Genomic DNA, 144,179 nt, shown 5'->3' on the forward strand with positions numbered 1-144,179 from the left:
TCTGTAGCACATCTTCGTGGTGTAGCAATTTTAATGGCCTGTAGTGTACATGTTCTCATCATTCATACATTATAATCTCACACTTGGTGGCTTCACAGAGCACGGCACGAAAACTGCCTACTCCACGTACTTCGCTCACAGAATCCTACCGACTAACTGTGCGCCTAGCGCTCACTTACTCCAGCACTACAATCTGATAGAAGCACTATCTTTGGATCTGCGGTCGTGCGAAGTCAGTGATTCGCCTTATAAAGCCGTTCAGAGACTTACATCGTTTAAAATATAATGGTTTTTTTTTAGTGTACATTAGCATTGTTATTATATTCGGGTGCCACATACAAGTATACCCCAGTAGACTCCTTTCAATTTTAACACCTGAAGATGACAGCATAGTCTGTCGAAAAGCGTTGTTATAATGATAATTAAAAATTATTGTATGCGATCTTAGCTGTTGAACGGTATTTTGATCATTTTCCTCGATCTACACATTTTATCGAAGGCAGCATTACTCACGTGTGGTCTCGTCCACATCTACTGTAGATGTCGCTGCCATAACAGCAGGGTTTTCATCTCCAGCAGCTCACAGCGGAGCGATGCTGCAGCTGTTCTCTGCCTCGCGTCAGGACGCCGGTAATTACCGCGAAGCTGCGGGAAGCAGGTAGATAAGCCGACGAATTGTCTGGGCGGACACGTAGCCGTAAACTGCCGCAGCTTCCAGCGAAAGCTTTTGGGAGGCAGCCAGCGTGCCCGGCAGGCAGGCAGGGCTTTGTGCGTCTGCCGGATGCTGGAGGCGAGGCGAGGAGGCGCGGGAGGACAACAGTGGACGGCCCTCCGGAAGCGCCTCCGCCGTCCTGCGTTTCAATTAGTCGCGGGCGGCGCTGAGTCAGCGCGGCGGACCGCGTCGCGCCAGTGCCACTGCGGGGACGCGCCTTGTTTCGTCCGCGGGCGGACCGAGGTCGACGGCGTCTGTCCCGTGGCCCCGAACACAACGTGTCTCTGACTCGCTGGGAACCCACAGTCCGCGAACGTGTAGTTCAGCAACCCCGTTCTACAATATGTACACTACTGGCCATTAAAATCGCTACACCACGAAGATGACGTGCTACAGAGGCGAAATTTAACCGACAGGAAGAAGATGCTGTGATACGTAAATGATTAGCTTTTCACAGCATTCACACAAAGTTGGCGCCGGTGGCGACACATACAACGAGCTGACATGAGGAGCGTTTCCAACCGATCTATCATACACAAACAGCAGTTGACCGGCGTTGCCTGGTGAAACGTTGTTGTGATGCCTCGTGTAAGGAGGAGAAATGCGTACCATCACGTTTTCCACTTTGACAAAGGTCGGATTGTAGCCTATCGCGATTGCGGTTTATCGTATCGCGACATTGCTGCTCGCGTTGGTCGAGATCCAATGACTGTTAGCACAATATGGAATCGTGGGTTCAGGAGGGTAATACGGAACGCCGTGCTGGATCCCAACGGCCTCGTATCACTAGCAGTCGAGATGACAGACGTCTTATCCGCATGGCTGTAGCGGATCGTTCGACGACGTTTGCAGCAGCATGGACAATAAGCTCGGAGACCATGGCTGCGGTTACCCTTGACGCTGCATCACACACAGGAGCGCCTGCGATGGTGTACTCATCGACGAATCTGAGTGCACGAATGGCAAAACGTTATTTTTGGAATGAATCCAGGTTCTGTTTACAGCATCATGATGGTCGCATCCGTGTTTGGCGACCTCGCTGTGAACGCACATTGGAAGAGTGTATCCCATATCGCCATACTGGCGTACCACCCTTCGTGATGGTATGAGGTGCCATTGGTTACACGGCTCGGTCATCTCTTGTTCGCATTGACGGCACTTTGAACAGTGGACGTTGCGTTTCAGATGTGTTACGACCTGTGGCTCTACCCTTTGGTCCATCCCTGCGAAACCCGACATTTCAGCAGGATAATGCACGACCACCTGTTGCAGGTCCAGTACGGGCCTTTCTGCATACAGAAAATGTTCGACTGCTGCCCTGGCCAGCACATTATCCAGCTCTCTCACCAACTGAAATCGTCTGGTCAATGGTGGCCGAGCAACTGTCTCGCCACAATACGCCAGTCACTACTCTTGATGAACTGTGGTATCGTGTTGAAGCTGCATGGGCAGCTATACCTGAACACTCCATCCAAACTCTGTTTGACTCAATTCCCAGGCGTATCGAGGCCGTTATTACGGCCAGAGGTGGTTGTTCTGGGTACTGATTTCTCACGATCTATGCACCCAAATCGCGTGGGAATGTAATCACATGACAGTTCTAGCATGATATATTTGTCCAATGAATACCCTATTATCATCTGCATTTCTTCTTTGTGTAGGAATTGTAATGGCCAGTAGTGTATTTTAAACGTTGTAAGTCTCTGATCGGCTTTATAATGCGGATCGCTGCCTGTGCACGGCCGCAGAACCAAAGATACTGCTTCTCGTCTGAGATTGTAGTGTTGAAGTAAGAGAGCGCGTGGCGCTCACTATTGGGTAGGCTTCTGTGAGCGAAAGAAGATGCATGATGATGGTGATGATGATGATGATGATGATGATGCTTGGTTTGTGGGGTGCACACCGGCGCGGTCATCAGCGCCCGTACAAAATCTCAGTTTTTACAAAGTCCATTTTCTTTTTTGCACAGTCCAATCTAGTCATTCTCACAAATGATGATAAAATGATGAGGACAGCACAAACATCCAATGCCCTAGCAGAGAAAATCCCCAACCTGGCCGGGAATCGAACCCGGGATCCCGTGAGAAAGAAGATGGAGTAAAGAGCTTTCGTGGCGTGCTCTGTGAAGCCACCAAGTGTGAGATTATATTGTAGGAATTATGAGGACATCTATTGTTCGAAATAGAAACATGGAAGCACAAGTTTTCACGCAAGCAACGTAGAGATGTTAAATATTTATGACTATCGTTTTGCCAGTGCGTTAGTGTAGATGACATCGCTGAGTCACCCCAGAATGTAAGTAAACTGATTTGATGTAAAGGCTAGTTAGGTACTTCCCTTTTGTAACGTTTCTAAGATTTGTTGACACAGGTATATGTAGTTTGAGGATTTGCATTATGCTTTTTTACTAAGGTCAGGTAATGCTTGCTGCACTCGCCAGCTTAGCCGAGAGCGCTAATGCGCTGCTTCCTAGACTCGGGTAGGCGCGCAGGTACCGGATCGAATCCTCCTGGCGCATTAACGACGAGGGTCGATGTGCCGCCCAGCTGGGATGCGGTTTTTAGGCGGTTTTTCACATCCCACTAGGTGAATACCGGGCTGGTTCCCACGTCCCAGCTCACTTCCACGCCTCGCAGCCATCTGAAAAACTATCGCACTATTTCATGGTTTACACTAGATGCCGACAGCTGGGGTACACTCATTCAGTCCCGGGGGGGGGGGGGGGGGGTGTTACGGTGTGGTGATATGAAGGGCATCTGGTAACCCCTTAAAAATTACCCATGCCAAATCCGACCTTACCTATGCCGACCCTGCACAAAGTGAGGGACACTAGCATTAGCAAAGCAGATAATACTTGCTGTATAAATCTCATTGTCTGTGAATCAATTAGTGAAAAGGATGTAATTATTGTGAGTAATGCAATTCCAATTGTCAGATGTTTTGAAAATCCAAACTTATCTTGGAATATAACTTCACTAAAGGAGTCCAAGTTAATATTTCACCAAAACCAGAACCACTTCCCTGTCCAGGTCATATGTTTTTCAAAGACGTTAGATTTTCTTAAATTTTTTTATTTATCACCTAAAACAATTTCAAGTGCATTTCAAAGTATTATGGCCAGCATTTGAGACGGCTTAGCCTGTAGTTGGTATATTTTTAGTTTTTTCGTGAGGGACCAGAATATATTGCGTTCCACCGTTGCTGCTTTAGAGGTAAGACAATTTAATTTATTTGTTATGTGTACAGGGACCAAAGTTATCAGATCTGAAGAGGATTCATTGCCAAGGGGGTGAAGGTATTTTGCAGTTACTGTGTTTCTTTATTGGTATTGGGAATTGCATTGAATAATCAATGCGTATAAAGTCTTTGCTAACAATCACACAGACTAAGTACACCATTTGCAGTTTAATAAGACACGGATTCTAAATACTAACGCGTATTCTCTACAGACGAATGGAAAAACTGGTGGAAGCTGACCTCGGGGAAGATCAGTTTGGATTCTGTAGAAATATTGGAACACGTGAGGCCATACTGACCTTACGACTTATCTTAGAAGCTAGATTAAGGAAAGGCAAACCTACGTTTCTAGCATTTGCAGACTTAGAGAAAGCTTTTGACAATGTTGACTGGAATACTCTCTTTCAAATTCTGAAGGTGGAAGGGGTAAAATACAGGAAGCGAAAGGCTATTTACAATTTGTACAGAAACCAGATGGCAGTTACAAGAGTCGAGGGACATGAAGGGGAAGCAGTAGTTGGGAAGGGAGTGAGACAGGGTTGTAGCCTATCCCCGATGTTATTCAATCTGTATATTGAGCAAGCAGTGAAGGAAACAAAAGAAAAATTCGGAGTAGGTATTAAAATCCATGGACAAGAAATAAAAGCTTTGAGATTCGCCGATTACATTGTAATTCTGTCAGAGACAGCAAAGGACTTGGAAGAGCAGTTGAACGGAATGGACAGTGTCATGAAATGAGGGTATAAGATGAACATGAACAAAAGCAAAACGAGGATAATGGAATGTAGTCGAATTAAGTCGGTTGATGCTGAGGGAATTACATTAGGAAATGAGACACTTCAGATAGTAAAGGAGTTTTGCTATTTGGGGAGCAAAATTAGTGAGGATGGTCGGAGTAGAGGAGATATAAAATGTAGACTGGCAATGGCAAGGAAAGCGTTACTGAAGAAGAGAAATTTGTTAACATCGAGTATTGATTTAAGTGTCAGGAAGTCGTATCTGAAAGTATTTGTATGGAGCGTAGCCATGTATGGAAGTGAAACATGGACGATAACTAGTTTTTGAGAAGAAGAGAATGGAAGCTTTCGAAATGTGGTGCTACCGAAGAATGCTGAAGATAAGTTGGGTAGAACATATAACTAATGAGGAGGTATTGAGTAGGACTGGGGAGAAGAGAAGTTTGTGGCACAACGTAACTAGAAGGGACCGGTTGGTAGAACATGTTATGAGGCATCAAGGGATCACCAATTTAGTATTGAAGGGCAGCGTGGAAGGTAATAATCGACGAGGGAGAAAAAATGGTTCAAATGGCTCTGAGCACTATGGGACTTAACATCTTAGGTCATCAGTCTCCTAGAACTTAGAACTACTTAAACCTAACTAACCTAAGGACATCACACAACACCCAGCCATCACGAGGCAGAGAAAATCCCTGACCCCGCCGGGAATCGAACCCGGGAACCCGGGCGTGGGAAGCGAGAACGCTACCGCACGACCACGAGATGCGGGCGACGAGGGAGACCAAGAGATGAATACACAAAACAGATTCAGAAGGATGTAGGTTGCAGTAGGTACTGGGAAATGAAGAAGCTTGAACGGGATAGAGTAGCATGGAGAGCTGCATCAAACCAGTCTCAGGACTGAAGACCACAACAACAAAACAACATGTACCCATTCCTCAGTTCATGCATTCATTCAACGTAATCAAACGATTATTATTGAAAGATGGTTATAAAATCTTTTGTTGTAAAACATGCTCATTTTAGGCTGACGTCACGCACAAGATGTCAAGTGAACAAAGATAGGTTTATCATGAAATTTTTAATCTTTATTACTTTGTCTTCTTCAGAATGTTTGGCTAGAATGCAATTTCGTTACTAGACGTATGATAAGTGTTATCTTCGTCCTGGATACGAATTTAATATTCTTAGTCCTTGATCTTTTTACTGTTTACGGTGAGTTCTATCCCTGTAATGCTGTAACACATATGTTTCGTAGCTACATCAAATATTGCCTATGTTTGTTAGTGAAAATGGACTCGATAAGCAACCTGAGCTATCTGTAAACGGAATCTAACGTGCACAACACTGTGTTCTTGTTGTATGAGTGTCAGTTTTACTGTCATTTATGCTCTCAACAGATCGTTACGTGAAAGACTTACAACTAACTTTTAATTTAATAATCTAATAAAAAAAGAGCTTGATTGGGTCTTGTTAACTACTAAGTAACACGTGAGAAGGGATTTTATGATCTATTTGAAACTTCAGAACCATCATAAAGCATAACCAATCATAGACAATGAGAATTACAGTGCTATAGGTATCAATAATGACTGAGTGCCGGATTAACAAATTATTTCAATTTCATAATTACATTAAAATTTATATATTAATTAGATGTGAAGATTAATTTTTATTACTTGGAGGATAAGGAGCTTCCTTAACAGACAAACAAAACATGGGATTATTGGAAACACGGATTAACAATCACGAGCCTAACCTTGCAACTGCTTTTGCGCTATGCTTACGAATTTTACCTTGACTTCCATCTTCAAGCGTAGTTACGCAATCAAAATCTCTCCTGGCTATATAAATGAAATCAGGCCTTTGGTAATATCTGCCCTCACCGACGTGAGGGCAGCGTGACACGTCTTGTGTCTATGAGCTCTCGACGGACTCTACTACTTCCACCCTCGCAGACGGACCTCGCCTCACAACAATGCTTAGAATCGCGCTGCCATATTTGGCCCTCAGATTATTATTATCGATATGCGAGTGCTTACACAATGCAAAGAATAGTTTTGACTATATTGTTCTCAATGTAATGGGGAGTTCTGACACACTCCTTACAATGCCATTGTATGTCTCCTGTGTGTCTCTTCAGTTACTTGCTCTTCGCAGAGATATCGCACTTTCAATGCTCAAAATGAATGATACTTTTAGTTTTGATGGGTAACGTTGGCTTCAGAGTAATTTTTCGACGTATATAATTTTTCTGTTATTGCATTCGAAATAATCTTGTGACCTTCTACGTCATTTCCTTTCTGCATTTTGATATGCTGTTTATTTAGTATTTCCTACAGTACCGTGAACGTAGTTTATGACCAAACCCGGTCGGCATAAAATACAAGTAAAGTCAGAATTTATGTGTCAATACATTTTATAAGGTATTTCATATTTGTTTGTGACTATATGTCTAAGGTAATGCTACTTACTGAGATCGCTGGGCCATTGATGCAGTTTCGAACGGTAGTACAGGTTCTGAGTTTGAATTAGAACAAAGCTGGTACCATAAACGTTGAGCTGCTGGAAGTGTACGGTAATAACTCAACATCATACATACGACTCGTCGTTTCGGTGGCACATACACTTACAGCGTGGTGAACCAAGTTGGAATGTCAAACAACGAACTGTGAGAAACTTGGCGTCACAAGGGAAGACCCTCCTACTCGAACTTTGGCGTATCACAATCGAAGACACGATCTAAAAATGGAAAGTGAGTAGTGGATCAAATTTCAAAATCCAGCACGACATTCTAATCATCCGTTCTAGAAGGCTACGGATCGATGCAGCTACGGAAATAATACAGCTGTATCAGCACAAGCCAGTTCACTTCACTGTGGATGAGTGTTCTACATCTACATGGATACTGTGCAAATCACATTTAAGTGCCCGGCAGAGGGTTCATCGAACTACCTTCACAATTCTCTATTATTCCATCTCGTGTAGCGCGGGGAAAGAATGAACACCTATATCTTTCCGTCCGAGCTCTGATTTCCCTTATTTTATCGTGGTGATCGTTCCGCCCTATGCAGGTCGGTGTTAACAAAATATTTTCGAATATTTACTATTAAAACAGTCTTGATCACGATTTATTTATTAAGGTGACCGGTTTCGACCACTACTATGGTCATCTTCAGACCATTGAATAGGAACCTCTTTCTGTTAGTAGTGATTCTCCAAGAGGTTCCTACTCAATGGTCTGAAGATGACCACAGTAGTGGTCGAAACCGGTCACCTTAATAAATAAATCGTGATCAAGACTGTTTTAATAGTAAATATTTGTAAGACATTGATCACTGACTTTCCCGTAATGTATTCAAAAGTAAAATGTTTTCGCATTCGGAGGAGAAAGTTAGTGATTGGAATTTCGTGAGAAGATTCCGTCGCAACGAAAAACGCCTTTCTTTTAATGATTTCCTGCCCAAATCCTTTACCATTTCTCTGACACACTCTCCCATATTTCGCGATAATACAAAACGTGCTGCCTTTCTTTGAACTTTTTCGATGTACTCCGTCAGTCCCACCTGGTAAGGATCCCACATCGCGCAGCAGTATAATAAAAGAGGACGGACTAGCGTAGTGTAGGCAGTCTCCTTAGTAGGGCTGTTGCATTTTCTAAGTGTCCGGCCAATAAAACACAACCTTTGGTAAGCCTTCCCCACAACAGTTTCTATGTGTTCTTTCCAATTTAAGTTGTTCGTAATTGTAATACCTAGGTATTTAGTTGAATATAGGGCTTTTAGATTAGACTGATTTATTCTGTAACCGAAATTTAACGAGTTCCTTTACGCACTCATGTGGATGACCTCACACTTTTCGTAATTTAGGGTCAACTACCACTTTTCGCACCATTCCGATACTTTCTCTCAATCGTTTTGATCTTCTGATGACATTATTGGTCGATAAACGACAGCGTCATCTGCAAACAACCGAAGACTGCTGCTCAGATTGTCTCCAAAATCGTTTATATAGATAAGGAACAGTGAAGAGCCTATAACACTACCTTGGGGAACGCCTGAAATCACTTCTGTTTTACTGGATGACTTCCCGTCAATTACTACCTCTCTGAAAGGAAATCGCAAATCCAGTCACATAACTGAGACGATTTTCCATAAGCACGCAACTTCACTACGGGTCGCTTGTGTACTACAGTGTCAAAAGCCTTCCGGAAATCCAGGAATACAGCATCAATCTGAAAGCCCTAGTCATTGGCACTCAGCACATCATGTGTATAAAGAACTAGTTGTGTTTCACAAGAACGATGTTTTCTAGACTCATGTTGACTGTGTGTCAATAGACCTTTTCCTTCGAGGTAATTCATAATGTTCGAACACAATATATGTTCTGAAATCCTGCTGCATATCGACGTTAACGATATGGGCCTGTAATTTAGTGGATTACTCCTACTACCTTTCTTGAATATTGGTGTGATCTGTGCAACTTTCCAGTCCTTGGGGCCGGATCTTTCGTCGAGCGAACGGTTATGTATGATTGTTAAGTATGGAGCTAATGCATCAGCATACTCCGAAAGGAACGTAATTGGTATACAGTCTGGACCAGAAGATTTGCTTTTATTAAGTGATTTGAGCTGCTTCACTACTCCGAAGATATTTACTTCTATGTTACCCATGTTGGAAGCTGTTCTCGACTCGAATTATGATATATTTACTTCGTCTTGTTTTGTGAAGACATTTCTGAAGGCTGTGTTTAGTAACTCTGCTTTGGCAGCACTGTTTTTGATAGTATCTCCATTGTTATTGCTCAGAGAAGGCATTGATTGTTTCTTGCCGCTTATATACTTCACATATGACCAGAATCTCTGGATTTTCTGCCAGGTTTCGAGAAACTGTTATAGGCGTCTCGCATTGAACTCCGCGCTAAGTTTCGAGTTTCTGTAAGGGATCGCCAATCTTGCGAATTTTGCGTCTGTTTAAATTTGGTATGTTTGTTTCGTTGTTTATGCAACACTGCTCTAACCCGTTTTGTGTACCAAGGAGGATCAGCTCCGTCGTTTGTTAGTTGTGTTGGGTGTATCAGTAAGAACCTGAGTCAAATCAGCAAAGTAGGCGATGGAAACACGACGATTCAACACCAAGGCGATGGCTTATCATCGTCAGGAAACGTTATGTTGATTTTTTTTTGAACATATTATGACGTGGTGCTGACATATTATCCTGCAACGTAGCAAACAATCACTGACGTATGCTACCGAAATCTGTCGCGTTTACCTAAAGCTATCAAGAAGAAATGTCTTAGGGAACTGTACAAGGTAGTACGTTTTCTCGTTGACAATGCCAAAGATAATTAGACTGGTATTGTGCTTCTTCAGTTCATCAGATTTTGGCTCATGCCCAGTATTCACATGTCGTGCGCTCAGCCGCTTGCTCCTCTTTCCTGTACGATGAGCTTCGTGGTGGAATGTTTCCTAAACAGCCAAATTGCCGACTTCTACAACGAAGGACTCACCGAAGGTTTCCATCAGTTATGAAAATAAGCCTTAAGTTAAAATGGAGAAGGACCAAAAACAATACCCAGATATATTGTCACAATTTGATTTTTCGTGGTGATAATGAAACCTTCATGACTTCCACTTTCAGTTTGTATGTGTGAGATTGGGAAACCACATCCTCATCGCATACCAGCAGAGTGCGCTGTGCCTCCTAAAGTCAGTGGGTCAATGGAGCTCCTGTACTCTGGTCCGTCTTTCGGCTTGCCTCAAGGGTCATTTCAATCTTGGGCAGTGTGCACATTGTCACTTATCAGCAGCAGGACTTTTATTTGCCGTAAGGTACAGTTTCATACGCATCACGGAACTAGATGGATTGTTCAACTGAATACATGGTCTTGATTTTGGAACAAACCTGTTCCTGTGTTTGTCCTACACGAAATCGTGACAAGAATGTTAAGTACTCCTCCCCCCCCCCCTTTTCTTTTCACTGTCTTGGAAGCAAGGGATTAATCGCCATCGATTTCTATTATCTTTCAAGGATATGTCCGTGAACTATGGTGATACCTATATATAAAAAATGTGCTAGTAACCTTGAAAGTGTCCTGAAATCACATACTCTGTCCAAAAATACTACGTCACAAAGATGCTGCAAGAGGATATTTTAGACAAGATGGCTGCTTCATTATTCCAGATAGGTTGTCGTAAGCAATTCGGCCATTGAATACAGTTTTTATTGGCACCTATAATTCTCACAACTGTTTGAAAATTCTTTACAATATTCACGAGCTTCACAGAATAACATAAATTTTGTGTGAAAGATGATAATTGCGTCTTTGAAAATGAGGAAACTTGTAATCCTTCCTCGATGGCAGTACTCATTATTTATCAATTACAATGGAAGATGCAACGTCTTTAGATTTACTGTGTCGATCAAAAGCTATAAACCGGCCGTAGTGGCAGTGCGGTTCTAGGCGCTGCAGTCTGGAGCCGCGAGACCGCTACGGTCGCAGGTTCGAATCCTGCCTCGGGCATGGATGTGTGTGATGTCCTTAGGTTAGTTAGGTTTAACTAGTTCTAAGTTATAGGGGACTAATGACCTCAGAAGTTGAGTCCCATAGTGCTCAGAGCCAAAAGCTATACGCCAACTTATCCCCAGACCCAGTCTCCCCTATTTAGTTTCCAGGCACATTCATTTTCAGTGGATTTTTTTAAATATGATACTTAGCGAATAGAAACAATACACACACGGACAACAAAAATGTTGTGTGGACTGTTTCGAATCTACAACTATGAAAGGTAAAAGCAAAACTTCAGTCTTTCAGAAACTAAATCAGCTGAAGTTGCCATAAATACACTTATGTCCAAAATTAAAGCAAGAAACCGCTAAATAGCGGTCGTGTGTCTAATTCACGATATAATCATACAAACTGTCAACAGATGCCCGTACGATCGTGTTCTGCAGCTAAGATGGCAATCCGGTCAACGGACGCCAACGATGACGTCAGGGCAACTAGCAAACGATGTAGTGGTTGCCAGGTAGTCCTACATCCACAGTCGTTCTGCACACTGTCACACACGATGCAATACGGCACAGAGAAGATGCCTACCAGATTCTCTGCTTTGGAGAGCAGTAGGAAGACTGAAATCAGGATAGTCGCAAAGTGATGTGGCGCGATGGTTTAATATGAATCGTTCTGTTGTTTCTCGAATATGAAGACAGTGTATAGAGACCTAAACCGTATCTAGGAGAGCAGGAAAGGGCCGATCACGTGTGGTATTAGGAAGAGAGGATTGTTATTTGGCTGTTAGGGCACCACGGTATCGCCTTAGTATTGCATAGAAACTGCCATCTGACCTTACATCAGCCACTGGACGTGTTTTATCGAAGCAAGCGGTGTACAGAAGACTTCAGCAGAATGGCCTTTATTGCCGGGGACCTGCACTATGTGTATCTCTGACGCGTCTCCACAGAGAAGAACGTCTAGAGTGGAGTTATCAACATGCGACCAGGACGGTCGAACAGTGGCCCAATGTTCTTCTCACAGATGAGTCCTGATTTGATCTGGAGAGTGATTCTCTATGGTTTCGCATCTGGAGAGAACGTGAAACGCGATTCTGGGACCTAAACATCGTGGAAAGAGAACGATATCGAAAAGGTTCCCAAATGATGCGGGCAGGGATTATGTTGACCACTCCAACACCTCTTCAAGAAACTGTACAGGTGAAACGGAAAGTTTTAACAGTTGTCAGGTATCGTGACGAGATCTTGCGATCCATGTGCGGTAGCTGTGAGTTGCTGTGGACCCAGACTATGTACTGATGGACGATATTGCTCGACGTCATGCAGCAAGGGTGGCTGATGTTTTCTTGGAAACGCGAGATACTGCATACATGGCGGGGCCTGCTCCCGATTTGAATCCCCTAAAGCATGTCTGCGATGCACTAGGAAGACGGATTGCATCATGTCAGCACCCAACAGCCACTCACCAGGACTTGTAGGGACTGGGTATTGTGTAGTTCTTATCATCACCATTTCATCCCCATCGACACTCAAGTCGCCGAAGTGGCGTCAACTCGAAAGACTTGCACCAGGCGAACTGTCTACCCGACGGGAAGCCCTAGCCACACAGCATTTCCAACTAGCGATCAACTAGCAGGAAGAACGGGCATTATTGCCTCAACATGAGATTGATGACATCATTCACAGCACGCTCCGTCGCTATCAGTCTTGAATTGCTGCCAGAGGTGGTCTCAACCCATAGTGAGCACTTTAACCAGTTGTCTGGATGTTTCAGCAAATCCTTGAAGTTGGAAAAAACGAAAAACTTCGTGTCTACCGTTATGGATCTTGCATTAGTAGTAGATGTTCAGGAATAATCTTTAAAGTAAAGTCATTTCATTAATATTGTGAAGAGAAAAGTAAGAAGACACTTATTTTAATGAAATTTTAGTAACATTTTCATGGGTGCAGTTATTCCCTTTCTTTTGCTATGCAGTTCTAAGTAAAGAAAGTAAGGCAGAAGCCATACAGATGATAAAGGTTTCTGGGTGTTGTGTGACGGCCTTAGGTTAGTTAGGTTTAAGTAGTTCTAAGTTCTACGGGACTGATGACCATAGATGTTAAGTGCCATAGTGCTCAGAGCCATTTGAATCATTTTTTTGATAAAGTTTTTCTATCAATAGATTTTGTACAAATGCAATGATTTGTAGTAAAAAATAATTTTCTGTTTATGCCTAGCATGCAGTTTGCAAACATAAACAGCAAGCTACTGTGGGTCGTGTTTTTAAAGTGAAGTGATAAAACTATTGAGATTTTTGTCCAATAGGACTGAAATGGCAACATTGTGCCATAGGCAGATTTGTATTCTGCACTAATTCTCGCGACTAATTTCAATGGTAATACCAGTTTGTGTGAGGTAGAAACATTCAGTGATGTCGTTAGCTCCAGCAGTAATGACTAAACTCGCATTACATACCGAAAAAAAAAAAACATTGTACAGCTAGGCTTCACTACCGTAAACCGCCACACAACGAAATTAATGTCACGAAGAATTGCAACCACTATATAAATCATACAGTTAGTACCTACTACAGAGTAAATAAACTGTGAGATTTTTCTTTGAGCAAATTTGTAAGTAACCGGACACGTACCGACAGAGGCTGAGTAATAAGTTGTCAATGGCAAACAGAACTGTCAGTGGTGAAGAAGTGCACTCCAGAATGATAATTTCACTCTGCAGCGGAGTGTGCGCCGATATGAAACTTCCTGGCAGATTAGAACTGTGTGCTGGACCGAGACTCGAAATCGGGACCTCTGCCTTTCGCGGGCAAGTGCTGTTTCCAAGTGAGCTACCCAAGCACGACTCACGCCACGCCCTCACAGCTTTGCTTCCGCCAGTAGAGCACTTGCCCGCGAAAGGCAAAGGTCCCGAGTTCGAGTCTCGGTCTGGTACACAGTTATAATCTGTCAGGAAGTTTCATATCAGCGCACACTCCACTGCAGAGTGAAAATCTAATTCTGGAACCTTTCCCCAGGCTGTGGCTAAGCCATGTCTCCGCAACATTCTTTCTTCCAGAAGTGCTAGTTCTGCAAGGTTCACAGAAGAGCTTCTGTGGAGCTTGGAAGGTAGGAGACGAGGTACTGGCATAATTGAAGCTGTGAGGACGGGTCGGGAGTCGTGCTTGGGTAGCTCAGTTAGTAGAGCACTTGCCCGCGAAAAGCAAAGGTCCCGAGTTCGAGTCTCGGTCTGGTACACAGTTTTAATCTGCCAGGAAGCTTCAGAGTGCACACAAATTTGCATTTCACGCGAGCACTTTTTATACAAAAGCAAAGAGAAATATGTGTTTTCAAGAGACGTTATAATCATGATAATACAATTTCGCCTTTCGAAATTAATACAAACACTTTGCACTAATGCCGAATATGGATGTCACTTTTAGTGGCGAGTGAACTCAATTTGTGTACTCACCCAGGCGACAGCATAGACGCGATATGATGATCCGCTGAAGTGGAACACAGTAAAGTGTTGTTACCTGGAACTCAGATAGTGTGTATCGTGCATAAACTGTATAACAGGCTGTAGCAGCGCTGGAACTTTATGAATGTGACGTCACGTGTGACTTACTGCACGATAACGCGAAGCTAAGCGTTTAAGAAACGAAAACTTTGATAAACACTTTGCTAACATGTGTACTGTACGGTATTCTGAGGACACTAATGAGTGTGCGGAAACCGAAACTAACATGAACGTGTTTGTGCAGTAACGGTGTTGATGTCAACTGACAGTAAAGTGAATGAACAGAAACCATACATTAGACCTTTTGTATCACAACGCAAACATGTGTACTATGTAACCCACAGCTATCGCCGAAGAAACTGATGTAAATTAGTGTCGCAAGTGATTGCAACTAAGTACTAATCAATATTCTTATAGGGAATGTGTATTGAAAAGTGGCCGGCCGTTGTGGCCGTGCGCTTCTAAGCGCTTCAGTCTGGAATCGCGTGACCGCTACGGTCGCAGGTTCGAATCCTGCCTCGCGCATGGATGTGTGTGATGTCCTTAGGTTAGTTAGGTTTAAGTAGTTCTAAGTTCTAGGGGACTGATGACCACAGTCCCATAGTGCTCAGAGCCATCTGAACCATTTTTGTATTGAAAATTGTGTTACTGACCCCAGTCTCCGAATGTTTCATGTAATCCCTGTATCCTGAGCTGACTGGATCCCGTCGAGCACAGCCGGACCAGAACTCCGCAATCATCTTGCTCCATCAGATACAACGCAGATCGTCGTGGCTCACACGTATGCAAATTTGACAACATCGCGAGCACGCCGCCGAGACTGCTCTCCACCATAGCAAAAGCGAATGCTGCAGCAAGACTGACTTCGCTTACAATGCGTCGCCTTTACAACCAACCGTCAAGCAAGAATGAATACTGTTCAACTGAGTGATTATTATAAACTGTTTCACAAACTACACGTATTTCTGTAACAAAACCCATAGGATGATGCATAACTGTTAAATATGAACATTTCAAAACTCAAACTAAAGTCACAGGGACAAATAACCGTCAAATGTGCTAATTTCCTACCTTAATTTTTTTCTGACGATTTAATTTGTTCAGCCTGATTAATTGTGGTAAATGATCTGATTTTGTCAGTGTGTAATGTTTTTAAAATTTAATGAGAAAACATAACTTGTAAAAAAAAAAGAAGACTGGATGCCTCTGCCTTTCCTGTCGTTTCGCCAGGTTCTGACAGGATCGCGCCCGTAGGGGAAGGCAAATTACATTCCTGGCAAAGCTAAATCAGGCTCCAGCTCAAACGAATAAAATGTTGGAAAAAAGCACAATCTAAAAGTTAATGTAAAAAGCACTCCGTCTTCAGGCTACGAGTGGCCTACCGGGACCATCCGACCGCCGTGTCATGCTCAAAGGTGGATGAGGATAGGAGGGGTGTGGGGTCAGCACACCGCTCTCCCGGTCGTTATGACGGTATTCTTGACCGAAGCCGCAACTGTTCGGTCGAGTAGCTCCTCAATTGGGATCAAGAGGCTGAGTGCACCCAGAAAAATGGCAACAGCGCATGGCGCCCTGGATGGTCACCCTTCCACGTGCCGACCACGCCCGACAGCACTTAACTTCGGTGATCTCACGGGAACCGGTGTATCCACCGCGGCAAGGCCGTTTCCGTAAAGGGTAACGACGAGATGTAACTTAAAAAGTCTTTTACAAAGACATGACAAACTTTTAAAAATTTAGGGGGTTGTATAATGTTTCCCCAAGTGTTAGCGGATTTCGTGACTGTATGTTTTCGTGCAGTAGCGCTGAGACGATTTTATTGCCGATAATAGACACTGCGATTGTAATGAAATTAATATCTCTGTAACTGGATTATCTATGTAATTTAAGCAAACAAGGACTCTCAACTTTTTGTTCTCTCTCTTCCTGGTCAGCCATTATCTGGTATGGTTATAAAAAAACATTAATTAGTCAGTGTTATGTAGAGGTATTTTTATTCGTGCTAATTTTGCATAATAATAACTATTTAATTTCATTGTGTATATTATTAAGACTAATCATACCTTTCATCCTCAGCTTTTTTTCATAATTTGACAATTAAATGTGGCTTACTCTGTGTGGGGATGTCTGTTAGTGAATGATCGCGTATTAACGTCACCAATCAGTATGATAAGTTTGGTTTGCTTTGAGAATAAAAAGTGGATCTAAAATTTCACTTTTCATAAAACGAAGTCGGATAGCTTTCAGACGAAACCACATCCTAAAATTATATTCGCCAACAGACAGTCACGGTACAGGAGCCTAGCTAAGAAATGTGAACCATGATGGTGGTAATTAAATTCCAATTTCAATATTTTACATGATTTTTGAATTACGTAATTTTTCTTGACTTAATTAAAGATTCAATTAGCCAAAGATAATTTTAATTTGATTCAGACTTGCATTTGAGTTCCAACATTTTAAAAGCCATAATGATATAAAATTAAGTAATAATCAAAAAGTAAATAATACTTTAAAACCACCATTAGAAGGTGTCTGCGCAAAGGCTGCGCAATTCCCGTAAATTACGGGGCAGTGGTTTGTGAGTGCTGAGCTGATGTCGAATAGCGTCTCTGGTGCGTTCCATTTGGTTCATATTAGGCGTTAACATGGGAGTCCCACTTCACTATCATGACCCCCAGACCACTGTAGCACCATTCGTGCCTTCTGAAGCTGATAGTTATCTTGCTGGAAGAAGCCACTGCGGAAGATATCAAGCACGAATGGATGCAAGTATTCCGCAGTGATGTTCGCATGGCCCACAGCTGACATGGTGAGTTCGATTCCAAGAAAGTTCAGGTGAACTTTCCTCCATCCAACGGCCTGCGCTGCATTCACATCATCCACTTGTACGTCATTAACCTGAAGTTCACAATTAACTGCCCAGCAAAGGGTTCATCGAAGCATCTTCGAGCTGTTTCTGTAACATTCCACTCTCGAATGGCGCGCGGGAAATCTTTCTGTGCGAGCTCTGATTTATTTATTTTTTTTTTTACCGTAATGATCATTTTTCCCTCTGTTGGTGGGCGCCAACAGAATACTTCGTATTTAGGAGGAGAAAGTTGGTGACTGAAATTACAAAAGAAGATCCTGCCACAGCTAAAAACTCCTTTGTTTTAATGACTGCCACTCCAATTCACGTATCACATTCATGGCACTGTGTCCCCTATTTCGCGATAGTACAAAACGAGCTTCCCTTCTTTGAACCCTGTCGATGCCCTCTGTCCCATCTGATGGCGATTCCACAGTGCACACCGTATCGAGAAGAGGATGTACAGGCGTAGTGACGCAGTCGCTTTAGTAGACATGCTGCATTTTCGGTGTGTTCAGCCAATAAGGCGCAGTCTTTTGCTTTCCCAACAACATTGTACATGTGATAGTTCCAGTTTAGGTTATTCGTAACTGTAATTCCAAAGAACTTAGTTGAATTTTCAGCATTTTAATTTTTGTGATTATCGCGTAACCGAAATTTAGCGGATTTATTTTACCACTCATGTGGATGACTTCACACTTTTCGTTAATTAGAGCGAATTGCCAGTTTTCCACCATACGGATATCATGTGTAAATCATTTTGGAATTGGTTTTGATCTTCTGATGACTTTGCAAGACGATAACTGGCAGCATCAGCTGCAAACAGTCTAAGAGGGCTGTTCAGATTGCCTCCTAAATCGTTTATGTAGGTCAGGAACAGCAGAGGGCCTATGATACTTCCTTGGGGAACGCCAAATATTGCTTTTGTTTTACTGGATGTCTTTCTGTCGGTTACAACGAACTGTGTCCTTTCTGAAAGGAACACACGATCCATTCGCACAAATGAGGCGATACTCCATAGGCGCGCAATTCGATTAGAGATCTCGTGTGAGGAATGTTGCCAAAAGTCTTTTGGAAATATAAAAATACGGCGTCAGTTTAACACCCCCCGTAAGAATAAATAGCAAGTTGTGTTTCACCAGAACGGTATTTTCTGCGTCAGAGCTGACCTTTTGTCAATAGATCGGTTTCATGGAGGTAATTTATAATGTTCTAACACAATATATGCGGCAAAATCATACTGCAAGACGATATTAGTGATGTGTGTGTGTATTTTAGCCGGTTACTCCTATTTTCTTTCTTGAACAATGGTGTGACTTGAGCAACTTTACCGTTTTTAGGTAATGAACTTTCGACAATGAAGCGGTTGTATATGATTGCTCAGCATGGAGCTGTTGTATCAAATTTCATATTATCAATTTTGAGAATGTTTTGAAGTTCCTGTATCGATCTTTGTTGGTCACTGCGCTTTCGGCCGTTGGTATTTAGTCATCTGTAATGAAGATGACTTAATAAACTTTTCGATCCATGATCATAGGAGAAACTTCAGTGGAATAACTGAAATGTTCGTCTCCGTAGCTGTGGCTACCAACGCACGCATGCGTGTTGATCTTCGACTAAAGTGGCAATGAGACATAATTTTAGTTTTGGAAGAAATGTACAAGGAGCGTTAAATAAGTAAAACCACACTTCTTTTTCTCGACCAGTTTCGGTTGAAAAAAATGCGGTATTTGCTACGGGAAGTCGTGGAATATTCCCGCTTCAGCCCCTATGGTTTTATGAAGTTCCAATTGACGCACCGCTATACGTAGGTTTCAGAATGGCGTCTGTAACGAAGGTGCGTCTCGTGCAGATATCTGTTATTGAATTACTTTTGGCAGGAAAAGTAGACCATCGCAGGCGTTCATAGGTGCTTGCCGAATGTCTACGGAGGCACGGCAGTGAACAAAAGCACGCTTAGTCGTTGGGTGAACTGTCTGTCACTATCGCAACAAGGTCGCGCAAATCTGTGCGGCTCCGTACGTGCCGGCCGGTTGTAAGCAGTTGTGACTCCTGCAGCATTCGAACGTGCGGACACTCTCGTTCAAGGTGGACAGCAGATCACAAACAACTCGCATTTGTGGGTAGAGATGACTCACTCGTCCACCAGATACGGTACTAAAAGTTGTGCGCCCGTTGAGTTCCTCGACGCCTAGCTGAAAACCATGAAGAGCAATGAATTCTTGTGCGTTGCGGAGGCTGGAGCGTGTCATTTTTAGTCGAAGGACGCGTCAAGCAGTGGGACACGGGTTCATCACTTCGAACTGGAAACAAAACGGCAGTCCATGGTGTGGCGCTATGTCAAATCTTTTCCGAAGAAAGAGTTCAGTGCGGCACCGTCAGTCAACCATTTAAAGTCACGGCGACGATCAACTCTGAAGTGTATTGCACTATCCTCAGGATATTGAAGAAAGGACTTCAGAGTGTTCGTAGCTACAAAACTGCCAATAAACTTCTCCTTCGCCATGACAACGCAAGACAGCACACATATCTGCGCTCCCGAAATGAACCCACAGAACTTCGTTGGACTGTTCTTCCTCGTCCATCTTACAGACCGGATCACGAACCTTTCGACTTCGGTCTGTTTCGCCCTATGAATGATGAACTCCGCGGAAAGCGGTATGTAGAAGATGGGGAGGTTATGAAGCGGCAAGACGCCGGCTCCGACGTCGACCAGTAGAGTGGTACCATGCGGGCACACGGGCCCTCCCTGTAACGTGGCGTAAGGCCGCCGTACTGAACGGTGATTACGTTGATAAACAGAGATTTGTAGCCAAAAGAGTGAGGAATAATATGGTGTCTTGGAATGCTGAATAAAACTAAAATGATTTCGGAAAATTTTTTTGCATTACTTACAGAACGCCCTTGGTATTTGGCAGGCAAGAAGAAGATAGATGGTGATGTACTGATTCTGACTGCCAGAAGTGTCATCAGTGCCCAAGCAGCAGTTCCAGATATCTCCTCATTGTGTCAAGCAGTGGAGACTCCATTGATGCTTTTCTGGATCGTTACTCTTCTTACTGGTTTGATGCGAAACTTGATTATTTTCATGAGCGCTGACGTCTGAATATCAAAGCAGCACTTACAACCGATTTTCTGAATTATTTGTACTGTAAATTCTAGTCTCTGTCTTTCTCTAAATTGCTTCTTTTCTGACGCTAGAATGTAAGATATTTTCTTCACTCTTGCAGGCTTCCTTTTTTTTTTTTTTTTTTTTTTTTTGTCATCAGGTTAACCTCTTCATCTCAGAGTATAGCTCTTCCAACCTACGTCCTCATTAGCAGATGTCTTATCAACCTGTCCCTTCTCCTTATCAGTGTTTTCCACATATTCCTTTCCTCTCCGATTCTGCGCAGAACCTCCTCATTCCTTACCTTCTCAGTCCACCTAATTTTCAACATTCGTCTATAGCACCACATCTCAAATGCTTCGATTCTCTTCTGTTCCGGTTTTCTCACAGTCCATGTTTCACTACCATACAACGCTGTACTCCAGACGTACATCCTCAGAAATTTATTCCTCAAATTAAGGCCGGTATTTGATATTAGTAGACTTTTTTGGCCAGAAATGCCTTTTTTGCCATAGCAAATCTGCTTTTGATGTCCTCCTTGCTCCGTCCGCCATTGGTTATTTAACTGCAGAGGTAGCAGAATTCCTTAACTTCATTGACTTCGTGACCATCAATCCTGATGTTAAGTTTCTCGCTGTTCTCATTTCTGCAACTTCTCATTACCTTCGTCTTTCTCCGATTTACTCTCAAACCATACTGTGTACTCATTAGACTGTTCATTCCATTCAGCAGATCATTTAATTCTTCTTCACTTTCACTCAGGATAGCAATGTCATCAGCGAATCGTATCATTGATATCCTTTCACCTTGTAATTTAATTCCACTCCTGAACCTTTCTTTTATTTCCATCATTGCTTCCTCGATGTACAGATTGAAGAGTAGGGGCGAAAGGCTACAGCCTTGTCTTACACCCTTCTTAATACGAGCACTTCGTTCTTGATCGTCCACTCTTATTATTCCCTCTTGGTTGTTGTACATATTGTATATGACCCGTCTCTCCCTACAGCTTACCCCAACATTTTTCAGAATCTCGAACAGCTTGCACCATTTTATATTGTCGAACGCTTTTTCCAGGTCGACAAATCCTATGAAAGTGTCTTGATTTTTCTTTTGCCTTGCTTCCATTATTAGCCGTAACGTCAGAATTGCCTCTCTCGTCCCTTTACTTTCCTAAAGCCAAACTGATCGTCACCTAGCGCATTCGCAATTTTCTTTTCCATTCTACTATATATTATTCTTGTAAGCAGCTTCGATGCATGAGCTGTTAAGCTGATTGTGCGATAAGTCTCGCACTTATCAGCTCTTGCCGTCTTCGGAAATGTGTGGATGATGCTTTTCAGAAAGTCAGATGGTATATCGCCAGACTCATACATTCTACACACCAACGTGAATAGTCCTTTTGTTGCCACTTCCCCCAATGATTTTAGAAATTCTGATGGAATGTTGTCTATCCCTTCTGCCTTTTTTGACCGTAAGTCCTCCAAAGCTCTTTTAAATTCCGATTCTAATACTGGATCCCCTATCTCTTCTAAATCGACTCCTGTTTCTTTTTCTATCACATCAGACAAATCTTCACCTTCATAGAGGCTTTCAGTGTATTCTTTCCACCTATCTGCTCTCTACTCTGTATTTAACAGTGGAATTCCCGTTGCACTCTTAATGTTACCACCGTTGCTTATAATGTCACCAAAGGTTGTTTTGACTTTCCTGTATGCTGAGTCTGTCCTTCCGACAATCATATCTTTTTTGATGTCCTCACATTTTTCCAGCAGCCATGTCGTCTTAGCTGCCCTGCACTTCCTATTTATTTCATTCCTCAGCGACTTGTATTTCTGTATTCCTGATTTTCCCGCAACATGTTTGTACTTCCTCCTTTCATCAATCAACTGAAGTATTTCTTCTGTAACCCATGGTTTCTTCGCAGCTACCTTCTCTGAACCGATGTTTTCCTTCCCAACTTCTGTGATGGCCCTTTTTAGAGGTGTCCATTCCTCTTCAAGCCGGCCGGTGTGGCCAAGCGGTTAAAGGCGCTACAGTCTGGAACCGCGTGACCGCTACGGTCGCAGGTTCGAATCCTGCCTCGGGCAGTTAGGTTTAAGTAGTTCTATGTTCTAGGGGACTGATGACCTTAGCAGTTAAGTCCTATAGTGCTCAGAGCCATTTGAACCAGCCATTCCTCTTCAACTGAACTGCCTACTGCGCTATTCCTTATTGCTGTATCTATAGCGTTAGAGAACTTCAAACGTATCTCGTCATTCCTTAGTACTTCCGTATCCCACTTCTTTGCGTATTGATTCTTCCTGACTAATGTCTTGAACTTCAGCCTACTCTTCATCGCTACTATATTGTGATCTGAGTCTATATCTGCTCCTGGGTACTCCTTACAATCCAGTATCTGTTTTCGGAATCTCTGTCTGACCATGATGTAATCTAATTGAAATCTTCCCGTATCTCCCGGCCTTTTCCAAGTATACCTCCTCCTCTTGTGATTCTTGAACAGGGTATTCGCTATTACTAGCTGAAACTTGTTACAGAACTCAATTAGTCTTTCTCCTCTTTCATTCCTTGTCCCAAGCCCATATTCTCCTGTAACCTTTTCTTCTACTCCTTCCCCTACAACTGCATTCCAGTCGCCCATGACTATTAGATTTTCGTCCCCCTTTACATACTGCATTACCCTTTCAATATCCTCATACAGTTTCTCTATCCGTTCATCTTCAGCTTGCGATGTCGGCATGTATACCTGAACTATCGTTGTCGGTGTTGGTCTGCTGTCGATTCTGATTAGAACAACCCGGTCACTGAACTGTTCACAGTAACACACCCTCTGCCCTACCCTCCTGTTCATAACGAATCCTACACCTTTATACCATTTTCTGCTGCTGTTGATATCACCCGATACTCATCTGACCAGAAATCCTTGTCTCCCTTCCACTTCACTTCACTGACCCCTACTATATCTAGATTGTGCCTTTGCATTTCCCTTTTCAGATTTTCTAGTTTCCCTACCACGTTCAAGCTTCGGACATTCCACGCCCCGACTCGTAGTACGTTATCCTTTCGTAGATTTATTTACATAAAAAATGGAAATGAACGTTTGGCGTCATTGGCCGGGAGGCCCCTTGGGGGGCAGTCACGATATCCGCTAACACCTGGAGTAACATCATAACCTGGTACCCTGTACCTCTGTGAACCTGCCTACGACTTGCCGAATCCATGCCGCTCAAAGTCGCTGTCATTTTGCGTTCCAGAGGTGGATGAATTCAATATTAAGTAGGTGAACATAATGTCTAGACTCATGAGTAAATGTTCACGTTGCCGAAACGAGGGTTCATAAGCTTCTCCATTTCCCACGAAGGAACATGAAATTTACGTCTACATGGTTACTGTGCAATTCACACTTAAGTGCCTGGCTGAGTGTTCATCGAACCATTTTCATACTACTCCTCTACCATTCCACTCTCGAATGGCGCGTGGAAAAAGCAACACCTAAATCTTTCCGTCCGAGCTCTGATTTCTCTAATTTTGTTATGATCATCATTTCTCCCTACCTAGGTGGGTGTCAACAAAACGTATTCGCATTCGGAAGAGAAAGTTGGTGACTGAAATTTCGCAATTAGATCTCGCCGCAAAAGAAAACCGCCTTTGTGTCAGTGACTGCCACCCCAACTCACGTATCATATCAGTGACACTCTCACCACTATTGCGCGATTACACGAAACGAGCCACCCTTCTTTTCACTTTTTCGATGTCCTCCGTCAATCTTACCTGGTAAGGATCCCACACCACGCAGCAATATTCCCGCAGAGGGCGTACAAGTGAAATGTGGGCTCTCTCTTTAGTGGCTTTGTCGCATCTTCTAAGTGTATTGCCAACAAAGCGTAGTTTCGCCTTGCTCAGAACATTATCTATGTGGTCTTTCCAATTTAAGTTGCTAGTAATTGTAATTCTTAGGTATTTAGTAGAACTGAAAGCCCTTAGAATTGTGCGATATATTGTGTACCCAAAATTTATCGGATTTCTTTTAGTACCCATCTGGATGACCCTGCACTTCTCTTTGTATAGTGAAAATTGCCTTTTTTTGCAGTATAAGAAATTCTCTCTAGATCATTTTGTAATTGGAATTGATCGTCTGATGATTTTACTAGACGGTAAATTACAGCGTCATCTACAGACAACCTAAGGGCACTGCTCAGATTATCACCTGGGTCATTTATGTAAATCAGGAACAGCGGAGGGTCTATAACACTACCTTGCGGAACGCCAGATTTCACTTCTGTTCTACTCGATGATTTACTACTTATCACTACGAACTGTGACCTCTCTGAGAGGAAATTAGGTATCCAATCACACAACTGAGACGATACTCCATATGCACGCTATTTGAGTATCGTTTCACTTTGTAAGGGGTTCATTAGGGGTTCATTACCATTCGCTAGCGCACTTAAGCAGATGTAATTTCGATGGATTGCTCACGCGCTGCCTGCGATATGGAATATCTGTGCTACAGTAGAATCGTAGGTCAGAGCAGTGTTGGAAGTAATTCGAGTTTAGCAGCTCTCAGAGAGTTTTCGTGTTCTGTAGCTCGCACAGAGCACTTGAGTTCTGGAGTTCAGATGTGGCAGTCCAGCGGTTGACTTGTGTTGGGGCGGTCGTGCAGAACGATGGGAGGAAAAAAAATTATTGTTCTTTGTTGCCGCACACATATGATAATTGCCACAACTGATTTAACCACAATTGTAATGTTAAAGTCCCATGTAATTCCTTGCAGAAATGTTTCAATAACAAATTATGTGCTGAAGAAATCTTTTGCCAGTCATTGATCTGAGTTTAAAGATTTTATGAATTTTTCCTGTGGATACTCATGTTGATTAAGCAAAAGAAAATTAGTTGTTTTCCTAGAAATGAAAACCTAGTGGCCAACATTGCACTGGGCTGTGTCAAAAATTTCTTATAGGAGCAGATATACGGGGTGGTCCATTGACACTGACCGGGCCAAATATCTCACGAAATAAGCATCAAACGAAAAAACTACATATAACGAAACTCGTTTAGCTTGAAGGGGGAAACCAGATGGCGCTATGGTTGGCCCGCTAAATGGCGCTGCCATAGGTCAAACGGATATCAACTGCGTTTTTTTTTTAAATTTATTACATATTCGTGTAGTAAGTAAAGAAATATGAATGTTTTAGTTGGACCACTTTTTCCGCTTTGTGACAGATGGCGCTGTAATAGTCACAAACGTATAAGTACGTGGTATCACGTAACATTCTGCCAGTGCGGACGGTATTTGCTTCGTGATACATTACCCGTGTAAAAAGGGACCGTTTACCAATTGCGGAAAAGGTCGATATCGTGTTGATGTATGGCTATTGTGATCAAAATACCCAACGGGCGTGTGCTTTGTATGCTGCTCAGTATCTTGGACGACATCATCCAAGTGTCCGGACCGTTTGCCGGATAGTTACGTTATTTAAGGAAACAGGAAGTGTTCAGCCACATGTGAAACGTCAACCACGACTTGCAACAAATGATGATGCCCAAGCAGGTGTTTTAGCAGTTGTCGCGGCTAATCCGTACATCAGTAGCCGACAAATTGCACGAGAATAGGGAATCTCAGAAGCGTCGGTGTTGAGAATGCTACATCAACATCTATAGCACCCGTACCATATTTCTATGCATCAGGAATTGCATGGCGACAACTTTGAACGTCGTATACATTTCTGCCACTGGTCACAAGAAAAATTACGGGACGATGACAGATTTTTTGCACGCGTTCTATTTAGCGACGAAGCGTCATTCACCAACAGCGGTAACGTAAACCGGCATAATATGCACTATTGGGTAACGGAAAATCCACGATGCCTGCGACAAGTGGAACATCAGCGACCTTGGCGGGTAAATGTTGGTGCGGCATTATGGGAGGAAGGATAATTGGCCCCCATTTTAACGATGTCAATCTAAATGGTGCAATGTATGCTGATTTCCTACCTAATGTTCTACCGATGTTACTGCAAGATGTTTCACTGCATGACAAAATGGAGATGTACTTCGAACATGATGGATGTCCGGCACATAGATCACGTGCGGTTGAAGCTGTATTGAATACCATATTTCATGATAGGTGGATTTGTGGCCGAAGCACCATACCATGGCCCACACGTTCACCGGATCTGACGTCCCCGGGTTTCTTTCTGTAGGGAAAGTTGAAGGATATTTGCTATCATGATCCACCTACAACGCCTAACAACATGCGTCAGCGCATTGTCAATACATGTGCGAACATTACGGAATCCGAACTACTCGCTCTTGAGAGGAATGTCGTTACACGAATTGCCAAATGCACTGAGGTTGACTGACATCATTTTGAGCATTTATTGTATTAATGTGGTATTTAGAGGTAATCACGCTGGAACAGCATGCGTTCTCAGAAATGATAAGTTGACAAAGGTACATGTATCACATTGGAACAACCGAAATAAAATGTTCAAACGTACCTACGTTTTGTATTTAAATTTAAAAAACCTACCTGTTACCAACTGTTCGTCTAAAATTGTGAGTCATATGTTTGTGACTATTACAGCGCCATCTATCACAAAGCGAAAAAAGTGCTCCACCTGAAACATTCATATTGCTTTACGTACTACACGAATATGTAATAAAAATTGGGGTTTCCATTAAAAAAAAACGCAGTTGATATCCGTTTGACCTATGGCAGCGCCATCTAGCGGGCCAACCATATCGCCATCTGGTTTCCCCCTTGAAGCTAGACTAGCTTCGTTCTTTGTAGTTTTTTCTTTTGACGCTTAATTCGTGAGATATTTAGCCCGGCCACGATCAATGGCCCACCCTGTATAAATAGCATTATCCGGCGACATCATTGCGACGTAAGAATTCTTCAGTTTATTCAGGATGATTTCACAGGGCCATGACGCAGCGCTGCTGACGTCAAAACTTATTAACCTCGACACGCAGTCAGTCTTTAATATAAGGTCACATTAAAACTTGAAATTTAATCATTGGAAAGAAATTTTTTATTGGGAACTTAAACGAGATTTTTTTTGTTGGGAGGCTGCACCAAATTTTAATGTTATAAATATTTTTTTGTTGGGAGGTTACAAATTGTGTGACTGAATTCGTAATTTCCTCTCAGAGAGCTCACAGTTCGTAGTGATAGACGGTAAATCTTAAGAAGCAATTTCTGAATTTTATGAGTCGTTGCAGCAGCCCATGTGTCGTTTCGGTGAGTAGGTACTGCTATGTTCATTTCATCGAAATAGAGTTTCGATGTCTGAAACTGTTGGGTTCCCATCGTGTTCTAGTTCTCAACACGTCGGAAGTGATTGTGTGTACACTGGCCCATATTGAAATGGCCGAATGCTCGCTAGCGAGATGGAAGATAAAGTAGAAGATAAAAGTTAAGGACTCTAAGTGTGACGTTGAAACTCCGTGTTTCGGGCCGCAGTGATAGAAGGCAGTTAAGGTAACGACTCAATGTCTTTGTCGTTAGCGGAGTAGAAGCTCCATGTTAAGCATTCCTGAATCGTGAAAGCTAGTTTTCCACTTCCATGCTTTTTAATCGTTATTAAAACCAAAGCAGGTCAGTTTTCTGAGGTAAAACGCTTTCGGGAAACCTTTAAACATAGTTACATTATTGGAAATTAGGTCGTTGGAAATAAATGAAATTAGTTCCGATTAAATGTATCGTTTTTCCTCTAATTACTGCTGTGTTGGTATTGAACAGTTGTAGCTAAACAGTATAGAAGATGTGAACTCGGAGTATTAAAATAATGAAGAATCAATTAGCAATTAAAAGGGCTACTGCAGGTTGCTCCCTGTTCTCATACTTATTTGATCTCTACACACAGAGGGCAAACGAAAGGGTGGGACAAGAAGTAAACATAGGAGTAACCATTCACTGAGATAAGCTAGACGTGCTGAGATTTGCCGATGGTATAGTAGTAATTGCAGAAAGTAACGGAGACCTGTAAAAAATAATGAACACGGTGGATTGCATTATGGAATATGAATTCTGTATGGCAATAGAGACACATAAAACAAAAGTTCTAGTCTGCAGTAGAAACAAAGAAAGCAAGACAGCGGTAAAAAATTGAGGAAGTGAACGAATTTAATTAGCTGAGAAGTAAAATCACAGAGATGGAAGAACGTACAAGGAGATAGTTTGCAGAATTGCCCAGGCCAGGAATTATTTTAGTAACAAGAAAAATAAATTCAATGTAAAGAATATATAAGCGGCATCGTAAGGTAACAAATGTTGAAGACGTACGTGTGGAGCTTTGTAACACGCGGTAGCGAAGCTGAGACTATAGGAATGACAGAGGAGAGGAGACTCGCTGCAGTCGAAACATGTTGCTACAGGAGAACGATGAAAATCATCAGGAAATAAATGTTAACGAACGAGGAAGTTTCGATTGCAGCAAGAGAGAAAATATGTTTGAATGGAACAACTAAAGAAACGAAGGGCTGAACTCACAGAACTAATACTCCGACATGAAGGTCTATTAAAAATAATAATTTGAAGGAGCAGTAGAAAGCAAAAATTACAGAGGATGACCCAAACTGGAGTACATTAATCAGTTAACCATGCAAAAGGGGATATGAATTGTTCTTCATACTATAAGCTGATACAGAACGCAGAAAAGCAAGAAATATGGGGTGGTGCTGCCAAACAGCCTCACGGCTGCTGACCAGAGACGGAGAGAGAGAGAGAGAGAGAGAGAGAGAGACAGAGAGAGCGAGAGAGAGAGACAGAGAGAGAGGGGGGTGGGGGGGGGGGAGCGGGAGGTGGAGACGCAGGCATAGTGTGCCTCCAGTTACAAGGACCGTGGCAACAGTTGAAAGAAATTACTGAGCCATTTAAAATATCAGTTCTCGAAAGCAGTTCACTGCATGATACGTAAGAACGTAGACACCATATGCAGCAGAGATAGACTGAGCCCTATGTGTACGTTGCACTGGTCGACTGCTGCCTGCTAGGCAGTGCGATGATCGATCTGTGATCTTCCGACTCGTGATCGGCCAGTCACCAATCCGTCGAGTAGATGAATCCAGCCGGCCAATGTGGTCGAGCGGTTCTAGGCGCTTGAGTCCGGAACCACGCGGCTGCTACGGTCGCAGGTTCGAATCCTGCCTCGGGCGTGGATGTGTGTGTTGTCCTTAGGTTGGTTAGGTTTACGTAGTTCTAAGTCTAGTGGACTGAGACCTCAGATGTTAAGTCCCATTTTGATGAATCCAGATGCTTCCACTCCTCCCTTGCTCTCACGAGGCTGAGTAGACTACTTACCAGACCTCAATACCTCAGAAAAAAATGTGAGCAGGAATTAGAAATCGAAATCCAGGCGTTCCGCGCTGAGGGCATTGATGCTAACCCCTCTGCTACGGAGGTAGCCTAAAACTATTAGTTAAAAGGCAATACACTATGCCAGCATTGAGTTTCCCATGCATAATGACCTCGGCACCCCAACCGAGTAGAGATCTTAAAATTAAACACCATCAAGTATGACCCAAGTACTCACGGAGATAGAGAAATTCACTGATTTTCAGAATAAACGGATCACCTTGAACGACTAGAGGTAGGACATTCACACTCACAGGACATAAACATTAGTATGTTCTGTAGAAACGATTAGTATTTGAACCATGTCAGACAGCGGGTTCAGGGTCAATATAGATATCGCGTCCCAACGCCACCTACAGTTAAAATGCGTCTCTGGCTCTCGTTGTCGCTATAAACCGAAGGTAATGAATCATTGGACTTGAGCAGATATGCAAGATACCTCGTAGACGTATGCACGAACCTACGTCAAATCCGTAAGTTTGAAAGGGGACGCAGTATTGTCATGATAAAATGTGATGCATCCATCCGAGGAATTGCTGCTCCTGTGGGATGAAATGTATCGACAGCGCAACAGGTGTGTGCAGAATGGTTCACGGACGGCCGTAGATGGTTCGGGTCGCACCACCCACACCATCCACCGAGAAGATCGACACCTCATCCGAAAGGCACTGCGGGACAGATCTGCGTACTCCTCGGCTCTGGCGCAACAGTGGAACAGTGTAACATCGTACACCATCAGGGGTGACAGTCGACTGCCGTTTATTACGGCGCAGGTTATTAGCACGTCGTCCACTTTTCCGCCTACCTTTGACGAATGTGCAAACACGTGCTACACGGGAATGGTATGTGAAACGACGTCACTGGCGACAGGAATGGCATGAGATAGTGTTTTCGGACGAATCCAGGTTCTGTTTGTTTGAAAATGATGGCCACATTTTGGTTCGCCGCTGAGAGGGGAAGCGCAATCACCATGACTGCATTCGCATAAGACAAGCAGCGTCAGCGGAAGGCCTTATCGAATGGGGTGTTACTGGGCACAACCACAAATCTCAGTTGGGGTGTGTTCAGGACAGTGTGACCAATGTGACATACGTGAACGTCTTCTTTCAACCCATAGCCATGCGCTTTCTGTACAACATCCCAGATACCGAAATCGTAATTAGTGAAACTGTCTGAATTTCAGCTTCTGAGAATCTCCAAAGTTCATCGGAAGAACTGCCCGACCAGTTGCTGTTTGTCACTGTTGGATTCGTCAACTGAACAATTGCGCCTCTGAACACAAACGACAGCGGCGGACCGCTGCGGTAACTAACCGGAGATATCCGACAGTTACGTCATGGTTAGCTGAGACCCGTCGTATACGGGTAGCGTCTTTGATTCATAATCAAAACGTCCTCGGTCCCGGGTTCGATCCCCGCCACTGCCTAAATTTTGATAAATAATCAGCATTGGCGGCCGAAGACTTCCGGTATAAGAAGTCAGCCTCATTCTGCCAACGGCCTTGTCAAAGAGGGCGGAGGAGCGGATGGAGGTGCAGGGCACTCTCTTGTCTTAGGGGTGGGAAATTGCCCCTAAAGGCGAAAGAATCAGCAATGATCAACGACATGAGGATGCAGAAGGCAATGGAAACAACTGCAATAAAGACACGTAACGTGTATCCACAGGACATGTGGCCTGTAATTGAAGAAGTGTCATGATGATCTCCCCACTGGCAAAAGATTCGGGAATAGTCCCCCATTCGGATCTCCGGGAGGGGACTGCCAAGGGGGAGGTTACCATGAGAAAAAGATTGAATAATCTACGAAAGGATAACGTACTACGAGTCCGGGCGTGGAATGTCAGAAGCTTGAACGTGGTAGGGAAACTAGAAAATCTGAAAAGGGAAATGCAAAGGCACAATCTAGATATAGTAGGGGTCAGTGAAGTGAAGTGGAAGGGAGACAAGGATTTCTGGTCAGATGAGTATCGGGTGATATCAACAGCAGCAGAAAATGGTATAACAGGTGTAGGATTCGTTATGAACAGGAGGGTAGGGCAGAGGGTGTGTTACTGTGAACAGTTCAGTGACCGGGTTGTTCTAATCAGAATCGACAGCAGACCAACACCGACAACGATAGTTCAGGTATACATGCCCACATCGCAAGCTGAAGATGAACGGATAGAGAAAGTGTATGAGGATATTGAAAGGGTAATGCAGTATGCAAAGGGGGACGAAAAACTAATAGTCATGGGCGACTGGAATGCAGTTGTAGGGGAAGGAGTAGAAGAAAAGGTTACAGGAGAATATGGGCTTGGGACAAGGAATAAAAGAGGAGAAAGACTAATTGAGTTCTGTAACAAGTTTCAGCTAGTAATAGCGAATACCCTGTTCAAGAATCACAAGAGGAAAAGGTATACTTGGAAAAGGCCGGGAGATACGGGAAGATTTCAATTAGATTACATCATGGTCAGACAGAGATTCCGAAATCAGATACTGGATTGTAAGGTGTACCCAGGAGCAGATATAGACTCAGATCACAATATAGTAGTGATGAAGAGTAGGCTGGAGTTCAAGATATTAGTCAGGGAGAATCAATACGCAAAGAAGTGGGATACAGACGAGATACGTTTGAAGTTCCCTAACGCTGTAGATACAGCAATAAGGAATAGCGCAGTAGCTAGTACAGTTGAAGAGGAATGGACATCTCTAAAAAGGGCCATCTCAGAAGTTGGGAAGGAAAACATCGGTTCAGAGAAGATAGCTGCGAAGAGACCATGGGTTACAGAAGAAATACTTCAGTTGATTGATGAAAGGAGGAAGTACAAACATGTTCCGGGAAAATCAGGAATACAGAAATACAAGTCGCTGAGGAATGAAATAAATAGGAAGTGCAGGGCAGCTAAGACGAAATGGCTGCAGGAAAAATGTGAAGATATCGAAAAAGATATGATTGTCGGAAGGACAGACTCAGCATACAGGAAAGTCAAAACAACCTTTGGTGACATTAAAAGCAACGGTGGAAACATTAAGAGTGCTACGGGAATTCCACTGTTAAATGCAGAGGAGAGAGGAGATAGGTGGAAAGGATACATTGAAAGCCTCTATGAGGGTGAAGATTTGTATGATGTGATAGAAGAAGAAACAGGAGTCGATTTAGAAGAGATAGGGGATCCAGTATTAGAATCGGAATTTAAAAGAGCTTTGGAGGACTTACGGTCAAAAAAGGCAGAAGGGACAGATAGCACTCCATCAGAATTTCTAAAATCATTGGGTGAAGTGGCAACAAAACGACTATTCACGTTGGTGTGTAGAATATATGAGTCTGGCGATATACCATCTGACTTTCGGAAAAGCATCATCCACACAATTCCGAAGACGGCAAGAACTAACAAGTGCGAGAGATATCGAACAATCAGCTTAACAGCTCATGCATCGAAGCTGCTTACAAGAATAATATACAGAAGAATGGAAAAGAAAATTGCGAATGCGCTAGGTGACGATCAGTTTGGCTTTAGGAAAAGTAAAGGGACGAGAGAGGCAATTCTGACGTTACGGCTAATAATGGAAGCAAGGCAAAAGAAAAATCAAGACACTTTCATAGGATTTGTCGACCTGGAAAAAGCATTCGACAATATAAAATGGTGCAAGCTGTTCGAGATTCTGAAAAAAGTAGGGGTAAGCAATAGGGAGAGACGGATCATATACAGTATGTACAACAACCAAGAGGGAATAATAAGAGTGGACGATCAAGAACGAAGTGCTCGTATTAAGAAGGGTGTAAGACAAGGCTGCAGCCTTTCGCCCCTACTCTTCAATCTGTACATCGAGGAAGCAATGATGGAAATAAAAGAAAGGTTCAGGAGTGGAATTAAATTACAACGTGAAAGGATATCAATGATACGATTCGCTGATGACATTGCTATCCTGAGTGAAAGTGAAGAAGAATTAAATGATCAGCTGAACGGAATGAACAGTCTAATGAGTACACAGTATGGTTTGAGAGTAAATCGGAGAAAGACGAAGGTAATGAGAATAGTAGAAACGAGAACAGCGAGAAACTTAACATCAGGATTGATGGTCACGAAGTCAATGAAGTTAAGGAATTCTGCTACCTAGGCAGTAAAATAACCAATGACGGACGGAGCAAGGAAGACATCAAAAGCAGACTCGCTACGGCAAAAAAGGCATTTCTGGCCAAGAGAAGTCTACTAATATCAAATACCGGCCTTAATTTGAGGATGAAATTTCTGAGGATGTACGTCTGGAGTACAGCATTGTATGGTAGTGATACATGGACTGTGGGAAAACCGGAACAGAAGAGAATCGAAGCATTTGAGATGTGGTGCTATAGACGAATGTTGAAAATCAGGTGGACTGATAAGGTAAGGAATGAGGAGGTTCTACGCAGAATCGGAGAGGAAAGGAATATGTGGAAAACACTGATAAGGAGAAGGGACAGGATGATAGGACATCTGCTAAGACATGAGGGAATGACTTCCATGGTACTAGAGGGAGCTGTAGAGGGCAAAAACTGTAGAGGAAGACAGAGATTGGAATACGTCAAGCAAATAATTGAGGACGTAGGTTTGAAGTGCTACTCTGAGATGAAGAGGGTAGCACAGGAAAGAAATTAGTGGCGGGCCGCATCAAACCAGTCAGTAGACTGAAGACCAAAAGAAAAAAAAACGTCATGATTACACGGGCTATGGCCGATGCTGCATGCATTGTGTCATCCAGGGCCACTGAGGCCCAATTCCTGCAAGCTGGAGTAAGACGTTGCCCGTTACGCACCAGACTTCTTGTCAGCGTAAACACCGGTCAGTTGTTTGATGGAATTTGTGTTGAGGGAAAGGGTTTCGGTCACCAGGCTGCCTCACATCGTAAACCCCACACCTAAAGCGCAACAGAAGACGTGACTTGACGGATGAATGGCAAAAAGTTGTGTTTAATAATGGCAGTAAATTCAATTTTTACGTCACTGAAGCATTTACGACTGTACATCCTGACGAAACGATTTATTTACCGGGATCTTCTACGCTAAAGTTTGTTAGCTGACGATGTTGTTCTGTATAGAAAGGCACTGTTCGTGGACGATGTTAAGGGACTGCAGAAATTCTGTGACAATATTTACAATTGGTGAGCTGAACTGCAGCTTCCTTCACACGTAAATAATTCAGATAAGAACTGAAAATCAAATTCAGGAACTTTTAGATGAAGATGATTGGTTTTAGGAAAAGGCAAAGACACTAATGATGCAGTTACGAAGTTGCACTTGATAATAAAAGCCAGGTTTAATAAAATGAAGACATATTCATTGGACTTGTGGATCTGGAAGAAACGTTCAACGGGCAATGATGTAGAAGTTTTTGAAATCCTCAGGAAGAAAGATATGGGCTGTAAGGATAGACGGGCAATACACAGTGCGTACAAGAACCAAGATAGACAGTGGGATGTAGTTTTCCACCCCTACCGTTCAAGCGAGAAAGAAAACTGGCGTTCTACGGATCGGAGCGTGGAATGTCAGATCCCTTAATCGGGCAGGTAGGTTAGAAAATTTAAAAAGGGAAATGGATAGGTTGAAGTTAGATATAGTGGAAATTAGTGAAGTTCGGTGGCAGGAGGAACAAGACTTCTGGTCAGGTGACTACAGGGTTATAAACACAAAATCAAATAGGGGTAATGCAGGAGTAGGTTTAATCATGAATAGGAAAATAGGAATGCGGGTAAGCTACTACAAACAGCATAGTGAACGCATTATTGTGGCCAAGATAGATACGAAGCACACACCTACTACAGTAGTACAAGTTTATATGCCAACTAGCTCTGCAGATGACGAAGAAATTGAAGAAATGTAAGATGAAATAAAAGAAATTATTCAGATTGTGAAGGGAGACGAAAATTTAATAGTCATGGGTGACTGGAATTCGAGTGTAGGAAAAGGTGAATATGGATTGGGGGACAGAAATGAAAGAGGAAGCCGCCTGGTAGAATTTTGCACAGAGCACAACATAATCATAACTAACACTTGGTTTAAGAATCATGAAAGAAGGTTGTATACATGGAAGAACCCTGGAGATACTAAAAGGTATCAGATAGATTATATAATGGTAAGACAGAGATTTAGGAACCAGGTTTTAAATTGTAAGACATTTCCAGGGGCAGATGTGGACTCTGACCACAATCTATTGGTTATGACCTGTAGATTAAAACTGAAGAAACTGCAAAAAGGTGGGAATTTAAGGAGATGGGACCTGGATGAACTAAAAGAACCAGAGGTTGTACAGAGATTCAGGGAGAGCATAAGGGAGCAATTGACAGGAATGGGGGAAATAAATACAGTAGAAGAAGAATGGGTAGCTTTGAGGGATGAAGTAGAGAAGGCAGCAGAGGATCAAGTAGGTAAAAAGACGAGGGCTAATAGAAATCCTTGGGTAACAGAAGAAATATTGAATTTAATTGATGAAAGGAGAAAATATAAAAATGCAGTAAGTGAAACAGGCAAAAAGGAATACAAACGTCTCAAAAATGAGATCGACAGGAAGTGCAAAATGGCTAAGCAGGGATGGCTAGAGGACAAATGTAAGGATGTAGAGGCCTATCTCACTAGGGGTAAGATAGATACCGCCTACAGGAAAATTAAAGAGACCTTTGGAGATAAGAGAACGACTTGTATGAATATCAAGAGCTCAGATGGAAACCCAGTTCTAAGCAAAGAAGGGAAAGCAGAAAGGTGGAAGGAGTATATAGAGGGTCTATACAGGGGCGATGTACTTGAGGACAATATTATGGAAATGGAAGAGGATGTAGATGAAGGTGAAATGGGAGATATGATACTGCGTGAAGAGTTTGACAGAGCACTGAAAGACTTGAGTCGAAACAAGGCCCCCGGAGTAGACAACATTCCACTGGAACTACTGACGGCCTTGGGAGAGCCAGTCCTGACAAAACTCTACCATCTGGTGAGCAAGATGTATGAAACAGGCGAAATACCCTCAGACTTCAAGAAGAATGTACTAATTCCAATCCCAAAGAAAGGAGGTGTTGACAGATGTGAAAACTACCGAACTATCAGTTTAATAAGTCACAGCTGCAAAATACTAACACGAATTCTTTACAGACGAATGGAAAAACTAGTAGAAGCCAACCACGGGGCAGATCAGTTTGGATTCCGTAGAAACACTGGAGCACGTGAGGCAATACTGACCTTACGACTTATCTTAGAAACTTTGAGGTTCGCCGATGACATTGTAATTCTGTCAGAGACAGCAAAGGACTTGGAAGAGCAGTTGAATGGAATGGACAGTGTCTTGAAAGGAGGATATAAGATGAACATCAACAAAAGCAAAACATGGATAATGGAATGTAGTCTAATTAAGTCGGGTGATGCTGAGGGAATTAGATTAGGAAATGAGGCACTTAAAGTAGTAAAGGAGTTTTGCTATTTGGGGAGCAAAATAACTGATGTTGGTCGAAGTAGAGAGGATATAAAATGTAGGCTGGCAATGGCAAGGAAAGCGTTTCTGAAGAAGAGAAATTTTTTAACATCCAGTATTGATTTAAGTGTCAGGAAGTCATTTCTGAAAGAATTCGTATGGAGTGTAGCCATGTATGGAAGTGAAACATGGACGATAAATAGTTTGGACAAGAAGAGAATAGAAGCTTTCGAAATGTGGTGCTACAGAAGAATGCTGAAGATTAGATGGGTAGATCACATAACTAATGAGGAAGTATTGAATAGGATTGGGGAGAAGAGAAGTTTGTGGCACAACTTGACCAGGAGAAGGGATCGGTTGGTAGGACATGCTCTGAGGCATCAAGGGATCACCAATTTAGTATTGGAGGGCAGCGTGGAGGGTAAAAATCGTAGAGGGAGACCAAGAGATGAATACACTAAGCAGATTCAGAAGGATGTAGGTTGCAGTAGGTACTGGGAGATGAAAAAGCTTGCACAGGATAGAGTAGCATGGAGAGCTGCATCAAACCAGTCTCAGGACTGAAGACCACAACAACAAACAACCGTTCAAGCTTTCGAAGAAGGAAGAGGGAAGTAAAATGAAGAAATGAAAGGTGAAAGAACACCAATCAGAAGATTTTGTAGTGGCTTTACTATTGTGAGGAAGCATTTTATGACCTGTTGAATGGAATAAATAGTCTAATGAGCCAATAATAACACGAAACTAATGAGCACCAGAAACGTATTTATCGATGATTTTAAGTACACCTTCAAAGCAAAATAGAACGTGACGACCTATGGATGAGGATATAAGTAGAAGACGACCACAGGCAAGAGCGAATTCTTGGCCAAAAGACTCTGCTACTGTCAAACATAGCACGTAATCTGAGAAAGAAATTTCAGAGAATATGCGTTTGGAACACGGAATTGTATATCAGTGTGCTATGGACAATCAAAAAAGCAGGAAAGAAACCAACTGAAGCGTTTGAGGTGAGATACTGTAGCAGGGTATTGAAAATTGTGTGGACTAACAAAATAAGAAACGAATAGATTCTCCGCAGAATTAGCGAGGACAAGAACATTTGGTAAACACTAACAACACCGAAGGATGGGCAGAGAAGAAGAAGGGACATGATGATAGGAAATGGTATCAAGGCATCGAGGAACACTTTCAGTAGTCGTGGGAAGAGCCGTAGAGGGTGAAAACTGTTGTGGATGATAGAGATTAGAGTGTATCCAGTGAATAATTGAGGAAGTTCGGTGCTATTCTGAGAGGGAGGAGAAGAAAGAGAGGAATTTGTGGTGGGCCACATCGAAAGTGCCGAGAGACTGATGAACCAACAACTGGTTATAAGGAAAAGAAAGAACCAGCTAGTATGTGATTATAATAGAAGTGGACATCTTGACTTCGTCAGATCGTGTATTTATTCAGTGGTAATATTAAGAAGATATATGAAACGAGACGATCACGTAAAATCAGTATTAGAAAAACCGAATGTAACATCCATGTTTGAATGAATGGTTCTGATAAATGCAATATCTCAGCAAGCAAATCGCATACAGTTCACTGTGACCATTTGTAGAGTACTGTTCCAGCGATGGGAGTCTTCACCAAGAAACCATGCCAGACCTCGAACGTTTTTCAGAGACGCGCAGCTATAATTGTAAAAGATCGGTGTTATCACATGACAATGCAACAGAAATGTTCGGGTAAGTTAAATTGGAAGCTTTGGAGCAACGACGACCTAATTCTCGTGAGACTTCTTTGGATAAATTTAAAGAACTCGTATTCCAAGGCGACTGTGAGACCACTATATCGCCAGCATCATGTATCTCCTGTAGGGATCATGACACTAAGGTGAGAGTGACTAGGCTCCATAGGCCTACAGTGGTTTTTAGACGTTCATTTACTGTGAGTGAATCACAACCAGTAATGTGTTGTTACCAGACAAACGCTGTGAGTAATGAGCATGACTCTGTGCCCGCCTCAGTAAAGATGTGAATCTTATTCGCTGGTGATGTGCACTGGACATTAATGTTGGAAGCAGTCGTCCCAAATAAGTTGCCCTCTGGAGTGGGTTTCATAACTCGGCTACATTCCCCACCACCATGTCACACATTTCGAAGCGATAATTTCCACCCAACAAGGGCAAAAACCTGTCAAACGATGTATCTACATCTACATGACCACTGTGCAATTTAAACCGAACTGGTAGGCAGACGGTTCATAGGACCACATTCACACCATTCCTCTACCGTTCCACTCTTGAATCGCGCGGGGAAGTCGAAGACTAAAATATGCTGTGCGAACAATAGTTTCTGTTATTTTGTTAGAATGATCATTTCTCCCTATAGAGATGAGCGTCAAAAAAGTATTTATGGGATCGAAGGAGAAAGATGGTGATCGAAATTTAGTGAAAAGACCGCACCGTACGAAAAACACCCTTGTTTAAATGATTGACACCACTACTCTCATATCGTATCCGAGACACTTTCTCCGTCATTCCCCGATAATTCGAAATGCGCTGTTCTTTCAACTTTCTCGATGTTCTGTGTCAGTAGCATCTGGCAATGATCCAGAAGAAGACAAATAAGCTTCGCGTAGGCAATCTCATTAAAAGTTCTGTTTCATGTTCTATGTGTTGCGTCAATAAAACGCGGCCTTCGGCTCGCTTTTCCCGCATTACCAATCTGGTCTTTCTAGTTTTAAGTTGTTCTTATTTTTAGTCCCTTTGCATTTAGTTGAACTTCTGCGATCTATGGTTTAACCGAAATTTAACTTATTTCTTTTAGTAAAATTGTCGATGATATTACCCTTCTTACCGTTCAGAGCCAGTTGTCACTTTTCGCGTCAGACAGAAATCTTATCTACTGTAAAACATTTACTGTGTACTACAGTTCTGAAAATAAAAGCGTGTAAACCGTCTGACAAAATAATAAATACAGCGCAAGTATTTTCAGTGGCACGGTAACCCTGTCAGAGGCCGGAAAAGAGATGGAAGATCATTCGGAAGAAATTTGTAGCCTCGAAAAAAGGTTGTAAGATTAACATCAACAAAGGTAAAAAGAGGCAATGGACGGTAGTCGAATCAAATCACTCTATTCTGAGGCCATTAGAGAAATGATATAGTAACGTGGTTTAAGGTAGTGGTTATCTGACGTTTGCCGTGTCTGATGAATATGTGCAGTAATTTTATGTGAGTTGTGACGGACTGTCTGTACATAAAACTGTATGTGATATGCTACTCGGCGTGGTTAAAACCCCAAAACCCAGTTTGGTAAAAAAGTTGGTGCCATCTGTGTACCTACTTGAGCACTTTAAAAATGTACCTGCACGTAGACGTCCTTGACCGATTCCTAGGTACCTGCTGGCACGCAGTCCCTTTGTTTCTGTACAGGTATATTTTTAATTCATTTGAAACTGGTAATGGATCTTTTTAAATAAGGTTTGAAGGGGTCCCACATACAAGAGATCACCTGGTTTTCGTGAAAGTAGTCTCGTTTGCGGAAGCGTGCCAGCTGTCTAGCACTAACGAAGTGGTGTATGATGCCTGCATGACCCCCACAGGCAAGTTACTGGCAGTCAGTAACTTGAAGAAACAGAGGGTTTTCTAGTTATTCCATTCGTTTGCAGTCTTCCGTCTTAAGGCTGGTTTGATGCAGCTCTTCATCCTAGTTCTGTGCTAGCCTCTTCATCTCCAAATAACTACTGGAACTCACATCCTTTTGAATCGAATTGCTGTATTAATTTTTTTGTCTCACTCTTAATATTTTTACCCCTCCTCTCCGCCAACACTTCCCTCCTATATTAAATTGGTGATCACTTGATGTCTCAGAATGTGTCCTAGCAACTGATCCCTCTCCTAGTCAAATTATACCACTCTTTTCTTTTCGTCAGAGTTCTGTTCAGTACCTCCACACTAATTACAATCTATACCCCTGTAATCTTCAGCTCTTTTCTGTAGCACCACACTTCAAAACCTTCTAGTCTCTTCTTGTCTAAACCGTTTATCAGCCGTGTTTCACTTCCATATATGCTTACACTCCATCCAAACACTTCAACATAGATTCCATGTTAGCAGATTTCTCTTCTTCAGAAACGCTTTTCTTACCATGGCTACTCTCCATTATACGTCTTCTCCACTTTGGCCAGCTTCGGTTATTTTACCGCCCCACACCAAAGGTTCTCAACTGTTTTAAATCTCTCGTTTCCTAATCTAATTCCCTTAGCATCACTTGATTTAATTTGATTACATTTCATTATACTTGCTTTGCTTTTGTTTGTGTTCATCTAACAGCCTTCTTTCAAGACCTGTCCATTCCGTTCAGCTGTTCTTCCAGCTCCTTTGCTGTTTCTGACAAAATTACAATGCCATCTCCAAATCTCAAAGATTTTACTCCTTCTCCCTGAATTTTAATTCTTTATCCAAATTTTCTTTGGTTTCCTGTATTACTCCCCCAATGTACACTCTGAATAACGTAGGTAATAGGCTATAACCGTGTCTCATTCCCTTCTAGACAAAAGCAAACCTTTTATGCCCTTCGACTCCTATAAGTGCCGTCTAGTTTCTGTACAAGCTGTAAAAAGCATTTTGCTCTCTTTATTTTACCTCTTCTACCTCCAGAATTTCAAATACTGTTTTCCAGTCAGTATTATTAAAAGCTTTCTCTAAGTTACAAATGTTATAAATGTAGGTTTGCATTTCCTTAACATGTCTTCTAACATAAATCGTAGGGTAAGTATTGCCTAGTACGTCCCTACATTTTTCCAGAATCCAAACTCATCATCCCCGAGGTTGGCTTCTACCAGTTCTTCCATCCATCTGTAAAGAATTAGAATTACTTTTTGGCAACCATGCCTAATTAAACTGACATTTCACTAAGACTGACACATTACAGAAGTTGCTTTCTTTGGAAATTGAATAATGTTCCTTTTCTTGAAGGGTTTTTAGCCTGTCTCGTACATCTTGCCCACCAAATGGAAGAGTTTTGTCGTGGATCACTCCCCCAAAGCTGTCAGTAGAGCTGACGGATTGTCTTCTGACCGTAGGTCCTTGTTTCGACTTAGGACTATGAGTACTTCGTTTAATTCATCTTTAAGTTTCACATCCCCCATTCATCTTCATATATGTCATCGTTCATTTCCATTATATTTCCTTCAAGTCCATCTGCCTTGCATAAACCCTCTATATAGTCATTCCACTTTCCATCTTTCTTGCTTAGGAGTGGATTTTCATCTGAGCCTTTCATATTCATACATATGCTTCTCTTTTCTTCGAAGGCCTCTTTAATTTTTCTATACTTAATATCTATCTTTCCCCTAGTGAAACACGCTTCTAAATGCTTATATTTGTCCTCTAGCCATTCCATCTAAGCTGTTTTGCACTTCATCCCAATCTCATTTTTTAGTGTTTGTATTCTCTTTCATGTGATTCATTTGCTGCTTTTTTATATTTCCTCCTTTCATCAGTTAAATTTAATATCTCTCGTGTTATGCCAGAATTTCTAGTAGGCATTGTCTTTGTATCTATTTGATCCTCTGCCACCCTCACTCTTTCACTCTCAAAGCTACCCGTTCGTTTTCTACCGTATTCCTTTCCCCTGTTCTAGTAAATCGTTCTCCAATGTTCCTTCTGAATCAACAACGTCTGGTTCTTTCAACTTATCGAGGTCCTATCTCCTTAATTGCCTACCTCCTGAGTAGTTCCCACCCGGATATCCGACTAATGGCTGTTTCACTTCCAGAATATTTTACCCGAGAGAATACCATCAATCGAGCTGGAACCCCCGGGAAAAGTTATGGTTGTAGTTTCCCCTTGATTTCAACCCTTCGCAGTACCAGCACAGCGATGCGGTTTGTTTGATATTACTGGGCCAGATCAGACAGTCGTCCAGACTGTTGCCCCTGCAATTACTGGAAAGGCTGCTGCCCCTCTTCAGGAACCACACGTTTGTAAGACCTCTCAACAGATACCCTCCGTTGTGGTTGCACCTGCAGTATGGTATCTCTGTCGCTGAGGCATGCAAGCCACCCTATCATTGGCAAGGTCCATTGTTCGTGGCGAGGAGGGGGGGATGATTTGTTGTAGATGTAGAGCCACAGTAGATTTAGTGAGATCGCTTCTGTGGAGCACTGTAGTGGATTTTGATGTCGATTCTTCATCTTTTCCACTGAGGAATCCTTTGATTTATAATTTTAAAATATCATTTCAAACTAAATGATTTCGAAAATTCTAATATGGTTTTCCTTCTGAAAAACATGCGGCTTTTATCCGAATAAATAGTTCGTCATTATTTCAATTGTTGATTAAACTAGCCACTTCTTACATTGCGGGTGAGACGAATAGTGGTTTAAGTTTGAAACAGACACGGAGGATGTTTGAGTAGTCACACATCATTCTGGTAATACACTACATACCTGAAAATTTGCATTAACATTTCTGACACTTAGGAACTTATTCGTGTTTGTATGTACATGGGTTCTTTCATATTTACAGAAATACATTCTGTCACTTCTGTTCACCTTTTATTCTTTTTCACCCGCCAGATAGCAGTAACATTGATTTCTTTTACGCTTTAGAATTATACGTGTGTGGCTGATGATGTTCGAAGGACTTCTACGTAGGTACTCCGTAATAGTCATTTGTGTAATACTCCCTTGTGTAACATACACGGTGAGCGCAAATGAACTTTACACTTTAAAAAATTCATAGAAACAAAACGATACTGCTTACTCTCGTCGTACCGTATCCCTTCCATAGAGAATCTCTGGAAGTATTATATAAGTTACAGAGACTCGATATGTGGTTACCGAGTCACACGGGGTAAGTCGAAATAATGTTCCTAGTCTTCCTAAGCCTTGTGTAACATATTGCCAGTGGTGGACTCCACCGTAGCTGCCATACGCTGCCCTAGCTGTGGCAAAGATTGTTACAGGCGTGGGACAAAAATCTGTCTGACATACAAACCCAGAAAAAAATCACAGTTACATCCAAGTAAAGAAATTACTTCAAACTGAGAGTATTACTCAAAAGTTGAAATAATGGCCAGTTCAACTATTCATTCGGCTGAAAGCCGCGTGGTTTTCAGAAGGAAAACCATGTGTAGAACTTGGCATATCACTTAGTTTGATAAGACATTTAGAAACAATAAAACAAAGAAGAGGAGAATCCTAAGTGCGAAAGTTTGTGGCCATCTGCACTACACGTAATCCTCAGCACCTGCACAGGCGAGCCCTGTGTGTTTTAGGTTTTTGCCATAAAGTTAAGTGTAAGTGTGGCCAATCTGTCCATGATGAATCCGATGGTTTCGTTTTGCAACTGGTACAGAAGCCGCAAAGAAAGCCTGTCGAGGGGCAAGTTACTGTGACGGCTTTCACCATAAAATAGGTTCAATGGAGAAATGGGGGTTTTCTGTTCCCCAAAAGCCACAATGTGTCTATTAACGTTATCGATAATTTGAATTATTGCTGCGTAACTAAAAATTAACCTCATTGACGAGCCGTTGTTATTGTCCCCACTTGAAAACATGAGGATTCGACTAGCCTGTAAGCTCCTGGAGAGAGTGCCTGGACCAACTGCAATCTAAGCGTTTTCATGTGCAATAGTTTTTGGAGGATTCTGGAAACCGTTATTTGTATAATGTGAAACACAATTCTTGGCGTTTTGGTTTCGGTGGCATTCGCCAGGATAATACTCGAACGCGATCAGTATTCGAGCCTTTTTGCCTTTGCCAGAGCAGCCTTTCTCTTCAAGGTGTTTGTAACAAGCTGTGTGCGAAATGCTCGTTCAACTGCAGTCATCAATACCGTTTCCCTGAAGGACAAATCAGCTCTTCTGTTGTGGTGTAGTTGTCAATTTCTACATTAACACGCACTGCTGCCGGAAACTTCCAACAAAAGAATAGCGTTCAAACGAAAAAAAAAGAACTGCAGATATCCTCTACCAATTTTATAAGGTTTAAAAAGAGAAAATTATACTGTTTCACTTGTACACACATCAAAAAAGTTTTCTGACAGTTCCGGAACCTGTACAGAAAATTGGAATAGATATCAACATAAACATCATTTCCGCTCATTTTATTGCTCATAAAAACCACACACAGCATGTTGTACCACCACACAGCGTGACCTTCAGAGGTGGCAGTCCAGACTGCTGCACACAGCGGTACATCTAATACCCAGTAGCACGTCCTCTTGCACTGATGCATGCCTGCATTCGTCGTGACATACTATCCACAATTCCATCAAGGCACTGTTGGTCCATATTGTCCCACTCCTCAACGGCTACTCTCCGTAGATCCCTCAGAGTGGTTGGTTGGTCACGTCGTCCACAAACAGACCTTTTCACTCCATCGCATTAATGTTCGATAGGCTTCATGTCTGGAGAACATGCTGGCCGCTCTAGTCGAGTGATATCGTTATCCTGAAGGAAGTCATTCACAAGATGGGCACGGTGGGGCGCGAATTGTCGTCCATGAAGAAGAATTCCTTGCCATTATGCTGCTGATGTGGTTGCACTATCGGTCGGAGGATGGCATTCACGTATTGTACAGCCGTTACGGCGCCTTCCATGACCACCAGCTTCGTACGTCTGCCCCACATAATGCCACCCCAAAACAGCAGGGAACATCCACCTTGCTGCACTCGCTGGACAGTGGGTCTAGGGCTTCTGCCTGACCGGGTTGCCTCCAAACACGTCTCTGACGATTGTCTGGTTGAAGGCATATGCGACACTCATCGGTGAAGAGAACGTGATGCCAGTCTTGAGCGGTCCATTCGGCATGTTGTTTGGCCCATCTGTACCGCGCTGCATGGTGTCGTGGTTGCAAAAATTGACCTCGCCATGGGCGTCGGGAGTGAAGTTGCGCATGATGTAGCCTATTTCGCACAGTTTGAGTCGTAATAAGACGTCCTGTGGCTGCACGAAAAGCATTATTCAACATGGTGGCGTTGCCGTCAGGGTTCCTCCGAGCCATAATCCGTAGGGAGCAGTCATCCACTCCAGTAGTAGCCCTGGTGCGGCCTGAGTGAGGCATGTCATCGACAGTTCCTGTCTCTCTGTATCTCCTCCATGTCCGAACAACATCGCTTTGGTTCACTCCGAGACGCCTTGACACTTCCCTTATTGAGAGCTCTTCCTGGGACAAAGTAACATTGCGGACGTGATCGAACCGCGGTATTGCTCGTCTAGGCGTGGTTGAACTGCAGACAATACGAGCCCTGTTCCTCCCTCCTGATGGAATGACTGGACCCCCTCCGTCTAGTAGGCGCTGCTCATGCATAGTTGTTTAGATCGTTGGGCGAGTTTAGTGACATCTCTGAACAGTCAAAGGAACTTCGTCTGTGATACAACATCCACAGTCAACGCCTATCTTCAGGAGTTCTGGGAACCGGGGTGATGCAAAATTTTTTTTGATGTGTGTACAAAACGTACTGCCCTTCTTTAAACTTTTTCTATGTACTCCGTCAGTCATATCTGGTAAGGACCCCACACTGCGCAGCCGTATTTTCAAAAAAGGGGATGGACAAGCGTACTGTAGACAGTCTCTGTAGTAGATCTGTTAGAGTTTCTAAGTGTCCTCCCAATTATACACAGTCTTTGGTTAGCCTTCCCCACAACATATTCTATGTGTTCCTTCCAGTTTAAGTTGCTCGTAATTGTAATTCCTAGGTATTAAGTTGAGTTTACGGCCTTTAGATTTGACTGATTTATCGTGTAACCGGTGTTCAACGGATTCATTTTAGCACTCACGTGGATGACCACACACTCTTCATTATTTAGCGTCAATTGCCAATTTTCGCACCATACTGATATCTTCTACAAATCGTTTTGCCATTTGTTTTGATCTTCTGATGACTTTGCTAGTCGATAAACGACAGCGTCACTTGCTGACAGACGAAGACGGCTGCTCAGATTGTCTCCCAAATCCCTTATATAGATATTGAACAGCAAAAATCCCTTATATAGATATTGAACAGCAAAAGGCCTCTAACACTACTTTTGGGAACGCCACAAATCACTTCTGTTTTACTCGATGACTTTCCGTTAATTAGTACGAACTGTGACCTCTCTGACAGAAAATGAGGAATCCAGTCACATATCTGAGACGATACTCCATAAGCACTCAATTTCCCTACAAGCCGCTTGTGTGCTACAGTGTCAAAAGCCTTCCGGAGGTAGAGAAATACGGAATCAATTTGAAATCCCTTTAAATAACAGCCAACACTTCGTGGGAGTGAAGAGCTAGTTGTGTTTCACAAGAACGATGTTTTCTCAATCTGTGTTGACTGTATGTCAAAAGACCTTCTTCTTCAAGGTAATTCCTAATGTTCGAAGACAATATATGTTCCACAATCCTGCTGTATATCGACGGTAATGATGTTGTTGTTGTTGTGGTCTTCAGTCCTGAGACTGGTTTGATGCAGCTCTCCATGCTACTCTATCCTGTGCAAGCTTCTTCATCTCCCAGTACCTACTGCAACCGGAAACTGCTTAGTGTATTGATCTCTTGGTCCCCTCTACGATTTTTACCCTTCACGCTGCCCTCCAATGCTAAATTTGTGATCCCTTGATGCCTCAAAACATGTCCTACTGTAGGGAAGCAGCCTACCCACGCTGTAGTAAATTCACATCAGTTTCCATTGTGTGCCAGCCAGTCTGCTGTAACTAGCTCTGACGTCATAAATGTTGCGCAATACCTTAAAAATCAAGCAAATGAACTAAAACTTTTCTAGCATGTCAGAAATAATACTAAATTAATGTGTGTTAAATATCAGTTCGATAACTTCAGCCATTTCCGAGATTTGGACGTTTTTCTGGAAAAATCATTGGCGCAACAGAACAGAGCTAGAGACTTCAAAATTTATATTTAGATTCATCTTTCATAATGATTTAATAAAAATAGTACTTTGGATTTCACAAATTAAGACTTTAGTGGAAATTCATGATTTTCTGGTTTTCGTCTCAAAACTGAAGGAAGCAAGATAGATTAAGTAGGTTAGTAAATAAGGCTAGGATGTTTAGATTTAAATAGGTTGGAGGTCCGCTATGATTATGAACATGTGTAAAGTTTCTTTTTAATACCTATAAAATTATAGCGATAGCGGATCTCAAAAGGGACAGTTCAGAGCTCATCTGCTGCATGCAGTGTAATTTAATTAATTCTCTCGCTCAAAGTATTTAACTTAGCCACGTCAAAATTTTATTATCAATACTTACCTGCGTGCTGAATGCACGTTTAAATTAAGAGCTTCTTCGGCCATCAGCCAAAGAAGCTATAAATTATTATGTAACTTGAAGTGGTGCGTTACTAGCCCAGCGGCTAGTCGGGAGAGCGGATTTGATCAAGCGTTCCCTCAGCCGTCCGCACCGCGGCTTTATATATAAGAACACTGCGCGAGGAAGCAAGGCCCCAGTTCTCTCCAGACGCTGAATGACACGCCATCTGTGTCGGTAGTCGCGTCGCATCAGTGTATCTGCTACAAACAGCCTCGGGTGCCGTATTAAGTTACTAGAGATACGCGGAACTATGAAAACATTTCATGTGAAGTGTTAATTCTGGAATGATTTTCATTAACTAGCTTCAGTTTGCGTATTGTCGTATTTTCACGTGCCGTCGCGGGACAGACATTCTACCAAATATTTAGCGTGGCGTTTGATGAAGTATTTTCATCAAATTATGGCGAGCATTCTTTTTAACATTTGATTCGGACATTTATAGTTGCATCAGCGCATTAGACTCTGAACTGTTCTGTTAGTTAGGTTGTAGGGATACTTGTGGTTTTTATTAGTGAATTTCAGAATATACTCAACTATTTTGGAAAACCGTTTTTGATTAGAAATCCCGGACAATCTCCTAATTCCTCAGAACTATAAGCTGCAGCTATAAGAACATTCTCAGGTAAAGTGGGCACTAGGATATCTATTTACTGGCTCCAAGTTTTATTAAATCACTTTCTGGGGGTCACGGAGTAAATAGAGAGCCAGTGTTGAGAACGGCAAAAGACAGCAATAACAACATTCTAAAAGCTAGAAACTGATTCAACACGCAAGCGTTTATACAGCAATCAGAAAATTATATTTTTACAAACTATCCGCCGCCCCACATATGGTGCATCGGCCGGGAATGTTACAACATTCAAACAAGGATATACAGCAATAGATTAATTATTATTACAAACTTACACATCCGCCGCCCCACATATGGTGCATCGGCCGGGAAATCAACTAAGTGAAAGTGATTTTTAACTATTCGGATTCGCGAGTGAAATGCGACACGCAACTGAGAATAGAACAGTGAATGTGTTACGTGTGTATGTGGACGACGCAATTGGATTAATAACGCATCTGGATTGACGGAGCTGGCACTGAGTCTAGCGGTGCTGCCGGCATCGCGAGAAGCCAGTCTCGCCGCACCGCAGTCGATCGCTGGAGCAGCAGGCGCAGAGCCTGCAATTGCGGGCCACGCTAACACACAACAGCCGTCGGAGAGCCGTCTGCAGTTCAACGTGCCACGTCGCATCAGGAATCCTGGTACGCCGCGCCGGCAACGCCATACGTCGTGCAGAAGGAACTAAGTTAAGTGAAAAGCTGTTAAAAATTTTACTAACCTGCACTAAAAGACTGTCGGCGATGGAACCGTCAAAAGAAGCTGAGGTTAAACTTAAATCAGAACCTATGTCTGTTGAGGGAACTGTAAATACAGACAACGGTTCGAGTGTAAATATGCATGAAAGTAGTAATGTTAAAGTGAAATATGAAGTATTGTCTCCTGACAGTAGTGTGGGAAGGGGCAATGACTCAATAATAGAGACCCCTGTAGTAAAGCGGAAAGTAGAAATTGTAAATTTATTGGATGATAGTTTCTCTGATGAATTAAAAATGAAACAGTCATCAGAGATGGTAGAGTTTAAGAAGGAGCAGTTAGATATGACTAATCAATCAGAAGTTTCATTTGGTTTTGATGGTTCTGGTATTGGAGCTAGTTTTTCGTCACCTGAGTGTGATAAAAAGCCAGCTCGTGAGCAACCCAAAGATGCTGGGGCTGTGGATCTAAATGTTATATTACAAGCAATAGCTGCCAGTAATGCACAAATGACAGCTGAATTAAAATCTGAAATAAGTGAACAGGTCAAAAGCAGTAATGCTGAAATGTCAGCCAGTAATGCTAGTATGACAGCTGAGTTAAAATCTGATATAATTGAGGTAAATAACAGAATTGTGGCCAGCCAAACCAATTTTAATAAACGATTTGAGGCAATGGACAATAAATTAGAATCCAATAAAGCTGAATTAGAAAATTCTTTCAAGGCTAGTTGCAATAAGTTGAAAGAGGATCTAGACAGTTTGAATTATAAAATTGATTGCATTCATGAGGATATTAAGGAAAAGGTTGCTCAACAATTTTCTGAAATGTATAAGACAATAAAATCCGAAGTCGCTGAGGTTCGCAAATACTTCCAAATGGAAGATGCGAAGCTGGAGCACAAGTTAACAGAAAAGATCGAGGCGGAATCTGAACTGTGCTCAGATAAATTTAAAGATGTTAATGTAAAAGTAAACGTATGTCAAGCAGAAGTAGAAGCAATCAAAACTGACACTATTCATATTGTACAAAGAGTAGATAATGTTGAAATGAAAGTAGAAAATATAAGTACTAACATTGCTAACATTGAGAGTGAAGTAGCTTCAGTAACTTCTGGTAATGGTAATGTACAACAAGTTGTAGCTGCAAACGCCGCTTTTATCGGGTGTCGGCAGTTCTTGCGGTTCGATCCAGATAAAAATATCCACCCGCTAGATTTCTGGAACGATTTTGAAGATGTGATTCCACCAACTTGGTCTGAGCGAGAGAAAATCTCATTTATTAGAAGCCATTTAGCAGGTGACGCCATGCGTTGTTCAGCTGATGTTATGTTGAAATGTAAAACATTAGCTGAATTTAAAACAGCTTTTATTAATGAATATTGGTCTAGCAATAAGCAAAATGAAGTGTTGAGAGAATTTTGGAGTGGAAAACGCTTCAATGCAGGCAAGGAATCTATTAAAGAGTTTGCTAGGTCATGGATTTCACGTTTGTCACATTTGGCGGAAAAGCTAAAACCAGAAATGATTATACTAGGTCTGGAAGCCAAACTGCCATGGTACTGGCAAACTAGAATTATATCAGCCCCTAGAGACAATCTGGATCGTTTCATTGAGTATTTGGAACGTGTAGAACGTGTTGCTGCCAATGAGGAGCAAGCACGTAATAACAGAAATGCCAATAACAATAATAATAGTAATTTTAGGAACGAGCAAAATGGCAATGTAAACATCAGAACAGTAGGTGTTCGTAATCCTAAGAGAGATAGGAATTGGGGAAATAATTATCAGAACCAACAATGGCGTCCAAGGGATAATAATTTTGTTCCAAACAGAAATATGCATGTAAACAACAGTACGGAAAGTAATGCTATGCCAGCTAACTATAATGAAACTAAAGGAAACAGTAGTAGGCCGAGGCAGGAAAACTAGTTCCCGTCTATGAGGACACTGGCGCTCACCAGGCGGTTACTTTTCCTATGCCAGTAGTTAAGGGAATTGGTAAGACAGATCAGAATACTCAAACTGAACATGTGGATGAAGAGTCGGTAGCACCTAAGGATACAACAGAAATATTAGATCACTCACAGTATTTGATAGATACCGTGTTAGAGACGCTTTCTAAGTGGGAAGAGAAAGAAAAGGCGCAGCAGTGTAACGATAGGGATGAGCTACAAAATACTGAATTGACAGGTGAAGAAGCAGAAGAAATTCATGCTTATATTTACGATGAGGATGATGTGCTCTTATCTAAAGTGCCTGTGCAGGATGTTGATAATGTACTAATAGATTTAGGACAGGAGATAAGTGAGAATGTGGAGGGTAGGCTGTTGAGGGTCGATGAACCTAGTAGCTGTGACCAGTTGTCACTTGAGAAGGAAACCGACGATAATGGTGAAAGTGGTTTAGCTGTAACTAATGTTATGCCCGGTCTGGAGGCGCAGAATCGCTCAGACTATAGTAATTTGGGTTATGTTCAGCAAACTAAATGTAATGAAGTCGTGCGGTGTTTCGATTTAAAATTAATAGACCGACTGGAAAAGCAGCTGAAAATGTAATTCAGGAAACCCCTACACACTGTGACCTAAATGTAATGAAGACAGATGTTGATCACTTTAGTTGGAGACAAATCCAAAAGGAACTATTAGATGAATTTGAGGAACCACCTGTACAATCTAGAATAAGCCACCCTATAATAATAGTGAATATGTTGGGTATCAATGTACGTTGTCTCTTAGACAGTGGAATTGAGGTGAGTGCAATATCTCAGTCCTTCTTTGATGCATTACCTGGTAAGGACAAGCTTACAGTAATGAGGGTATCAGGACTAAGAATAATTGGTGCTACTGGCAAGGTTTCAAAAACGGTAAAGCAAGAAGCTTTACTACCCTTTAACATTAATGGTAATTTAATTGATCATCCATGTTTAATTGTAAACAATCTCAGTATTGAGGTTTTAATTGGCATAGATTTCTTGTCGAAATATCAGAGTGTTGTTGACTTTGAAAGAAGCCAGTTAAAAATGGTCTTGCCAATAACCGGAGTAATTATAGTACCTTTTAGTGATAAACATGTAGTAACTGATCATGAAACTTGGGAGCTGCCTATTCGAGTTCTGAAAAATAGGAGGTATTGGGACGATGGTGTTAATCTTAGCACAAGTAAGCTAAACACAGAAGAAGAAGAAGCAATTATTTTGGACAAAATAGAAGCTAAATTGCAGGAAATCGATAGGATTTCAGGCAATCAAAAGGAAGAACTGAGACAGGTTCTAAAAAGGCATCATAAAGTATTTTCAGATCGACCTGGCAGATTCATAGGTAGCCACTGAATGCTGTAGGGAGGAGGTTGTTCTTTAACCTCTACACAGTGTGGCAGCTGTGCAGTCCCAGCTGTGTGAGATCTTCTTTCCCTTTCAGGTCTCACTCATTCTTCCTCTTTCCTGTCCACAAAAATTTCGACATCTTCTTCCAACACATAAAATTTTCCGTTATGGTTAACAAGACAGCATTAAACCAATGAATGCTGTAGGGAGGAGGTTGTTCTTTAACCTCTACACAGTGTGGCAGCTGTGCAGTCCCAGCTGTGTGAGATCTTCTTTCCTTTTCAGGTCTCACTCACTCTTCATCTTTTCTATCCACCTAAAATTTCTAACCCTTCTTTACAGCATTAAACCAATGAATGCTGTAGGGAGGAGGTTGTACTGTAACCTCTACACAGTGTGGCAGCTGTGCAGTCCCAGCTGTGTGAGATCTTCTTTCCCTTTCAGGTCTCACTCAATCTTCATCTTTCCTATCCACAAAAATTTCGACCTCTTCTTTCCAGACATGAAAATTTTCCGTTATGACTATCAAGCCTTGAGTTATGTAACCATTCTATCTACCGATTAGTGAAGAAAAATACCTAATGTGACAAACCTAATAGTGACAAACAATAGAGAAGTATGACGTAATTAAGATATAAAATGTACTTGAGTAACAAGTATGTGTAGAAACCTGGTAATATAGTAAGTACAAAGTGTTGTTTTATTGGAAATGGTCCACCAACAGTAATTTAAAAAGATATATTAGTTCATGTACAAGCAGGATCTGAAATGGTAGTGAAACCTAGTGTATGCTGTAGAGCTAACTAATTAATAATAAAAGAGATTGCTTAGTGTTAGGAAAAATATGTAGATAAGTTGTAAGGATGAACTCACTTGTGTAGCAAGGAAAGGCAGTGTAATAGAATTGAGCAGTGTTTGTGGTTGAGACGTGAAGGACACGTCCCTGAAGTATTTATAAGGTTGGAGCTGGCCATTATTTTAGTGTAGTGTGTGACAGGATACACCTACACGTATTGAGGTTATGAGTTGGAGGCGTGAATGCGACCATAGGTACCCTTATGTTAGATGAGACAGAGCAGCTCATGGTGTCCTATAGGTTTAAGGAATTTAGCATTACGCTCGTCCATAATTACTTGATGCAGTTTAGTGGTAGGTCTAAAAGAGACTACCTGTGGTTTCAGCGTCCGATCGAGTGGAAATGGATTGTCGCGTGAGCAAATTAATCAGCTGCAATACACTATGAATATGAAATAAATGTGCTATCCTATGCTTTAAATATTAATAGAGTGAGTGTTAAATAAGTACATACACTAGCAAAATAAATAAATAACATACTGACAGACGTGAAACACTATTTTAGCTCAGCATGAATACAGTTCAAAGTAAGTAAGTACCTAATTGCAGATGTGGAACTGGCAACAGCAGAGGACCAATAAGTGGATTTTGTAGTCAACTAAACGTAGTGTGTTTTGAACACTCACAACTGTACTATTACCAAAAGTTACTCACATGTACATGGAAGCTGAGAAAACAACCACTAATCATACTCATACTATCTCTAAGAATAAAGTAATCAAAGATGAGTCAGTTAAGTGCTTAAAATACAAATGTATCAGGAATGTACCGAGCATTGGTTCAGTGTTCCGGCCCAGAAATAAGAAATTCAGATTAAATATGATTTATGATTGTATGCCTTAGGAGCATAAATTTTCTCCAGTACGTGACTAACGGCGTTTTGAGCCAATTGTTGACCGATTTAATGACAGTTAAGTAACAGTAAGAGTAAAATTGAGAAAGGTTCTGTTGACTTTGTTCCAGCAACATACTGAAGGATAAAATGTATATATATCACCATTTCATTGTGATCCACCCTTAGATATTAAGTGAACAGAGTCTGAGGCACTCTTTTTGTTTGTTCTACAGGACAAACCAGATAATGGCAGCCTGGTAGCTGCGTGAAAGCGTGGAGTGACTTGGACACAACTCACAGTGACCCCTCCCCTTTCCCCCATGTAATTTAGAGAGAACGTGAAGGACGCACACCATAGCAACTTCCCCTCCTCTACCCTTGTGAATGGAAGTGTAGGACGCCAGCCAAAGCGGCTACAACCACGTGTGTAAAAATTATTTGTGAACTTTTCTTTCAGGTTTAGAAAAGACTGCTAAGAGATAATCATCTGTTTATGTATCATGTTATTTTCTTTGAATTTGTGTATGTAAAAGTGTATTTAATGTATCTAATGGATCTAAGATTTTCATAAATTTTCAATTTCTATGTGTTTGTTTGTTTAAGGCAATATGTATGCCAAAATATTTCATGACTTTGCTTTAAAAATTTGAGTAATGACATTGTTTAAAAGGCAGTGAACATGCCTACAATTTAAATAATTAATGTAGGTAATCAGTTTTCTTTAATGTTTCTACAGGTTTATATTTCAATTTTGATTTTTCATAGGGAGTTAAACTGTACTCTTGCTTCCCTTTTTGTAATTAAATTTTTTTTTCATTCATTAACATTCATAAACAAAAAATTTAAGTAGAGGGTGATGTAGGGAAGCAGCCTACTCACGCTGTAGTAAATTCACATCAGTTTCCATTGTGTGCCAGCCAGTCTGCTGTAACTAGCTCTGACGTCATAAATGTTGCGCAATACCTTAAAAATCAAGCAAATGAACTAAAACTTTTCTAGCATGTCAGAAATAATACTAAATTAATGTGTGTTAAATATCAGTTCGATAACTTCAGCCATTTCCGAGATTTGGACGTTTTTCTGGAAAAATCATTGGCGCAACAGAACAGAGCTAGAGACTTCAAAATTTATATTTAGATTCATCTTTCATAATGATTTAATAAAAATAGTACTTTGGATTTCACAAATTAAGACTTTAGTGGAAATTCATGATTTTCTGGTTTTCGTCTCAAAACTGAAGGAAGCAAGATAGATTAAGTAGGTTAGTAAATAAGGCTAGGATGTTTAGATTTAAATAGGTTGGAGGTCCGCTATGATTATGAACATGTGTAAAGTTTCTTTTTAATACCTATAAAATTATAGCGATAGCGGATCTCAAAAGGGACAGTTCAGAGCTCATCTGCTGCATGCAGTGTAATTTAATTAATTCTCTCGCTCAAAGTATTTAACTTAGCCACGTCAAAATTTTATTATCAATACTTACCTGCGTGCTGAATGCACGTTCAAATTAAGAGCTTCTTCGGCCATCAGCCAAAGAAGCTATAAATTATTATGTAACTTGAAGTGGTGCGTTACTAGCCCAGCGGCTAGTCGGGAGAGCGGATTTGATCAAGCGTTCCCTCAGCCGTCCGCACCGCGGCGTTATATATAAGAACACTGCGCGAGGAAGCAAGGCCCCAGTTCTCTCCAGACGCTGAATGACACGCCATCTGTGTCGGTAGTCGCGTCGCATCAGTGTATCTGCTACAAACAGCCTCGGGTGCCGTATTAAGTTACTAGAGATACGCGGAACTATGAAAACATTTCATGTGAAGTGTTAATTCTGGAATGATTTTCATTAACTAGCTTCAGTTTGCGTATTGTCGTATTTTCACGTGCCGTCGCGGGACAGACATTCTACCAAATATTTAGCGTGGCGTTTGATGAAGTATTTTCATCAAATTATGGCGAGCATTCTTTTTAACATTTGATTCGGACATTTATAGTTGCATCAGCGCATTAGACTCTGAACTGTTCTGTTAGTTAGGTTGTAGGGATACTTGTGGTTTTTATTAGTGAATTTCAGAATATACTCAACTATTTTGGAAAACCGTTTTTGATTAGAAATCCCGGACAATCTCCTAATTCCTCAGAGCTATAAGCTGCAGCTATAAGAACATTCTCAGGCAAAAAAGGGCACTAGGATATCTATTTACTGGCTCCAAGTTTTATTAAATCACTTTCTGGGGGTCACGGAGTAAATAGAGAGCCAGTGTTGAGAACGGCAAAAGACAGCAATAACAACATTCTAAAAGCTAGAAACTGATTCAACACGCAAGCGTTTATACAGCAATCAGAAAATTATATTTTTACAAACTATCCGCCGCCCCACATATGGTGCATCGGCCGGGAATGTTACAACATTCAAACAAGGATATACAGCAAATATATTTTTACAAACTATCCGCCGCCCCACACTACCAATCGATCCCTTCTTCTAGTCAAGTTGTGCCACAAACTTCTCTTCTCCCCAATCCTATTCAATACCTCCTCATTAGTTACATGATCTACCCACCTTATCTTCAGCATTCTTCTGTAGCACCACATTTCGAAAGCTTCTATTCTCTTCCTCTCCAAACTGGTTATCGTCCATGTTTCACTTCCATACATGGCTACACTCCATACAAATAGTTTCAGAAACGACTTCCTGACACTTAAATCTATACTCGATGTTAACAAATTTCTCTTCTTCAGAAACGATTTCCTTGCCATTGCCAGTCTACATTTTATATCCTCTCTACTTCGACCATCATCAGTTATTTTACTCCCTAAATAGCAAAACTCCTTTACTACTTTAAGTGTCTCATTTCCTAATCTAATCCCCTCAGCATCACCCGATTTAATTTGACTACATTCCATTATCCACGTTTTGCTTTTGTTGATGTTCATCTTATATCCCCCTTTCAAGACACTGTCCATTCTGATCAGCTGTTTTTGCAGGTCCTTTGCTATCTCTGACAGAATTACAATGTCATCGGCGAACCTCAAAGTTTTTATTTCTTCTCCATGGATTTTAATTCCTACTCCGAATGTTTCTTTTGTTTCCTTTACTGCTTGCTCAATATACAGATTGAATAACATCGGGGAGAGGCTACAACCCTGTCTCACTCCATTCCCAACCACTGCTTCCCTTTCATGCCCCTCGACTCTTATAACTGCCATCTGATTTCTGTACAAATTGTAAATAGCCTTTCGCTCCCTGTATTTTACCCCTGCCACCTTCAGAAATTGAAAGAGAGCATTCCAGTTAACGTTGTCAAAAGCTTTCTCTAATGATAATAACGGTAATGATATGAGCCTGTAATTTAGTGGATTACTCTTACTGTTCTGTTAAACAAAGATATAGGGAAAAATTAACAGGGAAGTTTGGATCGGTATATGAGTGAAATAGAACATGGTTACCATGGAAAAATACAAAGCATACCAAATTATGAGACACCTGAATACACTAAAATAAGGTAAGACTTAGTGGCAGATTAAAGCTCTGCGCTTCATCGGGACTTGAACCCGGTTTGGAATTCTAGTCTCGCACACAATTTTGATCTACCAGGTAGTTTCATATCAGTATACACTTGAAGTTAGGAAGATAGGACATGAGGTACTGGCGGAAGTAAAGCTGTGAGGACGGGTAGTCAGCAGTGATCAGAAACCAAGTGAGTACATTATGTTGCAGGTTGCATACGTCACATTACAAGGTGCTGCTTTTACGTCAGTGTTAGAGGCCTCCCTTCGTCCCCACTGTGGTACCGCGAGTACGACGAGTCAGATCAGTAGCGCTGCGGGCGCTTCGCACTCGGCGTATCTTTCTCTCTTCCTGGAGCATGCGGTAGTGTAAGGCTAGCGGTGGCTTACTGTTAGTACGGGACACGAGTACATGATCTTACTGTAACCTGTAAATCACTTTGGTTTCACGTGTGGATCAAATAAAGATCACAGAATGAATCAGAACACGAAGATAGTTTCCAAACGAACCAAACAAAATTTCAGCTGGAGGCTCTTGTATGTTACACAATAAGGTGGCAAAAGTCATGGGATACCTCCCAGTATTGTGTCGGATCTCTTTTCGTCCATCGTAGCGCAGCATCTCGTCGTGGCATGGACGCAACACGTCGTTGGAAGCCCCATGCAGAAACAATACTGATAATACTGAATCATACTGCCTCTGTGGGTGAACATAATTGCGAAAGTGTTGCCGGTGCAAGGATTTTATGCACAAAATGTTGGATATGACTGGTATTGGGCGATATGGGTAGCCTAACCACTCTCTCGAACTGTCCAGAATGTTCTTCAAACCAGTCGCGAACAATTATGGCCCGGTGACATGGCGCGTTGTCATGGGAGCGTGGAGTCCATCAGTGGCTGCAAATTGTTTCCAAGTAACTGTACATAATCAACTGTTTATTTGGACCAGAGAACCATGTCCGTTCCATGTAAACGCAGTCTACACCACTATAAAGCTACCACCACTTTGAACACTGCTTTTTTGACTACTTGGGTGCGTGGATTCCTGAGGTCTGTGCCACATTCTAACCCTACTATCAGCTGAAACCGGTACTCGTCTGACCAGGCCACGGTTTTCCAGCCATTTAGTGCCCAAGCGATATGGTCATGAGCTCAGTATACGCCTTACACGCAATGTCGTGTTGTTAGGGAAGTCACTCGCGTCGGTCGTCTGCTGTCATAGCCCATTAACGCCAAATTTCACACAGCACTGCCCTAACGGAAACATTCGTCGTACGTCCGACATTGATTTCTGCTACAACACTACTGGCCATTGAAATTGCTACTCCACGAAGATGACGTGCTACAGACGCGAAATTTAGCCGACAGGAAGCAGATGCTGGGATAAGCAAATGATTAGCTTTTCAGATCATTCACACATGGTTGGCGTCGGTGGCGACACCTACAACGTGCTGACATGAGGAAAGTTTCCAACCGATTTCTCATACACAAATAGCAGTTGACTGGCGTTGCCTAGTGAAATGTTGTTGTGAAGCCTCGTGTAAGGAGGAGAAATGCGTACCATCACGTTTCCCACTTTGACAAAGGTCGGATTGTAGCCTATCGCGATTGCGGTTTATCGTATCGCGACATTGCTGCTCGCGTTGGTCGAGATCCAATGACTGTTAGCAGAATAAGGAATCGGTGGGTTCAGGAAGATAATACGGAACGCCGTGCTGGATCCCAGCGACCTAGTATCACTAGCATTCGAGATGACAGGCATATTATCTGCATGGCTGTAACGGATCGTGCAGCCACGTCTCGATCCCTGAGTCAACAGATGGGGACGTTTTCAAGACAACAACCATCTGGACGAACAGTTCGACGACGTTTGCAGCAGCGTGGACTATCAGCTCAGAGACCATGGCTGCGGTTACCCTTGACGCTGCATCACAGACAGGAGCGCCTGCGATGGTGTACTCAACGACGAACCTGAGTGCACGAATGAGGAAACGTCATTTTCTCGGATGAATCCAGGTTCTGTTTACAGCATCATGATGGTCATATCCGTGTATGGCGACATCGCGGTGTACGCACATTGGAAGCGTGTATTCGTCATCGCCATACTGGCGTATCACCCGGCGTAATGGTATGGAGTGCCATTGGTTACACGTCTCGGTCACCTCTTCTTTGCATTGACGGCACTTTGAACAGTGGACGTTACATTTCAGATGTGTTACGACCAGTGGCTCTATCCTTCATTCGATCCGTGCGAAACTCTACATTTCAGCAGGATAATGCACGACCGCATGTTGCAGGTTCTGTACGGGCCTTTCTAGATACAGAAAATGTTCGACTGCTGCCCTGGCCAGCACATTCTCCAGATCTCTCACCAACTGAAAATGTCTGATGAATGGTGGGCGAGCAACTGGCTCGTCACAATACGCCAGTCACTACTCTTGATGAATTGCGGTATCGTGTTGAAGCTTCATGGGCAGCTGTTCCTGTACACGCCATGGCGTATCAAGGCCTTTATTACGGCCAGAGGTGGTTGCTCTGGGTACTGATTTCTCAGGATCTATGCACCCAAATTGCGTGAAAATGTAATCACATGGCAGTTCTATTTGTCCAATGAGTACACGTTTATCATCTGCATTTCTTCTTGGTGTAGCAATTTTAATGGCCAGTAGTGTATTTGAGACAGTGTTGCTGCTCTCGGCTGTTATGTGAAGGTCGTCGGCAAATGCGTTGTCCGTAATGGGAGATCATTCCTGAAATCTGATATTCCCGGGACAGTCTTGACACTGTGGATCTCGGAATACTGAATTCCCTTACGATTTCCGGAATGAAATCTCCGATGTGTCTAGTTACAATTACCATTCCGCGATTAAGGCTGTTAATTCCCGTCGCGTGGGTCGGAAATATTTTCAAATGAGTCACCTGACTACAAATGACAGCTCGGCCAATGCACTGAGCATTTACACCTTGTGTACTCGATACTGTCGATATCTGCACATGTGCACGTCGCTATCCCACGACTTTGGTCACCTCGGTGTAAGTATCCAGTATCAAATAACAGGCCCAGAGATTGTTCTGTGCATACGTGCGAGCGTTCTGATTTTAAGCGCAGAAATGTGTCAGTTGAACACACGCGTGATAGCGCGCCAAGCTCGTTTTCAGGGGGAAAACCGAACGACAGTTGGTGCCGGATTTCACTTCCTACCCACTCCAGCCGGCGAGCCTGCACGCGCCAGCTGAATATCGCAAAACCCGCAGGACAGATTTAATTAGCTGCAGTCCCTGTTTTGGGCCCCACGTCCATCGAGGACACTCGTGCAACAAAATTTTAATTAAATTCATTCGCTGTATAAATAATACGGGTGTGTTTTTCTGCCCTTCCGGCTGCACTTTCATCTGGATAAGTTTTTCAGGTACCACGCGCCGTGTTCGTCTGTAATGGCGGACATTATCACTGCTGCGGGGGGTCCCATCTGCAGTTAAATGAAACCGCTGCCCCGGGACCGAATCACAAAGCAAATTCACAGTCCGCGCGGCGACCGCAAACCTCTGCTATTCATTGACGTTTGATACCTATGGGAAGTTCGTTCACGTGAAGCTATATGCATCGGATGGTAGTAATGTAAATGCAGCAGCTCACGAAGGTTTAGTGTGGGCTGTGATGGTCATACGGCAGCAGAACTGGGTATATGTCCTAATGCGTTAATTCGCAACATATTTACACTGGCCACCATGTTGCTAATCTGGCGCTGTACACTGTTTGTATGCCAGTATGATTCGCACGCTGTCATTTGACAAGCCATAACGTGAGTGACGAGTGTGGCTATCGAGAAGAGAGACAGCGCGCTGTTAGTGGCACTGTTGTACGTGAACATCAGCAATTGCGGTGCTGCGTTGAGACAGTATCGCCGACTGAATGGTCTGAAGAGATGCCAGATGTCATTAATGCTCGGAACGGAATTGGAAAACACGAGTGATCTTGGTCTAGCACCTGGAAGAGAAAGGCGTCCATCACTGTGGAAGCTATTGTTGAGGTTGCTATTGTTCTAACCGACCATACAGCACACGCCCTGGATGGTGCTAATGCTCGTGTGGTGTCAGGATAATTGTCCATCCGATGGTCAACAGTAGGAATAGTTTTGCAGTCTATGTTACATTAGTAATCGTACCAGATCCAGATGGTGAAGCAACTCAAACCACATAATCTGCAGCACTGTTGTAAATTTGCTCTTCGGTTTGTGACATCAGAGAGAGAGAGAGAGAGAGAAATGTGTGAAATCTTGTGGAATTTAACTGCTAACGTCATCAGTCCCTAAGCAAACACACTACTTAACATAAATTATCCCCAGGACAAACACACACACACTCCCATGCCCGGCGGAAGACTCGAACCTCCTCCGGGACCGGCCGGCAATCAGCTGTCAGTTGTGCTGTCGCCTTCTCCACCAGACATCACGGCGCCTAGTGTATCAGCAACCGAACTGACAGCCTGCAGCCACGGGTTGCCCGCTCGCAGGCACACCGAAGCACTACACAACCGACAGGCAATATCGATGAACGGCCACAACGTCAACAACATCAACAACACCACAGCAAAGACACCAGCGGCCACCAGGGGCCACTACCGGCCCACATAAACATAAGGAAGAGGTGGCTGCAGATCCCGGAACTATTTTCGCACGTCAAACCACGTGATGGAAAATAGTTCTGCGGTACTCATCCGCCAAAGCGCTATAACGGCCGGTGCTCGGCCGCACATCGGCACACTTCTTACGGCAGTGCCCCAATCTCCAGTCCCCCCCCCCCCCCTGTAATACCTGTAACCTCCCTCATCCTACTTATTCCCAGAACTCTAAGGCCCGACCCCCTCCTACCACTCCTGAACTCACCGTTCTTGTCCGCCCTCTGCACGCCCCCACCCCTCCCAGCTATTCCCTTCGCCCACCCCCTACCGCTGAGGACATCATCAGATTCCTCACCATCGTCCTCCAAAATGTTCACCCATTTTAGCGCCCCCACACCCTCCAACAGATATCCCTCGCCACCCATTCCGTTTTCCATTTAAAAATGTATGCCGCCTACTCCAACAATCAGGCACATTTCACCTACTCTCGTCTTGACATCCTTGTCTAAATCCCTGTCGTGGCGCAACAGCACAGTATCCTTTTCAACAACATCCGCTCCCTTCCTGCCAACAAGAAACTCTTCCTGCACACCCTTGCCATCCACCACGTGGATGCCTTCCTCCTCAATGAAACCGTCAGCCCCCATCCACCTTCTCCAGTTTGCCGATGACGCCACCTTCCTTGCCATTGCCCCCACCCTGCAGGGCTCCCAACACCTTCTTCAGTCCCATCTTGACCGGTTCACCGCTTGGTGCAACCAGTGGTTGCTCAAGGGCAATCCCTCCAAAACCCAGGCGATCATTGTAGGCAAAACCACCCCTTCCTTCCGCCTCCTTGATTTCTATCTCACCATCTATGACCATCCTATTGCCCTCACTCCCACCCTTAAGTACCTTGGCGTCACCCTCGACCGTCGCCTCTCCTGGACCCCCCATCTCCTGACAATCCAAGCCAAGGCATGCTCCTGACTTCGTCTCCTCAAGCTCCTTTCCGGCCGTACGTGGGGTCTGGACCCCTCCACCATACTCCACACCTATAGATCCCTCATCCGCCCTATCCTTTGTTACACCCATCTGGCCTGGATCTCCGTCCCCCCTACCTTTTACAAATCCCTTCAAATCCTTGAACGCCATGCTCTCCGCCTCGCGTATCGCATCCATCTTCCCTCCCCCACGCGGATCCTTTATGATCTCATTCCATTCCCCCACCTCCTCCTTTTCCTTGAAAGGATACAGATCCTGTACACTTCCCGTAAACTCGATCCTCCTCACTCGTTTGTCTCACCCATCCTCTCCCACCCCCGCCCGCTGCCGCGCCTGTATTCCCACGTCCCACCCGGTCTCCATCTCTCCACGCTCCTTACTCTCTCCCAAGGTGGCTCCGCCAGCTACCCCTCCCTGCTGATGACCTCCTCCCCTCCATCTACCCATCATATCAACTTTGATCCTCCCTCCCACTTTCTGTGTCTTTTCCTTTAGGCACCCTCCCTCCCTTCTCTCTCCTTTTCTCCCCATCCCCCTTCCTCCACCCCTCTACCCCCGGGCTTCCCCTCCCCCTTCCTCCCTTCCCCTATCTCCCCTGCCCGTGGCATCTCTGGTCTCCCCTCTCCCCCTCCCAATCCCCCCTCCTCCTCTCTAGGCAGGTCCCCGAACTCGTACACGCTTAGTGAACATTCGCGCGCCAGAGATCAACGTCTCGTGTTTCTGTGTGTGCCGTCGTTTTGTGCTTAAGTGGTTCAGTGTTATTCGTTTTGTGCACCTACGTTCGTGTGTGACAATTTTCGTCTATGTATGTGTCCAAGTGTCTGAACAAATTTTATCTTGGACTCTACGCCCGTGATCGGCTCCATGTATTTTAAAAAGTGTTTGTCTCCGTTTATATGTCCACCATGGTTTTCCCTAATTGTCTTCATTGGTATCTTTTGTGTTTCTAATGGCCAAAGAGCGGCGTAGTATGCTGCTGCTGGCCTGCCTGTGAATTGGTTTAAAAATAACAATAAAGGAAAAAAAAAACGCACATCGGCAGTTCATCGACCTCCAGCAGACATGGATAGCTGCCGCCCCGGCAGCCCGGCTTGGATCTTCTCGCTGATCTCTGGGTTACGCTTCGTATATCGGAGAAGTGTCTGGCGGAGACTAGTAGGAAATTATTTCAGTTGTTTTCTATATTATTCTTGTATGTATTTGTGATTCGAAGACGGATCACATGGCTCAAATGGCTCTGAGCACTATGGGACTTAACATCTATGGTCAGCAGTCCCCTAGAACTTAGAACTACTTAAACCTAACTAACCTAAGGACAGCACACAACACCCAGTCATCACGAGGCAGAGACGGATCACTATTTTGTGTTGGTGTTATACTTGGAGAATTTGTCTCGGTTAATTGAACAGTCCAATAAATTGTTTTTGGACTTTGATCGTTAGTTTCTTCTAATTACACAGACATATCAAGTTGTGTAACAGAAATTTTATTTCTTTAACCGGTTTCAGCACTTAGCGGCCATCTGCAGAAGGCTGTAAGTATTGAATTATTTGCGACTGTCAACAATAAGGTGCACGCAGCATATTGCTGTGCTCATGTGATTCAGAGCGCCTGTACAAAAATAGTAAAAGAAGTCAAACAAAAAGCGCAGACGTCATATATACGTCAGCCACCTGGTTAGCTCCAGTTCTAGAACGATGTCCACATTTGCCTGGCTTCTTTATATCATTTTTATACAGGCACTGCTATATTCCATTTCTTTCACAATAACACTTGTGTCATCTTTTACAAGGAACTTTTTTAATTGCATAAACACCTTACAAATTTACCAAAACGTATTTGTAAACCGATAAATACCTCAAATTTCCGGTGCATAACTCAGTAATTGTGTGAAATCTTACGACACTTAACTGCTAAGGTCATTAGTCCCTAAGCTTACACACTACTTAACCTAAATTATCCTAAGGACAAACACACACACCCATGCCCGAGGGAGGACTCGAACCTCCGCCGGGACCAGCCGCCCAGTCCATGACTGCAGCGCCCAGACCGCTCGGCTAATCCCGCGCGGCATAACTCAGTAAGTATTGAGACCATGGCCAAAAGGTCGTGTTTCACAGAATTTGGAAATTTATAACGTTCTTCCTATTTAATGATAAAAACGTATTTTTAGAATAAACTCTGTGATCGTCACTACTTACGTTGAAAGTATTTCCAGGACCAGTTTTTCTTGAATGTAATTATAGACCCGCAGATACCACTGATTCCAAAATTCCTTACATCTTAGTCTCTAAGTAGATATTGATTTACTGTGGCGCTTGTTACAAACCCTCACTAAGCTAAGATTGTATTTGTTGTTGCAGCCGGCTGGGGTGGCTGCGCGGTTCTAGGAGCTACAGTCTGGAACCGCGTGATCGCTACGGTCGCAGGTTCGAATCCTGCCTCGGGCATGGATGTGTGTGATGTCCTTAGGTTAGTTACGTTTAAGTAGTTCTAAGTTCTAGGGGACTGATGACCTCAGAAGTTAGGTCCCATAGTGCACAGAGCCATTTGTTGTTGCAGTTGTTGTTGTGGTCCTCAGTCCTACGGCTGATTTGATGCAGCCCCCACGCTACTTTGTGCTGTGCAGGCCTCTCTCGACGCATAAATACTGCAACAGATAGGTGTTGGACCCAAGCTTTAACATAAATGTAGATGCTAGCCCGGTCTGCAGTTTTGCTGTTGTATTTAGCCACGAGCGGCAGCTGTGCGTAGTCACCAATACGGCGCAAGCGCCAGTCGCGCTCAGAACTGTTTTCTGTGTAGTTGTGAGTGAATTGTGTCGGAGCTAAGGGAATTCGGACGTAGGCAAATTGTTGGTGCTGTTATGGTGGTTGCTTCCGTAACCAGGCTAGCCTTTGGCGTGTCAAGAGGCACCATACCGATGATTTATACCGCACACAGGGAAAGTGGAGAAACACCAACTGCTAAGTCGCAACGCGAACGGGAGTTGAAAGAGCGTGATGGTGGGTCAGTGAAGAGTGAATGTCGTACTAGTAAACATAATCAGCAAGAAAACAACTCGAAGCGAGCTTCAGAAGCGGCGAACTGCAGGACCAGCTAGGATTCCAAAGCCACTGATCAGTGATGATGGAAGAAAGTCATTTGCTCGGAACATTTTTGTTTCACACAGTTAAATGGTTCAAATGGCTCTGAGTACTATGGGACTTAACAGCTATGGTCATCAGTCCCCTAGAACTTACAACTACTTAAACCTAACTAACCTAAGGTCACAGTTAACCTACGAAGGATATCGCTATCACCAGTATGTTTCAAAACTTTCTCGAATATTCTGCTAAGGAGGCTTACACCATATGCAGATGAAATTGTGGGGGATTCGGAGGAACAAATCAACTATAGACCAAATATTCACGCTGCGTCAAATTTTGGAACAGAAATGGGAATACAATAAACCAGTTCATAATCTTTTCATAGATTTTACGAAAGCATATGAATCAGTATTGGAATCAAAATAGTACAGAATTCTTTTGGAACTTGGAATACAAAAGAAGTATGTTAGACTTATAGAAGCGAGTTTGAAAAACACAAAAGGTAGAGTACGCGTGGGGAAATTGGAGTCAGAAGAATTTGTAATAAAAAACGGACGTAAGCAGGGAGATTCCCTGTCTCCGCTACTTTTAAATTTTGTCCTAGAGTATACTGTACCGATGGCAGCAGATAATTCAGAGGGTGTGAAGTTAAATGGCAATATTAAGATACTAGGGTATGCAGATGATCTAAACATCATTAGCGATAGGAAAGAATCTGTAACAGCAAAGGCGAAGGCGTTAATCAAGGCTAGTGAAGATGTAGGTCTAAGGATAAGTAAAGACAAAACTAAATACCTGGTTACTACTAGAATGCCAACAGCAGTAGATCAGGAAATGTAAAGAGTTGGAGACATGCAGTTTGAAAAAGTGAACACATTTAAGTATCTAAGCGTGGACATCACTTCGAGAAATGAGTTTGAATCCGAACTGAAGAAGAGATTACGGGCGGGAAATGCGTGCTACTTCTCACTCAAGAGATTTCTTTCAACGCGGATTTTGTCTAGGAATTTAAAGAATAGTATATACAGAACTATTATTCTACCAGTTATGCTGTATGGGTGTGAGACTTGGTCTCTCACTGTGCAAAATGAAAAGCCGTTTCGAGTATTTGAAAACAAAATTTTGAGGAAAATTTTCGGAGCAAAAAGGGATGACATTAGCGGAGAGTGGCGAAAACTGCATAACGAAGAGCTTCACGAACTCTATTAAAGCCCTGACATAATCAGTATTATTAAATCACGTAGGCTGCGATGGGCGGGTCACGTAGCTCGAATGGATGAGGGCAGGGCAGCGCGCAGAGTACTGGTAGGGCACTTAGAGGGAAAACGTCCTGTGGGGAGACCGAGGCGTAGATGGAAGGACAATGTGAAGGCAGATTTGAGGAGCCTAGGTATTGAGGGTGAATGGAAGGAAATAGCCCAAGACAGGGACGGATGGCGAAACTACGTTGCTGCGGTAATGGACTCTCGATTCTGGTATGACCAGTGAGTAAGTAAGTAAGTACAGTTAACTTCCGGCCGCGTGTGTCTCCCAAGAGTGCTACATAGCCTGGGTTCGTATTCCAAGTGCTCCAGTGATATTCTGCCAAGAATTATGTGACAATTTTGTCTGAGTGGGTCAATACCATGGCACAATGCTTGTTCCGTAATGGTGTCGCGGTGTTAAAAAATGACAGTACCCGTCTTTTACCACAGCTCGGTCGTTCAGGAATTGTTTCGCGAGCGTCAGTATGAATTATCGCATCTGCCCTGGTCACCACAAGCACCAAGTCTCGAACATACTGTGGGCTACTTTGGAGAGAAGGGTGCCTGATCGCTGTCCACACTCATCATCCTTACCTGAAATTGCCACTATCTTACTGAAAGAAAGGAATACTATGGCCTTAGGAACTATACGGGACAGTTTTTATCCATTTCGAGACGAATTTAATATCAATGGTTTTCTTACACTGTATTAAGTTCAAATGGTTCAAAAAAGCCGTTCAAATGTGTGAAAATCTTATGGGAGTTAACTGCTAAGGTCATCAGTCCTCAAGCTTACGCACTACCTAACCTAAATTATCCTAAGGACAAACACACACACCCATGCCCGAGGGAGGACTCGAACCTCCTCCGGAACCAGCCGCACAGTCCATGACTGAAGCGCCTGAGACCGCTCGGCTAATCCCGCGTGGCTTCAAATGGTTCAAATGTCTCTAAGCACTATGGGACTTAACACCAGAGGTCATCAGTGCCCTAGACTTAGAACTACTTAAACCTGACTTACCTAAGGACATCACACACATCCATGCCCGAGGCGGGATTCGAACCTGCGACCGTAGCAGCAGCGCGGTTCCTGACTGAAACGCCTAGAACACCGTATTTGCCATGGTAATGTTTTGTACTTGTGGTGTTTCCATATTTCATCCTCCCCCTCCCCTCTTGTACATCCATTTAAACCGCTATATTTAAGTCAAACATTAGGCTCCCTCCACAGTTTTTCAAAAACTGTGGAGGGAGCCTAATGTTTGGGCCCATGCGGTTCATAAAATATTTGAAGGGGCTCGCCAAAACACTTTTCCACCATTGCTGGTTTCGTGGTCAGCATATTAAAGTATACTATTATTATTATTATTATTATGAAGAAACCTTTCTCAGACGTTATGTCTGGTTAAAAACGGAAAGTGACGCAGACCTTGATCAAGCGTAACTTTCTTTTAACTGTACGGTATTTGTTACATTGCATTTAGGAACTTTCGGGTAACTGAACATGTATCAATAATTACAGATTTCTGTAGTTGTATATATACGCTTGGATGTAGCTGTATTGCGTTGATGTACTGGTGGATATTGTGTGGTATGACTCCTGTAGTTGATAGTATAATTGGTATAATGTCAACTTTACCCTGATGCCACATGTCCGTGACTTCCTCAGCCAGTTGGATGTATTTTTCAATTTTTTCTCCTATTTTCTTCTGTATATTTGTCGTATTGGGTATGAATATTTCGATTAGTTGTATTAATTTCTTCTTTTTATTGGTGAGTATGATGTCAGGTTTGTTATGTGGTCTTGTTTTATCTGTTATAATGGTTCTGTTCCAGTATAATTTGTATTCATCATTCTCCAGTACATTTTGTGGTGCATTCTTGTATGTGGGAACGTGTTGTTTTATTAGTTTATGATGTATGGCAAGTTGTTGATGCATTATTTTTGCTACATTGTCATGTCTTCTGGGGTATTCTGTATTTGCTAGTATTGTACATCCGCTTGTGATGTGATCTACTGTTTCTATCTTTTGTTTGCAAAGTCTGCATTTATCTGTTGTGGTATTGGGATCTTCAATAATATGCTTGCTGTAATATCTGGTGTTCAGTGTTTGATCCTGTATTGCAATCATGAATCCTTCCATCTCACTCTATATATTGCCTTTTCTTAGCCACGTGTGGGATGCGTCTTGATCGATGTGTGGCTGTGTTAGATGATATGGGTGCTTGCCATGTAGTGTTTTCCTTTTCCAATTTACTTTCTTCGTATCTGTTGATGTTATGTGATCTAAAGGGTTGTAGAGGTGGTTATGAAATTGCAATGGTGTAGGCGATGTATTTATATGAGTGATTGCTTTGTGTATTTTCCTAGTTTCTGCTCGTTCTATAAAGAATTTTCTTAAATTGTCTACCTGCCCATAATGCAGGTTTTTTATGTCGATAAATCCCCTTCCTCCTTCCTTTCTGCTTAATGTGAATCTTTCTGTTGCTGAATGTATGTGATGTATTCTGTATTCGTGGCATTGTGATCGTGTAAGTGTATTGAGTGCTTCTAGGTCTGTGTTGCTCCATTTCACTACTCCAAATGAGTAGGTCCATATTGGTATAGCATAACTATTTATAGCTTTTGTCTTGTTTCTTGCTGTCAATTCTGTTTTCAGTATTTTTGTTAGTCTTTGTCTATATTTTTCTTTTAGTTCTTCTTTAATATTTGTATTATATATTCCTATTTTTTGTCTGTATCCTAGATATTTATAGGCATCTGTTTTTTCCATCGCTTCTATGCAGTCGCTGTGGTTATCCAGTATGTAATCTTCTTTTTTAGTGTGTTTTCCTTGTACTATGCTATTTTTCTTACATTTGTCTGTTCCAATAGCCATATTTATATCATTGCTGAATACTTCTGTTATCTTTAGTAATTGATTGAGTTGTTGATTTGTTGCTGCCAGTAGTTTTAGATCATCCATGTATAGCAAATGTGTGATTTTGTGTTGGTATGGTCCAGTAATATTGTATCCATAAGTTGTATTGTTTAGCATGTTGGATAGTGGGTTCAGAGTAAGGCAGAACCAGAAAGGACTTAATGAGTCTCCTTGGTATATTCCACGCTTAATCTGTATTGGCTGTGATGTGATATTGTTTCAATTTCTTTGGATATTAAGTGTGGTTTCTCAATTTTTTATTACTGTGTTTAGGAACTGTATCAATTTAGGATCTACTTTGTATGTTTCCAATATTTGTAGTAACCATGAGTGGGGTACACTATCAAAAGCTTTTTGATAATCAATGTATGCGCAGTGTAGTGACCTTTGTTTAGTTTTAGCTTGATATGTCACCTCTGCATCTATTATCAGTTGCTCTTTACATCCTCGTGCTCCTTTGCAACAGCCTTTTTGTTATTCATTTATAATTTTGTTTTGTGTTGTATGTGTCATTAATTTCTGTGTAATGACCGAAAATATTTTGTATATTGTTGGTAGGCATGTTATGGGGCGATATTTTGCTGGGTTTGCTGTGTCTGCTTGATATTTAGATTTCAGATAAGTTATTCTATGTGTAAGTGTATCAGGGAATGTGTATGGGTCTCCAATGTAACTGTTAAATAATTTAGTTAGATGTGAATGTCTTGAGGCGAACTTCTTTAGCCAGAAATTTGCTATTTTATCTTTTCCAGGGGCTTTCCAATTGTGTGTAGAATTAATTGCTCGGGTGACCTCATGTTGCAGAATTATCACTTCAGGCACTTGTGATATCATCTTGTATGTGTCTGTTTCTGCTTGTATCCACCGTGCATGTCTGTTATGTTGTGCCGGGTTTAACCATATGTTGCTCCCGAAGTGTTCCATGTCTGTTATGTTTGGTGGATTGTCTATTTTAATTTGTGTGTTATCTATTGTCTGGTAAAATTTCTTTTGGTTTATGTTGAATGTTTGGTTTTGTTTCCTTCTATTTTCACTTTTTTTGTATCTTCTAAATCGTTTGGACAATGTAATTTCTGCTTCTTTTCATGTAATTGCTCTATCGCTTCTTGTTGTAACTCTTCCACAGTTGTATTTTCACTTATTTTCTTGTGTATGATTGTGTTGATAGTTGTTATTGTTGTTTCGACTTGTGGGTTATTTGGTGGTCTATGCAGGAATGGTCTAATGTCTGTATTTGTGTCTTTGTATTCTATATATGTCAGCTGAAATTTTTCTTCTATATCTAACACGTGTGTCACTTCGTGTTCTATTTGTACTTGTTCTGCTGCCTGTCTTAAGATTTCATTTTCCTCTGATTGTTTAATTGATGCGTGTTGTTCTTAGTTTGTTTGCTCTGGGATGTTTGAGTCCATTATTGTATTTGCTTCTTCTTCTGATTGAACATTATTTTGTTCCAGTGTTTCTTGTACTTGCTGTTTGATGTTTTCTAATTCTGACTGGGGTATCCTGTTATTTTTGATTATTGCACAGATCTGATCAGCTAGTCGTTGTTCTGTTAAAATTTTAATTCTGGGTATCTGGTAATAAATGTTGTGTATACTTGTAATCTGTATCCAGTTGTGTTGGTTCCTAAGTTTGTTGCTTGGTAATAACAGAACATGAGGTGTCGGTTAACTTCATCTGACCATCTCATCCTCTGTCTTTGTTTTCCTTATAGGGTGGTTGCAGGAAGCATATCGTGCAAAACACCTCTATTTGGATTTAAATCATTTTCCGTGTGGCTAGCGGTGTCGTTACCATTCTGGACGGGCATAGGGTTCAAGCGTCATCCCCGACCATGACAGTGCTTGTCCGGGGCTTCATTAGTTCTGTCCTGAACCAACTAATCACACTAAAAGGGGGGGTTAGCCCTATTAGTGGTTTGTTCTTTTCGTCGCCTTTTACGACTGGCAGAACATACTGGAGGCCTATTCTTTTCCCGGGCCTCCACGGGGATTATTATTATTATTATTATTATTATTATTATTATTACAATCATTATTTTAAAATTAAATTAACCTTATAATAGTCTTGTTACATACGTGTAACATCGAGAATTTGTCGCTTTATTTACACAATAAATTAATATTTACCGCGAATGGCTGATTTACTGCTATGTAACAAGGTTAGGAATGCATTTCATTTGGGTACAACCGAAATTTAGTCTGCCAGCTTGTTTGTGTTCCAACAGTGCTAACAACAGTACTGCTATCCCGATCGGTTACATGGCGGTCAGAACTTTGATTTTCAGCAATAGCCTACTTCTTCCTTCCTTGTGGCAAATGCGCTAAGTTGTCAGTTGTGCATCAGAATCGTTTCCATTCACATTAAAATAACTAGTTGAAAGCGTCTTATCGCAGAGTTGCTAAAACTGCAAAACTTCATTCAGTAGCTGAAGATTTCGTGCGGCCGTGTATAGATGATATAGTACAGTGATTTCTTGGAGAATCTTACACAAAAAAGCCAATATGGTGTCATTGTCCGACAACATGATCAACCACCCGATTAAAGACATGTAAATTTTTGGCAAAAATGAAATTTCGGAAAGAGTTCGTGCCAGTTTTTCCTTTGCGATTAAACTCGACGAAGCGACAGATTTTGTCGAGTTAGCCATTTTACTGCTTTTCGGCCGTTATGTTAATGGGAAGTCTGCAGAAGACGAGTTACTGTTCTGCAGACAAGAGAGAGAACTACGTGAGGTTATATCTTTAAGTTAACCGACAAATACTTTTGAGAAAATACAATATAGTTGACTCGTTGTGTAGGTATTTGTTCAGGTAGTGCGAAATCTATGACAGGGTGTTGCCAATGTGAAGTCTATATTGCCGAACTCTTGTTGGACACATCGCTGCATTCATAGACAGGCTCTTGTTTCTAACCGCATGCCCGAAGGATTGAAATCAGTGCTGAACGATGCAGTGAAAACAAATTTCCGCATCTTTTTAATGCTTTGAGAGGGAATGGGAAGCATTTATATGTGTTTATTATCTAACACTGAAGTTTACTTCGAGGTAGAATTATTTCCAGGCTGTATGAGCTTCAAGACGAAGTTTACTTTTTTCTCACCAGGCATGTCTTTCATAAAGCAAACTACGTGGAAGATGAAATCTGGTTTCAGACTTTATTTTATTTCGCAGACATTTTTTTAAAAACTTAACAGTTTAAACTTGCCCCTCCAGGGGCAAACACAAACGTTTATATTGTGCGAGACCGTACCGAATCATTTATCAAATAACTTAATTTTCGAGAAACGTGTTTCAATAGGATTCCGAGTTATTCGATACCTTCGACGACATCCTGGTGCAAGATCTTCTTTTTGTGGGAGAAAATGTCAAGAAAATAGTCAAAGAACATTTGAAGAGACGTCGAAAACCTTTGAGTGAATATTTTCCTGCGATGTCCAATATCAACACTTGGATTTGCAATCCCTGAGAAGAGTCATCAATTTGGAATCTTCATTAAGTGTAAATGAAAATGAGCAGCTTCTTGAAATTTACATTGATTTTTAGCTATGGAAAGGTTATAATTCTTTGTCATTAATCGGTTTTTGGGTAAATTTAGAGTAGTTCCCAGTGTCAGCGTATAAAGCTATAACATCTTCATTCCCTTTTCATCCACACATTTGTGCGAAAAGTCGTTTTCTTCCTATGGTTATTTAATAAATACAGAAATAGACTTTGTGCTTAAAGTGATTTGAGACTTCATTTAACTTCTGTGAGTCCAGACTCCAAAGCTCTGTGACTTGGGAAGCAGGCGCCATCTTCTCACTGAAAGGTGACAATTACAATGAAAACTTGTATTTATTATTGCAACTAGCGCTACACGTTGTGTAACTTATAAGCAGTAACTAGATGAACTTTAGGTTTTAACCATTAAGGATGAGGACAATTTAAGGGTATTAAGCGTTTTCCTTGGAATTAATTTTATGCGTGTCTGCTGAATGTATAGCCCTCTAAATGTCAGTGGTTCACATAACTCAGGTCGTTATAGAAGGGGCTCGTGAGTCAAGAAAGCTTGCTTGGGAAGCGCTGAGCTATCCGGTCTCGCAATCCAGTCGACAGTATTAATCTGTAACATCGTGTTTGAATAGCTGTTTTCGTACTGTATGAACTTTTTGTTGTCCACGTTTCTCTTCCGTACAAGGCTACACTCCAAACGAATCCTATACTAAATGTTAACTAATCTCTCTTTATCACAAATGCTTTCAGTGCTAGTGCCTGCCTGCATCTTACACTCTCTGCTTCGGCCATTGACAGTTATTTTGCTACCCAAATAGCAAAACTCATCTGCAACTTTTAGTGTCACATGTTCTAATCTTATTCACTCAGCATCGCCTGATTTAATTTGATTACAATCCATCACCCTTCTCTTACTAGTGTTGCTCATCGTAGATGCTGATTTCCAGTCAATATCTACTCCGTTTATCTGCTCTTCTAAGCCTTTTGCTGTCTCTGATAGCAGTACGATGCCATTGAAAAAACTCAGAGTACTTTTTTTATCGCAAATATTTATTTGGTCTCCTATACTGCTTTCTCAGTATTCTTAATGAATAACACCGTGGATAGGCTACAAATATGTCTCACTCTCTTGTCTACTAGTGCTCCCCTTTCATATCTTTCGAGTCATGTAACTGATTGCTGGTTTGTATACAAGAATATATTATCTTCTGTTCCGTGTATTTTATCCCTGCTACATTCAGAATTTCGAAGACCGTATTCTGGTCAACACTGTCAAAGGCTTTCTCTAAGACTATAAATGCTGTACAGGTAGGTTCGCCTTTCTTTAAAGTATCTTGCAAGATAATTCGTAGTGTCCATACTGTCTCTCATACTCTTAAATTTCTCTGAAACGAATCTGAGCTTCCCAAAAACCGACTGTTGCCGGTTTTTCCAGTGTTCTGCAAACAGTAAAGGTATCGGACAGAGATTTTATTGCTACACCAAAGCTGTCAATGCTAATCAACACCACAACAGACATTAGCGTGGGCTCTTTGCAATCTGCAACGACGTGTGGGTGTTGCTCCTGAAGACCACGCCTCTCCTGTCAGCACAGCAGCACCTTCACACCATAGGTCAGTACAGAGCTGAGCTACGATGGGCTCTGCCCAGTTTGAGACCTTACCGATAGCAGGCAACACTATGGAGTAGGTCAGTTACAGTCTCTGATGGAATGTAAATGTCGCATTTTGTAATTCAAGATAACAGTTTCTTAATTAGTGCATCAAATGATGCTTTCCGAGCCCAAGACAGCTGTAAATTATTCAGTACTCCTGGGGCAAAGATCTGTGTTGCAGTAAGTAAATCTTTTATTCATTTATATAATAAAGTGGGCTTACATTTCATGTGCTCTAGTTTGATGTGCCACTTAACCGAGCAATCAAAGAACCCAGAGTCGTGGCTGGCTGAAAGTTGTTTCTCCTGGTCATACAATAATAATAAATAGTAACTGCTGAAATGTGGAAAATTTCAGCGGTGGGAACAGTCAAGAAGCTAGAAGAAGTCTCTCAAAAAGTCTGGAAAACAGAAGCTATATCAGAAGATTGGAATACAGAGGTAATTCACTCTATCGAACGAGGGTTTAGATAAGGACGATCCTGCGTGGAGAAAATTTTATATCTGAAATTCATAATCAGGAATCAAAGAACCCAGAGTCGTGGCTGGCTGAAAGTTGTTTCTCCTGGTCACACAATAATAATAAATAGTAACTGCAGAAATGTAGAAAATTTCAGTGGTGGCAACAGTCAAGAAGCTAGAAGAAGTCTCTCAAAAAGTCTGGAAAACAGAAGCTATATCAAAAGATTGGAAAACAGAGTTAATTCACCCTATCGAAGTAGGGTTTAGAAAAGGACGATCCTGCGTGGAGAAAATTTTAAATCTGAAATTCATAATCAGGTATAGAAGAATGAGATCCAAAAGAATTTACATAACATTTGTAGACTTCAAAAAACATACGATTCAGTTTATGGGAAAGCATATCCAAGAACTTAAAACAGTTTGGAGCTGACAACAAATCGGTGGCAATCAGAAAAGATGCACTAACAAATACAAAATGCAAAATTAAATTTGTAGGCGAAGCCTCGAAGTCTATTAAGATAAAAACCATCGTAACGCAAGGTGATGGAGTGTCCCCACTGCTGTTCGACTGTGTGTTAGAAAAGGTATTCAGGGACTGGAGGAAAAGAACAGAAGAAGAAGGAATTAAAAGAACCAGAATTGGGAGAAAATGGGATAATCTGAGTTTTGATTGTCTGGCTTTGGCAGATGATATTTCCATATTTGCTGAATCTACAGTAGATGCAACAAGGCAGATAAATCTTGTACAAGAGATAGCTTCAAAAGCAGGCCTACATATATCTTTCGAAAAAAACAGAGGAGATGACAGATGTGATGGAGACATTAAAATACATTGAAAATTGATTGTTGCAGAATAAAAAAGGTTTCAAAATTTAAATATCTGGGTGAAATAGTACAACTAAATGCTTTAGACAAAAAAGCTAACCTAGCAAGGCCAGGGAAAATGGAGGTGGCATTTCAGCTAACAAATAATCTGTGTTACAAGAAATCTGTTTCCGTAAATGCAAAACTTCGACTCTATAATACCTCCATTAAACCAGAATTCCTTTATGCATCAATGGTTTTCGTTAACACTTGAAATACTGGACTTGGCCGTACCCCAAGTAGTATCTCGTGGGTCATTTTCTACCCATAGTAGGAAACCACCATTTTATTCGTCTTTGGATGGTGTTCTGTATGTCACATTGTTGACATTAAGTTCATGAAGACTCTAAAGTGTAACCAAAGGATAATTTGGTCTCTAAAATAAATAGTATTGTCAAATATAAATTTCGGAAATATTTTTTGTATTCTAAATTTTATATAAGAAATTCCACAATCTTTCATCAATCATCGTTAGAACAAGGAAGTGAAACAATGTTACAATGTTTTTTCTTCATAAAAAGATATAATCGCAATCAAACCATATTGTTTATGTGAGTACTAATAGTGTTTTGACTTTTACAGAGAGGTAAGTGCCAAATACTTGTGAAAGATTCTAATACCTAGCAGGTGACTAAAATTCTCTGCGTATTTTCTTGCTTATTGCAATCAAGCAACTAAAACACAAGAACAAACAATTTCAGTCTATAAATATAAATGCTAGGAAATATATTTTAAGAACAAAGACTTTACAGAATTGCCTAATCTGGGATGGGCTCATAGTTCAGACATTCGATAAGAGTTATTGCTTGGCAGATTTTGCATACATACTTGGACTTTATAAAGTTCTTCTTGTTGTGGCCTTCAGGCCGGAGACTGGTTTGATGCAGCTCTCCATGCTAGTCTACCCTGTGCAAGCGTCTTCATCTTCCAGTACCTACTGCAACCTACATCCTTCTGAATCTGCTTAGTGTAATCATCTGTTGGTCTCCCTCTATAATTTTCCCCCTCCACGCTGCCTGCCAATACTAAATTGGTGATCCCTTAAAGCCTCAGAACATGTCCTACCAACCGATCCCTTCTTCCAATCAAGTTTTGGCACTAATTTTTATTCTCTCCAATTCTATTCAATACCTCCTCACTAGTTATTCAGTAGTACCACATTTCGACAGCTTCTATTCTCTTCGTGTATTAATCGTACATGTTTCATTTTCAAACATGGCTACACTCCACACAAATACTTTCAGAAACGACTTCCTGATACTTAACTCTACACTCGATGTTAACAAACTTCTCTTCTTCAGAAACGCTTTCCTTGCCATTGCCAGTCTACATTTTATATCTTCTCTACTTCGACCATTATCAGTTATCTTTTTCCCCAAATAGCAAAACTCCTTTACTACTTTAAGCGTCTAATATCCTAATCTAATTCCGTCCGCATCACCCGACATAATTCGACTACATTCCATTATCCTCGTTTTGCTTTTGTTGATGTTCGTCTTATATCTTCCTTTCACTACACTGTTCATTCCGTTCAACTGCTCTTCCAAGTCATTTGCTGTCTTTGACAGAATTACAATGTCATCGGCGAACCTAAAAGTTTATGTGTCTTCTCCATGGATTTTAATACCTACTCCGAATTTTTCTTTGGTTTCCTTTACTGCTTGCCCAGTATACAGATTGAATAAAATCGGGGATAGGCTACAACTCTGTCTCACTTCCTTCCCAACCACTGCTTCCATTTCATGTCCCTCGACTCTTATAACTGCCACCTGGTTTCTGTACAAATTGTAAATAGCATTTTTCCCCTGCCACCTTCAGAATTTGAAAGAGAGTTTTCCAATCAACATTGTCAAAAGCTTTCTCTAAGTCTACAAATGCTAAAAACGTAGGTTTGCCTTTCCTTAATCTATATTCTAAGATAAGTCATAGGGTCAGTATTGCCTCACGTGTTCCAACATTTCTACGGAATCCAAACTGATCTCCCCGAGGTCGGCTTCTACCAGTTTTTTCATTCGTCTGTAAAAAAATCGTGTTAGTATTTTGCAGGCGTGGGTTATTAAACTGATAGTTCGGTAATTTTCACATCTGTCAACGCCTACTTTCTTTGGGATTGGAATTATTATACTCTTCCTGAAGTCTCAGGGTATTTCGCCTGTCTCATACATTTTGCTCACCAGATGGTAGAGTTTTGTCAGGACCGGCTCCCCCAACTCTATAATTTATTTAATTTATGGAAAAAGAAATGGGCTGTTACGTTTTAAACTTTGAGTTTAGAGAAAACTCGAATTTTATAGTTAATTATCTCAATTTTTACCACAGTTTTTAACTGATTTTGGAAATTCTAGTGTTTCATACACCTGTAAGTATGGTTGTCTACTCCCGGAGGCTTGTCTCGAATTAGTTCTTTCAGTGCCCTATCAAACTCTTCACGCAGTATCATATCTCACATTTCATCTTCATCTACAATCTCTCCCATTTCCATAATATTGTCCTCAAGCACATCACCCTTGCATAGACCCTCTATATACTCCTTCCACCTTTCTACTTTTCCCTTCTTTGCTTAGAACTGAGTTTCCATCTGAGCTCTTAATATTCATACAAGTGGCTCTCTTTTTTCCAAAGGTCTCATTAATTTTTCTGTAGGCAGTATCTATCTTGCCCCTAGTGAGATAAGCCTCTACATCCTTACATTTGTCCTTTAGCCATCCCTGCCTACTATCGTATTCCAGTCACCCATGACTATTAAATTTTCGTCTCCCTTCACTACCTGAATAATTTCTTTTATCTAATCATAGATTTCATCAATTTCTTCGTAATCTGCAGAGCTAGTTGGGATATAAACTTGTACTACTGTAGTAGGCGTGGACTTCGTGTTTATCTTGGCCTAAACAATGCGTTCACTATGCTGTTTGTAGTAGCTTACCCGTACTCCTATTTTTTTATTCATTATAAAACCTACTCCTGCATTACCCCTATTAGATTTTGTATTTATAACCCTGTATTCACCTGACCAAAAGTTTTGTTCCTCCTGCCACCGAATTTCACTAATTCCCACTGTATCTAACTTTAACCTATCCATTTCCCTTTTTAAATTTTCTAACCTACCCGCCCGATTAAGGGGTCTGACATTCCATGCTCTGATCCGTAGAACGTCAATTTTATTTCTCCTGATAACAACGTCCTCTTGAGTACCCCCCCCCCCCCTCCCCGGAGATCCGAATGGTGGACTAGTTTACCTCCGGGATATTTTACCCAAGAGGACGCCGTCATTATTTCACCATACAGTAAAGCTGCATGCCCTCTGGAAAAATTACGGCTGGAGTTTCCCCCTTGCTTTCAGCCGTTCGCAGTACCAGCACAGCAAAGCCGTTTTGTTTAGTATTGCAAGGCCAGATCAGTGAATCATCCTGACTGTCTGACTGTTGCCCCTGCAACTACTGAAAAGGCTGTTGCCCTTATTCAGGAACCACACATTTGTCTGGCCTCTCAACAGATACCCATCCGTTATGGTTACACCTACGGTACGGCTATCTGTATCGCTGAGGCACGCAAGCCTCCCCACCAATGGCAATGTCCATGATTCATGGGGGGTTCTTAAGATTGAGAAAATGGAAGCTTGGATTGTAGCTATTGCTGATTCTGGAACTAATAGAAGTATTTGTCCAATATTAGCAATGAGATTAAGTTGATTGGTATGGATGTCCTGTGTTTCCTAATGAAGTCATCAATAAATGCCCAGCAGTTATGTTTGCTGCTAGTCTTACTGCTAGTGTGCCTTGTCGAATAACGTTTCTAATTGTTTCAATTAATAAAGCAAGTGATATTGTTTGATGTTTTACTTTTCTCTTTTGCTTTGTGTTTTGCTGGAAACCTGAATTTGACAACACCTTCTTTTTCCACAGAGGCCAATGCCGATATCGAGTGCGTGCAGGGGCAGATTGGGTCCTCTCTGCAGTTTGTAGAGGGTAGCAAGTTCATCTGCTACTTTGAGGAAAAAGTCCGGACGTGAAATTCTCTTAGAGGTAAGCAACTTAGAAGTTGTGTGAGCCTTGATCATGGCGAGTTAAGAGTATTGTAAAAGACTTCCACTGGCCATCGGTAGGTGCCAGTTTGGGTACTGTAGTGACTAGCTGTTTGGTCAACTATATCGACTTCACCATTAGTTTCTTTATAAAACTTCACTGTTTCTGGAGGTTTCTTCTCTCAGTACTCTAAAAAATGGTTCAAATGGCTCTGAGCACTATGGGACTTAACATCTATGGTCATCAGTCCCCTAGAACTTAGAACTACTTGAACCTAAGGACATCACACAACACCCAGTCATCACGAGGCAGAGAAAATCCCTGACCCCGCCGGGAATCGAACCCGGGAACCCGGGCGTGGGAAGCGAGAACGCTACTGCACGACCACGAGCTGCGGACTCTCTCAGTACTCTCATTCACCTGACATCCAGCATGCATGCTACTCAGAATAAGGATTTTTTTTTCCTTATCACTTGGTATGCTGTGAGAAAACTGTCACCTGACTTGTAAGTGTGTTGCATATAATGCGTCGTCTCCACATCGCGTGACCTCCGAAGAGTGCCCTTTTTGTTTCAGCTCACCTGCCAGTCTCACGTAAGCGATGAAATTGTCAGTGAAGACGTTCCGTGAGGGTGACGCGCCTGACATCTCCTTTCGTGTAAGAGACAGCAGTGTAGGGGCGATGGAGGGGGAGGGGGCTTCCTCACTGTATAATTTGTTACTTTCCCAGTAGTGGCACTTCATAGGTCTGCAGGTCGTCAGTCCGTAGAAAACTGGAAGCCGCGCTGGTATAAAGTATCGCCCGACCCCGGAATTCTTTGTATTTCACGTTCGTTTTGGCCCAAACTGTCCTAATATATTCCACCATCTCTTGAATAAAGTCGAGGCACGCCGAAAAATGATTTATTCGCTGAAAACCGGTATCACTGATATCAAATTGCCTTAAAATGCATATGAGTCATAAATGACCCACATGGTACTACTGCATAACAGGTAAATTTTTCATGCTTCCTGTTGGTGAGCTGTACAACCCCATAATCGAGAAAAAAGTCACGGGAGCATTTGGTACTTCGATGGTTATAGAGGGGAGTAGGGCCATCGAAAAACCGTAGTGGGTCAAAAATGACCCAAGTGGTAGTTCTAGTGTTAAATACAGCCAAACGATAAGGTGAAACAGAGAGGAAGGAAAGGAAAATAAACACGGAAATCTCGGTATCAAAGTAAGAGAATCGGAAATGGAAAGTAGAAGTAATAAAGAAGTTTATGAAAATGCCGGCCGGGGTGGCCGAGCGGTTCTAGGCGCTACAGTCTGGAACAGCGCGATCACTACGGTCGCAGGTTCAAATCCTGCCTCGGGCATGGATGTGTGTGATGTCCTCAGGTTAGTTAGGTTTAAGTAGTTCTAAGTTCTAGGGGACTGATGACCTCAGACGTTAAGTGTCATAGTGCTCAGAGCCCTTCATGAATAAATAGAACGAATATTAGACGCGATGAGAAAGAGAAGAGTTGCATTCTGTGGACACCTAAGAAGACTAGATGCAAACTGGATAACAAAAAGAATTTTTAACTTCCTTGACAGAAACCCCAAAACATCATTGACGTGGATAAAAGAAGTTAAAGTAGACCTGAGGGAAATGGAAATAATGGAAGAAGAAATAGGAGAGAGGTTCAGACCTAAAGTAAAAGGTTTCAAGAGTTTCCTGGAGAAAACAAGGAAAAAGGCAGGTGCAATATAGACAGAAGAAAGAAGAGAAAAAGATGGTAAAGAACGGGAAATTACAGGAAAGAAAGAGAGAAGAAAAGAAAGAATTAGTTAGTTATTTCATGTTTGTTAAATGAAATGTAAATGTGTGATGGTTGTGTGATGTGCAAAACTGTCAGCACCTCCATTGTCTGGAATTGTAATTATTACGTTCTTGTCTCTGGGGGAAATTTTCCCATCTAATGTATGTTGTACACTTGGTACAATGGATCTGTCATAGTTGGTTCTCAAAAAAAGTCTCAGTAATTTGGTGAGATGTCATCTGCTCCAGGGATATGGTTTCGACTGAGGTGTATGAGAGCTTTATGTAATTCTTCAAGCATCTCGAATCTCTCATCTCATTTTAATCTACGTCTTCCCCCCTCTCCATAACACTGTCTTAAAGTTCAGTAAAGTTATAGGTATAGTACGATAAATTTATGTCAGCAATTAGTGCCCCTCTGCTGGGTGATTGGCTCCAGACACAGGAAGCTCTTCAGATTGGATTTAGATTAGATTTACTTTCATTCCAATTGATCCGTAGTGAGGAGATCCTGCAGGATGTACATGCCAGAAAAACAACAATAAATGACAAATATTTACAACTCAAACAAATAAGCTAACGTACCATTCCACCGGTCCCAAGTGGAATGATCTTCATTTTTTAATGAACGCTATATGAAAGAGTCATTTTACAAATATTAATGCACTGAATTTAAAATAAAAAGTTGTTTATTTATTTATAGGGTAGTAAACGTGTAGTATAACTACTATAATACTTATTTGCAATGAACACATTACTGCACTGAAATGGTGCAGAAGTTATATTGTACTTACATATATACACACACAAATCAGTTGGTTCTACTGAGAAATTCATCAACCTCATGATGTCATTGGACATGTCGGACTCTCCCTCAGCTTGCTTGTGCTCCTTTGCCCATTATGCTTCCCTTCAGAATTAATTAAGTGAGAAGTTTCTTCCATTTGCCATTTGATCTGATTCGTACTTAGAGCTATTTCAATACTTTAGCTTCGGTGAACTGATCTTGCACTCGTGCTATAAGTTTGACGCATCTACTCAAGTAAGATCACTAAACTGAATGATAATTTGACTTTAAAGAGAAACTGAAACTGATCACTGGAAAGAAAACTATTAAAATTAACTGGATCAGAGGACCACTGTTGATGATGGATGCATTTTTGTTAGTGTCCAAAGTGAGTTCCAGGAAACTGCTATAAAATTTAGAACAGATTACATCTCTCAATTTCATCATAACTTTTGAGGGGCTGTTATCAGTTATTTACGGGCGAAACCGAAACATAGCTTTGAGTCTGTGGCCACACCATTTGAGGTTCCGCGTATTTTGATGATCGGCAGTTAATCTCACGGACGCTGTAGCAAGTTGAAAATGAATAAATGGCAGAATACAAATTGCATTCGGCCGTTGCGCCTGCACGCCACGACCCGTTAAGTATTAAAACATTTCATGCATCATATATCTTTTAGAAGAAATTTTAAAGTTAAAACTCATGGGACTTAACTAATTTACATTAATTTAATTACAAACGGTTCTAGAGATAATACATGACACTTCCATCACATTTGTCTACGCAAAAGAAAGATATGCCAGGAACGGAGCTATACTGCGTCCTATCAGTACAGAGACTAACAGACAAGAGAGCAAATCCGAGCAGGATCGCTCTTCACTTACTTCCTAAAACAAGAGAAAACGTATTACAATCGATCGCAGACAGCCGTAGACTGACTAGCGCTACATCTTTGAGGTATTATTTATAAAATAATAATTACGTTCACAAAGTTAATTTACGTAAGCCCACGCTTTTGCGACGTTAAATTTGCACGAAATTGCATGAGTCTCTCCATGTAATTATTCACGTTAATGCGTCAAAAGGGAGACCGCACCCTGTGTCTTAACATTTAGAATACATCGTTAGCTTCATATCACTCTGGTGTAGTTACGTTGTTCCTGATACCTGCATTCCGGGTACGTGGCGCCTGTATCGTTGGCCAGAGATATTTTACCTCGCGGTTATACGTATGTCGATGGGCTCTATAGTTTGACGGGGACTTACGTACGAGACATCGCGACCTATGAGAACTTGGAGCTGGTGGATATACGATGTTTTCAAGCGACACGCAGAGGTCAGGGCTGGCTGCCGGCCGTACGGCAGCGCGTGTGGAGGCAGCAGAGAGCTTCGGCAAGGCGTTGTGGGCAAAGGGCATGCGCTCGTGCAGCAGTGGTCGTTATTTGGTAGAACTGGATTTCGTCAGGGCGATCTGTACCGTCTCGCCCCGAATTGTTTGCAGCTTAGATTTCGTGTGAACTGCTCTGTTCACAACTATTCTTACTGGTGAACCGCTCTATTTAAACATACTAGTTTGGAAATTGTCTATCGATTCTCACCATCAGTGGTTACTGTTAAAGCTCGGCTAACCACATTACACTGTGTTTAACCATCCCCCGTCGCCTTACTTGTTATCTGAGTTGAGTTGGCTGTGTCCGCTTTGTTAGTCCCCTCCAGCGTGTCACGTTGTATGGAACTTGTTGGTTGCTAACTAATAGTTGATAATTGTAATTTTGGCACATTTTCCGCTAAACTGTTGACGACCTAGAAGATTAGGTGTTCACCGTTTCAGGGTGGCTCAGCTTGACCTTACTACTCTGAATTTTGTTTAAGTTTTGGAAATTCCGAACTTCCGTTTAAGGGAGGCTCAGTGCAACTTTACTATTTTCAAGTTGTGAACATTTGTTGAAGTTTCAAGGTTTAACTCCCCCTTGAAAGTAGGGTTCTGTGTAGGTTTACTATTATGAATATTTGCTTACGCCTTAGAGAAATTTTTTGATCATTTTTAAGAACGCCTCAGGATACGTTTATGTTCATTGGAATCCACCTTTTAAAGGTGGTTTGAGGGGGGTAGGACGTCAAACGGGCCGACTTCGAGAAGGAGAGGCACCACAGGACATTTTAATTTGCACCGTCGATACTTTTACAAATAAATTCATAAACCTTTGTCAGAATGACCAGGAAGCATTCAGGATTCACACTCATAGCAGTGGAGGTTCAAAAACACCAAAAAATAATATTTTTTAAATGTGAAATTTCATGATTTTTTTGACTTACTGTTGGCTGCATTTGTTGCTATAGGTACACTTTTCTTCATAAGTAAGAGAGATTCTTCGATGAATTTTGCACAGCTTACAAACCATACTTACAGGTGTATGAAACTCTAGAATTTATTTAATTTATGGAAAAAGAAATGGGCTGTTACGTTTCAAACTTTGAGCTTAGAGAAAACTCGAATTTTATAGTTAATTATCTCAATTTTTACCACAGTTTTTAAAAGATTTGGGAAATTCTAGAGTTTCATACACCTGTAGGTATGGTTTGTATACTGTGCAAAATGCATCGAAGAATCTCTCTTACTTTCGAAGAAAAGTGTACCTACAGCAATAAATGCAGCCAATACCAAGTGAAAAAATGATGATATTTCACATGTAAAGAAAATTTGGTTTGTTAGGTTTTCGAACTTCCTCTGCAGTGAGTGTGAATCCTGAATCCTTCCTGGTCATGCTAACAAAGGTTTATGAATTTATTTGTAAAAGTATAGACAGTGTAAATTAAAATGTCCTGTGGTGCCTCTCGTACTCCACGTCGGCCCGTTTCACGTCCTACCCCCCTTAAAGTGGCTTTTATGCACTAGGAACGTCTGTTTAAGGTTTTGAAAAGGTTGTAATCCACCTTTTTGAAGGTGGCTTAATTCAATCGTTCCCTTTTGTAGGCATTGGTTTAAAGTAAACTTTACCCCTAGCATTACCAATGGAATTTTTGTCACGTATAGTATCAACAGGGGGGGGGGGGGGGGGCGTCTTGGAGGTCCAGGAAGAAAGCGGCTGTTTTTATTTGTCGTAATGCAAGTTTATTTACCTATGATACCACTGATGAGAACACTTAGAACTGCTTGGACATTATTTCAGTATACTGAATAGTAATAGATGAAGTTATAAAAGGACCAAAACCAGCTAATCATAAAATTCACTTCGTATCCTTTTTTTCTCTCTAACGTTCATAACTGCATTCTCTTACAAAAAGACCATTTAATTTCAGCCCACCACATGAAGCAAACAGAATTTACTGTCTCAATCTGAAACATTTTTCACAGACGTGTTTGCGGCTCTGAGAGCGGGTAACCGTTGAATTTCCCAACTTGTACTTTATCTTTTTAGATGCAGCTTCTTGGCAGCATAGGTGGCACCGTCTACGTGTTCCTGTCTCTGTTGTTGATGGTGGAAGTTCCACAGTGCAGCTATGCTTCCGTTGTGTGGTGTTTTCCAGGACCATTATTACTGGCTTCTAAAGCCCCTACAAATTTCGGGCCCATTTATCTACATGAGGCTTTATTAGATCCAGACCTAAGTTAGTGAGAGAAACTAGTCTGTGAATTAGCAAATTCTTTTTCCAGTTTGGAAAGCTGAGAAGGAAGCTGAATATGCACTTACTGCTGCTGTATCAATGAGTGTGGAGAAGAGGGACATAGGTCATCTTCTTGTTTTCGTGTTGTAACGTCTAGCGATCTAGTCCATGACACTCTTTGCAGGACAGTATAAAAAAGATTTAAGTTAGTCTGTTTTGAGTCTGCTCTAATCACCCCTCCTGAGTGATAAGTCGAAACCATCAACAGCACGCGCTTTGTATCTCACGGACTAGAGATGACGTGAGAGTAGCTGGTGGGCTCTGTGTCGGAGGGTCAGTATGTGCAAAGATCGATGAGCGTTCACTCCGACCAGGTGTAGTCTTCATCTCTTTAGGTATGTATCGTCTATTCGACCGCAGGGTGCCAACAGTGTGAAGTAAAAGTCATTCCACAGAGTCTAACAAACCCCACTGAACTCTATTACCGATCTGTACACTTGTTAGTCCTAAATTATAGATCACATATATTGGAAAGATATCTAACTGTCGTTATTTGAACCCATGATAAGTAAGAGCCCTATACAACGAAATAACTCATCTTCATCGGTGTGTTGAATACCTAGTCGAGAAGCCTCTTCATTTGAGTTCTTTTTCGGAGACTCAGTTTTTCCTTGTTGTCTTAGCCCCGTTCTTTCCCTCGCCATATTTTGTGCAGACCAGCAATATTCTCGAGATGGCTCCGTAACAAACTCGTGTCCACTTGTGGCAATGAATTTGTCACAGTCGGTGTCATTTAGGATCTGTTGGGTTGGAGTGAACCTCATCTTCATTTTCAGTCGGTGAATTAGTTGCAATTTCATCCACTTCACTTTCATCGAAATATGATTCATTCAAGACTTGTTCAAGCACTCTTTCAATAGAACTATCACGTAAACGTTCTCTATTCATGTCACTTGATCAATAGAAACAAAAACAATGAAAATAAAAACATTCGATTCCATAAAAATATGTTTGAATACAACAATGCAAAAGTTCGTTTCGTTTTAAATATTTATAACCAAAGTTCCAAAGCCTCCCGGGGTAGGGTCTTCTAAGGCCCATGGAGAATCAAATCAAATAAATGTATTCTAACTAACAAATGCTATAATCACCCAATTGTAAGTGCAATAATAAAAAATTAGCTTTGATTTCAAGGGTAGTATTTCGAAGGACGTGCATACAACACATAAATATTCAGTCAGCGGGCCTACGAAGCCCCATGCTGGTAAAACACGAGTTAGTGTATTTTTTATGCTCTTACTAATAGTTCAGCTCACACTAATCATTGAGCAAATAGGTGATGAAAATCGGAATCTTGTTCTGCAGGAAGCTGAGTCGTGTAAAGTGGGCACTGCAAATGTGCTTCACACTACTATGTGTCGCTGAAGCCTGAGTAACGTTACGGATCTTGCACACACAAACATTTTCAAGTATGTGAGTTTTCTCAGTTTCATTATTGAGCCGTAGAAAAATTCGCTGTTTTGAAGAGTGTTCCGCAGCGCGTAGTGTAAAGCAGTCGCCTTCCGGTTCTGGCGGTGACACAGCTGTGGCAATCGCAGCTTTGGTGTCTCCCTCTGGTGGGAAAGCGGAAAGGTTGCCTGTTCGCGTGCGATCAGTGGGGAGTCGGTAAATCGGAGTGAGGCTAGGTCAGTCTCGTGTCACTAGTTGCTGGTCTGCCTCTCGTTTGCTTTTGTGCGGCAGATAGTGTCTGTCTGTCGTCGGAGTGCTAGTATGTCTGTCGTTTGGATCAAACCTTAAAGCCAGAAAATGAGAGTCTTGCCACTCCGCCAGTAACAGAACTCAGCTAGTGGTTGCCCGGTCGGGGCTGAGTTCCTTCATCTGAGTCTGCGCGTTAGGCCGCCAGTCTGCTCGAGTTGTTCGGGCAACGGTCATTGGCGGTTGGATCGGTCGGTTGGTCGGTCGCGCACTGAGACACGAGATGATTTGTCCGTCTTGAGCGTCGGCGCATGTGAGGTCGCCACGTGAGTCCAGTGGGCCGCGCCGTATAGAAAGGGGTAGTGGCTTCGCGGTTCACACGAGAGCAACAAGAGTCAACCCACGACATCGGTGTGGCCGGGGCGACCTGCGACGCCGTGGGACTGGAGATCGGCGCGCCTTCCTGCGTCCGTTGAGGCAGCTGGCAGCCGACGGTTCGGGAGAGCGTTGGGGGTTCTGCGGCAGGTCTTCGCCAGACATCGCAGTTTATTAGAAGTTAAGTGACTGCTGATATGTTGTTTCATTTACTTGTTAAATTCTACTTCTTTTGGTGGTCATTCTCTCGTCCCCAGCTTGCTCGCCTGTCTTTCGTCCGCATTTGTTAGACAGTTTGTGTCTGACTGTCTGTCGGTCTACCGTACGTCAGTAGCTGAATCTGTCATGTTTGTCGGATTCGGTGTTAACGAATTTATTGCTTAAAGGCTGAATTCTTGAAATATGTTTTTATCTTGCCTATCATCTTGCGAGGTGGTATATGTGTAGAGCATGTTGTACATTTTATGTAAGTTTGCATTTATGGGTTATGTTTAGTCATTTTAGGTTATAAGGGTGCCACCCTTCCACCGTAAGAGAGCTTTAAACAAAAATTGCACTTTCGGTGGCAAATAATTTGAGTGTTGTACCATTTCCATCCCTCTTACGGGGTGTATCGTTAACGTGTTTGTGTGAGTTGTTAATTATTTGGTTTTTTGTTTAAAGTAATCTGTGTTGCAGATTTCACCAGTGTACTCTTTCAGAGGTTGTTGTGAGCGGTCATGACTACGGCCGTGTTGAAAAGGAGCAGGCAAGCCTCTCAGCCCGAACGCTCATACTGTTAATATTGCTCTTCTTGCCTCAAAATAAAATTTTAACTTGATGTTCGGAGGGTGCTTTTCAGCTTATGATTTTAGATCTGTTTTGAAAAAGCTTTTAGGAATAAAATTTAAATTTGTTAAAAATTTCATTTTCGACTAGTTACTTCCTGGCAACTACTTCCACGCTCTCCTAGTGTGATTAAATGTTAATGTTCTTGATTATTCGCTAGTAAATAAATTCTTCAAGAAAAGATTTTGAAAGAAAAATTACGATTCAATTACATTGAAGAAGTTTTAGTATTTTCAGATTTCAAGTGAAATGGCATCTTGCTTTGGTTCTGGGTCTCTGTTTTACGATTGAGATTGCTGAGCTTGTCTGTAATATATCTAGCTTAATTGTTCTATGCATGCTACTAGTGTAAACGGTTCGAAGTTCGTTATAAAATATTTTTCGTGTGTCCCTCGACTTGGGTTCAGTCCTTCCATTCCAGCAGCCCGTGTCCTTCCCATCCGCATCAGTTTCTGTTAACTACCTGTCCACAGTAGTACGTTTCTCTATCCAAGCGAAGACGTATGACAGAACAGATATAAATTTCCGCGTTATACCTAGCTTTCCGACTTCTCGGACTCCACTGAACACATTCAAAGACATACTACCTCAGCTATTGCTTCTGTGTAATTTAAAGTAATATTATTACTCCTACTTCCCTTTCAGAGTGTGATGCAAACACAAGCAAAAACTGGCAATGGCACGTACTTTTTCTCATCACCGGACGGTGATTCCTATTTCCTTCCCCGACTAGTCTCCTGAATATCTGATTTGAAGTGGATGTGGCTTTTGTGCTATTGATGTTTTGTTTGCCCTCTGAATGTTAAGTTTCTCCTTATTCATGTTGAAGACATATGATAACACTATGACCGAAAAAGATCAATGTATTATTATTGTGAGTACAGGGAAGGCACTGGAACGGAGTTGGACAAGTTTTTACTAACCTGATTGTATTTCCATTATGCTGTCTCTCTCTTTTTTCGGAAATTCCGAATTTTCGTCCTGAGGGTGCGCAGCGTGATTGAGTTTAACTTCCAATGGCGAAACGCAGATATCGGCAACTGCGTACTTCAGGGGAGAAGCGCAAAGTCAGTCAACAAATTCACCGTCGCTGTCCGAACTCTTGCGGAGAATGTGGAGGGAGGAAGAGGGTGGAATGGGGTGGAGGATGTTATTTAAGCCTAGAAGTTTCTTTTCTTGAGACTCTGGAGTTCGAAGCTTTGTACAGATCGTATTATTTGCTGTTCCCCCAGCACATAAATGGAATGTTAAGCAGGCAATATTGCTTCTATTTCTCTGGCTACAGCACTGGGTAGTAACACTACAAAACTGATGTAACCCGCTGCTGGAAGTGACAATCATGTGACAGAACTTATGAAATACAGGAAGTGCCCATTACTTCCTTAGGTGTTTTTAATCCACCTGATTAGACAAATTAGACATGCAGCTTAGTAACTCGACTTAAACTACTTCGAGTTATCAGCCACCTGACTGTTTTATGCAGTCCGCCAAGAATTCCACTCTTGCGCCAACCTCTTTATCTCACTGTAGCACTTACAACCTCCGTCCTCAACTATTTGGTGGGTGTATTCCAGTCTCTTCCTTCCTCAACAGTTTTTAACTGCTGCAGCTCCCTCTAGTACCACGGATGTTATTCCTTGATGACTTAACAGATCTCCTACCATCCTAAACTTTCTGCTTCTCAGTGTTTTCCACATATTACATTCCTCCCCGTTTCTGTGCAGAACCTCCTCATTCCTTACCCCATCAGTCCACACAATTTTCAGCATCGTCTGTACCGTCCATTGTTCAATACCATACAACGCTGTACTCCAAACATACATTCTCAGAAAATTCCTCCTAAAATTAAGGCCTATGTTTAAGAGTAGTAGATGTCTCTTGGCCGGGAATGATCCTTTTGCCAGTGTCAGTCTGCTTTTGATGTACTCCTTGTTCCACCCGTCAAGTATAATTTTGCTACCACCACCAAACCCTACGTTTTCTATCTGTTTTCATTTCTGATACTTCGCATTACTTCAGTCTATCTTCGATTAAATTTCAGTCCACATTCTGTAGTCATTATAATGTCCATTCCATTCAACACACCCTTAATTTTTCTCCTTTCACTAAGGACACCAATGTCATCAGTGAATTGTATCATTGATATCCCTGAAGTTTAATCTCACTTCACTACGTTTCTTTTATTCCCATAATTGATTCTTCGATGTACAGACTGAACAGTAGGGGCGAACGCTACATCCCCGTCTAACACCCTTATTAAACCAAGCACTTCGTTTTTGGACGTCCACTCTTATTATTCCCCATGACTCTTGTAACTGTTGTACATTACTCATCTCTCCTTATAGATAACCCCTACTTTTCTCAAAATTTCGAACATCTATCACCATTTTATGTTGTCGAACGCTTTTTACAGGTCGATAAATCCTACTAAGGTGTCTTTTCTATAGTTTTGCTTCCATTATCAACCGCTACGTCAGAATTGACTCTATAGTGACTTTACCTTTCCTAAATCCAATCTGATCGTCATCTAACACATTCTCAATTTGTATATTAGTCGTGTCAGGAACTTGGATTCATGGGCTGTGAAGCTGATTATGCGATAATTCTCACACTTGTCACCTCATGCAGTCTTCGGGATTGTGTGGATGATACTTTTCCCGAAGTCCGATGATATATCGCCAGAGTCATACATTCTACACACTAACGTGAATAGTCGTTTTGTTGCCACTTTTCCCAATGATTTCAAAAATTCTGATGGAATGTTATCTATCCCTTTCGCCTTATTTGATCTCAGGTCTCCCAAAGGTTTTTAAATTCTGATTCTAACACTGCATCCTCAACCTCTTTATATCTAATCCTGTATCTTCTTGTGTCACAGCAGAAAAATCTTCCCCTTCATAAAGATCTTCAATGTACTCAGTCCACCTATCCGCTCTATCCTTTGCATTTTACAGTGGAATTCCCGTCCCACTCTTAATGTTGGTATCCTTGATTTTATTTCCACCGAGGGATGCTTTGAGTTTCCTATATGCTGAATCAGTCTTTCTGATAGTTGATAGTCATTTCTTTTTCGAATTCCTCACATTTCTCTTGTAGCCATTTCGCCTTAGCTTCCCCTCAACTTCCTTTTTATGTCATCCCTCAGCCACTTTTATTTCTGTATTCCTGAATTTCCCTAAACATCTGTTCTTCCTTCTTTCATCGATCAGCTGAACTATTTCTTCCGCCACCGGTGATTTCTTCGCAATTACCTTCTTTGTGCCTAGGTAGATCTTCACAACTTCTGCAATTGCGCTATTCAGAGATGTCCATTCCTCTTCAACTGTACTGCCTACTGGGCTATTCCTTATCGCAGTATCCAAGCCTTAGAGAACTTCAAATGTATCTCTTCATTCCTTAGTACTTCTGTAGCCCCCCTCTTTGCCTATCGGCCCTTCACGACTAACCTCTTAAACTTCAGCCTACTCTTCATCAGTACCACATTGTGATCTGAATCTGTATCTGCTCCTAAGTACGTCTTAAAGTCCACTATTTGATGTCAGAATCTTTGACTGACCAAGATGTAATATAAGTGAAATCTTCTCTTATTAGCCGGCCATTTTCAAGACAACCTCTTTTGTGATTGTTGAACAGAGTATTCGCTATTACTAGTTGAAATTTATTACAGAACTCGATTATACTTTCTTATTCCTCATTTCTTGCAGCATGCCCATATTCTCACGTAACGTTTTTTTCTACTCCTTTCCCTGCAGCTGCATCCCAGTCCCTCATTACAATTAGATCAATCAGATTTTCATTTCCCTTTTTGCTCTAAATCAAGTAGAATGGCACCGCTTATGTGAAAGTCTGACATACAGAAAGGTGGCTACATTGAGTCACAGCGCCATAGATTGCGCCAAAGAGTATTATTCAGCCGCCTCCACTGGCAGTGGTAGTTCAGAGAATGTAGAGAGTAGTAGTTCAGAGGTTGCCGTGGGCAGTGCATGTTGAGAGGATGTCGATAGCTGTACTAGTTGAGGCCATGTCGGGTGCAGTTGTACTGATGGGCTAGACAGCAGATGTTGTTCGATTGGGGATGTTGTAATGATCAGTGTATTTTTCGTCAATATATATGAAGGTAACAAAAATTTTTGTATTTCAAATTTTCTAAATAACAATGCCTCTTGGTCACAGGTTCAGTCAACAAAGCATCTGGCTTGTGTTCATGTATTAGAGTGTAATTGTGGTTTCTATGCGCAGTCATAGTATTTCTGGTTTTTTTTAATTACTTCATTGTAAATGGCGTTTAAAGCATCTTGTCGTATTGAGGAAGAACCGTGCCAGATATCTACGTTGAATCACACTTCCACAAACAGAACAGTTACACTTGTGCTTTGTTGTTTCGTAGCTTTTATAGTTGCTGGAGACTTAATTAATTACTTGTGTTAACGCAAATTTCCTTTCATTCTTTATTATTCTATGCAGTCAGATTGCGTACTAATACTACTCAGGGCCAACCGGTTACGAGACTGCGTAACCGGACAGATAGCTAATAAAATTAAAATTTGCATTTTATTTAATTAACCCCCCCATGTACATGGCCACCGCTGCTTCCGATCGTCCCTTGGAATTCTTTTGATAGTAAAAATAGCAGACAGTAGTATTGTTGTAGTAATTTGTAGTTTAGTAATTGTAGTCTATATTGCATGTGTAGATTTGGTATTTGAACATTTGTAGTGGTCTTGTCATTCTTACAATGGTATTTTTGCAGAATTTAATTTTTGATGTCTTGTATATGGGTTTGACAATTTTGTGCAATTATGAAGATTTCAATTGTTCGTTAATCGTGTTTGTCGGGAAGCATTTCTTGTGAATGGTATTGTTGGTGATAGTGTCATTGTGTGTAATTTTCGTATAGTGACGAGTTTTGTTTTGTAAATGATTACGCAATCGATGAAAAAGGCAAAAATGATGGATAGGGAGAATGACGAAAATGTTAACATGGCGAACTTGCCAACACAGGAGAACAGTATGATGAATAATGAAGTAGAAAACAATTTAATAAGTCGGGAAAATAATCCGGAACCAGTTCAAAATTTTTCACAATCAAAAAATTTTCAGAATACGAGATTAACGACGGAAGATTCTGGAATAGTATCGAACACAGGTAGCTTTACAGCTATGACGAAAGACGTTCGTTTTGCGGGAAATGTTAGGAGTGAAAAGAATTTCGAACCAGTTAATATGGAGCAGTTGAGTGCAATATTAAATTTGGGATCTGAATTAAAAACAGTGGGATCACAAATAGGAACAATTAAAACTGATATGGGAACAATGGAAACACGGTTAGACCCACGAATAGGGACATGTTTTAAAAACATGAAAGATGAATTAAAGAAAGAAATTAGAGAAGTACAAGCGATTATGAATGCTCACAATAATAGATTTCAATAGAAATCAGACAAAAGGAACAGGATAGAGAACAGGAAGAGAGAGATCGCATGATATTACAAAAATTTTCAGAGTTAAATTTACAACGTGCACACGATAAGTAAGAAATACTTGAAAGAATCGAGGATTCCGTACCAAATGACAGAATAAATAACCTAACACAACAGTACGAACAGTTAACTACTAAATGTGTCAATACTGAAACACGAGTCACGACACGTACGGAAGACGTAAATAAACAGAAAGAACAAATAGGTGACTTACCGGAATGAGTTGAGTAGATTTCAGAGAAATTAAATCTTAGTTTAAATGGGGACAGAGATTCAGATGATACAGCTCCATTGCCATTTGCAGAAACAGAAGAGTACCAGAACATAAACTTGTAAATCAGGGAAAATTTAATGAACGCGTTAAAAGGGAATTTGAGGCGTTACGAAAGCAAGTCAAACTAATTGAAAGCGAAATCGTAGGAAAAGACAGCAGAAGAAATTTAGAATCACATATAGCAGAGGGCTTTGAAGAAAATAATGTATTTCATTTACGGGATTCAACTAGAGAGCGCCAGGCGCGCGAACTTGACAACAATCTACATTCGGACTGGGACAGACGCGGTAGGTCTTTGTCGCCACGAGGCGAAAACTTTGACTATAAACACTTTTTAACTGTTCGGAAATTTAAGATCTTTCGCTATTCTAAGAATGATATACATCCATGTTCATGGTTATATAAATTTATGTACGCAATTCCACCAAATTGACCACTAAGTCACAAACTGGTATTTATGTGTGAATATTTAGAAAACGAACCGGCGCCGCGCATGCGTTCATTTATTAGAGATTGTAATAATTTAAATGATTTTTTCATGCATTTCTATCGGCATATTGGTCCTAACACACGCAAGACAGTCACTCTTATTATGCAGCGTAATTTTAAACAGTCGGAGTTCCGCACGCTGACAGAATATTTTGAAGACATGATTCGAAAGAATCAGTTCCTTTCCAACCCTTATAGCCCGACTGAATTAATTCGCATTTGCTTAATTAAGCTTCCATAATCGATAAGACAAGTTGCTTTAGCCGGAAGATGTAAAGACGACATTGAGGCTTAAGACTTTGCTACAGGAATTTGAGTATGACAACGACGACGGGACTTCTTGTAATTTTTTCAGTAACGGTAATCACAACAGATTTTCAGAGAGAAGGGATAATGATCGGAATGGACGTTATATGGGTAATTTTGAGAATGACAGACGAAACAGGCAGGACAATGGATATCAGCCTTATGACAACAACAGACGTTCTAACAGAATTTACACGGACAATTATAATAACGGAAATTCCTACCGGAATGATCAATCATACGGAAACAGTAATCGGTATCATCAAGACAGAAATTATTCACACAATAATAGAAATTCTTATTACAGGAATAACCAGGGTAGTAGACCTAACAGTAATTTCAGAAGTGACAGTCGAAATTACACAAGTAGTCATGCAGATAGCCAGGTAAACAGAAATTTTAATAACAGACACAATAAGAATTTACATGTAACAGACAGGAGGGACCTAATTGGCATCCTCCGCGTGTCAGAAACTGAGACAAGTGCAAATCGTAGAAACTGATCGGCGAAATGACGCGAATAATCAGACGTGACCCAAACAATCGACAATGACTTGTAGCTTCGGCTTCTGGCAGCAATATAGACGGTTCAGAAAGCAATGACACTACGACTTTACACTACGTACGCCTGGAAGACATGAGACATTTTGCTAGACGAAAAGGAATATAATGTAGACGCATTTGTACATCCCGTTATTGAAGTATGTGTGGGTAAGAATAAGTTCACTGCGGTTTTAGATTCTGGGAGCCCATTGAATGTTATTAGTGAATCAGTTTTTCGTGTATGTGTAAGAGCTATTGCTTGTCCTGTGTTACCTGTTTCTAAAACTACAATTCGAGGAGCTATTTCTGGAAAAAGTGTGGAAGTCAAACAGACGAACTTAAATTTCATTTGTCAAGGATATGAATTTTCTGCTAATTTTGTTATTGTTCCATTTTTCAGTACACAAATTATATTAGGTATGGAGTTTAACACACATAAGGCAATTTTAAACTTTAAGGAAAGAAGTTTGAACTTGACTGTTGCCGGAATGCCGAGATGTTTGAAGTTTTTTGAGTGTGTAACGAAATCTGAATCAGACACAAAATGTTTAAGGTTTCTTACTTCTGATGTTTTCGCTGAGCATTATGACGACAATGTGTTCATTCATGACGACATTTTAAGCAGGAGATCGATGCAGTAAAAACCACTATTGAACCGTTAACAAACATTCCAGTTCAGGTCAATAGTCTTCAAACTCAAGTAGATAGACTAGAGAACCAATTCAAAGCCTTGGCTACCGCTGTGGAAACAATGCAGGAGGAAATTCCCTCGGAAATCCGAAAGCAAGTCCGAACAGAAGTAGCCAGGGTGCTGAGCTCTGAAAATCAAATCTTTGAAAATCTGACAGTATGCAGTAATGACAACACTGATACTGACAGGCAAAAGATCGCAGAAAATCTGACGGCGAATATTAATGCACCACAAGGAAGACAAAAGTTTGGTAATCAACCGATATTACCAGAGCAATATGTGACACCAAGGAACAATAATAGTGGAATAGAATGTGAAACGTCCCCTTTGAACATTTTTACAAGACTGTGCTTAAACTGACACACAATATTTTTAGCGCAACGCAATCTGACTTTCAAAAATCCCTACAAAAGAATGGCCCTGACTAACATTAAACTATACCTTTCACAAATCACTTACCTCACAAAAATCTTCGCTGCTCAAGCTACTGCAATACAGCGAGCGCCACTACTGCCAGCTGAATAAAAGATTCAAACTACTGAAGGCACTAACTACTGATAGGGATAGTTAGCAAATGAAAGATATTAATAGAGAACAAACAATGTATTTACCTTGATATCATCATATATAAATATAGCAGTTCATGACAAGTTACAAAACTCCGCCATCTCTCTCCCCACATCCACCACTGCTGGCGGCTCACCTCCAACTGCGCAACGCTACGCGCTGTTCACATCCAGCTGCCGCAGCCCAACACTACAATGGCAGACAAGAATGCAAACTAGCTACAGACTGCACACAGCACAGCCAGTGATTTTCATATTGAGCGCTACGTAACGTTGCCAATAAGAAAACATAAACAGCCCACTTACATAGAGAAAACATAAACAGCCTACTTACATAGCCCCCATGCTCCCCACAAAAAATTTTACAAATTGGATTGGGCAGTGGCCAATACAGATTTGAAAAAATTTTTCATAATTACAATAACAAAGAAATCAAATGCACACACTTATTGATACAATGTTGGTCAAAAGCTAAAATTGTCTCACAGTCCATAAAGACAGTCCTCATCATTCGTCACAGTAAAATTGCAGTGTTTTTCTCAAAGTCTGAGCAGTAAAAGAAAATGCACACAGTAGTGGATTTCCATGCTGTCTTGAAGTAGTGTTGTCCTTCCAATGGAAAGACAGTGCTGACTCTTGACATGCAGACAGGTAATGGGCCACAACAGAGCAAACCCGCAGCAGAGTCAGTCGAAATTTTGAAGAGTATTGGTAGGTAGGTCATCACAGAGCAGACCCACTGTAGTCCTGGTAGAGAGTATGGTATTGGTGGGCCACCAGAGGTGCAGACCCACTGCAGACCTTGTAGAAATAATGGCGTTGGTGGGTCATCAAAGATGCAGACCCACTGTAGTCCTTGTAGAAATAATGGCGTTGGTGGGCCACCAAAGATGTAGACCCACTGTAGTCCTTGTAGAGATGGCCAGCAGCCATCTGCTGCGACTGTGCAGGTGCACAATCACCATCGAAGAGTCTTGCAGAGAAGATAGCAAGTCCATAAACCACCACTTGTGCACGCACAAAGTTTTTGGGAATTATCCTTAGAACCAGCAATGCTGTTATCCAGTCCCTTGCTGAATTAGTAACACACGTGCAAACACTAACAGTCCCTACTTCCACATATTTTCCATATACTATGACCAACAGAAACGTGTGCAGTGAAATGTAACTAACAAGTTAATAATATCATGAACTGGTGACAATTACAATTTTATAACATAAGAATACAATAACAAAGGTACAAAATACATCATTAAAGAACATAACAATACAGATAACATTTGTAGTACAGGCTTTACAAAAGAATCGAACTAACATATACATCAGTGGAATTATGACATGAGTACATACATAAAAGATCACAATAACTTTTGAAACATCAACTTCACACATGAGCATTAAACAGAACAGAATTAATGTATAACATCTTTACAAAGTAAATAACATATTATTAATGCCAATTATGTTCGAGGATAACAGTATTCCTCACCATAGTGAATGTAGCTTAATATTAAAAGAAGAAAAAATTCTATGAAACTACACAGAGACAGGAAGAAAACAACTACACAATGGTACACAAACATATAGTGGGATAATACAAAAGGAAAGGACAGGGTTTGTTGTACTGCAGTATTTTGCAAACAAAACTTTCTTTACTTCTTGGAGATCTCCCTTCATTCAACATTATTCCCAAAAGGTCCTATCTATACCTGCTTTCTATATTCTATTCATATTTTTTTTCAATAAATATTTCTCAGTGCACAATACTCATTTTGGCCCAAGTCTGTTTCATATAAATTCGCAACGCAATCTTTACCTACTCTCCATAGTCAGTTTCTTATATAGTCTACCCCTCTTAAGCTAACTTAAATCTACTGAGCTCAGATATTAAACTAAGGGACGAAGCAATGCAGCAGCACATAAAACAATTAATATAAACAGCAATGAAAAAAAATGGAAAATCGCAAAGCAAGCTACAGTAAATCTAAATTACCAAGCAATTCAACATTACAGCTAATATGAGGCAATGTGCAGCAACAAAAAAATAAATCTGGCTTAGCAGAGTAACACAAATTAAAGTTCAGTGGCACTATGCCTGGCAACCAACAACAGAAAATGAAAGAACTTATACCTGAACATGACAAAGCTCAAGCAGAAAAAAATATTACACTAAAAATGGCCATGTCTAATACCTGTGTCACATCTTAACACTAGAGTGATGCATCACAAAAACTTACGCTAGTAGATAAGTTACCAAATCGTAAAACAATTATTTATGCAATTCCTGTGAAGGGAAATGTCTTTTTGTGCTCCCTCATTTTTTTTGGATAGATCATAAAATTATTTACTGGATCTGTAGGAATAAAATATTTATATTAGTATATATATTAAATTTTATTTTAACCAATGCTGCAGTGCAGCTAGAAACTTGATATTAAACAAAATGTGTAAATAAATACATAAAGCAAGCCATATGGCATTTTTCTTAACTAGCAAGACAATAGCTGTGAAATGTTTCTCATCGTTTCATTAGGCATTTCAGTAAATATCATAAATTACGAGCTCCACAGTATGCATTCAACAAGGAGATGTCCCTTTCTTTTTTTCTACCTGTGCTTCTGACGAGGCACTCACACTAATGGCTTGTTCTCCAGGCGTCTGACACACCTGGGTGCCCACGACGCATTATGTGCAGGTGGTCACTTAACTTTCTTATGGAAATATTTACGATATTTTTCCGCTACAGAGACAGTCTCATATACAAAATTTCACGGGTCGAGAATTTGCGTTGCAAATGTGTAGAAACCAAATCCTATGAATATAAGTGTCCAAAAAAATTTTCGCCGGCATTGTGATACATTCATGCATTTACACACACATTTCATAACTCTTAAAGTACGATTCTCGGTTTCCAACATCCTTTTTCACAAGTCAAGAGTCCTTAACTTCTTTCATTATTCCTTACCTTATTCGTCAACACTTCTTCAATATTGCATCATAACAGATAAGTAGCATAATCAAATAACTCATATAGCATCAGCCTATTAATCATAAACATACCTCAGCAGCATAATACACATCGTCATCGTAATAATATCATAACACCTCAGTCAAATCTCGAAAAGGTCGTAGCTTTCTGCAATAATTTCAAAACCTAAAGAAAATTCTCTGCTCATTTCAGTAGTGTCATCTACCTCAAACGTACTTTAAAAATCATGGTCTCATACCAAATACATCATTCAAAGCTCTCATAGTATCACAATGGTTCCGAAAAAATTAAACAGTTCACAAAGTACAGACAAAATAAAATTTCAAAAGTGTGAAGTTACCCAACGGTGTAATTACGTAAACATGTCACTGACGTAGTATAAAGGTTTGTCTCTCTCAGTTAAATGATCAGATAGCTGTGTAATTTGTGTGTTAGAGAAATATGGTACCGATGTGTAAAGTTGTATAAGCAAATACCATATTAGCTAGGGCTCCTTGTGCTTGCCAAACACATGGTACACAAAGCAGGCGTGTACCCCCCTGAGGTTTAATGTAATTATACCCTCAGGTGTTACAGATTAGAACAATGGAATGAAATGTATCACTGAAAACCTTTGTATCAATGTACTTCAAATATCTCTAAAAAATAAATGTTTTAAGTACAAAATTAATCACTCAAATGCGTGTCCTGTAGCGCTAAATGTGCATCTCGCTGTAAGATAATTCTGTGGAAGTGTCGTACTTATCGTCCTCCGAAAGCTAAGTTCTGCAGAAGTCAATGTACTTACCTCATGATAAACAAAAGTGAAATGCTTTGCGTATAAATGTCTTAGTTATTACGCTTATTGCCGTGATGAAGAAAGTACTGTACTGTAACGTATTGTTGTGCTACGGAAAAGGCAGTCTCATTGTAGCTATACTACAAAAGTTACTACTAAAACCTGTTTTGCTTTCCAGAATAGAACAGAAAACTGTGCAGATATAAAACAAACACCGCAAAAGCAACATTGTAAATTTTCACTCATTAGTAGCGTCGTGATAAAACCGTGTAGTTGTCACATAAACTAACCACTGTGTCGTCTGGTATCTCACAGAAAGTACTTTAAACCCAGAATGTATTTTCAAGTAAACCAAAATGTTGCATTAAAATCTCATTAGCAGTACCAGTATGTGTCCTAAGTATGTAAGCCTGATAGTCGTTACGTAATCGTGCAACTAACAAGCAAGAATGTACAAATACAACACTGTGTCGTCTGTTCACTATAACAATGCATTCGTAATTTCTGTTTAAAAATGTTCCCTAGGTTCTAGACTGGATATTTAACTTCAAACATAGTTGTATGTTAAGTTTCTTAAGTCTGACACAGCATACTAGTAATGTAAAGTGAAAAGTTATATGGCAAAGACAAAGTTAAAAAGCAGATTATCTTTCAATAAACGGTTTTACATGTGAAATGTGGTGTAAACCTTTACTCTTCCTAGTACGCAGAGTTTCAACTTCAACGCAATTATCATGCGGTATACATCGGTAAAGAATGCTAAAATTTTTCTCAAGGCTAGCGTCTTATGTTATTTTTCTCGGAGCCAGCGGGCGCACGCGGCTACCTGCTGTGCGAGTCATTGTCTCTTTGTTGGCGCGCGTCGTTATCGGGATTAGGAGACCTAACTTCTACAAATTCGCCTTGCCGAGAGGGCCCAGCTCTGTTAGTCCCGCCAGTTCTGATGAAATTCAGGTCTGTCGTTACGAATATATCGTCTGTCATGTCGGTAGATTCCGTAGTTTCTTCCTTGTCCGTCACGTGGTGGAGAATTTCTCCCTGAATCGTGACTGTGCGCCGAACTGTTGCGTCTGAAGTTATTCTGCCTCCCTTGATAATAATTGTTTTGGTTCCCATATTGTCTGTTTCTCTGATTGTCTCTGTGATAGTCATTACTACGGAAATGCGATCTTTCTCTGTAACTATTATTACCTTGCCATTGGTTGTCATATGGGTGGTGTCTGTTTTGGTCACGATTTGCGTTGTAAGAATAGACTTGTCGTGTCCAGTTATTGTTTCTGTCGTCACGGAATTGTGACGGATGTGACCTGTAGTGATTGTTTTCCTGTTTTCGCATTCCGCGACTGTCTGTGTCGATTTCTAATTCTTGTAGCAGTCCCTGAAAAGCTTCAATGTCGTCTTTGCAACGTCCTGCTAAAATAATATGTCGTAAATGTTCGGGTAATTTGAGTAAGCAAATGCGGATGAGTTCTGAGGGGCTGTATGGGTTTGAAAGATATTGATTCTTATGCAACATGTCTTCAAAATATTTGACAAGACTGGAAAATTCAGATTGTTCAAAGTGTTTCATCATCATGATGCTATGTTTTACACGATCTTGTGTAGCTTGAGACCAATATGCTGAGAGGAAGGCATGGTAAAACTCTCCTTCACTGTGGCAATCGTGAATTACCGATCGCATTCTTACAGCTGCTTCATTCTCCAAGTAGCCACACATAAATTCTAACCTGTGTTCTAACGACCAGTTGGGAGGAAAACAATGCGAGAATTGATGGAGCCATGCTTGTGGATGAATGTCGTTGCCAGAATTCTTAAATGTTTTGAATTTACGTGTAGTAATGAACAGCTTATAGTCAAAGTCATCATGTCGGCGAGTCGCATATCGGTCATTGTTACGTCGTTTCAGCGGTTCCATTTCAAAATTCGGTGCACCTTGCCAATTTCTTTCATAACTTCCGAAGTGTCCTGTGTTATTATTTTGTGGTTGTTCCGTATTTCTAAGTCCCCCTTCCCGTATTGGAGCGCGAGTGGCCTCTGAAATACGTAATTCTTGTATTACCTGAGTCAGCTGATCTTGTACTTCCCGGATTTTTCTTTGGTGTTGCGTATTAATTTGATTCTGATTTTGTTTGAATTTCCTAATTTGTTCGCACTCTTCTGTGTCATTAAAGACTACCGGTTTTGTGTCGTTCATATTATCATCTACCTTCGTAGATAAGTTAGTGAACTGATCCGAAAGTTCGGCTACTTTCTCCGATAGTGAACACATTTCCTCAATGTGTTTTTCTGAACCAAGTTTCAGAGTGTCCATTTGTGTTGAAATCGAATCTACTGCGTTCTTTAAGTTTTCCTGAGTTTTTGCAAGTTGCGTAACCGAATCGGTAGATGCAACTGAGTCAAATTTAGCTTGCAAGGTCTCATGATTTTCATGAACAATAATTTGCAGTTCTGTTATGGCTGCTTCGTGATTCTGTAATGCATTTTCATGCCGCGAAAAAATAGGTTGAAAATGCTCACAAATTTGAGTTTTTACGTCATTACAGACCTTTTGACATTTCGATTCAATGTTATGTAACTCAGTAGTTAAATCTTCAAGCGTTTGTTCAAGAGTTTGTTCCAATGAGTCTAACTTTTGAAGCTGTTGCTGTGTTTGTCTCTGATTTTGTTCCAGTGTGTCTAACTGTTGCTGTGTTTGTCTCTGATTTTGTTCCATTGTCTAACTTTTCAAGCTTTTGTCCCATTTGTTGCATTAATTGTAATAACAATGCACTGGTGTCTGAAACATGTCCCTCAGTGCTTTTCGGCAGTGAATTTATACCGGAAACATTCACATTTTGACAAGCAGAAAATGTCTTGACTTATTTGAGAAAACGGTGATGACCCAAAACTTGAATCTACAGTATTTGCGAAATTGTGTCCTGTCATTTCGGATTCCTGAGGCAAGCAGTTGCCGATCGATCGATGATGCATCCCTGTTCACTACCTGTTTCAATGTCTACACCATTGTTTGCAGCCCGCTCCATTTCCCTATGCACAATTACCAAATTACTACTTTGAACATCAGTTAATTCATTACTCGGTGGCGCTAACACACTGCTTTCATTTTCACTGTCATTTCTCAGTTTACTTTGGAGCCTAGTATTACGTTTTTCACACGCCATTATTGTCACAATATTTCACACGACAACACAGAAAAGCACAATTGGAAGAGCAAAAATAAGAGAACACATTAACATAACACTGAGAATAATATCTAGTTAATTGCAAGCGTAGCTGTGAAATACTTGGTGCAAATCTATATGCATGCCACAACTGTTTTACTGTACAACAATGAAAGGCTGCAACTACAAAGGAGATTTCCTCTACAATTACGAGCTAGCAATAAACAAAATCTACACTAATTACACAAACCACAAGAAAAAATCCTAAGATTCCAGTGAGGTATCCTAGGCTAAGGGTCGACATATGAAACGTCCCCTTTGAACAATTATACACGACTGTGCTTAAACTGACACACAATATTTTTAGCGCAACGCAATCTGACTTTCAAAAATCCATACAAAAGAATGGCCCTGACTAACATTAAACTATACCTTTCACAAATCACTTACCTCACAAAAATCTTCGCTGCTCAAGCTACTGCAATACAGCGAGCGCCACTACTGCCAGCTAAATAAAAGATTCAAACTACTGAAGGCACTAACTACTGATAGGGATAGTTAGCAAATGAAAGATATTAATAGAGAACAAACAATGTATTTACCTCGATATCATCATATATAAATATAGCAGTTCATGACAAGTTACAAAACTCCGCCATCTCTCTCCCCACATCCACCACTGCTGGCGGCTCACCTCCAACTGTGCAACGCTACGCGCTGTTCACATCCAGCTGCCGCAGCCCAACACTACAATGGCAGACAAGAATGCAAACTAGCTACAGACTGCACACAGCACAGCCAGTGATTTTCATATTGAGCGCTACGTAACGTTGCCAATAAGAAAACATAAACAGCCTACTTACAAATGTACTTGTAATAAAGTAACCACACCACCTGCGAATGATAGCAATTCCATGCACTTAACTACTTTGATGCATGAAGAAAGCCTGATTAAGCATAGACAGTTTAAAACATTTAACGAAGAAAGCAAGAAAAACATACATCCAGTAGTTTTCATTCGAAACTTCAAAAGTGTTCTTCGAAAATCGTTGTCGGAAGAACAGAAAATACGGTTTGTGGTTTCACATATTTCTGGTGATGCGTCGCTCTGGGCATTAAATGCAGCAGAAACTTGCAAGACTTTCCACGACTTTGAGAAGGCGTTCCTTCATCAATTCTGGTCAGCGTCTACTCAAGAGCGACTCGGTAAAATTGTTTACAATGCAGAAATGTGCAATCCGAAGTCAGGTTCCTTAAGAAAGTACTTTGAAAAATATATTAACATGACCCGGTACTGGGATGAGCCAGTAATAATCAGGGACTTATTGCGAGTGTTAAAAGCTAGATTACCCATACATATTACAGAAAAAATATTTAATGCTACAGACACCGATCTGAAAGAATTTGTCTGTAATTGATTCTCTGGATCTAGTGCAAGAAGACGCCAGAAACAATTCTGACGTGATCAGCAATAATAATACTCCTAATAGAAAGAATTCATGGAATGGAAATAGGGGCGAAGGTAGTCCAAAGAAAAATAGTAAAGCTTATGCTAACGTAAAATACAACAATAATAATAGTAGTAGGAATCCCTACAACCAAAATTTTGGTTATCCTTGTAATAATAATAATTATCAAAAGGCCGAAGAACACCAAAAACCGAATGGTAATCAGAGGCCGTACCACAATGAAAACCCAAACAATAATAGCAACCGAAAGAGACGAAATGACAACAGGTCAGACAGTCCATATAAAGACAAGCCTAAAAATATCCGGGGTGACAGTGAATATTGGCGATAGCCAGGGCCAAGTCATTGGCAGCCGCAGCAAAAGTCTATCAATTCAGGTCAGCCAATAAATTATGTACAGGCTATACCTATACCAAGCAATCAATATCTACCGTGGTGGGATCCAAGCAGGCCTCCTCCGACTGAAAACTCACAAAATGTTAGAATAGTAGAGGTACCTTCGGAAGCGAAACAAAACTCAGAAGCCAACAAGCTAATTTCGGTCCCTGTAGGCCTTCGCCAGGTCGACAGAACAAAAAATAAACATGATACGGTATCAGGATGGCAACAGGATCGAAGATGAGCTACATCAGGAACCTGCCGTCTCTGTTAAGCCACAAAGGGAAAATATCCAAGCAAGTGTCACCGGAGCTGTAAATGGTGTAATAACTACTATATTGCTTGACACAGGTGCGAATGCATCAGTTACGGAGACGCAGTTTTTCAAGAAGGTATCGGAGATAAGGAGATTGCCGATTTTGCCGGTTGCGAATTGTAAGGTTATAGGGGCATTGGGAAAAAAGGCACAGAGTATAAAATACCAGACACAGGTGGAACTTTCCTTGGGAAATGATCGCTTATTATGCACGTTCCTACTAATGGATTACTTGTCAGCACCGGTGCTTCTGGGTCTTGACTTCCTTTGGGAAAGAGAAGCTGTAATTGATCTCGCCCGTGGGACATGTGCACTTAAGTACCAACAGCGACCCATAACATTAATGCTGAATCGGGAGTTCGGTGCGAACCTTCTGCTGATGAGAAAAATGAATCTTTGTCATCATACAGAAGTTGTTAGCGTTGGATCATAAGCACCCACAGATGTCACAAAAATCGAAGTAACGATGCACCCAGCAACGTGACATCGTCACAACAATAGAAGTACAGGAGGCAACTTGCATTGATGCTTCAGAGGCTAGACAATTAACAGAATGATTATCCGGATACCTCGAAGTATTCAATGAACGCCCTGGAATCATAAAAGATTACCAGTATAATATGAAAGTATATCCGCACAAGACCTATTGCAGAACATCTTACTCGGTCCCCTGGACTAAGAAAAACGAAGTGATACAAAGGACCAATCAGAAGAGCAAGTGCACTACCCCACAACTGTAAATATGTTCATGGCAAAATAATTAGCAGTAACAATTTGATAATATTAGGTATGTATTAGTTTATAAGCTTTTATGTCAAGTATTAAACTGTAATGTTGTTGAATTATTTGAACAAGGAGTAGAGAACCCCATAATAAATGTATTTTTACTCTAAAAAAAATAACTTGATAAACACTTGAGTGTTATTGCATTAAATGTGAGGAATTTTACCTTTCTATACGTAGCATAGAAATGATTAGAATGCTTAAATAATATATTTGTTCGTAGAATGGATATAACAAAAATATTTTCATAAGATTAAGTCATGTAGTACTACACACGGAGTGAGTGTTGGTGGTATGTGAGCTGTGTGACTGAGAAAAAAAAAATTAAACTGCTTTCACCACTATTGAAGCGAAATCTGAATGTGTACTGATTTACGTACACGGTTTCATTACGAAGTCATTTAAAATGCTCTTATGAGCAACATTCCTGTTAGAAAAACTGAACATGGGCATCTGTCCAAAAAACATGGTAAATAACAGTCCCAATAAAAAAATATAAAAATGGAAATGTACTGTTATCTGGACAGTTCAGTAATGATCTCATGGTCAAGATAATGTAGCAGATTATGAAAGTTTTATATTGTCTCACGTTTATGTGACAGTGTAAAAATTTAAATTTTGTTATTCAGTCATGGTAATATGAACTTATGTGCAAGTGTACCAGACCTCATTATTTGAAAAGTGTCATTTGCATGTAGATTGTCTGTTAAGTACTGTGGAAAACTACTGACAGCAATCAGAACAGTGAAACGTGTTTCGCAGGAACTAGTGGACGCGTGAAGAACTGTGATTTATATTGTGAATAATGATGAACAGTGATAAAAACTGTGATCACGTAACCATATGAACGCTCTTGGAGTGTTAAAGTTAGCAACAACGCTATGAACGTTGAGTACTGTTGACTGTATTGATAATTAATTGAACTGATGACCTTTAGTAGTTTGATATGAAGCGTCTCCGCGTGTCAAATTTAATGTGACAGACTGTACAGCCAGCCGCGTAGCAAAACAATAATGCAACGTTGGCTACGCAGGGCGTCGCGAAAATATTTACATTCCGCTTAAGTTAACGAGGCATACTACGGACACTTGTATGATTAACGGTGCAGTGTTCAAAATGTGCATATTGTGATAAACTTAAATGTGAATCACCACATTGTGTTGAACAGTGTCAAAATACAGAACTTACTCCAAAAACAGTCGAATTCCATCCGTGTGAATGCGAGTGAAATGGACACTAATCAACTTTTCCACAGGATGAGAATAGTAATTATCTTGTCACTGATGCTTATATTTTGACATTTCACGTACCCGTCTTAAACTGAGGCACGTGGGAAAGGAGAAACAAGACCTCATGCAGCGCGACTTCTAGCCAGCAGCAGATGCAAACCACGATGCAGACGACGGCAGCCGACGCCCCACCGACTCGGCCGGGGGCGGTCCAGCAGCAGCCACTACCTGTCTGCGGTCCAACGGCTCGACACGAGGGCGGTCTTACGTCAGCAGCAAATTGTTACGACATTCGATAAATGAGTAACTTTGGAAATTTTGTGATATACCACCATGAGAAAACATTCACTATCCCAGATGCTTACAACAGTCATAAATTTGCATTTTCCAGCATATTTTATTACAATCATGTCAAGCCTGACTGTTAAAAGTAGGTTTCTGTATTTTCTTGAAGTCCCTTGGACGGTTTTATTCCCGTTTTTCCGAGTCCAGTGAACCAAAATGGGGGGGATAAGTTAATCCGGGAAGTATCCGCAGCAATTTCCGAGATAATACAGTCACTGAAGTCACTTAAAGTACTCCATACAACTATAATTTTTTCATGTCTAAAACAACATTGAAACTAAACATATGCATCTTGAGAGTAGCAAATCTACGTGGGTTACGTGGACTGATAAAAATAATACACAATAGTTAAACTTTTTTCTCAGCCCAAGGGGCATTGTAACATCCACGTGATAAATTTTTGGCTACAGTGCGACGAGAGGAAATTATGCCTCTAGCAGTTATAAACATTGTCTATTCGACATATGAAAAAATAGTGAATTATTTAAATAATATATGATGTAATTGGACATTTCGATGTGTATCACACAAAGACAATAATTGTAAATTCCTTTTATGATCTGCGTTCGTCTTCCTTTTTTACCTTTTGTTGGTTGGCTTTTGTAGGTTCAGCACGCAAGACGCATATCAAACTGAGGTCTGTTAAGAAATTGTAATGATTTATTATTACTTGAAAATAGAGTTCATTATTATTATAAACATGAGTGAATAATTATTTGTAACTGTAATTCCTCTCTCAGTAAGCATTATCTGTGTTAATTGTTTCTTTCCGCTGCAAGGAGCGCAGCCATTAATGATAGCGATTTGTATCGCGTTTTTGTCTGTGTTTTCCTTAGAAACAAATCAAATGTTTGCTTGATGAAGTCTAAATAGTGTACAATACGAAAGTAGAGTTTCTGTAAAGTTCAATAAGCATTTAAAATACTTATTTGCTCTAACAATAGAGTCTCTATCAACTGTCTGCCGCCATCTTCACAATTATCACGGCGGCAAATTCAAATTACGCAACTCTGCATACATAAATGCTGAACGTAATACAAATGTGTAAAAATAAATGTGCACCGGTGGTCCCGAACTCATTTTAATGAAAATAATTCGAATCAGATTGGTTCTTTAAAAACAGTGCTCATAGCACGATCGTTATAACAAACTTTTCTAGCTGATGTATGGAGCCGAAATTAATTACGCACGAGTTGCGAAGAATATTGTTTCAGGTAATATACGTCAGTGTTATGCGCGGCTGATACTCGGTGGTTTTAATGATCATTTTGCTGAAGATAACTGCTTCCATCTTAATAGTTGTATAGAATCTGTTGCATGAACTGTGATTTAGTGACACAGAACTTACAGACAACACTTTAACACGACGTTAACTTGGAGTTCTTTAGCAACTTGATCAATTCTTTAGCCGGGAGAAAAATTATGTAGTAATTACTCAGTGTAACAAAATAAGATTATCATTTTCATTTACAAATTAGTTAAATACCAAACCACTGAATAACACAGCGAACGCCACAGTTAACAAAGCTGAACACCAGATGACGTTGCAAGAGAACTGCACAAATCTTTGAATTCACATGCTACAGTATTTAGTCATCACACAGGAACTACACAAGGCTTACAATATTTGTTTAAGGTAAAAACACTACATTTCGAGGAAAAACGTACGCTATTCCTTTGGCTTATTGAGACATGGTTGAGTGAATTTCAGTGCATGTTAGATCAAGGCATTATTGAGCCAGCAGTCAGTCCTAATACCAGCCCATTACATGTCGTTCTTAAAAAGGATGGGTCAATTCGTTTGGTTCTGGATTCCAGACAGATAGATAATATCATCGTTCCTGAAACTGATCGTCCACAAAATTTAGATGAACTTCAACGTTTCCATGGAATTAAAGTTTTATCCAAGATAGATACGTGCGCAAGTTTTTGGCAAATAGAACTCCACCCTGATTGTCGAAAATACACTGCCGTTTTAGCCTTTGGTAACTGTTATCGATTTCGGAAATTACCGTTTGGACTTACTATATCTTCTGCAGTATTCATTCGTAGTTAAAACGAAATTTTACCTGTTTATCTTCGTGACAATATTACTTCCTATGTTGACGATATTCTTAATGCTAAACGTTCTTGGAGTGAGCATAACAAAATTTTGGATTCATTATTACGTATTTTTGCAAGAGTTGGCATTAAAGTGAACTTCGAAAAATCTGAATTTGGTCGTTATGAGGTGAAAGTTCTTGGTCATACTATTTCTACAGAAGGTATTCTTCCTGATCCAGAGAAACTAGACGCTATTCGTAATCATGCTGTTCCTACTACAAAACGCGATGTTGGTAGTTTCCTTGGTGTCTAAATTTTCTTAGACTCTTTGTTAGATTGGACGATTTGGCCACACCTCGTTTGTGATCTACCTGGAAAGAATTCTAATTGGTGTTGGGATGAGGAAGCTCAATCAGAATTTGAACAACTTCGTGATGCTTTAGTTGCTGCTCCACTTGTTTCACATCCGGATTTATCCAAGGATTTTTGTTTGGCGACGGACTCATCATACAAAGGCCTAGGTGCACACTTATTTCAAGAGATAGAAGAAAACGGCGTTGTAGTACGGAAAAACTATTGCCTTTGGAAGTCGTGTTCTCTCTAAATCAGAAAAGAATTATTCGATTACGGCACTTGAAGCCTTAGGTGTTGTTTGGGCTTTCACAAAATTTCGCATATTTTTGTATGGCAGACATACTAAGGTTTACACCGATCATCGAGCTCTGGAATTTCTTATGTCGTGCTGTATGTACAGGAATTTGATTTTAGTATTGTTTACATACAGGGTTCCTCAAATATTATTGCTGATGCTTTATCACGTGCACCTATGCTGAGGAGGACTGCAAAGAAAATAATTATTGTTTGATGCATGTTCATGGTGTTGCGTTTGAAAATTTTATTTCGTCTTTGCTCCAGGACATCGCTACTTCAGTAATGTGGAAAAACGTATTCGATCTGTTCTTGCCAAATGCAAATTATGTCAAAAGGCTAAGCCGCTAACTATTTCTCACAGAGCACCGTTGTTTCCTATCATTCCAGCGAAAATAAAGGAGATGGCTGCAGTCGATTTGTTCGGTCCAGTGGTTCGTTCTACTAATGGTATTGCGTACATTTTGGTAGTAGTGGAATTGACATCAAAATGTGTCTTTTACACCTTTACGCAAAGCAACAGCTCGTTCAGTATCTAACGCTTTCATCAAACATTTTCTTAAAGACGTGGGTCATGTTGATAAGGTTATATCAGCTAATGGATCACAGTTTCGCTCTAAAATTTGGCTTCATACTCTACGGCATCGTAAGATTAAACCAATTTTCATTTCACCTTTTCACCCTCAATCTAACGCTTCAGAGAGATGGATGAAGGAAATCAATAAATTGTGTCGAGTTTATTGTTATCAGAATCACAGAACGTGGGATCAGTATCTTCATATTTTTCAAAACATTCTGAATGAACTCCCTAATGATTCAAATTCTTTACCGCCTATATTGATATTAAAAAATAAAGCTCCGACAAATCGCATTTCTGAAATCGTTCCTTTTCCGCCTTCACGAAAACTGCGGCATTCTGAAGTTAACAACCGGGCTCTACAAAATATTGCATCTGCTGCTGCTAGAAGAGACAAATCAGCTAAACGTCCTGGTCGTTTAAAAACCTTGTCAGTTGGTCAAAAGGTGTTAAGTCTCTTCGTTTCTCTCACAAAGGAAAAGGCTTGTGTCGCAAATTTTTTGTGCTTTATAATGGTCCATATAGGGTTCGCAAAATTATGCATGATAACACTGTCGAAGTAGAAACTCTTAAATCTCGGCGCTCTAAGGGAATACATCATATATCGAACGTTAAAACTTTTGTGGAATGACATACTTCTGAGAAACTAACCGTTATACGTAAACACACGGAGAGTACAAGGATACCGCGCCGTGTTCCGGCGGCGGCACATACTCAAAGCAACAGTCAAGTCTGCGCGGCGCACAAGGCAGTCGTTGACCGCAAACAAGTACTTCCTACGTCACGCGTACCTACAGCTGATCGAGAGCTCAGTGCGAATGCACTGACAGCCGTAAACAAATACACAGTCTAATTTCTCTGATTCAATTCAGTATAAAGCTGTAGTGACTTCATAAATTATGTTATTAACGTTCAGTATTTTTCACGATACGGTTGTATAAAATATTTAAGAACTTCAGGTAAAAACTGTGTGTGTGTGTGTGTGTGTCCGACGTTAAGAGGACTTGCTATCGAGAAAATTTCAAGAAGACTGTAATTTCTAAGAAGAAACTAATAAACAAAAAAGGTAACTATTAATTGAGTTTATTTTTCAGGTAACATATTTCCACTTAGGTACGTACTTTAGACGTAATTTGCTGCTCGCAATTACGTGATTTATACTTTGTGTTCACAGATTTTGACAATGACTGATTAATGAACAGTGTTGTTACTTACGTATATTATGCATCGCTTGGCTGCATTGCTTTTTCACTGATGTCATAATTTTTATTACGTGCCTGCTGTGCTTATTTATTTAAATTAAAATTGTCATCTGATTAATTGTGCTGATATTGTTTTGTATGTAGGTTATACTTTGTGATTTATCTGCTTGAGTCTACATGTTTACTTATTAAGATTACATATGAACATTAATTTGCTTATGCTGATATGATGCTAATGACCCATTTATTATGTAAGATATATACTTCCTGCTTTGCGTATGGACTGCATATTTACACATTTGTTTTGTTGTCATAACTACTCTTTAATTTGGTATATAGAAATGCTGATATACGGTGTAAGAACATGGAGTCTAGTCACACTATAGTATTAATTATAGATTGTTCGCTTGGCAGAGCCTCGTTATAGGGATTGTGCTACATCCACTTGTTAACATTCTGTTCTCTACTGGTATATTTACGCGCTATTGTATGTTTTTCTTACGCTCTGTGCCTTATAGTTTAAGATAAAATGAACTGCTATAATTCTACGAACATTGGTAGAAGAAACTTCATTGAAGTCACATGAGCTGGAGGTTTTATGGAAGCTGTATAAATTTAAGCTAATAGGAAGGATGCTAACGACATGACGTACCAACACTAGGTTTAGACCATTGACAGTTATTACACTGCATTCTTCGTGAGCAATTGAAACAGCAAGTGACACTTGATACAAGAAATACTCCACATGTTTGCTTCTGTTTTGCCATGATTCTTGAAGTGGTGTACACACTGTGAAATATTACGATCATTCACACTCCGTACTCATACTTACTTAATGAAAGTTTTTAGTTTGAATAACTGTTAGAGGTCATGTACGCATTTCTTTTATTTAATGACGGACAAGGTAACCAAAATGTATTTTGTAATTCGTAATGAGTAGAAGATTTAGGTCAGATGAATTACAGAGGTTGTGTGTGGACATTGCGTCTTCGGATTGCATGAGATGATAAATTGAAGTTTGCACTAGGATTTTATCTGTACTTCTTCGAGGAGAATGACTAGAGGAAGGAGTTATGGAAGTGAAATAATATTGGCGGTAAGGTTTATACGTATCGACGTATTGAAGAGGTATTATTGAGGTATTGAGATTGTGTGAAGTTGATGATTATTGGAGTTTTGGTGGACAAGAGGTAAGGTAAATGATATTGATGTTAAGGTTCATATGTATCGACGTAACAGGTATTATTGAAGTATTAAGATTATGTGATGCTTATGATTATTGGAGTTTTGGTGGATAAGAGGTAATGTAAGTGAGGAGCATATTTTTCTTTGTTGGTTTATATGGAACAAGGAGGATGAAGATGGCAGACTAGAACACTCAAGTGGAAGGAAGATTGTCTACACACACTTCGTTTAATCAATAACCAGTATATCTTTTTTTTTTGGAGAGAGGAAGTATTTGCATATCTTGGCACACTGACAGTTGTTGAGCAACCGTACATTTGATTTGGCTTGGCAAACATTTGTCTTGACATGATGACTATGACGTTGAATAACTGTCATTGACTGTTATACACTGCTGCCACTACTACTCGATACACATGTTGAACATCAAATTTTTGTCAGAATTGCATTTACACAGTTAACACTATTCAATTAGAAAGGTGAGTGAGTGTGTTTTGTGTGTTTTACTTTCCTAATCCCAAATAATTGGTACTGACCTACCTCCTAAATATTATTTTACTTGTTTGTTATGGCTAGCACTGACACCCATAAATATTATAGGTTTACTGATACTGGTGTATTTGTAATAGTTAATATGACAATTATCTGATACTATTTGTGTGTTTATTATAATTTGTATGTTTAGTGTAAGAGCATTGATGATAATTTTGTAAAAGCAATTGTGTGTGCATTCAAACTGTTGTTCGTGCTTACACGTAATAACATTGGTGAGTGCCACTTGGAAATGTTTAATTTGTGCTAATGAACTCTGATGAACTGTCTAATTAGTAATAGTGAATATTATGGACTGTTACCTGCACAACATTTCTGGGTGCCACTGATGGAACTGCTCCTACTGACATAATGTCACTTGTTGGTGTCTGCACTTGTTCAACATTGCTGGGTGCCACTGATGGAATTGCTTCTACTGACCTAATGTCACTTGTTGGTGTCTGCACCTATTCAACATTTCTGGGTGCCACTGATGGAATTGCTTCTACTGAAATGATGTCACTTGTTGGTGTCTGCACCTGTTCAACATTGCTGGGTGCCACTGTTGGAACTGTCAACTACTCTGAGAAGTGCTACCTGTTTATTGAACTATTGAAAAAATTTTATGTGAATATCTGAATAATTTATTTTTTGTATATTTACTGTTTATGAAATGTTATGAGACTCTTACCTACACCTATTTGTCACTGCTGGTGCCATTGATTGAATGATATTTGTGTTAACTATTATGTAAAATCACATGTATGCAAGCATTTGTATTCCTTACTGTATTTTATATATTAGGTTATTGAAGGTTCAGTGCAAAGCCAAAATTTATTTAGTTATGTGGTATTTACTTATAAATACTATCTTTTATTTTTGTCTGTATTTTTTTGGACGAATTTGGTGGTCCATCAAATTCTAGCCCGTGGAGGAGGGGCATATGAAAGGTGGCTACACTGAGTCACAGCGCCAGAGATTGCGCCAAAGAGTATTATTCAGCCGCCTCCACTGGCAGTGGTAGTTCAGAGAATGTCGAGAGCAGTAGTAGTTTAGAGGTTGCCGTGGGCAGTGCTTGTTGAGAGGATGTCGATAGCTGTACTAGTTGAGACTGTCGTGTGCAGTTGTTCTGATGGGCTAGACAACAGATGCTGTTCGATTGGGGATGTTCTAATGATCAGTGTAATTTTCGTCAATATATATGAAGGTAACAAAAAATTTTTGTATTTCAAATTTCGTAAATAACAATGCCTCTTGGTCACAGGTTCAGTGAACAAAGCATCTGGCTTGTGTTCATGTATTAGAGTGTAATTCTGGTTTCTATGTGCAGTCGTAGTATTTCTGGTTTTTTAATTACTTCATTGTAAATGGCGTTTAAAGCATGTTGTCGTATTGAAGAACAGTGCCAGATGTCTACGTTGAATCACACTTCCACAAACAGAACAGTTACACTTGTGCGTTATTGTTTCGTAGCTTTTATAGTTGCTGGGGACTTCATTAATTAATTATGTTAACGGAAATTTCCTTTCATTCTTTGTTGTTATTCTATGCAGTCAGATTGCGGACTAATACTAGTCAGGGCCAACCGGTTACGAGACTGCGTAACCGAACAGACAGCTACTAAATTAAAATTATTTGCATTATATGTAATTAAGCCCCCATGCAATACGCTGAAAACCAGCTCACCACAGAATATAATCCTCGTGAGGTCGACATTAACATTATCTCGAGTGGCATCAACACCTGCAGTAGACGCACCTCCGCCACCACAGATTGTCACTGATTCCATAAAAAATATTGTTTGGGAGCCTGATATTGAAGCTACAGGATTATAATGCTATCCGTTAAACATGTCAAAAAACGAAGTGTCTAAAATACGAAGTGTGCATTACTTAGTGTACAGTGTGGGGAGGGCATATGACGGACTAGATAACATATTGCATGGTAAAGTTCATGGTGTTTTCACATTAGAAAAATGCGTAGATGCATGTGATCAAAATCACATATACATGGAGTTTATAGAGTACAACACACAATTATTCAGCAAGCGTTATCATGCTGAAAATGACTGTGATGATGAGTATTGATTAGGAACTTGGCTTTATGTAAGAATCTAAATAAAATTAATGTTTTTAAAAACAGTTGTAATATGTGTGTAACTTACAATTGTTTATTCCCCATATTACCTTTATATATGAGACATAACTCCATATTATTACAGTTTTGTCTGAGAGGGAGATGTGTACTGAGCTCACACTATCTTTATAGCATGCTCATGACCTATAAACTTCTAAAGAATTTTCTTTTACTGTACAAGCTCTGCGACACATTCATATCAGTTACTTGTAGGTGGACATTTGCTCACTGCAATGCACATAGGTTAATTCGCACATTGTGTGCTAAGACAATTAGTTACCAAATATTATTTTATGATGAACGGGTACGATGAAATATGAGTGACTGTTCTTCTGTAGAGCATGGATGTTCTGAAAATAGTTGTATTGAAGAAACAGAAGCTTTTTAACACACTAACACCTCAAACTGTACGAGAAATGGTTCCCGTGCAATGCACCTCGGTGTTGAGATAAGGGAGGAATCAATTTATATACAAATATATGATTTTTATTTGTAATGCAGGCTTTTTAGCAGACTTGTAAAACTATATCTGGCATTTCTCAAGTATTGGAGAGAGTACGGATTCGTTTAGATTTGTGAAATTAGCGTATCATATTCAAAGCGTGAAGATGACTGTGTATACAATAGCTTCGAAAAAAGGATCATTGACAAATCACACATTGTCTGCATACATTACATAAAAATATATGTACGTAGTATGAAGCATAAACTTTCTATAACATTACACTGTCAAATCAAAAATGCACTCTATGTAAAAGGTACATATTGCTACATCTAAGAAACGCATGAAACATTACCAGTTATGTTTTAAATAAGTATTCTGACATACATTTTCTCTACTGGATACTTTGTTGTAAATAATCATTCTGACATGCGTTTTCTATAAATGATACTCAGAAATTGTTATTAATGAAAGCTTAAATAGCGTGTGTTAAAGAAATGTACTAACTATAGACATAGTCAGCTCTCACGGCGTTTGTACAATAATAAAGAAAAGGCAGATTTTATATTCAAATGATTACAAAATAACTATAGAACTTGTTGATGAAACCCAATCACTATATGAACTTTATATTTTATATACACTGTACAGGACGACAGGCAGTCAAGGAACATTTTAGGGAATTGGTTTAAGAAATTCATTTCAAAAGCCGCAGTCAAATACTTACATTTTATCTCCCAGTGTAATTTCGGATCTGCCTACGTGACTCAAACTGCCTGTCTGAGAACCGGAAAAATTCTGTCCAGTTAAAGCTGCTACGAGACTCCAACTCTCTACTGAAACTGCTAGCAAATTCACGCCATAGGTTCTAGCCAACAGCGTGTGAAGGAGGCACGTAAATTGTCTGGACTGCACGTTTCTGTGGTTCAAAACGCAGTTCTCGCTGTCTCTTGCGATAAAAATCTCGATCGAGCTTGCTCCATTACCAGACACCAACAAAACTTAATATTAACCCCCTCGCCTCCCTCTTCCCACTTTATTTAGTTTGTTCTGCTTCCTATACTGGCCTACCGCTGGTAACGTCCACCCTAAGTGAGCCCCTTGTATCCCATACACTAATATCGCTTCTCTTTATTTGGCTTAATTTCCTGTTCTGTCATTGAGCGGCAGCACAGGATGCACACTCGGAGGTCTTGAACCGGTCCACCTCCTATACACTGACGTCATAGACTGGATACCACAACCTCATTCCCTATCCCTTTCATGTACACACGTCTTTAAAAAAATTGAACACCCTGAACGACTACAGATAGCACGCTCGTATTTACAGGACATGTACATCAGTATGTTCTGCAGAAATGATTAGCATTTCGGTCACCTCAGTTCAACTTGTGTCTAATTGCCTAGTAGGCACACGGCCCGCTATGGGCCCTGATAACTTGTTGCATGGCATGGACATGTACAAGGCGCATATGGCATCCTGCCTGATTACCTGTTCCACGTGGGGTGGCATCGGCGTGTACGAGGGGCGGACGGCGTCCTGTGGAATAGCCATACACGCTGCCTTCACCTGGTTCCAAAGGTCATCTGGGTTGGTTGGCACTGGCTCAAAGCGATGCATCCGTCGTTTCACCATATTGCACACATTTTCGGTTGGCGACAAGTCCGATGATCAAGTGGGCCAGGGCAAAAGGCAGACATCCTGTGACCCCAAGAAGCCACATATTCGAGCAGCAACGTGTGGTCTTGCTGTAAATAGGCGTCTGGGGTGTTGTGCAGGAAGGCTATGGCTACAGGTCGTATGTAGGCATGTGGGTTGTTGTGCAGAAAGGCTATGGGTACAGGTCGCATGTACACTCGTGTTTGTGTAGCAAAAAGTGGTCGTGTGTTCTCTTGCTGTAAAAAGGCGTCTGGGGTGGTGTGCAGAAAGGCTATGGCTACAGGTCGGAGGATTAATTTTGGTCACACTGGTCACAGTGCCCTGGACATGTAACTGTGATTTGTGGGTGAACCCAATACTACCCCATGCCACAAATCCTTGAGTTGGCGCTGTACATCTTGTACCAATGTAGTCACTGTGACGCCGCTCGCCCTGTCCCCAGTAACGTCGTTCCACACACCATTGCCTCCTAGCATGTTTCTACCCATCCGTTAAAGGTAGGTGGAGAAGTTGACACGTAACCCAGTCTGTAATGGTGACGGACTGGCACTCCTGGTAGTGTACGATGTGTTACACTGTTGTGCCAGAGCTGAGGAGGACACAGATCTGTCCGACAATGCCATTCGAATGAGGTGTCGTTCTTCTTGGGGGAGGAGGGGTGGGGTTGGTGGGGGGGGGGGCTGCGTGATGCAGCCTTCACCTAGTGAATGAAACTGTCCCTATACACATAAAATAACTCTGTATCTTCAGAATGAATTTGCAAACTCATAATGAACCTGGTGCATGTCGACCTTTGGCAAGTGTAATACGCACATACCGCCATAAAAAGCAGGTTTGATGAACAGCCGAGACATGGGACACACGCTTAAGGGTAGTTCAACCCAATAAAGACAAGGCATAATTACTAATCAAACACAAACTCGGGCTTGTAATTTCCAACACATTTTATTTAACAAGCACATGACAACAGCAAAGAGCTGTTACCCTAGAACAATATACATAATTGCCCTAGAATTTGAAACATTGCTAAACAAACAAAATGTCTACGGGGGTCAAAGCCCACCCCAAACAATAAATAATTTTGAAACCCTCTTTACATAAATCTTTAGAATCACACAAACAAAAATTCGTTTACTGAGAAAAACTTCCACAGAAGCAGGACACCTTTTAAGATATAACAGCAGAAACAACTTACAGTTTCTCTTGGTGAATAAGATATTTGAAACCCAGTAGAATGAAAGGCATCTTTCAGGTATTACAAAATTTCAGTGTCAAGTAATGGCACATCAGAGGTGCACGGAAGCTTCGACTCAGATCGAGTGTGAATGAAAGCTGAAAGGAACGGTGAAGAAGGAAAGACGGACGCTTCGGCGTCACCAGGAACAAATAATAAAATACTCAGCTTCAATTCACCGAAGAAATGGAGTCTACTGATCAACACAGTGATCGCCCTAACGGTTACAATCACAAACTGGCCGCTGTCAAGGCGTCGTCCCCCAGTTAAACGACCAGCTACAACGGACGATGCGCACTGCTGGTTGCACCACTGAAACAACATAAAACCACACAGCAACTGGGCAGTATCCAGAGTAACACAATCCTTACAACATTAGAAAAATTTAAAAACACGGATACGTCTACAAAGGACCCACAAGCTATTCACATTCAGAATTGGTTCAAATGGATCTGAGCACTATGCGACTTAACATCTGAGGTCATCAGTCCCCTAGGCCTAGAACTAGAACTACTTAAACCTAAGGACATTACACATATCCATGCCCGAGGCAGGATTCGAACCTGCGACCGAAGCGGTCGCGCGGTTCCAAATTGAAGCGCCTAGAACCGCTCGGCCACTCCGGCCGGCCCATTCAGAATTAACCACTTCAGATATCTGCACTACTTTGTCATTAATACTATGTGCAGAGAGGCTTATTACTGCCAGACTAGAAAGTGATAATATATTCAAATATATAAGAAGCTGGTCATAGCGTAAAATCACGCACTTGTAACTTAACTCATAATATAATCCGAGAGCCAATTAATTTTATTATATATGTACAATATCACACACTCAATAATTACAATGCAACAGGATTCTAGTACACAATAAATTTTTCATTGTTAAGCCCCTGCTTGTTTACCTCTGAATACATTACCTGCATAGCAGTAGACAGCCAGAAAATCGAACCTGTTGTTAATTTGGCGTGCACAGACACGCATTTAGATAGTTACACACTGCTTGCCCATATCTCAAGTGCGTCCAAAACATGCAAACCTATTTCACACAGGTAACCACCGTCCAATAGGTTGTGCACCAGTGGTCAACACGAAACACATAACATGGGTGTCCAAGCACTGGGAGAGCCGTTAACTGCAAACAGCACGAATTTCAACATACATATACACAGGAGGAATATAAGAAACTCAATAATTCCCACAGTTCGATTCTGTAGCTTCTCGGGTTGCAGACTGACACATTCCAAAGCCACTTTCATATGCTCACATCGTTTAGCAGCACAGACGAGACCATCGCCTTCCCACTAGACGCAGCACACACTCGCCGACCGCACGCAAGTCTCCGTCTACAGTCCCACAGCCCACGTGACAGAAAGAGACGGAGCATGCGCAAAGAACGACGCCGACAACCGGACTGCGCCTCGGAGCGCCAACCAAGCGACCAAAACCAGCCATCTCCCCACAGCGTCGTGCGCTTAAACAGCCGAAAAAGCGGCCAAAGACGAAACCCGTGGCCGCGCGATAAAGAGTCGATAGCAGAGATAATACAGAGAAGCGACTTGCGCCAAGGCGAAAAGTATCAACAGTATTGGAACTTTGGCCATACCCAAAGCCATATATTCATCGTTGATGGTAGTTGCCTTTTTCAAAGTTTGCATGCCGATGTAATATCTACGGCTGAACGGCGCATTCCATTTCCTCTTGAAATGAATTTTGCGACTTCTTACCTTTTTGACCGACAATCGCATTGTTAATTAATTAATTTTATAACACGGAAGCACTCCTTTCGGTGTTACCATCGATATACGAATTCAGCTAGGGTCTCTCTTTGAATATGGTACCGCAGGTGAATCCAAACGCTCACTCAGTTGGTCACTAGCGTAAAATGTGTTCACAAACGTGCGACAAATGTACTCAATTGGATGGAAATTAGTTTTGATATGTTTTTGAGCAGTAATGCTGTCGGGTATCGCCAGATAGGAGTATTAAATCAACGCGTTTTCCACACTGACCTGCATATTCCAAATGTTAGAGTGGAACGAAATTCTATGTTCAATCTCATTCGTGAACTCGTCTTTTTTCAGGCTGTACAGGTAAATTGAAAATTTGGTCTTCTGTCTCGCAGATTTTGAAACGTCCAGAAGGATAAGGACAAGCAAATACAAACAAAATTGTAATGTGCGTAAGTTTCACCGTCACTCAAGTGATGTTGATGTGTAGCTCTGAGTGTTGCTAGGTATTTCTCTGAGAAACCAGAGTGAACCAAGCAAATCCCCGTGTCGGTATTCTTCACATTAATAGTAGTATTTTTACTGGCTATATATTTTGAAAGCTCAATATGAGAAGAACCTCCTCACACAGGATCAAAAAGGTTGAGCCTTAGGATGCGAACTAGTGCGATATTCCAGCCTTTCCATGCTGAAATTCAGAAAATCGAATCCGAATGCTATCTAGTACTGACTAATATCATGCACAGAGCGGGGTGCCCCCATTATCACCTCATTTAGCCCCTGTAAATTAGTTCGGTGGCAGTGAGTTTGTCCACGTAAATAATGGAAAATGGAAATCACCACATGGAAACGTAATTAATTACATTGACCATGTAATGATAGATGTGAATATCATCTTCTGCTGCGGGCACGAGTGATGCCTAGGGTCTCCACCACAGTCCAGGTAATACAACTCAGTATGCCTAATATATTATGGCAGCTTCAGAATAAGCTGAAATTAGAGAACAGTGCTAGGCGAAGATAATGGGGATACTCCAAATCTTGGAAAATGCAAGAACATCGAAAATATGAAGCACGAGGAATTTGTGAGGGGAAAGAAACAGGTGAAAAGGGACGGACAACGTTTGATAAACTCCAGAAGCGTATAATAATAACATCAACAGACGCAACAGTGGTATACTCTGACAGCTTAGATCCACCACAGCTAGAACTAATAAGAGCTGCCACGAACAAACTCAAAAACAACACGGCAGCAGGACCAGACTGTATCACGACAAGACTGCTTAAACAAGGATGTAGAGCACGGAAACGGATCCTCCTAAAGATAGCTACAGATGGGAAACCAAAACTTCCTTTCATCCTTCCTCGAGAAGAGGAGAAAATGCCCCAGAATTAAAAGAAAGGGATAATACACCCCTTGTACAAGAAGGGAGATCGGTAACTATATGGGTACCTAACTGCGGGTGTAAATATTCCCCAACGCCCTATTGCACCGCCTCATTCTCGTAATTCAGAGAGAGACCAGACCATACTATGTGGATTCCTACCAGAGAAGTCAACTGTAGATCAGGTCTACAGTTTAAGACAAATTATAGAGAAAACTATCCAATTCGGAACTGGGACGCATCTGAGACAACACTGACGTCCTGTCACACTGGATGGCACTGAGATATCCTCAAAGTTGGTTACGGCGCTTTCTCTGTGTGGGGATACTGCGGAACAGCTGCATGTGTGTTTATCTAATCTCCTGGCTGAGAGTGTCATACGTAGTACTTTTGCAAAACTAAATTCCGTTACCCTCTTTCCAGAAACTCCGCAGAATCACTTATATACCTCCAAATATTGGTAACATTATTTATGCAGTTGGCGAAGAGTTCTCGGGCTTCCAGCCGGGTGGCGGTGTCTTCAAACTGCGACGTTTCGACGAGTGACATACTCATCATCTTCTGGCGAAGTGCCGAGACTTTGCGGATGCCGGTCCCCTTATACCTGCGGTGTGCCCCCCACCACCTGGCCGCGGGAGGCTGGGTCCAGTGGAGCCGGCGGGCGGGGTGGAAGGGGAAGCGGGTGCGCCGTTCGTGTCTCCGTCAGAGCATTCTGATCGCGTCTCATGAGCTGGACGGTTCTTGTTGCGTTCCTGGCGTATTACGGCTAATGCTGGATTCCAGGCCGCGCTCAATTGATAGCCTTCGTCCCTGTTCACAAGATTCTAGTGGACCCACATTTCTATTGATTCTTTAATGACGCTATCCCAATAGCTCCCGGCTCGGCACAGCACTCTGGTGTTTTCGAAATCAAAGGTGTGGTTTTCTTTGATGCTATGTTCGGCTATAGCAGATTTCTCTATCTGTCCAAGTCGAACATGCCTGATGTGTTCCTCGCACCTTATAGAGATGCAGCGCTGCGTTTGACCAATGTACTGCACACCACATTCGCAGGCAGTGCTGTATATACCAGGTGTGTTTAGTTTGAGTGGGTCTTTAGCTGAGCCCAGCAGCTCTTTCGTCTTCGACGGTGGTCGGAAGACGGTATTTATGTTTGATTTTCTTAATAGCCTCCCGATTTTGGCTGATGTGGGCCCCAAATATGGAAGAAAGGCGAGTCTCTTGTTAACTTCCTCTTCCTCTTCCTGAAATTTGTCAGCCTGTCTCCTCTTGAAGGCCCTGCCAATCTGTGTTTCACTGTACCTGTTTTCCCGAAATACCTCTCTTAGGCGGTGTAATTCGTCTGAGAGGCTTTCTTTGTCACAAATGACGTGCGCCCTATGTACCAAGGTGGTCAGTACTGACTGGCGTTGCGCCGGATGGTGGCAGCTGGTTGCATGGAGGTACAGGTCTGTGTGCGTCTTTTTTCTATATACTGAATGGCCCAGCGTGTCATCAGCTTTCTTCCTGATTAGTATGTCCAGGAATGGAATACAGCCATTCTCTTCTACTTCCATCGTGAAGGTTATATTCTCATGTATGCCGTTTAGGTGGTCCATAAACTCCTCCAGTGCCTGCCTGCCATGCTGCCAAATCACGAAAGTGTCGTCCACATAGCGGAAGAAGTGCCTGGGTTTACAGTGAGCAGTTTGTAGTGCCACCTCCTGAAGGACTCAGATCTACCAGAGGCAGTGCAGAAACGGCTGTATCCTAGAGCGCCAACGACACGTCGCCTGTATGGATAGCCCAAGATTCACAAAGATGGGGTGCCTCTACGGCCGATTCTGGACACTATCAACTCGCACAGTTATGGACTGGCCTAATACCTGGCGACACTATTGAAACCACTGGTGGGACACTACAGTCATCACGTGAAAAACTCTGCAGATTTCGTTAGAATATTGAAGGACATCCGAATACAGAGTGATGACCTACTCGTGAGCTTCGACGTCACCTCCTTGTTCACGAAAGTACCGCTACAAGACGCCTTGGCGCTCCTTAATCAGCACTTCGAGCCTGAAACAGTGAAGCTGTTTGAATATGCACTTACGACCACCTACTTCAAGTGCAATGGAGAGCATTATGAACAAGTGGATGGAGTGGCTATGGGATCTCCCCTTGCTCCAGGTATCGCGAATCTTTATATGGAGCACTTTGACGAGGTGGCACTACAAACTGCTCACTGTAAACCCAGGCACTTCTTCCGCTAAGTGGTCGACACTTTCGTGATTTGGCAGCATGGCAGGCAGCCACTGGAGGTGTTTGTGGACCACCTAAACGGCATACATAAGAATATTACCTTCACGATGGAAGTAGAAGAGAATGGCTGTATTCCATTCCTGGACATACTGATCAGGAAGAAAGCGGATGGCACGCTGGGCCATTCAGTATATAGAAAAAAGACGCACACAGACCTGTACCTCCATGCAACCAGCTGCCACCATCCGGCGCAACGCCAGTCTGTACTGACCACCTTGGTACATAGGGCGCACGTCATTTGTGACAAAGAAAGCCCCTCAGACGAATTACACCGCCTAAGAGAGGTATTTCGGAAAAACAGGTAAAGTGAAACACAGATTGGCAGGGCCTTCAAGAGGAGACAGGCTGACAAATTTCAGGAAGAGGAAGAGGAAGTTAACAAGAGACTCGCCTTTCTTCCATATTTGGGGCCCACATCAGCCAAAATCGGGAGGCTATTAAGAAAATCAAACATAAATACCGTCTTCCGACCACCGCCGAAGACGAAAGAGCTGCTGGGCTCAGCTAAAGACCCACTCAAACTAAACACACCTGGTATATACAGCATTGCCTGCGAATGTGGTGTGCAGTACATTGGTCAAACGCAGCGCTGCATCTCTATAAGGTGCGAGGAACACATCAGGCATGTTCGACTTGGACAGATAGAGAAATCTGCTATAGCCGAACATAGCATCAAAGAAAACCACACCTTTGATTTCGAAAACACCAGAGTGCTGTGCCGAGCCGGGAGCTATTGGGATAGCGTCATTAAAGAATCAATAGAAATACGAGTCCACGAGAATCTTGTGAACAGGGACGAAGGCTATCAACTGAGTGCGGCCTGGAATCCAGCATTAGCCGTAATACGCCAGGAACGCAACAAGAACCGTCCAGCCCACGAGACGCGATCAGAATGCTATGACGGAGACACGAACGGCGCACCCGCTTCCCCTTCCACCCCGCCTGCCGGCTCCACTGGACCCAGCCTCCCGCGGCCAGGTGGTGGGGGGCACACCGCAGGTATAAAGGGACCGGCATCCGCAAAGTCTCGGCACTTCGCCAGAGGATGATGAGTATGTCACTCGTCGAAACGTCGCAGTTTGAAGACACTGCCACCCGGCTGGAAGCTCGAGAACTCTTCGCCAACTGCATACGCCGGGAAAGCATACATTCACATTATTTATGCAGCTTCATTTCTCCTCCAGCAGTCGAACTATGGGCAATGAATAGCATTCGTACTTCAAAAAAATTTCTTAAAAATGTAATTATGTGAGTTGAATCAAATTTACTCTATCAGTTTATTTCGGTTACTACGCTAACCAGTGATCACTGTTAACACGAAGATCTGTGAGTGCAACTATCTCTGGCTGACGTACTAAAATTCTCAGGTGTAGGAAACAACTACTCCCGTAATTTGTAATCATAGTGGTCACCTCCTCAAAAAGAAAATAATCATTTTTCATATACTTTATCAGATTTTCATGTTTTCCAAATACTTCAGTATTCACAGTTTACGGCAAGCACCGATAAGTCAAAGATTAAATATCACTTTGAATTCGTAATAGATTTTAAATATCCTTTCAGAGAAAAATAACTCTTAAATATGGACTTCAGACTTGTCTCAGTGCAAATAAATTGGATTTGTTGTTCTGCAAAGTAATTCATGCCATAAACACTTTAATCTTCTTTCCCAAAGACCCAAAACGTTTTATTCCTGAACACAATGTACAAACAACTACTATTTAAGTAATTCAACGTAAACGTATCTGTGTGCGGCCGTCGGCTCCTTGAAGTACACTCCTGGCCACGTCAACATTTCTTAGAAGGTTAAAGAGCCCGTTGCCTGCCACTTAGATGCTTCGTCCCTCGTGCAAGATAAAAAGTAAACTAATGAACACATTTGTAGTTCTCGAAAAAGTTGACATCATACATGTTGACGATGCACTCGTTACATAACACTTAAAATTAAAGTTGGCTTGACACTTACCTATTGTCGTTGCCGCGAAACTGATACGGAGAAAAGCCCTGTATCATCACATTTGGCCACCATCAACTCAACGACGCACGGCTGTTGCTATTTTAACTCCATACTAAAAGCTAATATTTCTAATGCGATGCCGGCCGGAGTGGCCGTGCGGTTCTAGGCGCTACAGTCTGGAACCGAGCGACCGCTACGGTCGCAAGTTCGAATCCTGCCTCGGGAATGGATGTGTGTGATGTCCTTTGCTTAGTTAGGTTTAATTAGTTATAAGTTCTAGGCGACTGATGACCTCAGAACTTAAGTCGCATAGTGCTCAGAGCCATTTGAACCATTTTCTAAAGCGATACGAAGTTTCATTTTCCTGTGGGCTACTACCTACTTGTGTCAAATACCGTTCAGGACAGTATGATCTACACCTATACAACTTTACTCATTTTCGACTAATTCTTATTTACGCTTCAGTCGTAACTGGTCAGTTGTAAACTTTATCACTTGAGGTAATAGCTTCTAACCATTTCTTTTTGTCACACTTGCTCCGAACAATCTCAGTAAATAAAATTTCATATTCAAAAAAGATTGTATTTATCTACATATACTCTGTTAGACGATCTTTTGCCTCTTCTCTGTTCTTAAATTAAATTTGAAATACATTTATGCCGTGTTTTATTGCATCTTAGGTAAGTGGGTGTCTCTAATCAGGCATTCCTTAAGTCAGTTACAGTGCTTACATCGTTAGCTGTTATCAGTGCACAAATGTGTACTCTAATAACACATTATTTAAGTTAATTATTGTCAATAAATTGTAACGCTGTCAAGAGTGGACTATTCCTTCGGGTTACTAAAGCGGTATTTGGCTCTGCGTTCATTAGAGGATCAACATCAAGCTGCGAGAACTAGTATAATTTCTAAACATATCTTGGCCTTTGGCTTGTTACCTACGTATTATTGTACACCTTTCAATTACACAGTTATATCAATGATCTTACGCGTCTATTTGTCGTCTCATTCTTAATACATATTACAGAAATGTTATATTATCAACTAATAACAAAATTCTAGGTGTGTTTTGTTTCGCGATTCTATCACGAACCGCATTTCAGGCGTTTGACCTGTAATAAGAGTATTTTTGCTGAATACCTCCTGTTTTATTAAAGCAGTTAGGTGTATACTGTTAAACTACCGTTTACTTCTCTTGCAAATTATTGAAAGTTGTTGATGATCTTAATCATGTTAACTAGTACGTTTCTATTTATTACATTTCAGTCAGCGTTCCTATAGTTAACAGTACGTGACTTTGACAGTTCATAATGTACCTTTACTTTGTTTAATAAATCTCGATACCGTCCTCTCTTTCCGGCAACTAGCATTTTCATCTTTCTGTCTTAAATAACAATGCGTAAAGCTTCTCATGACTGTTGACGAATTCATATACCTTGATTACTAGTCTACAGCAAAATTAATTTACTACAGTTAATTGCTCTATGGCCAATTATTTGACCACTACACAGCCATTTCCTGTCTAAAAAGGCCTTGCTTCAGCGAGTCAGCACTCAAGGGATTGCTTATCTGCTTCATTCCCACAACTAATACCCAAACCCTGTAGTGAGAAACTATTCTCTTAGCCAATAAAATACATACATACACTCACTACTGGATGGGCAGCATCCCAGTCAGTTCTCTGAACATCTGCAACTCAGGCTAATTCTTTTTGGCCATTTTATTTACAAATATGCTGGATAAAATCATTTACACTGCATAGAAGATTTTGTAGTGAGTCCACGCCTATGTTGGTGATCGTACACTCATAATCTGCCTCATCATTACTGACGGATTTCTCTACCAAGCGAAATCATAAATTATTTCCAGCATCTACGTTAGTGTCTACCATTTTTGAGGCTACTTCAGTGCGTTCCTTCTTTGTAAAGGTTTCCTTAGCCAACATTTCTCCAATCCGTCTGACTTGTAAACTTCCTTTACCTCCGTTACCAGAACTGTCAGTTTTCTTCTAACGTTTTTAAAAGACCCGAAACTGCTTTGCCAGTTCTCTTTGCCCTCTAACGTGAAATTTTTGATACCGTTTCTCGTGTCCTTGGGAAACCCACGATATCGCAAGTATTCTTTTCCCTCTTCTTATCGTGATACAGTTGGTACTTCAGTATATATTCCTTCTTACATTTAAAATAAGATATCAGATGTTTCCTGACACTGCCTTTTCTTAACGTGGGTTGTATAACTTTTGGATACATCTGTTCTCATTTTCCTTTTATGAAATACTTGGTGCTTTCTTATATTCGTTTTCTTTTTGTTAAATTGCTTAAAGCATGACTAACATGCTTTTGTGTTAACTAAAGAGCTAACCCCATGGACTACTAACGTTATTCCTTTGACTGTATGTAGCCTGAAATGTTTCAGCAATAACAAAGAGAAGAGGAAGAAGACATGGATGTGCTTATTATTGTCTTGCCGTGATATTATTTTTAACACTGGGCTTCAATAAGATGGTATGTTTTATGTGGTGAGCGTCATAATTCTGACAATTTATGCATATCAACAGCTATACTTTCTAGACAGCAGCCTATTATGCTCCCCATGGGAGGCAATGATATTAATGTATCAGGTACTACGTTATAGATAAGATAATTTACAGAATCGGTAGATGTATAATTTTGTAGCAAACAGCCGCAAGTTTGATTCACGTAGTGGATCAGTAATATATTCCGTCACAAGTAGTGCCAGTGTAGTGCAAAGCTGAAATGGCTAGTTACACTGGTGCGGAGTGTGTGTCTGTGTTTTTGTTTCATAAAACGAACACTACAACAACTGTTTAGCGTAGATCGATAAATATTACGAAGACGGGACGATTTACTATCAGCAAGACGCTGTACCACCTCATTTTCTCACGTAAGTTCGAGGTTTCCTCGATTACCGCTTCCCAAGTCGGTGAATTGGCTGTGAAGAATGAATTGCATGGCCATCTCGCTCGCCAGACTTGACACCACTGGACTTCTTTCTCTGGGGTTTCATTAAAAACCATTTCTACGTTTCTCCCCTACCAAGCATTTTAGCCGACCTGAAAAATCGAATCTACGCTGCCGCTGCACAAGTTGCGCCAGATTTGCTGCAACACGTGTGGGAAGAAATTGGTTACCGGTGTGCGTGTATCGCATCGCAAATGACAGTCACATCGAACCAAAATGACACTTGGTACTTTTATGCGAAACCAGAGGCGGTTTCCTATCAAATGACACGTCTACCGATTCTGTAAGGTATGTCTATAAATTTTTGAAACAGTCCAAAGTTATAACGTCCGTTTTGGCTCACCCTGTACATATTGTAGTAACAGCTACGGTTGCCCTCTAGAAAATATTGCTGCTAGTGTGCATATACTGTCGGACTTACGATGTTCACCACATAATGGCTTATTTACGTCTAGTCTTAAAACTAATAAGGAATATCATGAGAAAAACAATACTGAGCATACCGATGTCTTCTTTTTTCCTCCTTGTTACTGTTGAAACATTTCTTGTTTCACACAGACATAAGAATAATGTTAATAATCGATGGGGTTAGCTAAACAGTTAATCTAAAAAATGTAAGTCATTCTTTAAGCATGTTAGCAAAAAGAAAACGATTATAAGACAGTATCAAGTACTTCAATAAAAATAAAAAGAAAATAGATGTAGCCAAATGTCATACAGCCCATGTTATAGAAAACGGAGGCAGTGTAAGACAATATCTGACTTTTTATTTTGAATATAGAAAAGAGTATATGCTGAAGTACCAACTGAGGGTCGGTGTGGCCGAACGGCTCGAGGCGCTTTAGTCTGGAACCGCGGGACCACTATGGTCGCAGGTTCCAATCCTGCCTCGAGCATGGATGTGTGTGATGTCCTTAAGTTGGTTAGGTTTAAGTAGTTCTATGCTCAGAGCCATTTGACCCTTTTTTTTTAAAGTACCAACTACATCGCGGTAAAAAAAGGGAAACAATGTTTACTATATAGTTGGTTTCACAAATAGGAAAGGGCACGTGGAATTTCATCAAGAATTTCATGTGGGGGAAAAAAAACAGAAAGCAGAGCGGTATGTGGTCTGGACGAAGAGCTAAGCATGGTTCTTCCTCTTGAGGACGACGAACACCACCTTCCCCTGATTACGATAATACAAGCTTACTGATCTACATCTACATCTACGTTTATACTCCGCAAGCCACCCAACGGTGTGTGGCGGAGGGCCCTTTACGTGCCACTGTCATTACCTCCAGGGGGAAGCAATATATTCGATACCTCATCCAGAAACGCACCCTCTCGAAACCTGGACAGCAAGTTACACCACGATGCAGAGCGCCTCTCTTGCAGAGTTTGCCACTTGAGTTTGCTAAACATCCCCGTAACGCTATAACGCTCACCAAATAACCCTGTGACGAAACGAGCCGCTCTTCTTTGGATCTTCTCTATCTCCTCTGTCAACCCGACCTGGTACGGATCCCACACTGATGAGCAATACTCAAGTATAGGTCGAACGAGTGTTTTGTAAGCCACCTCCTTTGTTGATGGACTACATTTCCTAGGGACTCTACCAATGAATCTCAACCTGGCACCCGCCTTACCAACAATTAATTTTATATGATCATTCCACTTCAAATCGTTCCGCACGCATACTCCCAGATATTTTACAGAAGTAACTGCTACCAGTGTTTGTTCCGCTATCATATAATCATACAATAAAGGATCCTTCTTTCTATGTATTCGCAATACATTACATTTGTCTATGTTAAGGGTCAGTTGCCACTCCCTGCACCAAGTGCCTATTCGCTGCAGATCGTCCTGCATTTCGCTGCAGTTTTCTAACGCTGCAACTTCTCTGTATACTACAGCATCATCCGCGAAAAGCCGCATGGAACTTCCGACACTCTACTAGGTCATTTATACATAAGTATTGTGAAAAGCAATTGTCCCATAACACTCCCCTGAGGCACGCCAGAGGTTACTTTAACGTCTGTAGACGTCTCTCCATTGAGAACAACATGCTGTGTTCTGTTTGATAAAAACTCTGCAATCCAGCCACACATCTGGTCTGATATTCCGTAGGCTCTTACTGATTACTGGCTTGTATTGTTTCTACTGTCATGCATATCAGTTCTTTGCCCCGAGGCCCATTAATTGTCACTCGTATATAACAGTGTTATCACGACATATTTTAATATATATTTTGCACTTTCTGACATGACTGCCTGTTCTTTCTTCTGAAGGCAATTTATACTGCTCACCGCCGTAAACCAAGGGGTTATCTTGCGTTTTCTCTGTGTTTTCTGAGACAACTATCTGTTTCTCCTCCAGACAACAACTAACACAGTAGTCCACAAGTATGGGTCGTGTAACACTATCAACTACTGCTAATCCATCACCTCGAACTCATGTGCTGGATTCTCCTAATAAAAGGACTGTACTGTATCAGTCACATGTTCCGGATTTTCGGCAGAGAATAATCCTACTGACTTTGGCGTGCCGTTACCTGCTTCGTTATTACTGCTGGCTCTAAGCTACACTCGTAACTCTGCTTCATCAAGAGAAGTTGCTACCAGCCCTTCCTCCAGCTGAACCATAACTTCACAAAACTGATAATTTTCTAGTGCAGAACTCTTTGTGAGGCTTTCTTTCCTGTTACGAAAATTTATTGCGTGCTATGAAGCTGTTTATCTCCCTTATCTCTTGCAATACTATTTAAATTCCTTAAGTCATTTAAAATATTATTAACTTTCTTTAATTTATTTCCTCTCACACCCCTCTGCGCATGGACTGGCAGTAAACTTTTTAATACTTTAATCAGATATTCCTTACCTGTGAGATAGTCTAACCACTGAACTGGATTTACTGTACAAGCCACTCAAAGAAACGCCCATATCCTCCCAATGCCGACCATATTTGTCACCCCAATATGTCTGCATGGCAATTTTCTCCTGATCACACTCACACCAATACGTTTCCCTAAATAGCCTGCAAAAAATTCTTTTCATCTCCTTGTGATGCATTCCCCATTTCTTAGCTCCCTTAACTAAGTGTGATATAACAAACTGAATCAATCTCTCATCCTTCCATGAGCTGTAGAAAGCGTCGTCAAATGCCGTTAAAAGTACTATTCAGTATATCGTACCATCAGGATTAAATTTATCCATAACTGCTAATATTTTAGTTTTACCTCTAAAACGTAATGTTTTCTACCGAGTATTACCAGTTTCATTCCTTAAAAGGTAGCAAAATTCATAACTTCATTTACGTTAATTTTTTTTCATCAACTCAAAATTTGCTTCCAAACGACTATTCATTGCTTGAAAATCGATATCTACTTTCATTACTTGTATCTAAATGGTTTTTCTTTATTCATTGCCGGCCGGGGTGGCCGTGCGGTTCTAGGCGCTACAGTCTGGAACCGCGTGACCGCTACGGTCGCAGGTTGGAATCCTGCTTCGGCCACGGATCTGTGAGATGTCCTTCGGTTCGTTAGGTTTAAGTAGTTCTAAGTTCTAGGGGACTAATGACCTCAGAAGTTGTCCCATAGCGCTCAGAGCCATTTGTTGTACACATTATCTCGTTTCTCATTCCAAACAGCAAACATCTCCTTAATATCCCTCATCATACAAGAATAGTCTTATAATTACGCCCTACTTTCCCCGACGATTTACCGAGCGAGGTGGCGCAGTGGTTAGCACACTGGACTCGCATTCGGGAGGACGACGGTTCAATCCCGTCTCCAGCCATCCTGATTTAGGTTTTCCGTGATTTCCCTAAATCGCTTCAGGCAAATGTCGGGATGGTTCCTTTGAAAGAGCACGGCCGATTTCCCTCCCAATCCTTCCCTAACCCGAGCATGAGCTCCGTCTCTAATGACCTCGTTGTCGACGGGACGTTAAACTCTAACCACCACCACCACTCCACGACGATTTATTATGTTCACTAAATCCTATATTAGATGTTCCTTCCACCGAACAGTTCACTACAGTTGATAACAGTGAACCCTATAAATTAAGGTTTATTAAATCTATTGGTTTGGTTTTTCCTAACAGAAAATTAGAGATTGTCACTACTGTTATATTACTCTTTAAAACTAATCTAAACTAAACTAAACTCCACCCGAACTGGCCATGAAGGCCCAACGGTACCGGCCGGCCGCCGTGTGATCCTAAACTCACAGGCGTCACTGGATGCAGATATGGAGAGGCATGTGGTCAGCACACTGCTCTCCTGGCCGTATATCAGGAGCCTCTGCTGCTCAGTGAAGTAGCTCCTCAGTTAGCCTCACAAGTGCTGAGTGTGAGTGCACCCCTCTTGCCAACAGCGCTCGGCAGACCAGATGGTCACCCATCTAAGTGCTAGCCCAGCCCGACAGCGCTTAATTCGGTAATCTGATGGGAACCGGTGTTACAACTGCTACAAGGCCGTTGTCACTTTTACTCCCTAATGAGCAACAATCAACGTTCTAGCTATTATTCTGACTCACACCATCTATTTGTCTGTGGTGGAATGAGTGGCTAGGGCGTTGATCAGTGACTGTTTCTAGACGGTAGGTGCGTCGGCTGCCTCGTTGTACTGCTCCTGCCGCAAGTTACTCTGTGCTAGCTGCAAGTTTCTCTTGTAACTCTGTATCTCTACATCAGCTGCAATCTGCAATGGCAACACATCACAGCGTGGGCGACTTTTCCGTGTTCGTGAATACTCAACCTGTCAAACCAAGAACTCCTCTGTACAAAGAAAACCCCTCTCTCCCCCCATAAAAGGCCTATTTTTCTTTCCTTCAGCATTCCTTAAGTGCTTACACTTCGTCTTATTTCTTGCCTCTTCTTTCTGCACGACGTATCCCACCTTTTCATACTTCCCAGTTCCCACCAATGACTTTCTCTTATATCTTCCCTAATGTCAACAATTACTGTCCTGTCACGGTCGCCACAATGTTGACGTCCTGTCACACTGGAGATCACTGAAACTTTCACAAACTGCGTTAGTCACAATCTCTTTTTAGGGATACTATCGAATGGTAGTTTAGGCATATGTAATCTTGTGACCAAACATATCTGAAATCTGGTTTCGCAGGATAGAGCAGATCAGGTTATGACTGTGGAGGGGGCTGTAATCAATTACTGTTAGTTGCACCAAACACACAAACTTTATTTTCTTAAGAGCCACTTAATTACACATTGCCTTAACAGGATCAAATTAAAACTAGACATCTGAAGGCCTAGTTAAGAAAACTTGCAATACCTCCTGGGGTGAAGGCCCAAAAACCACAGCAAAAACAAGAATGGCTGAAGGCCTGAACACGTTATAAAAATTACTTTAAAGGTTACACGTGGTTTACGGCCTTAATTAAAAAAAATATTTCACGTAAATACTCAGCTGAAGGCCAAACGCAAGACATTGAACAACCCAGGGCTTAGGGCCTGGATAACAAGAATGTCAGACAGAGCAAATTTCTTTAAAAAAATTAGTTGTGAAAAAATCTATTTTCAAAATTTTAATTGAAGACCGCTGAAGGCATTATCTTAAAAAATTTTCTCGTAAAAGCTCGGCTCAAGGCCACACACTGGACATTGAACAACTCAGGACTTCGGGCCTGGAGAATAAGAATTTCGGATAGAACCAACTTTAAAAATTTTAGTTATTAAACAAATCAATCTTCAAACTTCAATTTAAGTCAGCTGAAGACCTTATCTTAAAAATAAATCAAACTAAATTAATAGACAACTGAAGGCTTCGCACAGCACATCAGACTAAAATGAAAATCACAATCTAAAACCAACAGGACAGTAGTGCTCAGAAATGTTCCAAGGGTCGGCCAGAGGAGGTAGCTGTAACAAAGTAAGGTGAGGAGAGACAGGCAGCCAAGAGTAAGGTTAAGTAATCAGATGGCAACCCGACGCAGGGGCAGCTGAAGGACCGGCCAACAACCTAATCAATTCCCTTCTGTGCGACCAAAACGTCTTCAAAATTGGCGTCTAGACAGCCAAGGCACAATAACCATTCTTAAGAAAAAAATATGAACAAGCAACTAAAAGGCTGTCAAACTACATGCCTTGCCAGACAGCATAAAGACTGCGACCAAAAACACACTGTCGGAAAATTACGCTAACGACCAGGGCAAGTAACTGGTGCGTTAACAGCCACGAGGCAGAAAATATCGCTGGTACACTTCACTGATAAGTAACAACCAATTTAATAGTTAAAGACCACACAGGAAGACAGCTGCAAAATTTCGCCAACTCAAACACACCATATGTTGCTGCTAGCTGGAACGGCCCAGGAGGCAACAACTGACAAAGAATGAAGAGATGTCACACCAGTTGAAGTTTCATAACAGGTTAACTGATCACTCAACTTCAGTGTCCAGGTTCGGTGGAAAACGAACAATGTAGCTCTCGCAGCTAGGGCCTCACAATCCGACCACACGTGCACGACGCCAGCGGTCCCAGCCTGACCTCACGCCGTGGAGACATTCTCGCTGCTCTGTCCCAACCGACTGACTACTAGAGATGGGAAAAACTGTTCTTTTCAGAGATCGGATCAGAACCGTTCACTCCCTGAAATGAGCTAGCTCTTTTCCATGACTCACCACTCATTCACAATAGAAAATAAATGGAAGGCACATTGCCCTTTAAACTTGGTTTATTCCAGTACTATACCTGTCTTTTGATCTTATTTGATCCTATTTTGAAGTAACACAGATAATGAGTAAGAATACTGTATTGTTTATTGAAATTTCCACGATATGACAAAGTTTTTGATTATTGATTTATTTTGCACCATCGTGGTTTTTTGGGTGATCGGAAAACGTTGTAACTTGAGATTTACATTAACAATATATTTGGCTATAATGTATTAAAATTTCATTAACCTCGTACAAATACATTGCAAGCCATATATTTTTAAAGTGAACGTTTCCTTCCGAAGACACCTAAAATCGCAAAATCCGTGCCAGAATAAGAAAAAAAATATATAAATTTGACTGTAAGACTTACGCAGAATAAAACAAGAAAAATATTTGTGTATCACATTTTGCAATACGTTTATCGGTTCACTTGTTATGAAGCGTAAATTGTAGTGTCCATATTAAAAATCCTCTAGTAAGAGGAGTCATCAGGAATCTAATCTGATCAGTTTAAATAAATAAAAATAAAATAAAAACAAATGATGTATACATAACATAATAATGTAATATACATAGTGGTATTACTACGAAGAACAATATCCAGTAGAGACGAACTCTGTTGCAGAGGTGCTGAGTCAAGCAGATCGAGCCGCGAGCTGTATTACTGCGTGAGCTAAGACCGCAGAGACCAGAGTGACACCTGAGTTGCTTTGCTCAACGCTCTGGCTAGAGTCGAGAACGGTGGGATGAGCGTTGAGCGGGTGAGTTCCGAGGGTGGGGGGAGCGGTGAACGGCCACCAGTCACCCCCTCCGAGACAAATCGTCCGTTCTCTTGCGAGCAGGTTGTTGCAAGCAGTTCTTATGTTCTCCGCTAGGAGGCTCTCTGTCCTGTTGCTCGCATCAACTGCCCAGAGGGTAGAGCGTGCGACTGAAACGATAGCCGACGGAGTATGATGCTAAGTTAAGCTGCGCCAGACACTGCACGCGGCAGAGGAAGCACAGAGACGGCACGGCACATGTGAAACACAAAATCCAATGGAGCACCGCACAATGCAGGCAGCCAAGGTAGAAGCAGTGCAGAGGCCGGCGCTGGCTGTGTTGTGTGGCGTGCAGTGTGCTCTGATCAGCAGAGGTGCCGCTGAAATGCTCCGAATCTCTCTCTCTCTCTCTCTCTCTCTGCTGTGGGAAACGTTTGGAGCTACCGTTCTTTTTTTCTGAATCACTGATTGTTCACTCCTTTGAAAGATTCAACTCTATGAATCAGTTCAGGAGCGGATCCCCCATCTCTACTGACTACATCCAGCATTAAAATAACTGCTCAGACTAAACCACACAAGCTACACACGCTTGTGCGAAAACACTTCCACAAACAACTTGAACAATACTAAAATGGTCACTGTGGAACAACATGGACGAGTCACAAGTCGACACACTCAGAGACCCCGGAAGCGGTCGGCGACCAAATACACGTCGTCCGACGAGACGACCGACCGATCGGCCAGCGAACGTCGTCCCCACTCAAGTCATGTCTGTTGGCAATGGTCGGGCTAGACCTGGCTGTCCGGACCTCACTGCTGCTCCGCCCCGACGCAACTCCCTACACACGACGACCTGGAAATACTAGCAGTCGCTCAAAAGATAGTACGACAGTGCTCTTATCGATAAGTGCTGCTGCTGCCACTCACGGGCAAGCAAGCCAGAAAGTTAGTAACGCCAGTAAATCGAATAAGAAACGTCACGGCAGTACCGCAAAGACAAGAAGTCGAGCAATAAACGGCATGAACCTAAGCCGCGCACGTCTCAATATCTTACGTAGTTCATTTTCAAAACTAAATTTCACGAACTTCTTTTCAGAGAACTTAACTGCACATACATCTCTGAAGGTTGGAAATATTATTGTTTTCGTAGGTTCTCTTCTGCTGCAGGAGTGAAGTTGTGGGCACTGAATTTATTCATACTTCAGACTCAGACTAAAATTCTCAATGTACCCAAGCAATACTAACGTAGTGCTCCTTCCCCATTATCCTCATTAGACGCAGCATTTCGCCACTAGAATTCCTATTGTAATTGGCCAAATATGGAGATCAATTAGGATAATGGCTGAGAGGCGCTACATTAGTAGTGTGTGGTTTAAGCTGAGAATTCTGGGAGGGTCTCCTAAGGTAATTGCGATGACCACTGTGTCCAGATGATGCAGTGTTCAGATCATCTGCCTAGGAAGCAGAAGAGACAGGTTCAAACCCCAGTCCAGCACAGATTTCCAAATTTCCTCATTGATTTAAATCATCTCCCACTGGCAGCTAATTTCGATTAATTCATTTGAATCTTGATTCATAATGCCTGTCGTGTCTGTTCTTTTGGACCTGTGAGATACAACAGAAGCAACATACGTGTATGAACAATTACATGAGGTGAATACAATATTTTCCTGTCAGATTACTTCTGTTACTATGACGCCAAACAACTGCTGTCAACACCAAGCTCAGCGAGTGCAACTATCTCTGGCTGGCGAATTGAAATTGTCAAATGTAAGAAATTACTACTTCCGTAATTTGTGATCATTTTAGCCACCTCCAGAATAATAAACTAATCACTTTTTATAGATATACTCTACCATATTTTTATGCTTCCAAAATACAATACTTCAGTATACACTGTTTACGACTGTTTACAGTTTCCTTCAGCCTCTTAAGCCAGATTTTAAATATCACTTTGCTTTCACTACGTTACAGATTTTAAATGTCCATTTAGGGTAAAATCACTCTTATTCAATGTCTTCGAACACACCTCAGTACAAATAAATTGGATTAAGTATTTTCCAAACTAGTCCATTTCATTAATACTTTTATCGTCTTTTCGAAGACACAACGTTTTATTTCTGAACACTACGAACATATTTGTCAGCAAGTGTGGCTATCACAGAACGGCTGTAACAAAACTGTACATACGTCTTTTCATTTTTCGTTTTGAATCAGTTTTACACTGTTTTATTAGCATAGGCCATAGCTTCTAAGGGAAACTTCGAGTTTCTTCTACTTGTACGCTGCTGTCGGCTCTTTGAAGTCTGTGTCCATTGACATCAACATTTCATCCAAGGTTGAGATCCCTTCAGCTGAAACTTCGCTGCTGTGTCCCACATGAAATAAAAAATTAAAAACAAAGAAATTTAAACATTTTTAGTTCTCAAAAATTAACATAATACATATAAACTTTGCATTAGTTGTATAATACTTAAAGTTAGTAAGCATGGGTTGACGCTTGCCGCACATCGTTGCTACGACATCGGATACAGACAAGATCCCTATATCATCACGTCAGGGAACTCTCAGCGCGACGACATGTGGCTGTATCTTTTATAACTTCGTACTAAAAACTAAAAATACTAACGTGATAGGAAATGTCATTTCCTTTTGGGCAATCATCTGTTTCTGTCAACTATCGTTTAGGATAATATAATATCTACCAATACAACATTACTCATCTTCAATAGATTGCTTGAAAGTTCAGTCATTTGTGATTTGTTGGAGACTTTACCATTTTGACTTATATGTAAATAGGTACAACTGATACTGAGAAAGACGTGTATCATCACACATAACTTCTTTATAGAATTTATAGACTTTAACATATGATTGTATAATTAGAGAGTAATTATATGATGTCATCGCCGTACTGGGAGTCACTAGAGAATTGGTAACGCTAGTGAGAATGACAATGAGCGAGACACATAGAAGGACAAAAACGGTAAAAACGATGTCTGAAACATTAAATGCCGAAAACAAGGTACAGTAAGGTGATTCACTGGACTGCCTCCTTTCTAATGTTGCCCTGGAGAAGGTGCTGAAAAATGCAAGCGTTATGAACACGAGGGACGATCTTTCTTAAATCAGTGCAGATACTCGCTTATACGGATTACGTAGACATAGTGGCGAGAACGCAAAGGCAGTGGAATCCACATTCAATGAACTTGAGCAGCTAGCAAGAACAATGAATTAAAAATCAACCAGCCGGAATCAAAGTACAGGGCTATTACAAATGATTGAAGCGATTTCATAAATTCACTGTAGCTCCATTCATTGACGTATGGTCACGACACACTACAGATACATAGAAAAACTCATAAAGTTTTGTTCGGCTGAAGCCGCACTTCAGGTTTCTGCCGCCAGAGCGCTCGAGAGCGCAGTGAGACAAAATGGCGACAGGAGCCGAGAAAGCGTATGTCGTGCTGGAAATGCACTCACATCAGTCAGTCATAACAGTGCCACGACAGGACGAAGTTCAACAAAGATCCACCAACTGCTAACTCCATTCGGCGGTGGTATGCGCAGTTTAAAGCTTCTGGATGCCTCTGTAAGGGGAAATCAACGGGTCGGCCTGCAGTGAGCGAAGAAACGGTTGAACGCGTGCGGGCAAGTTTCACGCGTAGCCCGCGGAAGTCGACGAATAAAACAAGCAGGGAGCTAAACGTACCACAGCCGACGGTCTGGAAAATCTTACGGAAAAGGCTAAAGCAGATACCTTACCGTTTACAATTGCTACAAGTCCTGACACACGATGACAAAGTCAAACGCTTTGAATTTTCGGCGCGGTTGCAACAGCTCATGGAAGAGGATGCGTTCAGTGCGAAACTTGTTTTCAGTGATGAAGCAACATTTTTTCTTAATGGTGAAGTGAACAGACACAATGTGTGAATCTGGGCGGTAGAGAATACTCACGCATTCGTGCAGCAAAT

Source organism: Schistocerca piceifrons, chromosome 8 (assembly GCF_021461385.2).
Source record: "Schistocerca piceifrons isolate TAMUIC-IGC-003096 chromosome 8, iqSchPice1.1, whole genome shotgun sequence".
In the NCBI taxonomy this organism is placed as follows: domain Eukaryota; kingdom Metazoa; phylum Arthropoda; class Insecta; order Orthoptera; family Acrididae; genus Schistocerca; species Schistocerca piceifrons.